This window comes from Zalophus californianus, chromosome 17 (genome assembly GCF_009762305.2).
Source record: "Zalophus californianus isolate mZalCal1 chromosome 17, mZalCal1.pri.v2, whole genome shotgun sequence".
Taxonomy (NCBI): domain Eukaryota; kingdom Metazoa; phylum Chordata; class Mammalia; order Carnivora; family Otariidae; genus Zalophus; species Zalophus californianus.
In genome coordinates, this window is record NC_045611.1 from 12,716,396 (window position 1) to 12,833,043 (window position 116,648).

At 47.4% G+C, this 116,648-nt stretch overlaps 5 protein-coding genes, 1 long non-coding RNA gene, 1 other non-coding gene and 1 pseudogene across 14 annotated transcripts; 5 read left to right on the forward strand and 3 right to left on the reverse strand.

The window, feature by feature from the left end:
• The first annotated feature begins 328 nt into the window (after positions 1-328).
• LOC113936718 (C-type lectin domain family 18 member A-like) lies at positions 329-10,758 on the forward strand. 2 transcript variants are annotated; one of them, XM_027620283.1, is made up of 12 exons: positions 329-733; positions 1,289-1,380; positions 3,372-3,611; positions 5,925-6,022; positions 6,433-6,554; positions 6,746-6,853; positions 7,450-7,542; positions 8,069-8,175; positions 8,771-8,900; positions 9,202-9,298; positions 9,760-9,851; positions 10,351-10,758. In XM_027620283.1, the coding sequence occupies exons 1-12, from the start codon at positions 589-591 to the stop codon at positions 10,386-10,388; spliced, it is 1,362 nt and encodes a 453-aa protein (XP_027476084.1). In that variant the 5' UTR covers positions 329-588; the 3' UTR covers positions 10,389-10,758. The 2 variants fall into 2 exon arrangements, with proteins under 2 accessions (XP_027476084.1, XP_027476085.1); XM_027620284.1 differs by having other exon boundaries at positions 8,795-8,900.
• Positions 10,759-14,370: 3,612 nt separating this feature from the next.
• EXOSC6 (exosome component 6) lies at positions 14,371-26,686 on the reverse strand. 2 transcript variants are annotated; one of them, XM_027620224.1, is made up of 2 exons: positions 24,653-26,686; positions 14,371-19,394 (listed from the first exon to the last, which is right to left on the reverse strand). In XM_027620224.1, the coding sequence occupies exon 1, from the start codon at positions 26,159-26,161 to the stop codon at positions 25,343-25,345; it is 819 nt and encodes a 272-aa protein (XP_027476025.1). In that variant the 5' UTR covers positions 26,162-26,686; the 3' UTR covers positions 14,371-19,394; positions 24,653-25,342. The 2 variants fall into 2 exon arrangements, with proteins under 2 accessions (XP_027476025.1, XP_027476026.1); XM_027620225.1 differs by having other exon boundaries at positions 24,648-26,686.
• On the reverse strand, positions 19,938-20,008 carry TRNAG-GCC. The gene has a single exon. It is a non-coding gene; the product is annotated as a tRNA-Gly (tRNA).
• On the forward strand, positions 21,336-23,579 carry LOC113936692. The gene is made up of 4 exons (XR_003524335.1): positions 21,336-21,388; positions 21,468-21,616; positions 21,750-21,863; positions 22,230-23,579. It is a non-coding gene; the product is annotated as an uncharacterized LOC113936692 (long non-coding RNA).
• Positions 26,687-27,436: 750 nt separating the features above from the next.
• Positions 27,437-48,938, reverse strand: AARS1 (alanyl-tRNA synthetase 1). Of its 2 annotated transcripts, none has more exons than XM_027618708.2 (21): positions 48,854-48,938; positions 45,350-45,514; positions 44,139-44,327; positions 43,761-43,906; positions 41,684-41,875; positions 40,474-40,618; positions 39,745-39,890; positions 39,029-39,137; positions 38,723-38,873; positions 37,803-37,927; positions 37,232-37,376; positions 36,201-36,379; positions 34,916-35,029; positions 32,764-32,970; positions 32,066-32,250; positions 30,603-30,711; positions 29,797-29,910; positions 29,082-29,201; positions 28,881-28,967; positions 28,343-28,456; positions 27,437-27,991 (listed from the first exon to the last, which is right to left on the reverse strand). In XM_027618708.2, exons 1-21 carry the CDS (start codon positions 48,908-48,910, stop codon positions 27,806-27,808), a joined length of 2,985 nt encoding a protein of 994 aa, XP_027474509.2. In that variant the 5' UTR covers positions 48,911-48,938; the 3' UTR covers positions 27,437-27,805. The 2 variants fall into 2 exon arrangements, with proteins under 2 accessions (XP_027474509.2, XP_027474511.2); XM_027618710.2 differs by lacking the exon at positions 48,854-48,938 and adding an exon at positions 48,500-48,824.
• LOC113935971 lies at positions 32,977-34,909 on the forward strand (annotated as a pseudogene).
• Positions 48,939-50,438: 1,500 nt separating the features above from the next.
• On the forward strand, positions 50,439-74,311 carry DDX19B (DEAD-box helicase 19B). Of its 4 annotated transcripts, none has more exons than XM_035725073.1 (12): positions 50,439-50,539; positions 59,070-59,118; positions 59,966-60,019; positions 60,777-60,912; positions 61,325-61,417; positions 63,802-63,904; positions 64,681-64,795; positions 67,121-67,298; positions 67,656-67,893; positions 68,432-68,594; positions 69,070-69,261; positions 69,681-74,311. In XM_035725073.1, the coding sequence occupies exons 1-12, from the start codon at positions 50,468-50,470 to the stop codon at positions 69,740-69,742; spliced, it is 1,455 nt and encodes a 484-aa protein (XP_035580966.1). In that variant the 5' UTR covers positions 50,439-50,467; the 3' UTR covers positions 69,743-74,311. The 4 variants fall into 4 exon arrangements, with proteins under 4 accessions (XP_035580966.1, XP_035580965.1, XP_035580967.1 ...); XM_035725072.1 differs by lacking the exon at positions 50,439-50,539 and adding an exon at positions 52,374-52,771; XM_035725075.1 differs by lacking the exons at positions 50,439-50,539; positions 63,802-63,904 and adding an exon at positions 52,400-52,771.
• Positions 74,312-84,514: 10,203 nt separating this feature from the next.
• Positions 84,515-106,794, forward strand: DDX19A (DEAD-box helicase 19A). Of its 2 annotated transcripts, XM_035725099.1 has the most exons (12): positions 84,515-84,676; positions 90,017-90,065; positions 93,169-93,219; positions 94,436-94,571; positions 97,141-97,233; positions 98,913-99,015; positions 99,369-99,483; positions 102,407-102,584; positions 102,942-103,179; positions 103,800-103,962; positions 104,438-104,629; positions 105,048-106,794. In XM_035725099.1, exons 1-12 carry the CDS (start codon positions 84,620-84,622, stop codon positions 105,107-105,109), a joined length of 1,437 nt encoding a protein of 478 aa, XP_035580992.1. In that variant the 5' UTR covers positions 84,515-84,619; the 3' UTR covers positions 105,110-106,794. The 2 variants fall into 2 exon arrangements, with proteins under 2 accessions (XP_035580992.1, XP_035580993.1); XM_035725100.1 differs by lacking the exons at positions 84,515-84,676; positions 90,017-90,065; positions 93,169-93,219; positions 94,436-94,571 and adding an exon at positions 94,900-94,937.
• The last annotated feature ends 9,854 nt before the right edge of the window (positions 106,795-116,648 follow it).

Below are 116,648 nucleotides of genomic sequence, written 5' to 3' on the forward strand. Positions count from 1 at the left end.
CCCACCCACCGGTGGTACCTGCTTGGTATGTGGTTACCATCCGCCTATGTTTAATTCATGGCTGGGGGTTGGGACAAGCTTCCCAAGAAAGGGAAGAACTCCCCTGGGGTCTTGCCCAGTTCTTGCCTGCCTGCCCCAGGCCTGGCCCTGGGCCTGGGCCTAGAAGCTGCCGGTGGGCCTGAAGGACACTGTCCCAGCCAGGGAACGGCCATCATTTGCTAATCCGCCGCCCTGGAATGTCTGTGGGCCAATCAGCGGGGTCTCCCAGGGCTCCCCGAGGGCTCTAATAATCCTGCAATGATTAGCAGGGGCCACAGGGTCAGTGCACACTGCTCGGTTGGTTGTTGTGGGCAGGGCTGCCGGCCAGGCCCTCGGCTGGAGGAGGGAGTGAGCCCTGGGAGTGGAGCTGGCTGTCTCCTCATGCCAGTGCCGACAGGAGGCTTTTTGGACACACCGATTATTCACACCAGCCTCCCCCTTTTGTCTGCCAGTCCAGCCTGCCTCCTTGAGATTGTGAGTAGTTCTATCTAGCCTGGGAAGCAAGCAGGACGGCTGAGCCAGGCCACACCCGGAGCGCCCAACAGGCCCATGTTGTGGCCAGAGCCCTCCTCCAGGCTGGGGGGCCACCGGCCCGGCCTCCTGCCCGTGCTCCTGGCGCTGGCCCTCCTTGGCACGGCCTGGACAGAGGCGCGGCTACTCCCGCTGCAGGAGGATCAGGCTCTAACACCTGGAGGTAGGGGGCCCCTGGGTGAGGAACGACACGGAACAGCTATGAGCACCGCAGATCGGTGCCAGGGGCCTTCTGGAAGCCAGTGCCCAGGCCTGAGCCCTGGGCAGGCTAGTGTGGTTTACAGAGCCCCCCCCCCCGCCCCCGCCGCCACCTGGTAGCCCAGGGAACCAAGATGGATGGGGGAGGCTGGGACTGGGGAGCAGGAAGAATGAAGGGGAGTGGACCCGGGCTTGGGGGTCAAGGAGGAATACCAGCCCAGAGTCTGTAGCTGGGGGCCCCAGGACTGCCCCCTCCATACACGCAGCCCATGCCCCCCCCCTCCTGTTAGCCCAGCCCCCAGCTCAAGGGTCCCTGTACACCTGCCTCTCTCCCAGCCCCTCAGCTCTCTGTCTCCCATAGGCCCCCCATCCCCCCATGCCATGTCAGCTCTTGCTCATTAAGGGCAGGGCTGCCCTCTGAGCTTGCCATGGCGACCCCTGCCCCATCAGCCAGGGTCACCCGGGGGGAGCCCAGGTCCTGCTGTACAGGGGGCCTGGCCTTGTCTCCCGCCCGCCCCAGCCCTGAGCAGTAAGGAGGCGTTCCTGCTCCTCTCCGTTCATAACCGTCTGCGCAGCCGGGTGCATCCCCCCGCAGCCAACATGCAGAGAATGGTGAGTACCCCAAGGCAGGCTCGCCGAGGGGGTAGCCGGAGGGGCAACCCCGAAGAGGGCTCAGGAGGCCATGCAGGTGGCAGGCGCCCTTCCGCCTGGGCAGGGCCAGGGAGCAGCCAGTCACCCTGCCCACTGGGGGGACCGTGCCTTGTTGCTAGGGCTCTGCAGCGGCCTGCTTCCCAGAAGGACAGTCCTTTGGCCTTTCCTTACATCCCATCCCGTTGCCCTGGAGACCAGAAAACATGGAAGGAGCCCCGCAGGAAAGAGGAGCTCCACAAAGGAGTCCCAGCAAGATCAGAGGGGCAGAAGACTGGGAGGGAGAAGCATCCTGCTTGAGGGAGGGGGCTTAAGTGTGACCAGGACGCAGTGCTTCTTCAGGGTTTATCTGGGTGACTAGGAGGGGCCCCTCCAAGGTCCCTGCTCCTTCTCTGGGGGCTGGGGTAGGACATGCAGGGTTGGTGGTATCATCCTAGGGCCCAGAAACGCTGCCCCAGCACATGCTAACAGGCCCCGGGGTGAGGGCAGGATCGTGTGGGGGTGGGCAGGGTTCCTCATGGCTGCCTCCCATAAACTCCTCCAGGCTGGCTCAGTGGTGGTGACCTTGAGAGCTCTCGGGTCAGTTTCCCAGGAGGTGGGGGTGGGGCGGGCCGGCGGGAAGGGGTTGCTTCTCCCCCTTTCCCTGCTCTGTAGAAGCTCTGCCTCTCCTCGGGCCCAGGTCCTGGCTCCCATTGCCCATGCCTCATGCTCCCAGCTCAAGTCCCTGGCGTAGAGGTGCTCCCGCTCATTGGGTCATCGGTGTCGATGATTTTCACGCACCTTTGGCCAAAGTCTTAGAAATCAGCATTTCATAAAAGATGAGATGAGAACGGAGCCTCACCTCTCAGCCTCTCTCACCTCTGTGGGCCTCTAGGGCTTTTACCCAGTGGAGGCTAAGCCTCTTAGGGTGGTGCAGGGCTGCCAAGGGGCCCCCCCAAGCAGTCCCCACTGCTCCAGCTCCAGCCCTTGTCAGAGGTACAATCCGAACAGCCATCCAGCCCACGGTGGGTCAGGCCGTGAGCACAGCACTCTGCCCCCCGTACCCTTTGAATCTGCACGACAATCTTACCCTCCAGGTACCTTACTGTCCCCATTTCACAGATGAGGATGCTGAGTCTCATGGAGATTAGGGCACTGCTAGAGGCCACACAGCTGGGGTGAGCTGGCTGGGCTGGCCCAGGGCATGGTGATGGGGTGACCCAAGTCTTCTTGATTGCTGAGCCCCTGATTGAAGAGGGGGGACGACTGGGTGGCCATGGGGGTATAAGGGCAGGTCTGCTGGTGTGTGGATGGGGACAGAAGATCAGGGCCACTCCAGCGAACGGTGCTGGCTGGGGCCAAAGCCCTGAGGCCAGGAGCCTCTCTGGCCCTGCTTCCCCGTTGGCACCCCATGCAAGGCCATGTGGGGGGGCAGGACAAGACAAAGCAGCCTGGCTGCTGAGGCCTTCCGCATCAAAGAAAAGCTAGATGGAAGCAACCAAGCCTTCCTGACAATGGCTAGAGCCAGCTGTACCTAACAGCAAACACAAAACCAGTTTGAATGGCTTGGGCCCTGCCCCGGGCTCACATTACCAGACAGAAAAATCTACCACAGAAGCCCATCCCATCGCCCAGGCTGGCACTGCTCAGGAACACCCATCCCCTTGTGGGGTGGTGCCTAGGGCAGGACCAAAGGGTGCCCACACTGGGGTCAGGAGGATGGCAGCTCTCAGTCCGGCTAGAGCCAGGCTCCGGGTCAGGTGCCCAGACCTCGCTGGTGCTTTTACCAACACATCTCCGAGAGCTCCTTGCAGGCCAGGTCTGACCTTCCCTGGCCCTGGGGTGAAGTGGACGAAACAAGACTTCCCGTCCAGTGCTCTCGGCATGACCCCTGCACCCGGGGGTGGAGGAGGGAGTGGGATCACTAAGGCCTGGCCCAAAGGTCCCTGCTGACATCTCTGTTGTGCGGCCCCCAGGACTGGAGTGAGAGCCTGGCCCGATGGGCTCAGGCCAGGGCGGCCGTCTGCGGTGCCCCAGCCCGGAACCCTGCGTCAGCACCTCGGGCCACGCAGCAGGTGGGCTGGAACGTGCAGCTGCTGCCCGCGGGCTCGGCGTCTTTCGTCGGCGTGGTGGGCCTGTGGTTCGCAGAGGGGCGTTGGTACAGCCACGCGGCAGCCCAGTGCGCCCGCAACGCCACCTGCAGCCACTACACTCAGGTGAGGCTGTGGCGCTGGCCCCCGGGCCCCCGGGGTCAGCTCAGAAGGGCAACAGGTCGTCTCCACACTGGTGGCTACTCTTCCAACAATTTGTAGACTTTTCCTTTTTTCAGCTCTAAGTATGAACTATTTTAAACATAAATCTAGTAATGGACCCCCTTTTACTCACCACCTACATTTAGAAAATGTTTAACTTTATTTGCTCTCATCTCTTAAGAAAAAAACCAGCAACTAGGGGCGCCTGGGTGGCTCAGTCGGTTAAGCATGTCTTCAGCTCAGGTCGTGATCCCAGGGTCCTGGGATCGAGTCCCGCGTCGGGCTCCCTGCTCGGCGGGGAGCCGGCTTCTCCCTCTGCCTGCCGCTCCCCCTGCTTGTGCAATCTTGCTCGCTCTCTTGCTCTCTCTCAGACAAATAAATAAATACATAAAATCTAAAAAAAAAAAAAAATTTCCTGTGTTTGTAGCTATAGGTCCTTTTAAACTTATCAGCTTTTTTTATTTGCACCTTCTCTCATTCTTTACCAGTCTTCCCAGAGGTGTATCTATTTTAACAAAGCAGCTTTTGGTTGTTTTTATCCTTTTTCTTTTTTTTTAATTTCTGCTCTTATCTTTATTATTTACTTACTTTTTTAAGTTTATGTATTTTGACGGGGTGCCCCCATTATTTACTTTCCTTTACTTTATTCATTTACTCTATTATTTTTTTATATTCGATCCCAGGACCCTGGGATCATGACCTGAGTCTATGGCAGATGCTTAACTGACTGAGCCACCCAGGTGCCCCTTTACTTCTTTTTTTAATTATTATTTGAGGGGGGGCGGGGGAGGGGCAGAGGGAGAGAGAAATTCTCCAGCAGACTCCCCGCTGAGCGCAGCGCCTGACATGGGGCTTGATCCCAAGACCCTGAGATCATGACCTGAGATGAAATTAAGAGTCAGATGCTTAACCAACTGAGCCACCCAGGCGCCCCAACCTTTCCTTACTTCTAAGTTATTTGCTTGAGATTTTATTGCATTGAATTTATAGAATGCAGCCCATGGGATATTGTTCCTTTGGTTTTTCTTGAATCTTGCTTTGCGGTTAAGTGAGGGGTCAATGTTTGCATAAGTTTCACGCATTCCTAAAGAGAACATACGTTCTCTAATTACTGAGTACATATGTCCGTGTCTCCCTACTGCACAGCTGTCCTTTTGAGTGCTGCAGGAGTTTGCCTAACTATTCCCCTCAGGAACACCCATCCCCCTGTGGGGCGGTGCCTAGGGTCCCCTGTACTGACTATGCTGTTTCCAAGCTGTCCCTGATTTTAAGATTTTCAGTCCAAGTGTTGAATACTATCAGAGACCTGTACCTGTTAGCTTTTGTTGCATGACACACTACCCCAAAGTTTAGCATCCTATGATTCTGTAGGTTGGCAATTTGGGCTGGGCCCAGTGAGGAGGTTCTTCTGGTCTTTGCTGGGCCCATGAGCGAGTGTGGTCAGCCACTGTGTGGGCTGGGAGCGGGCTGTCTGGTGGGCTCACCTCAGCTGGCTCACTTCTGCCTGTGGGGTCTCCAGCCCTAGGTTCAAAATCAGCTCAATATCATTTTTTTTTAAAATGACTTTATTTTATTTATTTATTTGAGAGAGAGAGAGAGCGCACGCACGCGGGCACACGCGCACACACACGCACTAGCTGTGGGAGGGGCAGAAGGAGAAGCAGAGAATCCCAAGCACACTCTGCCCTGAGCCTGGAGCTTGACACAGGGCTCGATCTCACAACTTTGAAATCATGACCTGAGCCAAAACCAAGAGTTGGAAGCTTAACCGACTGCGCCACCCAGGCACCCCCAGCTCAATATCACTTCTGCTGCATCCTGTTGGCCACTGCAAGCCACAGGCCCAGCATGATTCAAGGCTGGAAAAGAGAGTCCTCCTCTTATTGCAAAGAAATACAAAGGCACCTTTAAGAGTGGGCTGTAGGGAGGGAAGGGTTGTAGCCACGTGTGCGATCTGTTGCAAGGCCTTTGACGTCCAAGACGTTCTTTTGCCACTCTCCCTCCCAGCCACAGTTCTCTCCTTTCCTCAGATATCTGCTGATCCAAACCTCTCCGCTCCCCCCACCCAGAAAGCCTTCCTGGGCTCTCCCTGCCTGTCCTCATAGCTCTGCCCAGCACAGCCACTGCTCCTGAGGCCCCAAGGCAGGTCTGTCTGCCTTGTTTGGGGCAGAGGCTGTGTCTCCCCTCCCCAGGCAAGCATCATCAGTGTTGTCGGCCCCCAGACTGGGAGTGGGGGTGGCCCGTGATAGGGTTTCTGAGCCACCGTGTCTCCTGCAGCTCGTGTGGGCCACGTCGAGCCAGCTGGGCTGTGGGCGGCATCAGTGCTCTGGGGCCCAGGCAGAGACGGAAGCCTTCGTCTGTGCCTACTCTCCCGGGTAAGCCCCCACCACAGCAGCTACCCTACGTCCACCACTGGGCTGTGGGGTGGGGGACACTTTCACCCAGGGTAGAACGCTCAGCCACCCCCTCAAAGGCCTTCACCCCTGGGTCTGCACCCTCACAGGGAGAGGGAAGGAGGAAAGGGAGAGGGTGTGGAAGTGGGCAGCCCCCGAGATTCCAGCCAAGCCGAATGTGGCCCCTCCTTGGCAGCACCATTCTGCTTTGCCTGGTGGAAGAACGGAGTATTCGTATTAGTTTGGAGGCTATCTGTCCTTTCCTAGGACATCTCCCCATCTCCCCCAGCTCCCTGACTCCCTGGGTGGGCCAGAAGGAGCTGAAGGGGCCGGTGGGGCCGACGGCAAGGCCCACCCCTGCCCTTGCAGCCCTCTGGTGCTTGCTCTCACAGAGGCAACTGGGAGGTAAACGGGAAGACAATCGTCCCCTATAAGAAGGGCTCCTGGTGTTCGCTCTGCACGGCCAGTGTCTCCGGCTGCTTCAAAGCCTGGGACCACGCAGGGGGGCTCTGTGGTAAGCGCCCCACCCTGCCTGCCTCCTGCTGGGGCAGCGGCTACGAGAGAGGGCGATGTGGGGAGCCTCATGGAGGGTGGCAGCACCCACTGGGACTGTCCTCGAAGCCCTGGCCCTTGGCACCTGGGGAGGCAGCCGCCTGGCCTGCCTGAAGGAGGGCCCCCTCTCAGAGTTCATCCTCATCTGACCAGAGGTCCCCAGGAACCCATGTCGCATGAGCTGCCGGAACCGTGGCCATCTCAACATCAGCACCTGCCACTGCCGTTGTCCCCCCGGCTACACAGGCAGATACTGCCAAGGTGAGGAGGCACCCGGAGCTCCAGGTCACAACTGCCCGGGGGCCCCGTGAGTGAAGCCCAGGCCAAGGCCCAGGCAGGCAGCCGCAGGGGTGAGGAGGGACACACATTCTAGCGTGGTGTGTCCAGAGGCCGTGTGGCACCCGTGGCACCCGCTGAGAGTGCGTGGAGAGAGTCCGGAGGTACTTGCTGAACACCGCATATAGTCATTCAACCACCAGCCTGAGCACCTGCCGGACCCTGAGCCGTGTAGGGGATTCAAAGTGGAATCAGCTTTGGCCTTGAGGCCCTCGGATGGCGGAAGGAGGACATTATCACGATCTAGAAGTCGACTCTGGTCCCACTCTCCCCCTCCCAGTTCTGGGACCACAGGCAGGTCACCCCCCCAAACCCCAATGTTCTTCTCTCTACAATGAAGATCAAACCAGACCCCAAGCATAGCAGCAGTCGGAAGCCCTGCTGGGGTTCCGTCCTTGAGGGTCTTTCTTGTCACGGTTGGCCATTCCCCACACTGCGAGGCCTGTGAGGGGCAGCACGGGGTCTGGGGGCTGCAGGCTGAGCTCCGTCCTCTCCCTCCACCCCGCCCCCACCCCGGGCAGTGCGGTGCAGCGTGCGGTGCGTGCATGGCCGGTTCCGGGAGGAGGAGTGTTCCTGCGTCTGTGATGTCGGCTATGGGGGAGCCCAGTGTGCCAGTAAGTCCTCCCCCGAGGTCCCCCGATGATGAGCCAGGCCACGCCCCGGGAGCCCCGCACCAGGGTACTGCATCCGGCTCAGACCGGCGCACGGGAACCCACGGGGCACATGTCTTCCGGCTCCCTGTTCAGTCACATCACGCTTGGTAGCTTGAAACCAGCCACGGTGGGGGTATTCACACCACAGAAATTGGCAAATGCCACAAATCTTTTTTGTTTTTGTTGTTACGCGAGAGCAAGCTGGATGTTAACACATTCCCCAACACCCCACCGACTCCCACCCACCCTCCAGCTTGGAGAGGGTGGCCAGAAGAAGGGGCTTCTTTTTTTTTTTTTTAATTTTTTTATTGTTATGTTAATCACCATACATTACATCATTAGTTTTTGATGTAGTGTTCCATGATTCATTGTGCATAACAGCCAGTGCTCCAAGAAGGGGCTTCTTGAGCTTAGCTCCCTGGCAGGGTGGAAGGCGTGATGGGTCTGAGGCCCCCCCCCACGCCTAGTCAGGCTCCCCTGTCCCCAGCCAAGGTGCACTTTCCCTTCCACACTTGTGACCTGAGGATCGATGGAGACTGCTTCCTGGTGTCTTCGGAGGCAGACACCTACTATGGAGCCAAGATGAAATGCCAGGTGACGGTGGACCCCTGCCTTCCCAGGGACCCCCCCCCCCCCAGGGTCTCAAGCGAGGGTCTTCATGGAGGAACCATGGACTAAGAGATGGTTCCTTCGATTTCTCCTGCCCTGACTCTGGTCATTACCATAAAGCAGGGGTCACAAAGTCAGAGGCCCATGGAAGCCAGGAAGTTCACTGAATGAGCTGAGGGACCCAGGGCGGGAGGCCCCACCCAACCCCCCTCTAAGGAGCCGTCCTGATTCAGCTCTAAGCTGCTGGCTGCCAGGCAGGTAGCCGAGTTCAGGGAGGCTAGAACTTGGGATTTTTCAAGAGAATCAGAAATTCAGATTTTCACTGGGATCTCTCGATGTATTAATGTTGGCAACCGATTCCAATGTATTCAGGACACTGAATACATGAAACAAAAGCCTCCCCAGGGCAGGGCCCACAGGCCCAGAGAGAGAAGACGAAGGCAGGGGAGAGGAAGGGGGACCCCGATGCGCTACGAAGCAGGAGGCTGTGGGGTGGGGGAGAGGGCATCCCTGGCTGTGGCGGGACGGGCTGGCCTGAGCTCTGGGGCCCTGCCAGTGTGACCTGGAGTGGGGGTTACAGGGAAAGGGCGGGGTGCTAGCGCAGATTGAGAGCCAGAAAGTGCAGGACATCCTCGCCTTCTACCTGGGCCGCCTGGAGACCACCAACGAGGTGACTGACAGCGACTTTGAGACCAGAAACTTCTGGATTGGTGAGTGCCTGGCTGGTTGGGGGTGCAGGAATCTGCGTAGTGAAAACCCACCAGCAGACAGTAAGGGTGCTGTGGGGGCTGGGGTCCCAGAAGGGGACTGGCAACCTCCTTCCCTGGGGAGAGCACAGAAGGGAGGGAGAAGGAGAGTCACCAGGGGCTAGAAGAGCTAGGAAGGGGATTAAGGGCTGGCAGCCGAAAGGGCATTAGGCAGCAGGCTCCAAGCTCAGGGCACTCCTCTCGGGGAACCTGGGCTCTGAGTGGGGCCCCGGGTGGTGGACCAACCTTAGTTGCCATGGTCCAGGGCTCACCTACAAGACCACCAAGGACTCCTTCCGCTGGACCACAGGGGAGCACCAGTCCTTCACCAGTTTCGCCTTCGGGCAGCCTGACAACCAGGGGTGAGTCCGGGGTGCCCTCCCTCCCCTGGGCTCCCTCTGTCACCTGGGCCCTTTGCTGAGCCTGAAGAACTGAAGAAGCTCCACTGAAGAACCTCCACCCAGCCTCTGCCTGGCTGAGCCCCCTGAGGGCCTGGGCCTCCCCCGGTGCCCAGGAAGTCTGGGCCCGGCTGGGTGAGACATGGTGCTGAGTTGAGGCACACCCTGGCCTCCACAGGCTCACACAGAGGAGCGGGAACCCAAGAAGGCTTCATCCACTGTGCCCTCAGCGGTCCCTCCATCCCTCTTCCTGAGAAGAGCGGCTGAGGCCTGGGGAGCAGGCGTGGGAGCTGGGGGGTGGGTCTGGCTCCCGGAGGCCCCACCTGTGGGATGGGGCTCTTAGACACAGGGGGGCCTGCTGGCGTGGAAGATGGAAGCCTACTTTCATTGCCCCACGCTGAGCACCCAGCATCTCGGCCTGGCAGTTTTGGCAACTGTGTGGAGTTACAGGCGTCCGCCGCCTTCAACTGGAACGACCAGCGCTGCAAAACCCGAAACCGTTACATCTGCCAGTTCGGTGAGGGCCCCCTCACAGCTCCCCTCTTCTGGCCCCTGCTGGCCCGCTCCAGGGGCTGGGGTGTCCAGGTCACAGACCCGCAAAGTGTCTGAGCACGCAGGGCCACTGGGGAAGTCCTGCTCGGTGCTCCGTGGTCCCTGCGGGCCCCTGAGGCCCGGGGACGAGAGAGAAGCCCGGCCTCACGAAGCACGTCCCTGCGGCGGACTGGGAAAACAGCCTGGCCAGGGATGTCTCCACGGTCCCTTTCCCCCTGTCACCGAAGCTGCTACTTAGGGACCTGTTGGGTTCACCAGTGCTCCCTGATTCCCTAGAGCCTGGTGAACTGTGGCGGGGAACAGAGGGGAAACGTGGCCCAGAACCCGCCCCCAGCGGCACCTGCTGGAAAGGTCTGGAGTTCCACGTGGGAGCATAGCCATTTCAGGACCAACTGCAGAAAGGTCCCCATCCTAGGACTGCCCGGGCTGCCACTGACCCTCACTCTGTCCGGCTTCCTTTCCAGCTGAGGAGCACATTTCCCGGTGGGACCCGGGACCCTGAGACTCGGCCGTGCCCCCCGCTGCCAGCGCCTGGATGCGCAGCCGCTCTCGCCCAGCTGCCCACCTGTCTGGAATAAGGGCCAGGCCAGGACTGCAAGCCAGCATCCACAGACGTCTCAGAGAGACCCGGCAGGAAGGGGGGCAGGGGGTACAAGTCAGGCCCAGAGGGAGTCTGCCATAGGGGGAGGGGAGCCGGGGCCCCTCAGCCTGCTGTTGATTGGGAAGGTGGGTGTCAGGCGCCCAAATAGGAGGCAGGGCCAGCAGCCAGAAGAGACCACTCTCCTCCATGGTCGCCGGACCCTCTGGGGCAGACGGAGGTTCCTCACTGCCCAGGGTGCACCCCGCAAAGGATTAAACTAAGTTATGAATCAGCCGGACTTGCGACTGCTTGTTTTGAAGGGGAATCAGCCGACCAGAATGATCCTGGGAAGACCAGAGGATGCCTGAGAGGCTTCACAGCTGGCTGTCTGCTACCCACCCCTTCCCTGCCCACCCACGTGACCCAGGCCACCTTCTGGAAGCTTTCCAGTCTTAGCCCCTGAGTGATGCACAGATTTAGAAGCTTTGTTTGCATCCCTAACTTCCTGCTGCAGCTCCTCTCACTACTGGCTCTGTGGGCTTTGTGCTTCTGCTCACACCCTCTCCCTGTAGTCACTATGCGTGCTCCTGCGTGTTCCTCCTGCTTTCCTAGTGATTATCTGAATGGGGGTGTGTCGTGGCCCCGGCTCCCTCCGCTCCCTACAGTGGTGAGAGGGGCCGTGTGGGCAGGTGAGGGCTGGGAGGTGCCCTCATCAGGGTCTGGAAAGCACCCCGGCCCATTTGCACACTGTGATGTGTGGAGTCGCTTTGCTGGTTGGAGGTGGGAGTTTGGCCCGGGACCTTGGAACGGAGACAACCGTAGCAGCCACAATTTTTATTGTGGTTGCAACCAGGAGAAACACAGAAACGGCTCCGACTAACCATGGCAGAAAAGGAATTTATCAAAAAGACAATGACTTTAAAACGAGCAAAGGCAGGTCTCCAAAGAAGCTATACAAATGGCCCACAAGCACAAAAACACTAGTCATTAAGAAATCCACAGGGAAACCACACTGAGACAACACTTCACACCCACTAGGACAGCTGTTATCAGAGAAACAGAGAATAACAATGTTGACGAGAACTTAGACCAGCTAGAACCCTGATAGGCTGCTGGTGGGAGCTTGAAATGGTGCAGCCACTCTGGAAAACAAGTTCGCTGAGTCCTCAAGGAGTTCAGCGCAATTACCACGTTACCCAGCAATTCCACTCCTAGGTCTGTACCCGAGAGAACTGAGAACAAATACTCAAATCCTTACACACAAAGTTCACAGCAGCATCGTTCCCAACAGCAAAAAGGTGGAAACCAGCCAAACGCCCACCAGTGGATGAGTGGACGTGCCATAGAATATTATTCAGCCATTAAAAGGAACAAAGAACGGATACAGGCTCCAAGGTGGATGAACCTTGAAAACCTTATTCTAAGTGAAAGAAGCTAGTCACAAGGGGTCACATATGGTACGATTCCATTCAGATGAAATACTCAGAATAGGTAAACCCACAGAAACAAAACGCATCCTGGTGTTTGCCAGGGGACGGCGGGCGAACAGGGAGTGACTGCTCAACGGGTCTGGGTTTTATTTTGGAACAAAAATGTTTCGGAACTTAGCGGTGGTGGTCTCACAACATGGTGAATGTACTCAATGCCACCAAATGGGTTACCTCCATGTTATGCGAATTTCACCTCAATTAAAAAAAAAGGGAGGGGACCTGGTCACAGGGTCCTGGGGAGAGTCAGAGAGCCACGCCCCAAATTCTGCTGCAAAGTCAGGCCAGGGAGACACTCGTGCCACGGCTGCCAGGCACTGGAGTCCCCTCTGTGGCAACCCCACCTTGGCCTTGAGAACTACAACCCCGTGCCCTTCTGAGCCCAGACACCAGCTTCGAATCCAGCTGCACGCAGCCTCCCCCATCAGTCGTCCTGGCACGGAGGCCCTTCCCCCACCCTCGTGTTTCTCAACGCCATCACGGGCTTTGTGAGTGCAGGTGGCAGTGACCGTGTCCTACCTGAAAAGTCCACCCCAGGCTTCTCATCCAGAGGTGAGGTGGCGGAATGCGGAGATTCTCCAAGTCCGTTTGCAGCCCGGCAGCACCGGCATCACCTGGGAACTTGGCAGAAAAGCAAATTCTCGGCCACCCCCAACAGACTGAACGGGGAGGGTGAGGCCAGGGCTTGGGTTTTGGTTTTTTTAAACAAGATCTCCAGCTACTTGAGACGCAGGCTCTTCAGACGCAAGAACCACTGGCAGAGGTGGAGAGTTTTGAGCCTAAAGTCAGAACACCTGAATTTCAGGACAGGTTCTGCCACTTACCCCGTTCCTTTGGGCAAGTTACTTAACAAGGAGACCAGTCATCCCAGTCTGCCTGGAACTGTCTGGGTCTTAGCACTCCAAGTTCTACATGCTGGGAAACCCCTCAGTTCCAGGTCGCCCTAAGACATCTCTCTGCCTCATGTTCTCCTGTAAAATGAGGATAACTGGGGCCCCTGGGTGGTTCACTGGGTTAAAGCATCTGCCCTTGACTCAGGTCATGATCTCAGGGTCCTGGGATCGAGCCCCACTTCGGGGCTCCCTGCTCAGTGGTGAGCCTGCTTCTCCCTGTCCCTCTGCCCCTCCTGCCGCTTCTGCTCTCACGCTCTCTCAAATAAATACATAAATTTCTTCAAAAAATTTTTAAAAAATGAGAATCATAAACTGAGTTGGTACACTTAAGTGTCTGAACCAGAGCCCGAAACCAGTAAACACGGATGAACGTCAGCCTAGCTGAGCTCATGACCTAATTTTTTCGATTCCTTCATCCACAGAACACCATCTAAACCTTACTTGCTAAGTAAATTTGTGAAATAAATATTAAGTGCTTAAAACTGTGCCTGGTGGATAGTAAATGCTCAGTAAGTCTTAGGCTCATTTTTCTTCTTCACTGTTAGCTTAGGTTATGCAGCCACAATTAAGTCCAGGTTTCAAGCAACCATCTGAGCAAACAATTAGAACCATCCACGCTACTCAGACTGGCCCCACGGAATCCGAAGTATCAGTACACTCAACCCCATTTCACATTCTTCCTACCTCCATCCTCCAACTTCAGAATCTGTCCCCTGATCACTTTGCCAGGTTTTTACCAATATAAATTAGCAAAATCCCTCGGTTCTTTTGGTGATTCAATATCCTCCTTCTGGATTTGAAGTCATCATCCCCCTGGGGCCTGCAAGGGTCTGACTTGTTATTTCGGTCCAGAGAAAACAAGGGGTGGTGGGAGAGGGCACACAAGGGGACTCCCTCACGGCAAGTCATTAGGGGGGTGTATTGTTTAAGGAAACGCTAGCTGGGGGCCGCCCCTCAGCCCTGTAGCCCACTAACCGTGAGGGAGGGCGAGAAGCTCCACCTAGACATGTGCCCAGGGAAGGGGTATGGGTTTGGACAAGTAGCCAGCAAGTTTCCACCTCCAGGGTGTTCAGAACAATCGAGAGGTAGCTGCTGCTGGCAAGAGAGCCTGGCGGGGGGGGGGGGGGCATCTAAGTCTTCCACCTTCCCAAAGAGCCTCATTCTGATGGCCTCTGCCCTCCACTCTCCATTCTTTCCCAGTTAGAGACCAGGCAAGGATGTGAGGCCACCTGATGGTGTCAGTTTCTAGCCATTGATCAAGCTGTTAAGATTGGTTTTCTCACTCTTTCATCCTTGTAGCTGCAAGATATAAAAATTCCCTGGTTTTCTAACCATACCTTGAGCAGAGAATTTGGGCTCTGAGCTTGTCTTTTTTTTTCTTAAGATTTTTTTTTTTGACAGAGAGAGAGAGAGAGAGAGAGAGAGAGAGAGAGCGCACGTGCGTGCACGCACGCGCACAGGCAGCAGTGAGAGGGAGAAGCAGGCTTCCTGATGAGCAGGGAGCCCGATGCGGGGCTCGATCCTAGGACCCTGGGACCATGACCTGAGCTGAAGGCAGACGCTTCAACGGCTGTGCCACCCGGGCGCCCTGAGCTTGTCTTTCTTTCCTTCAAGCTGTGTGGTGCCATTAGCACAACCCTCTGACCAACAGCCCCTGACTTTGGGGTAATCTTTATACTCTTCTATGTCAGGAGCCACCAGATCCCCAAAGCCTTGCCTTTGAGGGACGCTTTGTTCTGGGGGACCGCAGGATTAAGTGTCTCACCATGGCATGCCATGGGCCACCGATGTCCTGCCCCTTCATGCTAGCAGGATTTTCACCGTCCTCTGGCCACTACCCAGCCTTAGATCGCCCCCGTTTCCTCCTGGGCTTCTCGCTCCTCCCACACAGGAGTCCTATTTTGTATCAATCAAGGTTCTTGTTTTAAGCAACAGAAACTGATCCTGGCGACTCTACACAGAAAAGGAATTTGCCAAAGAGACTGGTGAGTTCCCAGGAGCTCTGGGAAAGGCCAGAGGATCAGGCCTGGAAGGCACCTCACTGCCCCTGCCGAGCGCAGATGCCACAGTCAGCGTCACCAACGTGGGACGGGGCTGGATGTATCTGCTGCCGTTGCCACCATCACCAGCTGGGACGAGCTGCGTCACACTGACCACTCGAATTCAAAGTCAGGCCCATGTGTCTGATGGCAGGGGCCACGTTGTGTGTCCAGGCCCTAGGGGCAAGGAAGGTGGGGAGAGGGAGGCAGAAAGGGGTGTTTTCAGCTCTTTTCCTGGGAGGCAGTTTCTGTCTCCAAGCTAGGGGACACCTGTAACACAGGAAGGGGGCTCAGATGTGAAGTGGCCGAAAGAATGACTCGTGTCCACTGCAAGAAGCCACCTGCTACATCCAGGACCCCGGCCTGCAGTGCTGCCCTCGTCAGCCCAAGCCCTCACCAGGGTTCTCGCCCCCCCTTTGGAGCGGGTCATGCAGCCATCCGGCGCCAAGACATGGCAGCCCGGAGGTGCTCCCAGGACCAGACTCTGCCTCCAGCCGATCCCCCTGGGCACCTTCAAGTAAGTTCTCTGACTTCTTGGAACACGGCAGTGGTTGCAAGGCAGGGGCCGGAGATCCCAATGTTCCTCTCAGCTTGCTCTCCACCTGACCCCGGATCCAGTCCGATGGGGGTACCGACAGCATCTGCCCTGCAAAGCTGCCAGGAGGGTTCAGATGATGGGTGTGGAGTCTGCAGCCCAACGTCCAGGAGATTGTTGGAATTCAATCATTGCTGGCCGCTGCTTGCCATATATTTTAGTGCTGGGGATGATACAATGACCCTTTCCTCTCTTCCGGGGAGCTCTATGAAAATCAGTGAACTACTTCGCATCCGTTTGATGAATTCAGGATGGACACATCTGGGAGGCAGCTCGGGGAGCTCCAGAGATCAGCTGTCCAATATAGCCACCCCCTTCTGCTCCTCTCCTTGGTCTTGATTCTGGTCCTTCCACCCACTTGGTCTGTTTCTGTCGTCTGCTTTCTTCCCACCTGATGCTGATGTCCCCTGTCCCTGTGTCATCAGCTGTCACCCATCATGACTGTTTCATGAATCAGGCACTCACGGCCTGGGGGAACACAAGAGGGCGTGTCCCTTTGTGAGAGATGAATATGGAGCACAGACCTCTACCCGTTTCCGGCACTTGGCCCCTGTGATAGTTAATTTTATGTTTCAATCTGGGCCACAAGGTGGCCAGAGCTTTGGCCAAATATTATTTTGGGTGAGTCTGTGAAAGTGTTTTCGGATGAGATCAACGTTTGAAGGGGCTAAGTAAAGCAGATTGCCCTCCCCAATGTGGGTGGGCCTCATCCAATCAGTTGAAGGCTTGAATAGAACAGAAAGGTTTACCTTCCCAAGAGTAAGAGGGAACTCTTCCTGTCTGCCATTGAACTGGGACATCCGGTTTTTGTTTTGTTTTGTTTCTCCTGCCTTCAGACTTGAACTGAAACTTTGGCTCTTCCTAGGTCTCAGACCTGCTGGTCTTTGGACTGGAGCTATGCCATTGGCTCTCATGGGTCTCTGGTTTGCTGACTGTAGATCTTGAGATTCGTCAGCCTCCATAATCATGTGAACCAATTCCTTATAATAAATCTCTTTCGGTATATGCCTCCTATTGGTTCTGTTTCTCTGGAGAATCTTGATTAATATAGCCCCTGAGTGGGGGAGGGGCCCAGCCATGCCCCCAGGCTTGTCTGCTCTGGGCTGAAGGTGGCACGTGCCCAGGAAGATGCCCATTACACATTGGACAAGGTTTGCCATTGATGGTGAACTTCCCAGATACTCCACTAGCCCCCTTGTGATAATTAGCCCATGATTGGCAATCTGGGGGCCATAAATGGTTTTTCCCACTTGACCCTTCCATCTTGGGCACAGTAGGCATTTCTATGTGCCCATGCCCTGTGTGGTATACATGGGTGTGATTTTCTGTCCCCTTTGGATATTGCAAATGTGAAGGTGACCACAGGTATAAAGTTATGCCAAAAGAAAAGCCGCAGAAAGCCAGGCAAGATGGAGGTGCGGGCGTTTACCTTGGCGCATGGTCATTTGTGTGATGTGTCCTTGAGGGGATGAATCAGGACCACCAATGGAAGAAAAAGTCCAAGGTGACAAATTGCCAACTTCCTCCCAATTAAACACTCGGTCTGGATCGTCAATGCCTCGGGGACACTGTCGCCAGTCTCCTGTTCCTCCCAGAAAGCAAGCAAGCAGGTGCTGAGTGAGTGCTCTCGGCGCTTGTATGGCATGAAGTCTTGAGAACGGGAAAAAGAAGGCTCACATTTGTTACCGTCTTGGCAGCCACGGTGGACCACGGATGATGATCACAGATTGAGGAAGAAAGGGGTTGGGGTCAGGGAGGGGCCCTGAAGTCACAAGCGAAACTCTGGGGTCTGATCCAAACCCCACACAAAAAATGGAATGATTTAATGGGCTTCCATCCACGTATTCCGCAGACATCAACGGGTGCCTGCTGAGTGCCAGGCCCTGAGCACCGAGGGGGGGGGTCCGCGGTGAACAGAAGCCCCTCCCTCTGCCACGGGGGCAGTGCTGCTGTCTCCAGTGCTGAGGCGAGGAGGAGAGGAGTCCAGAAACAAGAAGATCTGCCGTGACAGGTGCACAGAGGCTGCCTCGCTGGGCGTTTCTCAGCCCTCCCCTGCATGGGTTCAGTGGACTCTTGCCTCCCCCACGGAGAGAGGGCAGGGGGGTGTCCAGCCCCAGCCCCGGCCAGCTGCAGGCTCTGCTTCTCACTCAGAGCCACCCTGGCCAGCTCCGCCGCGGCCGGCCCCCCAGGGCTTAGCCCGGAGGTAGCTGGGGCGCGTGGGCCAGCAGCAGGCGGGCAAGTGGGCAGGCAGAGGGGCAGCAGGAGGACATTCGAGCATTGACTCTGGCCAGGGCTAGGGGTCTCCTCAGAGGACACGGAGATCACGAATATTTTCCCTTCTGCCTTTTGACGGTACCACACCCAATTCCAGGCCACGGGCAATGGGGCTGATTCCCATTGTGGGTTTGGGGTGTGAAGGAGGCCAGGCGGGGCTGCCCACTGACCGGGGCCGTGCTCTGCCGCGTTGCCTCTTACAGAGCAATACCCACGGCCACGGAGCGGAGGAGCAGGGAAGGGCCAGCCTGGAAGCCAGTGGGGCCCGTGAGCACCTGGGCCCTCCTCTGCACCCCTCCCTCATCCTCTCAGGCTCTGCCCTGCTCTCCTTTTCTCTCTTCAGTCTTCGACATGGCTGGAGAGCCCAGGCCAGGCCCAGCCCACCCGGGCCAGAAGAGACATCAGGGCACAGCCATCTCCTGGTGAGTCTGTGCAGGACTGCCCGCAGCCTGCCGGGGAGGGAGGCTGGTGGCTGGCTTGTCCGAGGCTCTGGGTTCCCCTGAGATGGAACAAGATCCCCAGGAGGCCAACTCAGACTACTCACTGTGGCACCTGGAAGTCTCTTCTCCCTTGGCCTCAAGTTTTGTCTGTAAACTGAGGGAGATGACCCAGTTCATTCCCAGGGCCCCCGTCACTGATGTCACCCAGCACCACCCTGCTGACAGAGACCGGTGCCCCACCTCCCACCTGGAGCCAGGTCCGCCCCAGGAAGCCCCACCTGCGTGGTGCCTGGGGGCTTCTTCCAGCTAGAGATGTTTGGGAAGTAGCAAATGGGAACATGCCTGGATGAAATCTTGCCCCTAACTTGGGAAGCTTAAAGAAAATGTTAGGAACTCTTGAAACATTTTCAGAAAGGAGCTCACCAAATTCTGCCAGCCAACATGCCATCTTCACAGGCGTAAGGACATGCGTCCTTTGAGCTGGGCATCTGTGGTGGCCTCACTCAGCTCCTGGCCCTCCTGTGGGCACTCGGGTGGTTTCCACCTTGCGGTGGAGGAGGCGGTAGGGCAAGTGTTTGCTGTTAGGAACCACACTGTGTAAATGCCCTGGTGCTGAAGGTTCTGGTTGCTTTTGGGTTTTGCCTTGCCTCGTCTTCCCGGAAGGGAGATGGCAGGGCTGAGCTGGGGGCTGCTCCAAGAAGTCTCTGCACCTTCAGCTTGACCTTGACACAGATGAGGCCCAATCTCTCCCTGCCAGCACCCGCCTGAGGGTGTGTGTCACCCTGTGAGTGTGCCAGTGTGGGTGGCTTTGCCACTGCTTTTGTTCTGGGCTGATGAGCAGGTGTCTGCTCCTGGGTAACACTCGGTTCTTTAACCTGGTGTTTCTTCAGTGATGCAGAGCTGCCTGTGAGGTCTGTTGGTTTGCCATGTGTCTCATGGGAGACTCTAGGGGTTTTGTAATGATCTGGCCCAGGGGACTCCAGGAGGGAGGATGAAGCCCTTTGTTGGGGGGCGGGGGGCGCTGGGCCGCCTGGATCTGGGGCAGCAGTGGGTGGGCAGCGGTGGCCGTGGCTCGAGCCCTCAGGATGGTGCCCGGAGGAAGGGCAGGGGTGGCGATGGGATTATGGTGGCTGCTGAACTGCTGAACGACGTCTCCGTAAGAACGAGTCCAGTCCAGGCCTCCAAATGGAAGTTTTCAACCTGAAGGGAAAGGTTTGTGGTGAAAGACTTGCCCCAAGTCTCCTCCCCCTGCCCCTGGCCCTCAGGACACTTGAGGTGGCTTGATCTCTGCCCACAACACCATTCTAAAGCTGCGTCCTGTTTCTCTTTTCGTGGGGAGCCCCGACTTGCCAACTGTGACAGTCCAGACCAGGGACCAGACGCAGCTGTGCAGCCATGGGAGCAGGCAGCTGCCCCCTGAGGGGAAAGAGGCAAGGCCACAGGATCAGGGCACAGGCTTCAGCCCTGGCTGATGACGGAGGGTGGGGTGGGGTGAGGGGCCCCCCTTCCTCAGGCCCAGAGGGACTCTGCCTGCAGCAAGCACCGCTGTGGGGTGCATGGGGCCTGACACCCAACTCCCAAACCCATCCCACCCCATCTCAACTCGGGCAGCTCTCAAGTCTGTGCTAAATGGTCAGTGAAGTAACATTCCTGTATCATTCACTCCTGGCTGCTTCAAAAAGTCATTTTAGGAAAAAAATGCAAGAGAAGGTGGAAAAAAAAAAAAAAAAAAACTTGACCGGCTGCATTGGCCGGGAATCGAACCCGGGCCTCCCGCGTGGCAGGCGAGAATTCTACCACTGAACCACCAATGCTACACGGCAGAAAGCCTTGCCACAGAGACCCAGGTGGTCTAGCAGTCGCCGGCTCCGCGTCTGCTCTCCATCGAGGTTGTGGGCCTGTCGGTGAGGGACGGGTGGGGGGACGCGCCGGACAATCTAAGAGAATCCAGACCAGTGAGAATTTTCTCGGAGCAGTCGCGCCCAGCTGGGACGCGTCAGCTTCAGATCCGTCCTAGCCCCCAAGCCACCGCCCGCTAGTTCCTGGCCCCCAGTAGGCTGCCAGTTTCGGCACCGCGCCGGGGACCCGCCCCCGCCCTACCGCGACCCCCGGGGGCTGGGTACGCAACGTCCCCGCGTTCAGCCGTCATGCTTTCCTTTCTCCAAGGACGCGCCTCCCACCAGCGGAATCAGCATCCCTGCGGCTTCCAGGCCGCCCCTCCAGACCTCCTGAAGCCAGAAAGCGGGGGCGGGGGTGGCCGGAACTCGCACCCGCGGGCCTGGGCGCGGGGGAGTCAGGATGAAGGGGAAGGGGTCCTCCGAACGTCCTCCAATCAGACCCAGTGCCCCTATAGACCTCGCCCCTCGTGGGCTGGGCCTGAGCTGGGGGCGTGGGCGCACATCACCCGAAAGTTGTTTTAGAAACTGTGCTGCCCCCTGCACGCATCCCTTCCCGTCCCCCTCATCACCCCTCCAGCCCCAGGCGTAGGGGGAGCCTGAAGCTTCTGCAGCTGTGTCCCCACACAGCCTCGCTGCCCAGGCCGGGACCCACCAGTTCCCTCCCTGGAGATGCAGGGCAGAGGAGAGAAGGGGCAGAGGACGGACGGGCAGTGAGAGTCTGGGACCTTCCAAACTCCTCCCGTCTCCACAGGCCTGGAGCAAAGAGGAGGGTGGCCTGGCTGCAGTCCTCAGCCTGCCTGGCTGGCCCTGCCAGTGCTGGGCGGCATCCTGGCCATCCCCACGCAAGGATTAAAGGCTCTCACATCCCCACCGTGGCTTTGGGCCCCGACTTAACTCTTCCCTTTCATGTTTTGCCAGACTAAGATCCAGAAGGTCAGCTGTTCCTGGGTCAGGCAGAGGAAACTTTGGAGGGCCCCTATCTGGCTGGCCAGAAGGCTGTAGGCAATTGTCCCCCTCCTGTCACCTGGAGCCACCTGAAAAGTGCCCCTTCTCAGAGGCCAGACATGGGGAAGCTGTGGTCTCCCAAAGTGGCCTTGGTTAAGTCCCTCAGGGCTCTTCTAATGGAGAATCCTGGCGTTCTAAGGAGAAGTTGCATGCCTCAGTTTCTTCAGGTTACACTGTGGTCTAGGCAAGGACTCTGGCCATGGAGAGTGACCCCTTCTCCATTTGTCTCTGTTGTAGCAGGAGTCACTATGACCTGGACTACAAGCTGTACAGCGAAGATGTCCTCTACGGGTAAGTGGGTCTTACTCCTCCGTCCTCTGGGTAAACTGGTGGAGCTGCTCGGTCTGAGTCCCTCTCTGTCCCGTCCCAGTAGGGTGTATGAATACCCAAGGATCCCTCCACTCATCAATCGCGTGCCTGTTAAGATCCGGAGGACCCAGCTGGGCTTGGGAGTCAAGAGCAGCTTCAGTGCCCACAAGGGTGCCAGGAAGAGCCACCTGCCCCAAGAGCAAATAAAGCGTGAGTGAGGGAGCACAGCCCTTACCTACAGGGCCAAGGAAGAGCTGGGCAGACCTTAGCCGTGAGGTCAGGCCGGGGAGCCCTCTGCCCTCCCGGCCTGGTGGGACACCAGCTCTGGCCCCTCTCCAAACAGTCCAGACTGAGGAGCTGCACTCCATCAGGGGCGAGCTAAGCCAGATCAAAGCCCAGGTGGACCGTCTACTGGAGAATCTGGAGCGCATGGACCAGCAGAGGGACCAGCTTCCAGGTCGAACACCTCCAATTGTGGGCCCACATTCCCAGTGAGCTCCAGCTTTCCTCACAGCTGAAGGTGCCAGGGCACCTGGGGTCCTGCACCTGGGGGCTTTCTGTCTGCAGGGCTCCTTCCTGCCCTCCCTTCCCCCCTCCCTCTAGTTGTTCCATTGGCTTGGAGACCCTGTGGCTTCTAGGTTGTTCTGTGAGCCCCCCCCCCCAACTCAGCAGCTATCCAGAGGCAGAACAGTGTCCCAGCCCCTCCCCATCTTGTCCTCTCAAGCCCTGGGCACCCTTGATCAGTGCTGGGCACCAAGTGGCCTCTCTGAGATCAGCTGGGGCCTCCAAACCTGGCCATTAACTGGTGACTCTCCCTGCACAGGGTCAGAGGACAGTGAAGAAACCAGGGGCCCAGGGAGTAAGGGTTCTTCATGCAGAATCAATGAACTCCAGCAGGAGCCCAGGGGCCAGAGGGCCCATCCCGAAGCAGACAGCTCTGAGGACAGCACGACCCAGAGGAGGCAGTGAGTGGCCTGGCGCCTCCCCTCACCCTCACCCTCCTTGCGTTTGGCTCCTTGCGGCCTCCCTGTGAGCAAGGGAGGGCCTCAGGTCCGTGCAGGAGCCCACAGCGGTGGTTGAGGGGAGACATGTGACGTCCACCCCATACAATCCCCAGAAGATGGGCCCTGCACTGCTTTTTATCCTCTCTCGACACTGGCTGGATGAGCTCAGGGGACTAGGGGCTTGTTCTGGCTTAAAATACCATCTTCTCCTGGAAGCTGGGAAGTGTACTTTGAGCAGTGCAGAATGGCCCCAGACCCCTGGCCTGAGGCCCCAGAACCCGTTAAAACCCACTTCTGCCTTTTTCCTGCCCCGCCCCATCTTGTCGGGTACCATGCTCCCTGGGGAGGAGCCCTACCTGCCCTACCATATCCTCCCCCCTTACTGGTGCTCCCTGCGGCAGGCCAAGCCCCACGTTTGTTTGGGCCATCTCTGCGAGGTCCGGGATGCTGAGGGGCTGGCAGTAATGAGCCTTCCTTCCTCCATTTGCCCGGCTCTGCCCCTTGGACTGCTGGGCTCTGGAGGGCCCTTACTGCTGCCCGGGCCTGAGTCACATCCGGGAAAAGGCGACGCTCCATGAAGGGAATGCTCTGGTGGTTCTGGATTCCCAGGCGTCAGGAAGAATCTAGAGTAGCACCGAGCTGGCAGAGCTGCTGAGGAAGGGACGTGGGGCTGAGGGAAGAGGTGAGCAGGCAGGCCTACGCTTCCCAGCCATCCCCTGCCTCTCAGCTCTCCTGGCCAGAGTCCTGCTTCGGTTTTTCCTACAGGGATAGAATCCGGCACTGGATCGGAGGGCAGCCTGTAGAAGGGTGGAAGCCCTCCAGGCTCCTTCCCAGGTGGCTCCCTTCCTTGCCTCGTGTGGGTTTCTGAAGGCCTCCCGGGGGTGACTGTACGACCAGAGGTACCCATTCTGGAATGAGTACGGTGAAAGCAGAGGCAACGTTCAGTGAGACCAGCCAGGAAGCCTCCCCGTAACGGTGGCTTTTGCTTTGGAGGTCGTGTTTCCAGATAGGGGCTGGGAGGGAGGCCGGCAGCTGCCTAGCACAAGCTCACCATCCTCATGAAGCCGAGGCTGTCTTGCAAGGGGCAGCGCCCAGGCCCCCCTTGGGTGCACGTCAGCCCCTGGGGACTGCCGGTACCACTCTGGCTGCTCTTCCCCGCCCCCCCACCCCACCCCAGGCCCTGCCAGTTCCGAGTGTGGAGCGTCCTGCAGCGACCAACCCAGCTTTCTCCAGCTACAGTGGTGCCCAGGAAACACTCACGTGCCTACAGTGCCCCTCCAGTCTGAAACTGAGCTTTAAGCTCCTCAGTGTGTGCCCTACATAAGCCCTTTGGTTCCAGACTCCCCATCCACCCTAAAAAGCTATCCTTCAGAATAGGGCTATCATTTTTATGTCTGTTTCTATCTTGTCTCTTGCTGGTGTTACCATGTATTTCAGATCTGCTCTGGAAATTATGCCAAAGGGAGAAAAATAAAATGTGTTTCTTTTCCCCGGTCAGGGGTTTTTGGTGTGGTCTCCAAGCCTCATTCTGGTCCTGGGGCTGCCTCAGGCCAGGCCTTCCTGGAGAAGCTGAGCAGGCCCCTGAGTCACACACCTTCAGAAGCTCCTAACTAAGCCAGGGCACACAGAGGGGACCAGGCTGCCTGCCTTCTTCCAATTCAGACCTGAGCACAAACTCACAGGGCTCAGGAGCCACACAGGAAAGGTTCCACTCTTGTGGTCACTCAGGCCAGCTCTGCTGTATGGAATAATGGCCAGGCTGCATCTCGTTTCCCAACATCCAGAAGCTCTTGCTCCTGGAAGTTCATGTGCACTCTTCCAGAAGCCAAGACTGGAAAGGGGAGCCAAATAATAAAGCCAGCCTGATGGGGCGCTTGGGTGACTCAGTCAGTCAGGCATCCATCCGACTTTTGATTTTTGGCTCAGGTCCTGATCTCAGGGTCATGAGATCAAGCCTTGCATCAGACTCTGTGCTCAGCATGGAGTCTGTATGGGATTCTCTCTCTCTTCCTCCCCACCCCTGCCCCCAACACATGCACTCTCTCTAAATCTAAAAAAAACAAAAACAAAAAAACCAACCTGGACCCCCACTTCTTACCAGCAGTGGAGGAGGCCTCTAGCTTCCACTCAGAGCCAAACCCCTTCCAGCTACCCACCCGAGCTGTGGTCTTGCCCAGCACCAAACCAGAGGCTAGCGTGCTCCTCAGCCCATACAACCCTCCATACTCGTGTCACACCTCACCAGTGGCCAACTGTGGTACTCAAGGAGCAGCTTCTCCTCCTTCAAGGCACATTCCCCCACACCAGCCCCTGCACCTCCTTCCGTTTCAGCCGGCCTCTTTTGCTTATGTTGGTCTAAGGAACAGGACACATTCCAGGCAATGCTGTCCCAAGCCCTCGACCCCATGGGTCCACTACTCGGTGCAAAAGAGTCTTGCTCCTTTAAATTCACTACCGAGAAGAACCACAATAGAACACTTCTCCAGATACAAAGGAGTTTGTTTTAGCTCAGATATAAATGAGAAGACACAGCCCCCTTGTCCATTCTCTCAAGAGCAGACCAATTACATAGAAGGGAGTCACTAGCTGGCCTGCAGAGTCCATCCCTTACAAGACAAAAGCTTCAAGTCCCGTTTTCCAGGCGAGTCCAGCTGAAAAGTCCTTTCCAACTTGGGAGTCAGGCCGCATTCGCAAGTTTCTTTGGGTCGTAACTGGGAAGCACCAGCTCACGTAGAAAAGTTTCTTTAACGGAAGTCTCTAAAAAACTGTCCCAACACAGCTGTCCAGTGCATTAGCTCTGTGCACGCCTCCTCAGATCCTGTCCAGCCCTCTGAATTCTCAGCTCCGTGCAGTCTGGAAGCTGACGGCACGGGTCTTTTAGGGGACGGCGGCAGCTCGGCCCTCCGCGTCCGTCGTTGCTCAGGCTTCTGGTTCAGGACGGCGCGGCGGCGCCCCTCCGGCGGGCAGCCCGCACCAAGCACTGCTGCAGGACGGGGTAGAGGCGCTGGCAGCCCTCCAGGCCCAGACGCACCGCCTCGGCCCAGCTCTCGGTCGGGCCGCCCTCCCCGCTGCCCAGCAGCCCGGCCACCTGGTTGAGCACAGGCATGAGCGCCACGGTGAGGCCGGCGGCGGCGTGCTCCTCCTCGAGTCGCGTGGGGTCCAGCAGCCAGGTGGGCGCCGGCTCCGGGGTGCGGCTCAGGCCGCAGCCCACCACCAGGTCGTACATCTCGACGCCCGCGTCGGCCAGGGCGAGCGCGGCGGCCGTGAGCGCGGCGGCCAGCGCCGAGCCGCCGTCCTCGAGCAGCAGCGCCGACACCTCGAGCTGCGCGCGCGGGTAGCGGCCCAGGCGCACCGCCGGCTCGAGCGCCTCCTGCAGGGCCAGCGCCAGCTCGCGCTCCTCCCCGCCGCCCGGAGGCGCGCGGCGCCGGCGGCCGGAGAAGGGCGCGCGGCGGAAGTCGCAGAGCAGGCGGCCGCGCAGCGCGGCCGGGGCCTCGCCGCCCGCTCCGGCCGGGCCGCCACCGCGTTCGCTGCCCTCGGCCTGCCGCGGGCCGGACACGGCGCACAGCACCTTGGTGCCTCCCGCCTCCAGGTAGGCCGAGCCCTTGGCCTGGCTCAGCAGCCCTGCGCGCGCGTACACGGGCCGCAGCCGCGTCGGGTCGCGGGCGGCGGGCGCCTCATCCTTGTCGGCCGCGTACAGCTGCGGCGGCTGCGACTCCTCGGGCCCGCGGATGCGGCGGTGGTCCCCGGGCATGGCGACGCCTGGCGTGCGAGCCGCTTCCGCCCGCCGACCCGGCCTCGCGCGCGGGTTCTTCCGCTTGCTTAAGCCGCGCGCCCGCGCGAGGGCTGTCGGGATAGCGGCAGGCGGCGCCGCACCACCCCCTGCTGTCCTGGAGGGAGAACAGCGAGCGCCGCCGAGCCCCGGGGCCGCCCCAAGGACCCTTGGGATCTCGATGGATGAATGGTTGGACGGCCTGGGCGGCCTGCAGAAATGGGAGCTGGGCCGGTCTGGCTAACCTCTAGCCTCTCGGGCCAGAGCAGTCCCAGGCCGTACGTCTTTGTCCATTCACTTGTGTAAGTTGTAATTATTTTAATTGTGCACTTACTTGTGTCACTTTCATACATGTTCCCCTCTGGTTCCCCCAAGAAGGCAATGGCCTTTTCTCTTCCTGCCATCGTCAGTGCCCTGGCTGGCACAATGCTTGTTGATGGATGAAACGGCCTCTGCTGCACTGGATTGTGTATTCTTTGTACCCCTGGGGGTCCTCACCCTGGCATGTGTTTGTTGAAGCCAGGTCCTCAGCACCCTCCCCCTGCATGCTTCTCTCACTGCAAGCCGGGACAGTCCCTCACCCCCAGGCTGGTGACAGCTAGCCTCTGCGGCTTCTCCCAGCATAGACCAACTTTCCCCCCTCCTTCCGAGTCAACGGTACCGAGTGAACCTGGGCCCCACGGCCACCTCTTGTACCCAGCAAACGTGAAATCGGCCAGAGCCAGCACAAGCAAGCAGTACCTTTAAACCTCCCCCGCACACGGTTTCCGAACCCGGCTGTCTTCACATCTGAGTGAAGGACTCAGGCCAGGCAGGTCCCAAACCTCACCGTTCATCTTTGGGTCAGGAAGCCAGGAATGATGGGTCAAAGGGGTGGGCGTAGGCAACTACTGCACCCGAAGTACCCTCTGCAGCAGAGAACACCTCTGACCTCCCCCAGACCGCTCAACATCACGAGGCAGGGGAGGAGGGACACAGGCCTAAGAAATGCAGAGCTTCCCCTAGGAACTGCTTCCAGTAACCCCACGGCCCATCTTCTGTTCAATGCTGAATGCCTCTCTCCATCTCACCCCACCAATTCCCCATTCTATGGGCCACCTCCACCGATGTCTTCAGGTATTCCCAGTGGCCATTCCCAAAGTTCAGGAGTCTGGAGCTGGAGCTGGTGCGGACCGTAAGCCGAAACCAGTGGGAGCCACAGGCTGTCATGTGGGGGCTCGTACGGGAGGCAGGCGGTTAAGAGAACAAATGGCGTCATCGGGTATTGCACAGAGTCCTTTTATTCTCTGCAGCAAAAAGGATCCCTCCCTACAGACCCAGATCCTCAGGCCTGCAAAGAACTCTCTATCTACAGACACAAGCAGGACGATGATAAACGGCAATCCTGGGGTAGTGGTTTTAGACGATGGCGCTGGTGTGTAGGGCTTAGGGCAGAAATGTAATGCGTGCCATGAGTCATAGGCCAGCTCCCAGGTGAGTGAGTTCCAGTTACTGCTGGGTTAGGAGGACAGACGGGGGTTTTTAAGGGTCCCAAGATCCCAATGTCCTCGTGGCAGATGGAGAGCTGGCTGGACGGATGCATCGGGTGAAGGAAGGCTGCTTCCCAGCGGAAGCTGCCCCTACCCCTCAGTTCTTCACATCTCCCAGGTGCAGCTGGGCAAAGGAAGTGGCCAGCTGCAGGGCCTCCTGAAGGCAGCCCACATTCTTGCCTGTGGCCTGAGCAGACACATCTTTGCCACCACCTTTGCCGTCCATCAGGCCTGACACCTGCTGCACCCACTCACTGGCTTTCAGGCCCCTGTTGGCTGCATTCTGGAAGACAGGAGAAGTGGGAGTCAGGACAGAAGATGAGACTGAGGAAGACATGGAGGGGGGAGGAAATGAAAAAGGATGGGGGAGCCACAGAGCCCCACTCCCGCCCTCCTGGGTGCTGCCGCCAGGGCTGAGGCACACGGAGTCGCCAAGCGAGGTATCACCACAGTGAAACGTGTCCGAGGAGAGGGCCTGAGAGCAGGGGCGCTGGAGGAGGTGACAAATGGGGCCGGGAGGACGGCTGTCTCTAACTGGTTGCACACGCACAAAAGGGTCTTGGAAAACAACTGTAAGAACCACCAAGCTTCCAACACCACTCCCCACGGGCACAGGGCTGCAGGGTATTCTGACCTGGGGCACTTGACACAGGCACGTTATCTTGCCAGCTTCGTTGTCCACTGTGAAGAGCATGGCAGAGGTCTGAGGGGAATGAGTCTTGAAGAGCTTCAAGGCTTCATTCAGAGCCTGTGGGGAAAGCTGCTGTCAGGCCAGGCCTGGGGAAGGGGAGCCATGCTCTCCACCGGGCAGCGAGTCCGCAGAGCCCGGTTCTCTGAGCAACCTCTGCTGCCCACCCTCTTCTAAGAGCAGGTGCTGGTCCTAGGACACTGTACGGGGAGGAGGACCCAAGCACAGGGCCCTGCCCACACTCTGGCTCTGAGGTTTGCCTTCCATCCCCAGGAGCCATAGCTCTCCAGCCACCAGATCCCTCCATGGCTCAGCCTAACCTCAATCCCAGAGAACAGGCCCTCAGGCTACCACTCCACTCAGAGCCACAAAGCTCACACTTCAGCCACCAGAGGGCTGAGACCCCGAGAGGAGACAAGCAGTGGACAGGCACAGAGCGGCACGTGGAGTCCCAGCCTCCCCCCTGCCCCCCCCCCCCAGTTGCCTTGGCTGAGGCACCGCTCTCCATCTCCAAGATGACAAGGGGCTGGTTGGGGTTGCTGTCAATGAGCTGCTTTGTCTTCTCCAACACCTGCAAGGAAATCCAGAAGAGAGGTTCGGGTCAAAGGCCCAGATAGCTCACCACACAGTCTCCACTGGGTGAGTCCTCGGACTCCCTTCCAGCCACCTGCATGGCAGCACTCACTCGCTTCTGGACATCGGCTTTGCTAGCCCGGTCTAGGTCATCCATGATCTTCTTCAGGGATTTGAGATCCTCTCGGAATTCATCCTTCTGCCACTGGGGGATGACTGCAGTGGCCAGGGCCTGGAACCAGAGCCAGAATACCACTGGAATCCAGACCACAAGGAGCTAGGATATGAGGCCCAAGCCTACCCCACCCTTCTGGCTTTGAACACCAAAGTGTTCCCTGACTAGTATCCAGAAGGAGAGAAAACAAAAAACAAAAAGGTATCCAGTAGCCTACCGACCACTCTGTGAGCAACTACGGCAGCTGTACCAATTAGGGCGAGGGAGAAAGGGGCAGACAGAGAGAGCTGGGACCCCCTGTAAGAGCTGGTCCCTACCAGGCAGTGAACACAGCCTGTGATGGGCTCACGGGAAGCCTCCACATATTAACAGACATGAGAAGGTCTGGAAACAGTGGGCACCCCTTCCCTCAACCCCCTCAACACTGGTGCCCACTCCTGCTTAGAACAGGCCCTGCCATCGGCAGTGGGGGCAGCAAGCAGATTCCAGGGGTCCGCAGACCAGGATCCACAGAGCCCCCTTTGCAAGGCTGCCAGACAACAGAAGTCAGTTCAAAGAGCCACTGCACTGAGAACCAGGACGTGAGACTTCTTCAGGGAGTGTCTGATGTACCAGCCCTGAGCAGGGCCTTGAGGAGGGAGGCCTCCCCTACCTCACCAAGGTCAGCGATCTCCCTCTGCACATCCTTATTTGGCGCAGTCTGGGTCTTCACTTTGGCCTCCATGACAGACAGAGTGTTCTTTAAGCTCTCTGCTTTCCTGAGGGCCTAGAGAGGGACAGAGTTGTAAACTCCGGGTCAGGTGACTTTCAGCTTCAGTGCTATCTGTAAACTGTGGCAAGCACTGAAGGCAGACTATGGAACAACACACCCCCAAGACACCAGAAGTTTCTCTGCCTTCAGGGAGCAAGTGTTGGCCGCCTCATGCCCCAGGAAGGAGCGCCCTCCTCACACATCGGACCAGCGGAAAGGCTACACTACCTCAGGCTCAGGGCATAACCAAGAACCCCCAAGCCAGGAGCCCTTCTCACCCCAACGAAATGACCGGTCCTCAAGCCTCAGCACCCCTCAGGCCCCAGCCACAGTCCCCACCCCGGGGCAGCTATCCCCGTACACTATGTGTCTTGAACTAGGCATGTACCCCTGGGGAGATGTGAATGCTGGGGGCACTGGAAGCTACAGCCCAATTATGCCTTACCCTCCTAGAGACAGACAGATGATGGGGTCAATGGCAGAACGTACATATATTTTTAAAGATTAAACACAGTACAGCTAAGCAGTCCTGTGCGGTGGTGGCTCTCTTCTGCCAGGTGGGGGTCAGTGGATGACAGTTCGGGGCAGAGCACTGTACTTCCAATTCTGAGCGCAGCAGCTACGGAACCATCTACACTCCAGATTCCCGGACTGCGTTCCTCCTGCCTTGTTCAAATAAGCCACAAGCCACAAACCGCCGCGCTCACCTTCTGGGCTTCAGCCCCTGTGACGGCAACAATCCTCCGGATGCCCTTGGCAATAGCTTCTTCACTCACAATCACAAAAGCTCCCGCGTGACTTGAATTCTGCAGGTGCCTGAATGGCAGAGCACGAAGTCCACGGTGACAAGAAGGCCCGCACACCCTGGTCCTTACCACACCCGGGAGCCCGTGGTGAGGGCCTGGGGTCTTTGCAGTTCTGGGAAGCTCCCTCAAGGGGACAGTGGGAAGAGGCCCTTCACGTGGATTTCAGGGGAGGACTCAGGCCAGGAAGCCCAAGAAAGTCAGAGAAAGCCTAGCTGGGGCTGAGAACACACTGACACTGAGCAAGACACCACCCTTCTGAGCTTCAGTGTTCTCGTGTGTAAAATGCGGAGAATTCTCCCTCACGGGACTACTGTGAAACTCAAACGAGATCCAACGAAAGTGCTTTGTAATCCTTAATGCCCAACACAACATTCCTGCTGGCAGGCTCTACGTTCATTCCTGTTTCTGGTCCTCTTTGAAACAGAAACTATATTCTTCTGTCCCTGCCACTAGCTGAGAATATCCAAGGATTACCTTTAAAATCTCACCACAATCCTGTAAAAAGGTTTTATTCCCCAGGCGCTCAGAGAACCTCAAAAGCTCATTAACTTTCAGTCACTGCGAGAGTGGTGTAAAGGCTTTGCCAGCAGCTTCCTGTGCTTCTCGAGAAGGTCGAAAGAGGCATTAATAAGGCAGAGTGGGACTCAGGTGAAGGCCCAATTCAGCTGGGCAGAGGGAGGCCAGGAATGTGGTGCCCCAGATCCCTACTCCATCCTTCACACATGCACCTGTTCCCTGCCTGCTGCCTGCAGCAGGCCCCGGATGGGCTCTACCATGGCCTTAAGAATGTTCTTCTCAACAAGATTCCCCTGCAAGCAGGAACGTCCCAGGCTACCACGCCATCCCAAAATGACCCCAAGGGCTGCCGATGACTCCAAGTTGGAAGAAACAAGTGGCTCTTGCAAGCCAACCTGAGCGGGGTGTGCTGTGGGGCCTGACACAGAGGCCCTGACACGATGGGGTTAATGAATCCCCAGGAATGGAGAAGGGCTCGGGCCAGCTCGGGAGCTTGGTGAGTGCTCCACGGCCTTCCTGAACCCCGAATTCACAGGCCTTCTCGTCAGATCAGCCCGGGACACAAGAGCAAGCAACCATGAACTAAACGTTAAGACCATGCTTTTCCCCGTCCTAGGAAGAATATTTCATCCCAAACCTAGGAAATGTCAATGTCGGACACCAAGGGGTCTGACAGGAGCACAGGACCCTAAAGTTCTTGGGAATGTTGTCTGGCAAGTATATTTCTGAGAACTTCATTTCGACCTTAGAAAAATAAGAGTGGGTCTACCTATTAACTCACATCCTCCCAGAAGAGCACCAAATTAACAAAAAGCGAGTCCATCCACTGCTCCCCCTGATGTACTCACGTTCCCCCACAGAACTCAACAGAAGTGAGCGAGCCAGCAGGGCCAGAGGGGTCCTCCAACAGCTCGGACACTGGGACCCCAATGGAGACGACTCGCACAGGGTCAGGATAGGTTTCATCAAACACAGCCCGTAGGCCCTGGATGGCTTTAGCTGCTGCCAGGGGACAATCCTGGGTGTAGACGGGCTGCCAGGGAAAAAGACAGAAAACAGCTGGGAAAAGATCTTCTCTGGTGGTGCAGGAGGAAGCGGCAGAGGCAGCACAGTCTTACAGGCAGGACTCTGGTTTCTAGTCCTAGCTCTCACCACGTGCCCTGAGCCTCCTGAAATAAGGCACCACGTGTAAAGTCAAGGAGATCAAAATAGGAATTTCCAATTATTTTGCTAAACTGTGAACCAAATCTTATATGGACGCGCTACATGTGAAGAAGACAGAACCAGAAGAGCTCTGGAGGGAGTGAAGCAAACACCTCCCTCCGCTCCCTCCCCGGAGGCCCTAAGCCCCCTCCACGGGATGCCACCACTGCCCCTACACCCCGTGCAGTTGAGAATCAGTGCTTCAAACAAATCTGTGTGCTCGGCAGGATGTGGTCCAATGAGGAAGAGCATCAGGACTGAGCAGAAGGCTCCACGGAGAGAAGTGCCAGTGCAGGAAGGAGCGGGGCTCACCACCCAAGGGCTGACGCACGATCCGGCCTACCTTGGCTGCCTCAATCATCCCATTGGCAATCTCTTCAGCCTTCTTGATCTGCTGGGTGGACATGGCTCCCTTGGCAGTGAAGTCAAACCGAAGGCGGTCAGGAGCAACCAGGGAGCCTCTCTGGTCAGCTTCCCCGAGCACGGAGCGCAGAGCGAAGTTGAGGATGTGTGTGGCTGTGTGGTTGCTCATGACGGGCCTCCGTCGGGGCTGTGAAAGGCAGGGACGGCTGGTGGAGAGGCCTGCCGGTCATCCCCCAGCACCACGCTCTCCTTCCCGACTGCTAGAATTTTAAGCAGGACACGTGGCTGCCCGCAATAAGGGCTACGTTTCCCTCCTTCCCTTGCAGCTAAGTGTGGCCATTTGACTACCTTCTGGTCAGTGGGTTGTGAGCAGATGTGATACACACCCTTAAAAAGGAAGGACATGCCTTCCCCTTCCTCTTTCCCACTGCCTAGAATGAGAAATAAGAGTTGGCAAATTATGGCCTATGGGCCAAAATCCAGCCTTTTGTCCATTTTTATAAACGGGTTTACTGGAACACAGCCATACCCATGTGTTTATATATTACCTACAACATGAGAGGTATACAGTTGTGACTGAGATGGTATGGCTCACAAAACCAAAAATATTTACTATCTGGAACTTTCCAAAAACAAAAACAGAAAAAGTTTAACTCCTGGCCTAGAAATGGATCCAGTGGCTACCTTCTTGGACTATGAAATCAAGGGCAACACCCCAGGAATGAGGATAGAAAAACAAGCAAGGAAAAGCTGGGGCCTATGACTTTGTGGGGCAGACCCTCTGCATCAGCTTGGACCTTGAGAAACACATTTATACCTTGTTTTAAGCTATTGTTATTTTGGAGCTCGGTTACATGAACAGAACCTATTTCTTAATACAGGATCCCGGACTCCTGAAGAAGTATTCACGGTTATTCTGGAGAAAGGCAATCCATGAAACAAGTCTATAAATCTCAACTAAAGTCACTGTCATCTGGGGTACCTAGCTGGCTCAGATGGAAGAGCTGGTGAATCTTGATCTCAGAGTTACGAGTTTGAGCCCCACGCTGGGTGTAGGTTACTTAAAATATATAAAGCTCTTCCGCGGTGGCAAGCAGAGCGATCCGGCAGTCCCCGGCGCTCGCGCGCTCCGGGCCGGCAAGGGTCGCGACTGTCTAAAGCCACAGGGAAAATGGTGGAAAATTCACCATCGCCATTGCCAGGAAGAGCGATTTATGGCTTTGTTCTTTTCTTAAGCTCCCAATTTGGCTTCATCCTGTATCTCATGTGGGCATTTATTCCTGAATCTTGGCTAAACTCCTTAGGATTAACCTATTGGCCTCAAAAATACTGGGCAATTTTTGTGGACTAGTGGACTAGCCCGTCTACTTCTTCATTACTATAGTAATTGGTTATGTACTCTTATTTGGAATAAACATGATGAGTACCTCTCCACTCAACTCCATTCATACAATCACAGATAACTATGCTAAAAATCAACAGCAGAAGAAATACCCAGAAGGAGCCATCCCAGCATTAAGAGATATTCCTATTAGTGAAGTAAACCAAATGTCCTTCCTGGCAACTAAATAACTTTATGCCAAAAACTAAATTGTATGTAGACTAACACCAAGCATTTACTATAATTTTTTATAATTTTGACCATAATTATTTTGACTCTCTCGTACCCAATATTGAAATGTAAACAAAGTAAGTTGATTCTTTTAGATTGTTATATTAATATTATAAAAATTCTTGAGTATTAGTTATTAATGAACAGAATAAATAAAATACTGCATTACCATAAAAAAAAATAAAAATAGAATAAAATAAAATAAAATCAGGGCATCTGACTTGAGAACATATCCATTTAGTAACTCACAGTTGCACCCCTCATAAAATGTTCTCCTGCATCAGACTTAGAATATTCTATCTATTCACAATTTCACTTAGGAGTGACAATCATGACTGGACCAATTTAAAGCCAAAGGAGGTGAATTCTTTTCCTAACGTGTATCAAGTCACCATGACCTACACTTGAAATATCTTGGAATTTTATAAGTCAACTATAACCTCGATAAAGCTGATATTTAAATTAAAAAAGGAGAGGATTACTAACCAGGTCCAGAGCCGAACAGCATAACATAACTCACCTCGTCAATAAACAGCCGGACCTGGTCCCCAACTCTCAGGCTGCCGTAGATGGTCCCTATGTGCAGCACATACCCCCCTCGCACCTGAGCGTTCTTCACTGTGAACTCTGTTTTCTAAGAGGAGTCCAGGAGGAGAACAATATGTAAATAAGCCCAAATATATATATATGTGTGTGTGTGTGTATGATATTCTCTCTTTATATATACGTTACACATTCTCTAAGCCCCTCCTTACTAGTGTGTGTGTATACCCTTATACATACATTATACCATTAATACCATTATAGTTATCGTATATATATTGTATGTATATATATACATGCACCATTATCCACTGAAAATTAATAAAAAGGAACCACACTGATGTGGAGGCCAGTGACTAGAAGGGGAAACTCGAGCAGGAGCAGTAGTCAATTTCAGAAAGAACTGTCATTTACAGAGCCAAGCAGAATCTCAACAGGAAAGAACCATCAAGTACAGGCCCTAACAAGGAAAGATGCACACTGCATCTCCTAGGAGAAATCAACTACCCCTGCAACTCAGCCAATGAGAAACCATCATCAGCCCAGACTTGCGATTTTCTCCGAAGGACTTTACTTTAAAACAACCCCTCCCAACTTCCTCCTCCTCCTTCTCCCTAAAATGTCAGTCCCTCTCCTTCCTTTGCTGGACTTGCCTGGGGTCTTGCCATAGCTTGCATGTCCCAAATTGGCAATTCCCTGCAATTTCCCAATAAACTCACTTTTCCTGGTAAAATAACGGTTTCGTTTTTACAGTTTAACCATAGCTATTTACCATTAAATATAGAGACCACTTTATATGTGTACAAATATATGCACATATATCACACAGACATTCCCTTAAGGAGCATCTTAGAGAATTTAAAACCATCATAAGGAACCTGAATCCCATGAGACAAGGTAACTCATCCAAGATCAGAGTCAGCAATGGCAGAGCTAGAGGCTGAGGCTTCTTCAAGGAAGTCTGCCCTCCAGAGAGCTACCTCTTCTTATTCATGAGGAAAGCCTGGAGGAATCCAGGATCAACCAGTGCAGCCCGACCGCAGGGATTCTGCTAAGTGGGACCTAATGGCAGTAGGATCAGTGGTACAAGACGCAGCTCCCTTGGCCTCAGAAACACTGACGATGGACCACACCCAAAGATCGGTTATGTCTGCTCCCCAAGGCCAAGGGTGTGAGGAGCCAGAAAAGCTACCCAAGTCCAGGCCCAGCCCTGTGTTGGACGCCCCCATCCCTGGCTAACAAGGATGAAATGCTGGGCTCACATCTTCGCTGTTGTCCTCAACCTTCACCAGGTAGCCTTCATCATAGGTCTGCCCGCCTTGCTCAGCATAGAAACAGGTCTTGTCCAGCACCACGCCACACTCCTGGCCTGTGGACACTTCTTCCAAAAACATCTTATCCCTGCGCAGAGCCATCACTGTAGCCACTGCGCTCTCAAAGGCTGTACAGAAGGGAGAAAGCAGGGTCAATGACTTCTTTCACACATTCGTGGTCATCTTTTGCTGGATTCTATTTCTCAAACTCTCCTTAGGTCTTAATTGTCTAATTTTATTTTACAAGCAAGACCATTAGACTCCACAAAAAGGCTTAAGAGCAGGGAATGTTAACAGCAGAGTGACCTTGGGACCGAGAGGCTTTCCAGGGGAGACTTTCACATCAGTGGGACAGTTCTGGTCACTCTATCTCTGAGCTATTGAACAGTAACCTAGCGATTCTGAGAAGTATTTAGGAGTAGTAATAAATTCCCTACTTCCAAGGTCAATTCACAATGTACTCATTTTGTGGGCTTGCTTGGATAGATTCAGGGATCTCTGCTGAAGCAAAAAAGCAAAAACACGTATTGCCTGTTTCTTTCGATTCTTAACTTTAACTTACTTATTTAAATTAAGTAATCTCTGTACCCAGTGTGGGGCTTGAACTCATGACCCCAAGATCAAGAGTCATATGATCTACCGAGCCAGCCAGGCACCCCTAGAGTGTTGCTATCCTGATGCAAAATTCAACAGCCACTGAAGATTGTATCAATGCCAATTTCCTGGTTTCCTGAAAGGTGTTACAATTAGGGGTAACTGGGTAAAGAGTACAAAGACTGTCCCTGTAAATTTTTTCACAACTTCCTATGAAGCTATAATTATTCCAAAATGAAGAGTTAGAAAATTAATTGCCCCGGATCTCTAGAAGTATAAAATTACAGAGCATGACTCCACAGCACTCCAGGAGAGGCTCTGTCAAATACCCCAGGTTCCTAATCTGGAGACTTGGCCGAGGTACACACAGTAACACACGAACGTACCGTAGCTCCCACTGGAGTCTGAATGGTAATTATACTTTGGGGAATCGTCTGTTGCTTCCAGACCCTTCTCCCTGAGCTCTTCAATAGCATAGATGTCCAGCATAATGAGGTCTTCCCCACCAGCTCCCTTGCCCTGTGATTTCAGCTGCCAGTAAGAGAAATAACCAAAAGTTACCCTAATGTGGGAAAAAGAATTCTGAAGGACTACAAATTGCTAAACTAAGCCCAATATAAAGCTCTAGAACAGTTTTTCAGTCTCAGCACTACCAACGTTTGGGGCCAGGTTAATTCTTTGTTCTAGGAGGCTGTCCACTGTAGGATGTTAAGCAGCATCCTTGACCTCTACCCACTTGATGCTGGTGGCATCCCACCCTCAGCTGTGAAAACCAAAAAAGGTCTTCATACATTACTGCCAAATATCCCCTGGGGCCAAACTGCCCCTGCTTGACACTCACTGGTCTTGGGAAAAATAGAATTCCAAAGACTTTAATAGAAGGAAACTCTTGTTATTTGCAGCCAAGTCCTACCTTGTTTGGTGTCGGGTTTCCTGCTCACTCCCCAAATTCTTTACCTGGGCCAGTTTCCTCTCCTCTTCAAATCCATCCATATCCACCACCAGGCCCTTCTCTTCAGCAATCAGTCCAGTGAGATCCACTGGAAACCCATAGGTGTCATAGAGAAGCCAAGCAGTGTCCCCTACAGAGCACAAAGGAACTGTGTAAGAATGACACAGACAGTCCCCTCCTTTGCCACCCCAAGCCCTTCCCAAAGGAAGCTGGCAGTGACAGAAGGAACTGGAGACAAGGCAAGTTAGTATTGATTCTGTTCACTTGTCAGAAAATCCATCAACTCTTTCAGAATTTTTTTTAGGGGCGCCTGGGTGGCTCAGTCGTTACGCATCTGCCTTCGACTCAGGTCATGATCCCAGGGTCCTGCAATCGAGCCCTGTGTCGGGCTCCCTGCTCTGCGGGAAGCCTGCTTCTCCCTCTCCCACTCCCCCTGCTTGTGTTCCCTCTCTCTCTGTGTCTCTCTCTGTCAAATAAATAAAATCTTAAAAAAAAAAATTTTTTTTTTGGAATTTTCCAGTCTAGAAAAAACAAAAAAGAAAAAAAGCCAAGCTGCACAACACTATATACCATATGTTCCATTTTTGCTGGAAAACACACACACAGGCCCCTACATACATGTGTATGCAAATAGAAAAAAGCCCTGAGTAGTTATACAACAAACTCTTAAGAACTGTTACCTCTGAGAAATGAGTTTAGGAAAGAGAATCTTCATTTTTAACTTCTGTTATTTAAATACTTTACCACAATAACATATTACTTTTACAATTTTACTATAAACCCCACTTTATACCAAAAGCAGTATAACCAAGCTATCCTTAGCCCTTGGGAGACATGGGACTCCACTGTCAATTGTGCAAAAGGGCTTGCCTCTTCTGGAAAGATGAACCAGCCTGGGTGAAGAAAGGAACAAACCGGTCCTTACCAGGAATGGTTTTACAATCTCCCAGGCTCTGTATTTTCCTGTCCAAGATGCGGCGCCCTCTGCTGAGAGTCTTGAGAAACTGCACTTCTTCTTCATTAATGATGTCCTTCACCATATCTGGGTCCTTCTTCAGCTCAGGAAATGCGTCTCCCTGGCAAAGGGGAAACAGAGACGTGGGCTCAATGAAGACAGAAACCATTCCATGACGCCCCTAAAAACTCTCATTAACAGTATGCTAACTCCCACCCCATCCCTCTAAGCTATGTGCATTAGGAGAACAGAGGTTAAGCAGGGAGATAAACCTACCAAGGACTGGACGACAACATCTACTAACGTGGCAAAGAACCCCCTGCTGGCATTGAGTTTCTCATGGGAATATCGAACAGCCCGGCGGAGAATCCGTCTCAACACATACCTAAAACAGGCAGAAGACCACCTCCTCTAGACAACCTCCCCAGCTAGGCATTTTGTAATAGGGCTTTTGGAATTCTCCCCAAAGCAACATGACCAGCTTTTTGTCTTTCTCTTTCAGAGACTTTCTTTTATCCTAAGACCTTTTTGTGAGCCCCAGAGGTCATTAACATTAATTCCAGCAGAAAACTCAGGAATATCCCCACAAATATGCATCAAGGGTAACCCTAGTTTGTTTTTCTACCACATTCTGCTGACCCAGAGATGGAGGCAAGTTCAGCCCAGATGGCTGATGACCCAAATCCCAGGTCCTGTCAGTAATAAAATCGCTCAGGGCTAGCCAGTATCTGCCCCATCCCCACCCTCCCAATATCCTACCAGACAACCTAAAATACAATCTCTATCTTATCTTGTACTTAGCAGCAAAGATTTACTATAGTGGAACTCTGTAACACAAGCTAAAACTCTCTTAATCCCTAAAAAAATATAGGGATCCCTCCAACCACCTAAAAGAAAAAGAAAACAAGAATAAAGAATGGCTTTAAGTTCCACAGAGAGCCATCAAACTCACAGTGGCAGTCCTAACCCTGCCCCGTGTGTACCAGACTTACCCCCGCCCTGTGTTGTCAGGTCGGCCACCATCGGCCAATGCCACGGTGATGGTCCGGGCATGGTCAGCCAGCACCCGATAGGCCATATCGATCCCATCGGCATCATCAGCACCAACTTTCCCAGCATATGGCCGGGCACCTGTGCCCTACAGATAAAAACCAGGAGGCGGCTCATTAGGAAGCACCCTTCTGACACTGCCTTGCCCTAGAAGATTCCAAGAGGACTGAGCAGGCATGGGGAGCAGGATGACCCTCTTGCCAGATCTTTTAACACCAAGAAAGGGGACAGCAAGAGTAAAGAGCCTCCAGTCAGGTCCCTGCACTCAACAAACCACAGTGCCTCGTGCTCAAGAGCCTCTTAGGTTATTAACAATTAAATTGACAGATAGGGGCGCCTGGGTGGCTCAGTTGGTTAAGCGACTGCCTTCGGCTCAGGTCATGATCCTGGAGTCCCGGGATCGAGTCCCACATCGGGCTCCCTGCTCAGCAGGGAGTCTGCTTCTCCCTCTGACCCTCTTCCCTCTCGTGCTCTCCATCTCTCATTCTCTCTCTCTCAAATAAATAAATAAAATCTTTAAAAAATAAATAAATAAATAAATAAATAAATTGACAGATAGTCACAGGTACCCTTAGCTGGCAAAGATAGGATTATTTTATCTTTAACAGTATTGCTAAGAGTCCAACCTAGAAACCTCCAGACGTCTGCAATGTTTGCAATAGGACCAGTACCTTCTGAATGGCTTCGAAGTAAGGAACAAAAAGGTCAGTGTCATAGTTGGACATCTTATTCTGCAGTACCGACACCAGTCGCTCCAGACCCATCCCTGTGTCGATGCTTTTCTTAGGAAGAGGTTTCAAAATGCCATCGCTTTCCCTGCATGATCCAGAGAAAGGGGAAGTTGAAACAAGGACTCCAGGTGCCACCCCTTCCCACTGGTTAAAACTCAGTTACATAGCACAGATTACAGACTCTATTTGTCATCTGCCTCTGCTCGATTTGGTGGGAGGAGAGTGGAGGGGAAAAGGGACGAAGTACTCTGGGGCCTATTAAAGAATGAGGCAGGCACTTGGTGGCTCAGTTGGTTAAGCATCTGCCTTCGGCTCAGGTCATGACCCCAGAGTCCTGGGATCGAGCCCCACATTGGGCTCCCTGCTTCTCCCTCTGCCTCTGCTGTTCCCTCCCACTTGTTCTCTCTCACTCGCTCAAATAAATTAAAAAAAAAAAAAAAGTGAGGCAAGCCTCAAGCAAATGAGGTTTTTTTTTAAATAATTTTTTTAAAAGATTTTATTTATTTATTTGACAGAGAGAGAGGGAGAAAGAACGAGCAGGGAGAATGGTAGGCAGAGGGGGAAGCAGGCTCCCAGCCCAACTGAGCCACCCAGGCGTCCTGGAAATGAGCTTTAAAATCGCAGTCCATAGGGGTGTGTGGGTGGCTCAGTTGGTTAAGCGTCCAACCCTTGGTTTCGGCTTAGGTCATGATCTGATAGTTGTGGGATCGAGCCCCACATCAGGATCTGCACTCAGTGCGGAGTCTGCTTCAGATTCTCTCTCCCTCTCTCTCCCACTCTGTCTCTCTCTGTGTCAAATAAATAAATAAAATCTTAAAAAATTAAAATAAAATAAAATCGCAGTCCAAATTACCGCAAAAATGACATTATAGGAATAGTCCTGAAGCAGGTACTATGTGGAATAAAACTAATTTACAAAAGATTAGGTCCAGCCGTGTCTCAGAGATCAGAGGGAAAGAAAACCAGAGAAATAAAATCTAAATAATGTCCACAAGATCCCCTGATGCCTTTAGTGCCTGCTTTAGCTCTGCTCCACTGTCCCGAAAGACAAGGATGAGAAGATAGCCTTGTGCTCTGAGTTCCTCTTTCCCTACTTGGCTTAGGGAAAGGTGCTGCTATTAGCAGCAACAGTTCAGGACCCCAAGGCCACCTGTTATACTGGATGAACACAAGGTTCCAAATCTCCAGCACATTGGGGTCATCCTGGTTGACAAGGTGTGCAGCATCCCGGCCACCAATCCGGTCATAGTGGATCTCACTGCAGGGACCACATGGGCCTGTGTCACCCATCTCCCAGAAGTTATCCTTCATGTTGCCAGGGAGGATTTTGGTGTCATCCAGCCTGTGGAGAGTAGGGAAGATAAGCCCAGTTACAGCCATTGACAAGGATTCTGCCCAGACTTGCATCCACTACAAAAGGAGATCCTTATACATTTCTATTTGGGGGGGAAAAAAAAAAGGCGCCCTCCTTGGCAATGACTAATGCTGAGCCTGCACAGCAGGGACTAAAGAAGCAAGACAGGATTCTTCTCAGGAGTGACTACAACAGAATACAAAATATACATAACTAAAGAAAATATCATAACTAAATAAAAATGGGAAAAGATAGGGATAGAGCCTAGAAAGGAACACATGAAAATGAGATCATCTATGCTGAATATGACCAGAATTTAAGCAAATACTTTCTTTGCAAATGTTCCTTCATTTTATTTATTTATTTATTTTATTTATTTTTTTTAAAGATTTTATTTATTCATTTGAAACACAGAGAGAGAGGGAGAGAGAGAGAGAGCATGAGCAGGGAGAGAGGCAGAGGGAGAAGCAGGCTCCTCGCTGAGCCAGGAGCTCGATGTGGGGTTCGATCCCAGGACCCTGGGATCATGACCTAAGCCGAAGAGCTTAACCATCTGAGCCACCCAGGCGCCCCTGTTCCTTCATCTCAAAAAATGGAAGCATGGGGCGCCTGGGTGGCTCAGTTGGTTAAGCGACTGCCTTCGGCTCAGGTCACGATCCTGGAGTCCCAAGATTGAGTCCCGCGTTGGTCTCCCAGCTCAGCAGGGAGTCTGCTTCTCCCTCTAACCCTCCCCGCTCTCATGTACTCTCTCTCTCTCATTCTCACTCTCTCAAAATAAATAAATCTTTAAAAAAAAATAAAAATAAAAAATAAAAAATGGAAACACTAGAAGCATTAAAATGCCTGCTGAGTATTTCAAGTCACTTTTCTATGGCCCAATTTAGTCAAATTTTTCACCTTAAAACGATAACAAAAGGAATTTAGTAAGATTAAAATTATTTCTAAAATACTGAACTCTGCTGAGAGCTGCTAGATAACACAGCACTCAGAAAAGATTGTGCAAAATGGATAAACAGAGTCCAGATATACACAAGCCAAGCAAAACAGGATTCCCGGGGCGCCTGAGTGGCTCAGTCATTAAACGTCTGCCTTCAGGTCAGGTCATGATCCCAGGGTCCTGGGATCGAGCCCCGCATCGGGCTCCCTGCTCGGCAGGAAGCCTGCTTCTCCCTCTCCCACTCCCCCTGCTTGTGTTCCCTCTCTCGCTGTGTCTCTCTCTGTCAAATAAATAAATAAAATCTTAAAAAACAAAACAAAACAAAACAGGATTCCCAATCAAGAGTAGTATTTAAGGTTCAAGTGTGTTACTGCCCTAAATGTCCAAGTACATGTAGACCACAGAATCTAACCAAGGAGGGGTTTCAGACCAAGTACCAGGGGAAGCTGGATTGGAATAATATTACTAGAGTAAAAGTAATTAATTAATAAATGAATGAAACAGAGAAACTGTGCTAAGTGTGATAAAAAGCTATGCCTTTTTTAAGAGTTAAAGTAAAAAGCATAAGAAAAAATGAACAGGGTGCCTGGGCGCCTCAGTCAGTTAAGTGTCTGACTCTTGGTTTTGGCTCAGGTCATGATCGAGCCCTGTGTTTGGCTCCCTGCTCATCATGGAGCCTCCTTGAGATTCTCTCTCCCTCTCCCTCTGCCCCTCCCCCTACTCACCTCTGTCACTCTCTCTCAAACAATTCTTAAAAAAAAAAAAGACAACAAATGCACCAAAGGATAATTGTTCCCAGTCACTCCCACCTCCATCTCAAAATGCATAACCTAAAACAGGAAATGGCAATGCACTCTAAGCCCTAATACCCCACTGTGGCACCAAGTCAGAAATCACTTCATTTCTCCACACTCAACATGTGAGATGCATTCTTACCCCAGGTTTTGCCAAATCTGTTTGCACTCCAGGTCTGGTTCTAAGCCAGCTGCTTCATCCCCACCAAAGTAAGTAACGTAAAGTCTCTCAACTGGAATGCCAAACTCTTGGGTGAGAAGCTCCAGAGCCATCTTACATGCCAATTCCTACAAAAAGAACAAAAAGAAAGATGTGGAATGTGGCCAAACCAAAATCTATCTAGTCTGAGTAGAAACAGTCCAGATCCTAGGAACACAAATATAAAACTATAACATCTTCACTATCAACCCAGACAAATTCAGGATCAATTTATACAAGACATCCAAAACATAAACTGAAATCATCAAATGCTAGGCACTGCTTCCAGGAAGTCTTAGTAGATCTCCTCTTTGAGCTTACCTTGAAGTAATCTCCAAAAGACCAGGAGCCCAACATCTCAAAGAAGGTGTGATGATAGACATCCTTGCCCACGTCATCTAGATCATTGTGTTTGCCCCCAGCCCGGATGCATTTCTGGGTATTGGCAGCTCTGCTCAGCTTGGCCATAGGGTGAGATGGGTCAATAGTGTTCAGAAAAATGGGTTTGAACTAAAAAAGAAAGGGAACATTTCAGCTTTGACAGAGTTGCAGATCTATCAGGGGGTCACATGGTGGCAGGAAGAGACCACACAGAAACTGTTCAGTTTGTGATTTAATTAGCCTGGAATACAGAAACTCGCGAGGCACGTGGCCTGATGGGGCCACAGCAGAAGCAGCCTATACTGGAGCAGCCTCTCCCTGGTCCTAGGTCTCAAACGGTCTCCACCACTGCCAGCAACACCATCGCTACTAGGGAAACACCTGCTGGATCTGTGGTAACAGTCAGAGGCTGATGTGGTGAAATCCGAGCTTCTTCAGGAGTCTCTGGTGGTCAGGGCTTGTAACATCTTTCTGGAAGAACTTATTCTAAAAGTGATGTGTTGGGGGCACCTGGCTGGCTCAGTCAGTAGGGCAAGCAACTCTTGATCTCAGGGTCATGAGTTCAAGCCCCACGATGGGCACAGAGCTTACTTAAAAAGAAAATAAATAAATTTTATTTATTTTTTTTTCAAAGATTTTAATTTATTTATTTGAGAGAGAGAGAATGAGAGAGAGAGAGCACGAGAGGGAAGAGGGTCAGAGGGAGAAGCAGACTCCCTGCCGAGCAGGGAGCCCGATGCGGGACTCGATCCCGGGACTCCAGGATCATGACCTGAGCCGAAGGCAGTCGCTTAACCAACTGAGCCACCCAGGCGCCCCGAAAATAAATAAATTTTAAAAAGTGATGTGCAGGCTTAATGGTAAAGGTGATAAGGAAGAAAAACAATTGAGATCTATTAAGGGAGTAAAATCAGTACAACTTGGGGCGCCTGCGTGGCTCAGTCGTTAAGCATCTGCCTTCGGCTCAGGTCATGACCCCAGGGTCCTGGGATCGAGCCCCGCATCGGGCTCCCTGCTCCGAGAGAAGCCTGCTTCTCCCTCTCCCACTCCCCCTGCTTGGGTTCCCTCTCTCGCTGTGTCTCTGTCAAATAAATAAACAAAATCTTTAAAAAAAAAGAAAAGAAAAGAAAGGAAAAGGAAAAAACCCTTACCTGGTTCATGCCCGCATTGGCAAAGAGCAAAGTGGGATCATCCAATGGGATGGTGGCAGATGAGTGAACATAGGTGTGCTCATTTCTCTTGAAGAAACCTATAAACCGCTGCCGGATTTCACCTGCTGTTAGGGTCGAGTCCATCTTGAAAATAACCCTACAGAACTAACCACAGAAAAAAACGAAGGAAAATTAGGGGAATTGAAACTAAGAGATATGTAGGCATTACACAAGACTCCTGGCTTCTCAGGCCAAGTCAAAGCAGGACACCGGTAAGCTGTTTGATCCTAAAAGCTCTATCTTGTAACATCCAAGGCTAAAATCATTATCGAAGCAAAACTTGCTGTACCAGCAAACAATAGCCCCACGTGTTCTTCCTTTCCATGCCAACCTCAATAGGTTCAATACACCAACACATCAAGTAGAGCAGGAGTGTTTTCTTCATGTGTTCATTTACTCCAAAATATGAAAATGTACACTGCATCCTCTGTGCCAAGGCCTAGGCCAGGAATTAGGAAATGGAAATAAAAACCTCATGGCTTACAGTCCAGCAAAGAAGCCTACTAGGGCTGGGGGAATGCTCAGGAGACCTGGGTTCCAGTCCTAGCTGTAAACCCTTACGGAGTCACTTCACCTCACCAACAAATGGAGGGGTACATACGAGATGAACTCTAAGGCCCCCTCCAGCTCTGTGTTCATCTACATGCCTAGAATCTTGCAAAGTCCCACTATCCCTAAAGCCAGGGTCTCTAGGTTTGGCCTGACCACCTTGGGGAGGCTGCTGTCAACAGCAGTGGACCTGCGGATGGGCCTAGTTATACAAGGGACTGCCTGCAAGTAGGACTATACCTGCCTCCACCTAGCCTGAGCACCCCCAGAACAGCTGGCAGGCAGACTGCTACCTTCCCAGCTATTAGGTTACTAGGGGGTGAGGATGTTGCAGCCATCCTGAGGAGGTCAGCTCAGAGCCAAAGAGAAAGGGGTTCAGAAGAGAGAGAAGGGGTGCCTGGGTGGCTCAGTTGTTAAGCGTCTGCCTTCGGCTCAGGTCATGATCCCAGAGTCCTGGGATCGAGCCCCGCATCGGGCTCCCTGCTCAGCGGGAGGCCTGCTTCTCCCTCTCCCACTCCCCCTGCTTGTGTTCCCTCTCTCGCTGTGTCTATGTCAAATAAAGAAAGAAAATCTTTAAAAAATAATAAAAAAACAGAAAAGAGAGAAATTTAGGAAATGAAACAACTTGACAATTTCAAAGCTCTTTCATACCTATTACGATTTCCCTGAAAGGCAGGTTGGAGAAAAGTGATAGCCCTTGGTGGGCAGGTGCCAGTCACTGGCATGGTGCTACAGTGTCATCAGCACTGGGAAAATGGGAATGACATTAGTCTCTAGAGTTCAAGACCCAACTCTAACCATAAATAAGTCACTTTGTCCCAAATTTGTTTCCTTTTTTTGTTTTTCAGGTTTTTTTTTTTAAAGATTTATTTTTTGAGAGAGAGAGCACATGGGCACAAGTGTTGGGGAGGGGCAGAGGGAGAAGCAAACTCCCTGCTGAGCAGGGAGCCCCATGTGGGCTTCGATCCCAGAACTCTGAGATCATGACCTGAGCCGATGGCAGACACTTAACCCACTGAGCCCAGTTTCTTTTGTAAAAAAGTTGTATCTAACTCTGCCTACTCCACCCGGCTGTTGTGAGACTCAAAACCCATCAGTTATTTGGAAGCAACTTGTAAACTGGAAAGCACTAAAGGAACATGGATGCTATTACTTCAAGTCACTTAGTGCAAAGTTGTTCTTTCCCTTCTAAGGAAGATAAAGATGTACCCAGTGATTTATGGCTAATCACAATTTCAAATGATTAATTCACAATTCAATCAACTCATTACTCAAACAAAAGCCCTTTGGGCGAAAAGATGGTGAAACACTGGCTGAAAGAGCCCAAGAGCAGACCAAACTCCCACAGATAAGGACTTTTACATCCTTGCAAAGGAGTCAAGGCTAGGGTTTTTAGAAACTTTGCCACACCACATCCCTCCTCATCATGACTCTCAATGAATCTTAATGGTGGCAAAAATGAATGTACAGTGCCAATTCTGACTGAGCAACATCTAAGCAGTTTCAAAATGTTCCCTGTTCCTCCTCCAAGCAGGCTGAGGTAAATAAGCTGTATTCCAAAAGACTCGTAAATTTCCCATTCTGCTTACTCATTTAACATATATAAATGCATACTGTGCCAGGAACCAAGATGAATGAATCTATGACCTCAACGGGGAGACAGTATAGAAAAACTGCAAAATGATGTAAGGATCCAATATATTCACTATAAGCCCTATAGAGGCAGGGACTCTTAAAAGCCATGTCACCATCACAAATTCATTTATTCAATATATACTGGAAGGCTGTATATATTGTATATCCACTGGAAGGTGGGAGAAAGGATGGAGATTCTACTTCCCAGTAGAGGCTGTAAAGGTCTTGAGTACCTTAAATCACACCGGCCTTTGGGTTTAAGGCTCCAGTGGTAGGACCTTTCAATGTGCCAAGTCAGCTGTCTACCCTACCCCACTCTTGCCCATTTCCTAGTTAACTCCTCAATTTTGATATATATATATACATATATCAAATATATATATTTGATATAATTTTGATATATCAATTCCGAAGACACTGATTTAAGGAAGCCTTCTCCTTCTTGATCCCAGATTCTCCCTATTTTTTTTTCCTCCTAGCTCCAAGTGTCTTCCTTTATAACTTCCACACCCATTGGACTGCTTGCTCCATGTCCATCTCCCCCCATCAGGCTGTAAGTTCCATCCCCGTGAGAATCATGACTGGCTTTTGCTCACCATAGGGGAACAGCTTCAACATCTAGTACAACGATTGCTAAATAAGTATTTCAGGATTAGTATGGTCAATAGCAAACTGTTAGCGAACTTAAAGCACACCGGGAATTGCAGACTCTCTTTAAAAGTAATAGCAGAACATGATGGGGCATAGAAAGTGCTTCCAGATGAACCTGAACCAGTACCGGCTAGTTTTAAGAATTCAGGAAATGGCTCATAGGGGAATTACACCCATCTAGACCACCCTGGCGCCCCACCTCCCCCACAACCTCCTCGCCCGCCCCTGGGGAATTAAAACCGGGGGAGATAAAACCTCAGCTTTGGGCGGGCAGTCAATGGCAACCGTGATCCTCCCAAGGTCTTGGTCCTCGGCAAGGCCACCCGCGCGCGGCCACTCCGCCACCGGCGCCCTAGAGGGCTACAATATGCCTCTCTCCCGCTGCGCTGTAGCCAGGCGGCTGCCCCCGCCGCGAGTCCAGCCCAGGCCCCGGTTCCAGAGGCCTCGTGGGGCCTGGCCCCAGGGACCCGCTGGGGCGGCTGCGCTTTCAGGCCCCCGACCCAGCAGCTCTAGCGGCGCCGCAAAACTCCCCGAGGCCCATCTGCTTCTCCCGAGGGTCGCCGTCCCTAACTCTTCCCTCATAGCCCACCACCCTGAGCCAGAGGTTACCTGTTCCCGCAGACGCGCAGCGGCAACCGCGGGGAGTCCCAACAGACCGCAACTCATACAGCCCTGCCCAATCAGTGCGTCCCGATGGAAAGTGCCCCGCCTAGACTTACCTTACGAGACATTTATTGGTCATCCAACATGCCAATCAACTCGAGCACGAATCAGCTTACTAGTTGTTTTCCGGGAAGGCGGCTCTAAGTCGGCTGATGCAACGGACGGGAAAAGAAGAGCAGGGATACGTCACGTGACCGGGTAGGATGCGGGCTTCTGGAGGTTGACATTTTGGTTTGCAAAGTCCTAATAGTTGACCTGGTTAATAAGGGTAACCGGCGACGTGTGTTTGGTAGAGGTCACACTCTTGGTATACATGAACAGTTCTGTTCATTTTAGTTGCAAAATGGTGTGCAGACTTAAGGGATTCTGATTTCTTGTGCCCATGGTTACGCTTGTCTTTGTCAGACTTTGGATTTGGTGCGGAACAAATGACTTACTCGAAGAGGGACAATTGAGTTGGCATCTGGTCCTCGATTTGCCTTTGAAAAATAATAATCAGTATTTATATGCGAGGCATTGCATTTCACATAGATTATTTCATTTAATTTTTAAACTGCATATGAGGCAGGTCAACTGGCATCTCTTTTCAAAGATGAGGTAACTGCCTCACCCAAGTTCACATGGAAGAGTAAGTTGCAAAGCTATGATCCAAACCCACTCCTGTTTAACTACAAAGCCCATAGTTTTGTTTTGTTTTGTTTTAAATAAGTTCTACACCCAATGTAGGGCTTGAACTCAGCTCCCCTGAGATTAAGAGGCCCATGCTCTATACATGGCTCACTCTGAAGTAAAACATTGGCTGAACCTCTTGGGAGATGAGGAAGCTAATAGAGCTCAAGATAGTACAACTTAGTTTTGGAAATATGTAGTCCTAGATTCTAATTCTCCCATGGCACCTAAAATATTTTTATCATCTATAAAATGGACTTAGATCGTTCATTTATTTGCTATCAGGTCAAATGGGAGTGACCGAATACTTTTCAGACCATAAGTTGTTAAGAAATCACCTGATATCTTAAAATGCAGATCCTGGTTTAGTAGTTCTAGGAGTGAGGCCTGAGATTCTACATTCTAATGGGCTTGCTAGGTACTGATATCTATGCTGTGGCTGCTGCTGGAGGAGGAGGATCACACTTGGAGTAGCAAGGGCATAAACTAGGAATGAGCTTCTTCACCTATTTGTTCAGAGATAACGACTTAAAAGTTTGACCTACTTGGGGTATGTGTATTTCTCATCTAGTCATTCACCAAATGGGTATCAATTATGCATTAGTCCCTGAAGGTCAACATTAAGGAATGCAGACACTGCTCTACCCTCATAAAGTTTCCAGTCTAGCAAAGGAGCTGGATATTCAGCAAAAAATGACAAAGTTCAATGCACAAAGGACACTTTGCTGGAGCCTAGACTCAGCCTTTCGCCCCTGGGCACCTGGGCACGGTTGCCCAAGCCTGTGCCATCCCCTCCGCTGATTGGCTGGCCGGACAGGCTTCCAGGCCTCAGCCAATGAGGTTGGGGCAGTGAGTGGCCGTTGGCGGAGGTAACCGCCATGCTGTGGGGCAATGGCCGGGGCTGCTGGCCGCATCCGAGGCCGCGCCCTGGGGCGCTTTCCGCTTGCCTTGCCCGTGGGCGATGTGAGTATCTCTGAGATTAGAAACAAGACCCTTTTTTCCACATTTAGGCGTCTTCCTCACCCCCACCCTGGAAGGGAGAGCCAAGAATAGTAACAATAGCTAATATTTATCAAGCCTTCGACATAGGCCTATCACTATATCACATAACCTTTTGACTGTTGAATCATTGAATGATGCAGTGGGTACTTAACCATGACTTCAGAGAATACGGAGGCTGCCAAGGTCATGTGGGAGTAAATGCAGGAGGCTGCATTCTAATCCAGCTGCTCTTATAACCTTGATTCCTCTCTCCACGCTCGGCTTTGGAAGCCAGATTTCTTCTTAGCAGGTGTCTCACGTTGTGCTGGTATCTGGGGGTGGAGACAGGAGACCCTAGCATCCTGATGCTTATTAAGTTTTGGGTTGTTTTGTTTTATAAAGAAAGCAACATGTGGTAAAAAGCATTTATGGGAAGGATAAGCACCATAATTCAGGAGAGCTGCTGTCTCTTGGGGGCTTCGATCAAATCTTAATTGTTTTCTTTCTTAAGCCCTAAGGTGGGAACCTAGGTGTTTATTATATTATTCCCTTTGTTTGTCTGAAATACAGTTTTAAAAGGAAAATATGCCCGTGGAAAATAAATTTAAGAGGATGAAGTGTACAGAACGAAAAGGAAGTCTTCTCCCACCCCAGATTTCTAGAGGCCCTTACTAGAAGCAGTTACTGTTAGCAGATTTGTGTGTATCTCATACATTTTCTATAGTATCTACAAGCACATGAGGGTTTTCTTTTCCACAAGTGGATCCTATTATATACAGTCCTGCACCTTGGATGATTTCTTTTTTAACCTCATTAAACTTAAAAAAAAAATCCTTAACCTCCATTAACCCTGTGATCAATATAATTTTGCTGGCAAAATATTCCTAGGATTGCTTCTAATATGATGAGATGTAGGTCATGGCTTCTTTGGCTGTGTGTTTGCCTTTTTCTTTTTGAACATCCTCCCCTGTAGGTTCCAAAAAATCTTCACCAAATGAACCCCCTCAAGCGTACAGGAGAAAAAGAATCATGGCAAATAGAGTATTGCCTGGAACTTTTACCCTTTTCTGAACATTCTTACTCTACAGGTAAAATCCCACATAGAGCCTACTACTGCTTGAAATTAACTTACTGAAGTAGAATAGTGGCAGAGAGAGATAAGTGGGGATTCATTTTCTCAGCCTGCAGGAAAATGCCCAGCTTCTTTATAGTGAAGTAACAAGGGGAGAGAACCTTGTTTGTTTCCAGTTAAGGGAAAGGGAGTGTCACACTTAATCCTTATTTTACCTCTTCTAAAAGTCCAAGATATTTTTTTCCTTTTAAAAAAATTCTCCCAATCACGCAACTTTTATATGGGAGCGCTGGGATTCCAACCCAGGCACAGCTAACTCCAAAAGTCACGACAGATGGGGAAGAGTTCCCTGGAATGAACTCATTTGCCCATTAAGCCGCTTTGCGTGGCCCTTTGCCTCTATCTCCTACCAATCTCTTCATCCCTGGCTCTTATCAATCCCCACAAGAACTGTGTCCTTCAGACACAAACCTCCTTGCTTTTTCTTGTGTCCGATCCTCTACCTGGAACACATTTCCCTAGCACCTTCCTTGAGTATTTTTTGAAGGTGAAATTCCTGTAAGTGGTGTTGCCACATAGTTTGCGGGATAAATTTTTAACCAAATGGTGTTTGACATGGCTGACTGCCAACCCCTGGACACTGAAAATGACCAACCTTAAGATCTTGTTTCAATACGCATTTTGGTGACTACCTTATCTGTAATGGTTCTGTGTTTTGATATAGTCAATCTATATGGGCTTCTCTGCCGGCGTGCTGGGTGGCAAAGTGGTTTTGCTCGTGGGTTGGAGAGCCAGTTGGCAGTCAGAGTTTCTGGACGTTAGAGAAGAAAGCCTGAGCTAAGCAGGGGTCAGGGTTCGGGGTCTGAAAGCGATGGAAACTACAGCTCGAAGTGGGCGAGGGGCGGCTGGGTGGGCGCAGATCTGACGTCACTACGGCGCGCCACTTCCGGTCCCCAGCGCCTGAGCGAATGACTTCTCCCTCGGTGGGGCTGGAGCTGGGTTTGCTGCGATCCCAGGGAGCCCACGATCGCGCCGCCCCAGTCAGGGAGTCTGCCAGCACCAGCGTCTCACCGGCGCCTGGGACCATGGCCACCGACTCGTGGGCCCTGGCGGTGGACGAACAGGAGGCGGCGGCCGAGTCGGTGAGTTGGCTTCAGCCGTAAAAGGGTCAGGGGGTCAGTTTTGTCCGGAGATCACCCCTGGATAGGACACTCGCTACTTTGGTCAGGACGGGTATGGGGCGCATGTGAGGATGGAGCCTGGACCCTGAGCTGGCTTTGTTTATCCATCCGCCTCCTGGGTTACATAAGAGCAGGTGAGTGCTCCCATGGATGAAGAGTCCAGCCGCCTGTCTTCCGGGAATCAAGACTGATTGTAGATTGTTGCACTCTCCCCACTTGGATTATAATCACCTTTGTGTCATTCTCCACCTCTGGATTCTGGGCTCTGGGACCGTGGCTTACTCATCTTTGTGTATTTGCTTGCTTAATGATGATGAATGACCGATTCTGTAGGCCTGGTAGTAAATCCTCTTCTGATCACCTTAACTTCATTCTGGGCCTCACACACATTAACCAAGATATGACTTAAACGTGACTATGTAGAATTAATTCCTCCACCTAAACACTCTTAAGTTCTGATAGTGCTTTGAACCTACTTCTGTTAGTACTTATTTCTGTGAATTTCTTGCGAACAAGGACTTTTTCTTACTTTTTATATGACTGATAATATATGCACATAATTCAAAGAATCAAATAGTTTTTTAAAATATTTTATTTACTTGACACAGGCAGCGAGAGAGGGAATACAAGCAGGGGGAGTGGGAGAGGGAGAAATAGGCTCCCTGCTGCAGGACTCGATCTCAGGACGCTGGGATCATGACCTGAGCTGAAGGCAGATGTTTAACGACTGAGCCACCTAGGCGCCCCGAGTCAAATAGTTTTAAAAACTGGTTCCACCACTACCAATTTTTTCCTCCTCAGAAACAACTAATAGTTTTCTTGAAACTAATTTACATCATTGACCTCCTTGTTCTCTAAATAGCATGTTTGTTCTGCTAGTTTTTGAATTTTCAATTTTAGGTATTTACTGATTTTGATTTTTTTTTCTGATTTTGATTCTTTCCTCCATCCTTTTTCCACCACAGATGCACACCTTCCCACTCCCTACCTTTTCATTATAATTTTAGTTAGATCAGTATTTCATGTTTACATTATTAGTACCTTATGAATACTTTTACTTTCCTATAAAACTTTGTTTTTCCTTGGAATTTATAATTGCCTTGCATTTTTGCTTCATGTTTTTGGTTCTTATCCCAACTCAACCCCAAGCTCTTTGCTAATTGTTTAGTTTATCTCAGGATGTTCAGACACATTAAGTATTAATTTGGAGCGCCTGGGTGTCTCAGTCAGTTAAGCGTCTGACTCTTGATTTCAGCTTAGGTCATGATCTTGGGGTGGTGAGATTGATCCCCACATGGGAATCCACGCTCAGCGTGTAGTCTGCTTAAGATTGTTTCTCTCCCCCTCAGCCTCCCCCCCCGCTTTCTTTCTAAAATAAATAATAAAATCTTTAGTTAAAAAAAAAAGTATTCTGTTAATTCTATTTCCCCCAGGTCTTTTAGCCTGCTTCATATTGGACTAGTTCTCCTTATGCTTAGAGAGAACTCATTTCAGTGACTGGAGGGGAACAGGGCAGACTTCCCTTCACCTTCATTCTGAGGATTCACTCTTCTCTTGTGTTGGATCCCCTCCTTTCTATGTCCCTTCTCTCCATCTTTATTGATTTGGTGAAATCACCCATCAGCTTTCTAGAGGTGTATCAGAAGTTTTGTTTTTATGATACTGTTGCATTTCTGGAAATACCTTATTTTGCCCTATCATTTGGATAGCTGGGTATAGAGCTGTAGGTTGGAAATTAATTTCCTACCAAATTTTAAAGGCATTGTTTCATTGTCTTTTAGACTTCTTTATTGGTTATTGAAATGTCTGAGACCATTCTGATTCCTGATGTGACCTGTTTTTCTCTTTGTAATCCTGAAGAATCTTCTATTTGTTTCCAGTATACAGAAAATTCATGATAATGAATCTTGGTATGGGTCTTTTTTCATCCATTTTGCTGGCCACTGGGTGGGCTGTTGTATCATCTATTTTTTTTTTAAGGTTTTATTTATTTATTTGACACAGAGAGAGAAAGCAAAAGTAGGTAGAGCAGCAGGCAGAGAGAGAGGGAAAAGCAGGCTCTCCACCGAGCAGGGAGCCAGATGCGGGGCTCGATCCCAGGACCCAGGTATAGGTATCATGACCTGAGCTGAAGGCAGCCGCCAAACCGAATGAGCCACCCAGGCGCTCCAGGTGGGTCCTTTCAATCTGGAAAATTCTTGTCCTTAAGTTATGAGAAAGTTTCTTGAAATATTTCGTTGTTGATTTCTCCACCTTTGTTTTTCCTTTGCCCTCTTTCAAGAATTCTTACTAGTTGACTGTTGGATCTCTTGGACTGGCCCAATTTTTAAGTCAAGTTTATTGAGGTGTAATTTACATGTAGTACAACTCACCCTTGTTCAGTGAATTTTGACAAAGGCATTCAGTTGTGTAACCACCACCACAATCAAGATACGGAACATTTCCACCACCTCCAAAAGTTCCCTCAAACTTTCGCAGTCACTGCCTTCTCCCCACCCTTCTCTGGCAACTGCTGATTTGTTTTCTGTCTCTTTAGATTTGCCTATTCTGGATATTTTATATAAATTGAATCATACAATATGTGGTCTGTTGTGTCTGGATGCTTTCACTTAGCATTATATTTTCAAAGTTTGTCCATGTTGCAGTAGGTGTCATTACTTTTTATTGCCAAATAATAGTCCACTGTCTAGATATATCATATTTATCCATTCATCAGTGTCCATTGATGAGCATTTAGATTGTTTCTACTTTTTGGTTATTATGAATAATGTTACTATGATTGTTCATGTACAAGTTTTTGTGTGGACATTTCAAATCTCTTGGGTATACACCTAGAAGTGGCATTTCTGGATTATATAATAACTCTATGTTTAACTTTTGAGGAACTGTCAGACTTTTCCAGAGTGGCTGCACCACTGTATCATCCTTAAAATGATTATCTTCTATGAGAGTAGTATTAACTATGACAGGCACCATTCTGTAGAGGTTAAAACCTTAGTCTTTATAGCCAGACAGTCTAGAATTTGTATTCTGGGTCCATCATTTACTAGTTATATGACTTTGGGCAAATTGCTTAATCTTTCTGTGCCTCAGTTTCCAAATGGAGATAATCATAATACCTATCTCATTGAGTTATGGACATGCTTGTTATAAGTGCTACGTAAGTAATAGCAATTGTTATTATCCATAAATCACAGTTCCTTTGCAGGAATCCTTTTTTTAAAAATGTTTTTAAAAATATTTTATTGGGGGGGGAGAGGGAGAAGCAGGGAGCCCAACGTGGGTCTTGATCCCAGGACCCTGGGATCATGACCTGAGCCAAAGACAGACACTTAACCGAGCCACCCAGGTGTCCCTGCAGGAATCTTTTAAATTAGTTGTCCATATCCTATGGATTAGATAGTTGAACCTGGATAAGATTTGTGAATCTACTTAACCATGCACAAGTAAATTAGATCACAATATTCCAAAACTGAGCAAATGAGTAAAGACGCCTCTGTTACCCTCGGCCTTATGGAACTCTCACTGAGGACACTGCATGACATAGGTGACAGTGATGTGTGTAGTGCAAGGTTACTGTATTTTAAATATTCATTAAGCTTCATTATTTATTTTAGATAAGAAAATACTAGATTCTATTTATATTTATTTCCTCCTCCTCCAGTGGCTCCTCTCTTTGTTCCCCTCTGTTCCTTTGGGAGATTTCTTTTTAGAGGAGGACACACAGATAAGAAAATTGATGCGTATGACTCTATGTCCTCTACTTCACCATTTTGCCAAAGATAATCCCTATTCTGTATAGTTCACTTACCTTTAAATCTTTTATGTCTCAAGAATCCTTTCTCAAGTAGCTTTTGAATAAAATGCAATGTGTAACTGTAGAGTTTTCAATTATTTTATTTTTTCAATTATTTTAACATATCTTAAAAACTAAAATATTAAAGGCATTGAAAATATGGCTATTAAAAAGTGGATTTTTTGCTTTGTTGCCTTTTGGTTAATTTCAGAATGGTTTTTGAAGTTACAAGAGAAATTGGTTTCTCCTCTTTGGTCCAAGTAAATAGAGCAAAGGAAGGTATCTAAGCTATACTAAGAAAGCTATACTTTTTTTTTTTTTTTTAAATGATAGTGCCCGGCACTTGGCAATTTCTTTTCTTTTTTTTTTTTTTAAAGATTTTATTTATTTATTTGAGAGAGAGAGAGAGAATGAGAGATAGCATGAGAGGGAAGAGGGTCAGAGGGAGAAGCAGACTCCCTGCTGAGCAGGGAGCCCGATGCAGGACTCGATCCCGGGACTCCAGGATCATGACCTGAGCCGAAGGCAGTCGCCTAACCAACTGAGCCACCCAGGCGCCCCTAACTATACTTTCAATATAAGTTTCAGTGTTCAGTTCACGCACATTGCACTGGGTAATACAGACTTCACTGTCTCTGCTTTACAGGCTTGGAGGTCCTCAGAGCCAAGTGAGGAGCAAGTTTGTTTTTAGATTCCGCTGGAACCTCTCCAGAATCCTGATACGTTGTAATCAAAATATCTGTTGGTTTCATTTACATTGTTACTACCAACTTTACTACATATTGCATTTTAGTTACTTTAACTGTTACTTTACTCTGTTAACTTCAATTTGAACAGTATATCAACAAAAGAATGGTTTGTCCTTTTTATCATTGAATATTAAAATGTTTTACAGTAATAGATGTTTGTAACTCATTTATACTTCATTAACTCATTTATACCTCAGCCCTATCATTTGTTTTAGCTAGCAGTTATCACCCTAGGAATGAGTACTATTAACCTAACTGTTGTAAATATTGCCAGTAAGTGGGGCAGTCTGTCTATATGTTTGTCTGTCTGTCTCTCTCCCCCGCCGTGCAATCTCGCCCTCTCCCTCTTAATAGACCTGGATACTACATTTAAACAGGGTTTGTTGGTAGGATGTGAAGAAGTGTTTTAGAGAAGACTAAAATATATTGAACACCTGCTGTGTATCATGCACTGTGCTGGTCACTTCATATTCATTGTCTGTTAGTGTATTTGCTATCATGTGGAGTTAATGAAGGATTTTTACTGCTTTTATGATTTCCTTTTTTTGCCATTTCCTTTCTTGCCAGTCTCTCCAGCGTGTTCCTCCCTACTCCCCATCCCCTAACACCAAAGCAGAGACACCAGAAACTCCCTTTTCAGTTTCCAACAATAGAAGTGTGGTTCCTCCATCCCAACTAACCATACATTAAAACAGACGTTTGTTTCATTTCTCTCTTGCCTTTCCCCTTTCCTGGAGTTAGAGGAAAGGCAGAATGAACCTCAAAACATAACCAATGTAGGTGGTGCTTTAAGAAATAGCCATTTTCATTCTTCCCCTTCACTAGATGATGTCCTAAGCCCCACTTAATATTTTATGATTAGAGCACCTGCTTTGTGCTAGGTCTAAAGATCAATTAAACAAAAATACTCCTGTCTTTAAGGTATTTTCTACCCCCCCAGCTTTTATGAGGTGAAACTGACAAATAAAAGGGTATTTTCATTCTAATAGAGGAGATAAGTCCCACCAGGATATGCCTAATTTACAGTGTTTGATCAAAGTCCAAATAATTCTTTCTCTGAAATGTCTCTCTGCTCTGACCCTTCCTTTGTATTCCTACTTCAGATTGCTAGGTATTTTGATTACACAGTGTGCCACAATGCCCCAGACTGTTCAGTTTAAAATATTAGACTTCCACCACAAGGCAAAAAACAAGGCAACCTGAATGTGAGGGTGCATATCAGCATGTTGTGGTCCTGTAGCTCAAACATATCGTGCAACGTACCTGATTCCTATTCACAGATGCTTTTTGTTGCAGCCCTCCCACCTTGATGTTCTCTGTCTGAAGTGTGATTGCATTTTCCAATATCTTTTAAAATTTCCTGTTGTTTGGAATATGAGAGAATGACAAATGGTATTCTACTGAGAGAGTCTTTGTAATCAGGGCATTAAGCAAACTCATAAATTATAATTTTCTCTAGGGACTGTAATTAGGGAGTGTGGATTTTGAGTCATTTGTGTAACCAGTTTTTTTTTTTTCTACTGCTATGTTTATGGGAAATTTTGTTTATTCTCACTCATTTAGTCGACAAAAGGAGCCCATCAGAACAACTTAATGAATAGATCTTGAGAGTAGCTCATTTCTCCCCAGCTTCACTGGGGAGGCTCTGTTGATTCAAAATCTTTCAAGTGATTTTCCTGACACTTTCCCCCCTCCCCCCATATTCTCCATTTAGTTGAGCAACTTGCATCTTAAGGAAGAGAAAATCAAACCAGATGCCAATGGTGAGTAAAAGCTAGTTTGAAAACAAATGTGATTTCCTTTAGTATTTCTGCTTTGACATAATAACTATCTGGAAAAAAAAAAATTATATATTTACCAAGCAGGGGGCTGGCAGATACTGGCAGTCATTTGATTTGGGAACTAAACTGGATTGTTTTGCTTTGTATTGTGTTTAAAATAAGCATGAGGATACCTAATTGACTTATATTACTGACCATGAGAATATACAACAGACAAAAGTATGAGCAACCTGAGAGTTAACCTATTGCCATTCTGAAATGTCTACCCAAAATCCAAGATTTCCATTAAATTTTTGTTGATGTACATAATATGATGGGGGGTGGATAGTAACATTAACCTCATTCCAAATTCATTTACAATCTTTTTCTGTAATTTTTTCATACCTACAATGTTGTTTGAATATACATTTCTATTAAACAACAGTTTATATACATAGAATCTTAATGGCATTACAGTGTTCATATACTGATGAAATATGGTTTGCATAGATACTCCTCTGTTGAGCATCAAGGTGGTTTGTGATCATTGCCTGCTGTGGTCATCTTTCTGTAACATTCAGAAATACCGATGCTATGAGGGAAAGTCCCATTAGTGTTTGATGTACCATGAGAGGACTCAGAATAGGGAAGAACTGAAATATAAGCAACATTGTTCCATACCTTTGTTTATTTAAGAACAATAAAATGCTTTTATCTGTGGCTTGGTTTCCTCATTTATTTTTCTGCTCCCCAGGCCTTTACATTTCTAGTGTCTCATAGAATTTGAATTGTCTCAGCTGTTGGGTATGGGATGTAATATTGAATGACGGCCACTTTGTGTCTGATAAAGGTGCTGTTGTCAAGACCAATGCTAATGCAGAGAAGGCAGATGAAGAAGAGAAAGGTAACACAGCCTAGAGCTATACCCATGAGGTTCTACAGTCTTAAGAGAATAGATTGTTACAAGGCTTCATTTTTATACCCAACTTGGCTTGACTTCAGTGGGAGTCATAGTGCTAATAAACACTCAACATAGTTGTTTAAGGAATTCTCAATGTTTACATTTTAGAGAAATTTTACTTTGAGCAATTGATGAACTTCAACAGCCGCAGGAAATATGCCCTGAATGATGATCTTTTACAGGGCATTATAAAAGAAATTTTAAGTTGCATCCCCATTGTCTACTAAAATTAATGCTATTTGGACACATTAAAGGTGGATAACAACATACAGCTTATATGATATCAAGATACAAACTTTGTTAATTTCTGGGTTTTTTTTTTCCATTGGGCCAAGCTAATAATTTTCAATTTTCTATTGAGCACAAATTGGGGAGTAAGTACTTCGGCTGACATAGGAAGAGTAGATAACCTCCAGAAAGGAGGGTTTGGAATAGAGTCCTGGAGAGGAGTATGAGGCCAAACTGCATGATACCAGTATCAAAATCTTAATCTTTAATAAAGCAATTTTAATTCTATTTATAAGTCAAAATTACGATATGTCTTGAATTAGAAGTCCTAGCATGAATACATGTTAGTGCTTAAAATGCCAATGACAAGTGAATTCAGATGAGCTCATGGTGGATTTCATGGCCTTTTAAAATTCTTTGCTCTCAAAAAAAATTACAAAAATAAAATTCTTTGCTGTCTTTTTCCTGACAGAGGACAGAGCTGCCCAGTCCTTACTCAACAAGCTGATCAGAAGCAACCTTGTGGATAACACAAACCAGGTGGAAGTCCTGCAGCGGGACCCAAACTCCCCGCTCTACTCAGTGAAGTCCTTTGAGGAGCTTCGGCTGTGAGTGTTTACTTTCTGACTCTCCCCTTTGTGTTAGATAGAGACCCTAGGCCTATTATGTTTGTGTATATGTGTATATATATTTTATCACAGAACATTTTTAGCTAATACAAGTTTATTTTTTTACTTTTTTTTATGCAAAAAGGTGATTTTATTAAAGCAGGAGCACAGGACCCATGGGCAGAAAGAGCTGCTGCTCGCTAATACAAGTTTAATCAAAGAATTTAGCTGCTTTGGGCTGTTAAGTAAAATTTCCAGGTAATGTGAATTGTGCGAAGTGCACAATTCAAGTATTATTAGTTGTAAGTAAACTGTGTGTAACAACAGTAAGAAAGAGAGGAAAAAAATCCCTCAGATATTTGGGTTCGTTCCTCAACCAAAGAGACAGTGACTTTCATCTCTGTTTTCCCAGGAAACCACAGCTTCTCCAGGGAGTCTATGCCATGGGCTTTAACCGTCCATCCAAGATACAAGAGAACGCACTGCCTTTGATGCTTGCTGAGCCGTATGTGTCCTGATACAACTCTATCCCATTTTTAATTTTCCATTTTTTTAATTTTCTATTTTAAAAAAACTATACTGATAATACATGCTTATTTTAGCAAAGTTAGAAAATAAAAAATAAGAAAAATTGCTTGTAATCTTCTCCCACCCACTATACTAACATTTAGAGACTTATAAACTTTTTTTTACATAAACTCACATATTTATACCTTTTTTAAAAAAATGGAACCATATGAAATCTTAAATGCTTTTTAAAAACTTAGATGATCATCTTTCTACGTTTGTAAATAAACATTCATCATTCATATACACCATGCTTTCATAAGATGGATATATAAAATGTATTGTGTCAAATATAGTAAACAAAAACCAAATAGGATTCTGGGAAACCAGAATAGGGTAATTACTAAGGCGGTTCTGTAGTGCAGTGCTTTTCATACTTTCATAGGCACATGAATCTCCTAGGAATTTATTAAAATGCAGATTCTCATTTCAGTCCATCTGAGGTTCACTATTTCTAAGAAGCTTCTAAAGTGATGTTGATGTTGCTAGTTTCAGACATTTTGAGCAAGAACATTCAAGAGCATGCGGAACTTGTTATAAAAACTGATCCCTACATTATATATGATTATGTAAAGTTGTACTGCATATAATCCTAAATCCTGAAACTCCTCTTATATAGTCTAAAAATAGACATTTTAGGTCTGTATTTTCTTTTTCTTTGTTCTCTGTCTTAATAGTGACTTTTTTCATGATGAATAATGTCTCTTTTTAGTTTGACACTTTGAGCATCTATGAAAAGCATTAAGATCTATAAATACGAATGACCAATGTGAAACAAATAAATATTCCATTTATGCACCTCTAAGTATGTTCAATTTTTAAATCATCAATGTTAGAAGAGACCTGAGAGAATTATCTAGTACCTTTCTTCATTTACAAATATGTATTGAGTACAGGTATGTAACAGATACTATTCTAGGCATTTGGTTACATTAGTAAACAAAGCAGACCAAAATTCCTGCCTGTAAGGAGCTTAATCTTGAGTATAGATTATTTTTATTAAATTTATTAAATGTATTTTTATTAAAAATAAATAAGATATATAGTATATAGTATGTTAGACAGTAAGTTGTAAATGTAATTAATGCCACTGAATTGTACACTTAAAAGCTGTTTTTAAAGAAGGTGATAAATACTGGGGCGCCTGGGTGGCTCAGTGGGTTAAGCATCTGCCTTCGGCTCGGGTCATGATCCCAGGGTCCTGGGATCAAGCCCCGCATCAGGTTCCCTGCTCAGTGGGTAGCCTGTTTCTCCCTCTCCCTCTGTCTCCCTGCCACTCCCCCTGCTTGTGCTCTCTCTCTGTGGGTCAAATGAGTAAATAAAATCTTAAAAAAAAAAAAGTGATAAATGCTAATGAGAAAAAGAGCATAATAAGGGAGATCAGGAATACCAAGGGAACTGACTGCAATTTTCCCCCAACATTATATTATGAAAATTGTCAAAAAACAAAATCGAGAGGATTTTTTTTTTTGAGAGTAGAGAGAGAGCACTAAAGTGGGGTGGGGAGGGGCAGAGGGAGAGGAAGAGAATCTTAGCAGTCTCCATGCCCAGCACAGAGCCCCACACAGGGCTAGATCTCATGACCTGAGCCAAAATCAAGAGTTGGATGCTTAACTAACTGAGCCATCCAGGTGCCCTAAAGTTGAAAGGATTTTATAGTGAACACCCATATGTCCATCACCTAGACACTCACTAACATTTTACTGTACTTTATCACATAGCTATCCACCAATACCTCATTTTTTAAGGCATTTCAAAGTAGGCTGCAATTTTAATCAAGTGCTTAGGGTAGGATCTCATCAAGTAGGTGATGTGTGAGCAAAGCCTGAAAGGAGAGAGAGTTGACATGTCATTTGGGGACAGTGGTCCCAGCAGAGTACAGAAAACCCTGGGATGGGGGAATGGCTGGCATGCTTTCGGGGCAGCACCAAGGCCTTTGTGGTGGGGTGGGTAAGGAAGCAGGTGGTAGGAGCTGAGAACAGAGAACTACTAGGGAGCCAGATCAGGTAGGACCCTGTAATGCAGGACTTTTACTTTTACTCTGAACGAAATGGGGAGTGACTGGAAGGCTTTTGAGCAGAGCATTGACATGTGCTGACTCACATTTAAAAGAATCACTGGCTGCTGTGTTGAGAGTAAAAGATATGGAGTGCTTTAAATCCCACCAGTCTTCTCTCTGTGGTGCTTTGTGTTTGTGGGGCAAGCATGTGTAACTATTGCAGAAATCAAAGCCTCCTTCCATAAACTAATTTATTCTTCATTGTTATTAACTAAAAGGATACTTGAGATTTAAGCCCCTAAACAGTTTGTTTTCTTGTGCAGCCCACAGAACTTAATTGCCCAGTCTCAGTCTGGCACTGGTAAAACAGCTGCCTTTGTGTTGGCCATGCTCAGCCAAGTAGAACCTGCAAACAGATACCCCCAGGTAAGGGCTTGGTAAATTTGGATTTTCTGCTAATGTGTAGCTAGAAATTACATTTGATGGACTAAAAGCCAAGATGCATATTACTTTTTACATAAACCAGAACACCTCGTCTATAGCACAAACAATATGGTTGATCTTCCAGTAGCAACATGCATCCTATTCCCTTTCCATGGTTTGCCAGTTCTGAGATACTGCTGACAGGCTTGGCACCTTTATTTAAAAAAAAAAAAAAACACCTCTTCTAGGGCGCCTGGGTGGCTCAGTCGTTAAGCATCTGCCTTCGGCTTGGGTCATGATCCCAGGGTCCTGAGATCAAGCCCCGCGTCGGGCTCCCTGCTCGGCGGGAAGCCTGCTTCTCCCTCTCCCACTCCCCCTGCTTGTGTTCCCTCTCTCTCTCTCTCTCTGTCAAATAAATAAATAAAATCTTTAAAAAAAAAGAAAGAAAAAACCTCTGCCATCTACAACCATCTACAACTATTGGAAAGTTCTGAGAACTTTCTGAGTAAGTGAAAAGAAAGCTAATCTCCACCTGGAATTTCAGATCTGTGCTCTCATGTGGGTTTTTGTATTCCTGTGGCCAATAGCTACTTTCAAGTGTATTTACCCAGCCAGAGTTCTAACCCTTACGAATTCTAACTTAAGACTTTGCAGCTTAAAGAATCAAATGGCCTGCACTTTAATTTACATGCTCTTCTTCAGCTTTAGCTGGAGGAGTAAGTCCTGATGGTGATCCCCCACTGCCCTTGAGATCTCACTCTGCACTCTCTCCCTGCCAGTGTCTGTGCCTCTCCCCAACTTATGAGCTCGCCCTTCAAACGGGAAAAGTGATTGAGCAGATGGGCAAATTTTACCCTGAACTGAAGCTAGCTTATGCTGTCCGAGGCAATAAATGTGAGTATGAACATGTGATCCTAATTCATTAACCTAACAACTTCTATTTAAAAAATTTCAAAACACATACAGTAGTTGAAATAATAAAAATGAACAATTCACCTAGATTCGAAAATTAAACATTTTGCCAAATTTACTCTATATGTGTGTGTATGTTTTGGGGGAACCATTTGAAAGTAAACTGCAGATGCTGTGGATCTTTACTCCTAAATACTTTAGAATGGAGGCACATGGCTGGCTCAGTCAGGAGAGCATGTGACTCTTGATTTCAGAGTTGTGAGTTTGAGCCCCACATTGGGTGTAGAGGTTACTTGGAAATAAAATCTTGGGGCACCTGGATGGCTACCAGTCGGTTAAGCAGCTGACTCTTGATTTCAGCTCAGGTCTTGATTTCATGGTTGTGAGTTCAAGCCCCACATGGTGCTCCACAATGGGAGTGGAGCCTACTTAAAAAATCTTTTTTTTTTCTTTTTGAAGATTCCATTCATTCATTTATTTGTCAGAGGGAGAGCACAAGCAGGGGGAGCAGCAGGGATAGGAAGAAACAGGCTCCGTGCTGAGCAAGGAGCCCAATGTGGGACTCGATTCCAGGACCCTGGGATCATGACCTGAGCTGAGAGCAGATGTTTAACCCACTGAGCCACCAAGGTGTCCCTTAAAGAAATCTTTAAAAAAAATTTTTTTAAATAAATACTTTAGCATGCATCTCATAATAAGGACGTTCTTAAGCATACCCACAAAACCCTTATCACAACCAAGAAAATTAGCAGATTCTCTAAGAACTAGTATCTAGTCCATTTTTATTTTTCCCCAATAATCCTAAAAGTCCCATTGTCTTTATGGCGGTTTTGTTTTTGAACCAAGATCAAATTGGTGTGTATGCACTGCATTTGGTGTTGTGTATCTTACATTTCTTTAAATCTAGAATAGTCCCTCCACCTCCTCCTCCCCCCACTACCTCTGACTTTTTGAACAGGCCAGACCAGTTGCTCATAAAATACTGCACATTCTGGATTTGTGTAATTGCCTAATTTCTTTTTAATGTCATTAGAAGAACAAAAATGTTCTAGAATATTCATGACAATTAACTCTGGCATTTAATGTTTTTAACTGAGTTATAATTAACAGAGTGTTTTATTAGTTTCAGCTATATAATGATACAGCAATTCTGTATTTTTCTCAGTTCTCATCAAAATAAGTGTAATAAATGTAAAGGATCCCCTGTATATTTCATCCAACCGCCACCTACCTCCCATCTGGCAAAAAAGTTTGTTCTCTGTATTTAAGAGTCTTGTTTTTTGTTTGGAGCTTATTTTTATTATTTTTTCTTTATTCATCTTTCCTACTTTTGTTTTGCAACAAATTAACAATATTTAAGTAATTTGAAAAGTGTTGAAAGCTTGGCTATGAATCTTTAACACGTGTAACTATGACTCATAGAAATCCACTCAGCGTACAATATCCCAATACCAACTTGAAGTTGCTTGTAAAAAGTAGTAAGATTATAAAACTTAGTGGAAGATGATCATAATACATTTAAAATTTTGCAGTTTGGGTTGAAGTTAGAATGCCAGAGTCTGAGTAACTGTTGTGGGAGACAGTAATTGGTTTGTTTAACAGAAGGAAGAAGCAGCATTTATTGGCTTTGAATTAACTCAACATTCACACTTGGACAAAATTTTGGCATTGATTAGAGGGAGTTTGTGTATGTCAGCTCAAGGTTGTAATTAAAGGACTTAAATTCAATCTATAAATGCCGTCTAATTCAAAATGAAGAGCCACATCTCAGTTTCAAACCACACACAGTCAAGAACGTGCCATGGCCCACCAGGTCTTGTCTGGGGAAGCACTTTACCTAAGAGAAGCAGTTTGTGTTTGAGAAAGCAAAGCCATTCATGATGAATCCTATTTTCTGACCTGGGCAAGGGGTGTGTAAAGGCAACCGGCTTGTTTGATGTAGATGCCAGGATAGCTGAGGGGCAGAGCGCACTGGAGAGCGCTTGTGAGGAAGTGCAACCTCGGGCTGGGGGAATGATGCTGACAGAGAAGAAAGAAAGATAACAGATCCTCCTTGAAAGAGAACTGGATGACTACAAAGAATGGACAAGAACACTACTGAAGAGGCTTTCATCTTGTCACTGTTTCTATCCTTACTATGTTTTTTCAACATTATTAAATACTATAGTGATATTTTAACCTTTCCTTAAGATATTAATGCAAACATCAAAACAGTTGCATTAAAATATATCATAGCTTTAGATTTTCTCAGAGAGGAAAGCTGGCTTTACCATGGAAATACCCACAGAAAACATCTTGTCTCCACAGTGGAAAGAGGTCAGAAGATCAGTGAACACATTGTCATTGGCACCCCTGGGACTGTTCTGGACTGGTGCGCCAAGCTCAAGTTCATCGACCCCAAGAAGATCAAGGTGTTTGTTCTGGATGAGGCTGACGTGATGATAGCTACTCAGGGCCACCAAGATCAGAGCATCCGCATCCAGAGGTAGGAACTCTTGAGCCAAAAGGAACTTCTCAGCCTCCTGATCTGCAGCATCTTTTCCTTTTACTTCAAACACCTCTTCTTGCTCCTGTCAGGTTCTTTACTTTAGTACTTCCGGAAGCATTTGTTCGATGGGCTGTTTCCTCATCAGCACTGACCGTGGGTTGAGGAAGGAGACTTAAGGAATCTAACACCAGCCCCATTCCTGCCCCATGGCTGCACTCACCTCCTCCCTGCTGTTCTCCTCCCCCTTTTGCCACTTTCCTGGGCATGTAGACCATGCAAGCCGGGGCGGCTTTCTTCTGTTCCTTCCAGGGAAAGACTCGGGATCATGCCACATACCTGGGTCTTCCCTTGCAGGATGCTGCCCAGGAACTGCCAGATGCTGCTTTTCTCTGCCACCTTCGAAGACTCCGTATGGAAATTTGCCCAGAAAGTGGTCCCAGACCCAAACATTATCAAACTGAAGCGCGAGGAGGAGACACTGGACACCATCAAGCAGTATTACGTCCTGTGCAATAACAGAGATGAGAAGTTCCAGGCCTTGTGTAACCTCTACGGGGCCATCACCATTGCTCAGGCCATGATCTTCTGCCATGTGAGTAGCAGTGGAGGCGGCAGGGCTGCCGGGGGAGGAGCTGCACTGGAGGGGGTGCCTGCCCCTCCTCTCAGCCCGCTCCCCATCAGTGCTGAGGAGGACCAGGTGCCCTGTGTGGCCAGAAAGGAAATGATGAATCGCCTCCACCTGCCTCAGGGAGTATTCTCAGATTGTAATGAATTATGAGGGAAAGACTGTGAAGAATTGAACCTTCTTTGGTTCTACTTCTTAGAGATAACTTGGAAAATACTCCAGATAACACCCAATGAAATAATTATAAAACATTATGAATATAGACTATTTGAGAATGAAGACCTTTGGCTCACACCTCACTCTTCCTAGCTGAACACTAAAATGATTTAAGTAATTCATCAAAAAAAAAAGGACATGGCTAAAATTATTTGTGAAATTGGTAAGCCTTTCCTGCTGACTCAACTCAGCAGGTCTTCATGTACTTTAATGGCAGTAAACCACTTTTTTGCAGATTTTTTTTTTAAACATTAAAAACATGCATTTAAAACAATTCTGTTCACTCCAGACCCGCAAAACAGCGAGCTGGCTGGCAGCAGAGCTCTCAAAAGAAGGCCACCAGGTGGCCCTGCTGAGTGGCGAAATGATGGTGGAGCAGAGGGCTGCGGTGATCGAGCGCTTCCGAGAGGGCAAAGAGAAGGTGCTGGTGACCACCAACGTGTGTGCCCGCGGTGAGCAGGGAATGCGTCTGTCCGCCAGGCCCCGGGTCGCCAGGGAAGTCGTCCTGTACGGGGCACTCTCCTGGTTTGAGGGAGTCCACGTGGGGTTGGTGCTGGAGAGACTGGATTCCCCAGCAGATAAGAACCGTCACAGAAGCCAGGGGCCCCGATGCTGGAAGGCCACGCACCAGCATCTCACTGGTTCAGGACGGTGCTTGCTCTCTCTGGGGCCCCCACTGAGGTTCTGGCTGCATCTCCAGGTACTGGTGTCTAGCAGAGGCTCGCTCACTGGCGGTGTAATTTTGTTAGCACCTGCCCAAGTTCTCTTTTTCCCTCTGGGTTCCGCTGCGTGCCCCCATCCCCGAATCCCACAGCCGGCCTGCCCCAGACTCTTCCTTCCACCTGAAGATGGTGCGTGTCGGCCTCGCTTGGGTGGCGGTGGTTTTCGTCTCCCGTCCTGACTCCTCTCCACCTGTCTTTCATGCAGGTATTGATGTCGAACAGGTTTCTGTCGTCATCAACTTTGACCTCCCCGTGGACAAGGATGGGAACCCGGACAACGAGACCTACCTGCACCGGATCGGGCGCACGGGCCGCTTTGGCAAGAGGGGCCTGGCAGTGAACATGGTTGACAGCAAGCACAGCATGAACATCCTCAACAGAATCCAGGAGCATTTTAGTGAGTGTTTGGGAGTGGCCCCCGCCAGGGCCCTTTCCTTACAGGGGAAGTCCAAGGGAGGGGAGGAAAGGGGGTTCTCCCGTGGCCCTGAGAGAAGCCTGTGTCCCTGTTAACAGTCCCCTCCTTTCCTACAGTATGGAAGTCTCAGAGCACACCTGGCGAGTTTTCAGGGCCAGGGACTCGAATGATAGTGCCCCCCTGGCCAGGCTGAAGGGCCTAGGGCTCTGTCCCTCGCGCAGGCACCGGGAGTCTTTGGGGTCAAGGGAAAGATGGCTGTGGCCAGAGGCATGGCCCCGTTCCTAGGCTGGGCAGAACCGTGTGTGTTTCCCCTCTCCCTGCCGTGCTCTCCCTTCCCTAGGGGTGTGTCTCCATGGGAGCCCCACGTTGATTTCTCTCTGAATTCTCGTTTTTCTCCCCAGATAAGAAAATAGAAAGATTGGACACGGATGATTTGGATGAGATTGAGAAGATCGCCAACTGAGACGCTCCACCAGTCGCCAGTGCCCACCCCGGCACTCCGCCTGCACGGGAGACCGGTGCTTTCACGGCACAGGCCTCGACAGTCACCACAAAGACAAAGGCAGAGGAGAGAGAAACTACCTACCTCATTTTAAATTACGTTTGGACTAGACAAAAATTGTGCAACTGATGGGGGAAGGTAGAAAAAAATTGTTTACACAACTTCTAAGGATTAGGCGTGAATACACAGAAATTTACCTTTTGGAAATTCCGTTTTTTGGCCAGCTTCTTCCCCATCCTGATGTTGTCGCTAATCACTTGCTCAAGATTCCTGTGGCAGCCCCTGCCTATTTTCTGGACAGGAGTGTTCAGGACAGCTACCAGACAGAGGTGAAGAGGGACACAGAGGCCCCAAGTAGGATAGGTGTATAAGCCAGCCATCATGTTTGGAGTATGGCATGAGGCCTCTGAGCTGGTGCTTTGGATTTGGGGTGGGACAGCTCATCTGAGTATTGTCAGCTCCCTCTGTCCTGATGCCCACAGCAAGAAGGGATTTGCTAAGCATGGACCAAAATGCCACCCTGGGACTTATGGTGTATGCAGATTTGTGTTGCAGGACCACAACCTCCTGGTTCTCATCAGCAGGTGCAACCTGTGTATGGTGCATATCTGATTACTGGTAGGTCTCTTGCCTGTGCTTGAGCAAGGCCTGTGGACAAATCATTGTGGAGTGTTTGTGGTGGCCCCCTAGCTTGCCGCACAACCTGGGCTCACAGGCACTTGCAGCATCTTTTTTATAATCCCTAATGTTACCTTGACCCCTTAGAGCCCCAGGCAAATAAAAGGTGATCTAAGGTTTGGATCTTCAGTGAAAATTGTGGCTTCAGGTCACTCATGGCCAGCCTCAAGGCAGCTCCAGAAGTGATCAGCAGTAGTCACAAATAACTTACTTTGTCTCCAGATCCCAGAAGGCAAGATTTGTCAGAGCTGGGGTATGATTTCAGATATCTGGTGTCTTGGTTGTAAAGTGATTCCGAACGTCTGTGTTCACAGTTCTTGGAATACAGAGTGCAATAAGGGACTAGAAGGACTATGGCCATTCACCTGTGCACTGCAGGAGTAACTGCCAAGGACTTGGCTCCCTCCTTACTGGGCATCTTTGTGCAGAATAGTCAGAGCAAATATTAGTAACGGACAATTCCTCATACCTGGCCAAGGCTGATGGTACCCACGGAATTACAGAGCAAGGATGAGATGAAACTGAAACCCCAGCCACAAGGAGTCCTCTCCAGCTCTTTGACCTTGGTACAGAATGGCTACTTTGTCTAGGCCCAGCCCTGGAAGAGGGATTTTCTGTGATGAGAACTATTCCAATCCCAGACTATCCTTATAAATGTTTCCATGTTTTAGGGCCAGATCTGTTTCCTGGGAAGGAAAGGGGCCAATGCCAGCCTCCAGGTGGTTTCCTAAATCTGACATTACAGATACTGCAGAGAGACCAACAGACTGCCAATCCTGCCGCATTTCCCCAGCAGGCATTTGACTATAGAGTCTTCTCTGCTTCTGGCCAACTCTGACCCACCTTGGGAATCTTGTAAAAAGAGAAGAAATTTTTGTTTCCCATCTTCTGCAGTGCTGTGGACCAACCCTGAAATAACTAAAACAAAGGCAATAACTAAAAAGGAGTACTGACTCCTCACAAGACTGCAGGCTGACCTACATTCCTCACTTCTCACAACATTTATAATCTGTCTACTGCATAGCCCTAAATCTAAGCAGGAAAATGGGAAGGGATAGGCTTCAGACTTTTAAGTAGTAGAAGTAAATAGGTATCTGGCAGAAATCTAGATCAACAGTTCTGAATTTGGGGGCTTGGACTCCTCTAAGAATTCACTAGATGGGTTTCATGGAGTCTATGAAGTATATGCCATATTTTGAGTTTAAATGCATTCTCCTGGGGACAGACTCCCAAAGGAATGTCTTTTAATAAGGTAAGACTCACTGTTATGGATGGCTCTGCAATGTCACCCCAGTATCACTGCAGTCCATATTTCTTCACAATCCATATTCATCCCTGTCAGAGCTTGGCTCCCAGGGCTCAGTGGTCCACAGCCTCTGTGACTGTGTGTTGTCTTGAGACATCAGTGTACTGAAATGTACTGAGCCCTTGATAAGCTTCAGTCCCAAGTTTTTTTTACTCTTTTTTAGTAAGTTCCCATGTATGGAATGATAAACTGTCCTAAAACAGAGAAACTCACTTGGAAAAGGAGATTTTTGGTCCAGTGGAAGATTCTAGATATGTTCATTATCCATAAACAGTGGATTTTATTGGGTTTTTTTGGAGTGTCATTGAATGGCTGTGTGCATAAGTAGTCAACTGTTGATGTATTTGTTATTGATGTTAACTGAATCTAATTATGAAGTGTGCATGTTACCAGGACACCATTAATGAGTATAAAAAACCAGTATGTTTTGGGTTGCCAGTATTAGTGATCATGCCTAAGCGGAGACATTTATGATTCCACAGGTTAGTTATCACCTGATACTACTATTCCATTTCAGAGTTGACACTGCTCCAGCATGAACAGTTGTGATGTCTCTGTAGGCCAAGGGCCCTCCTCAGTTGCCACAGGGCTTCTCACGTTCCTTTTTTCCTGCTGGTATAATCCTGGAGAATACTGGTTACCTAATTAGAAAGAAGGTAGATGCCAGTAAAAACAAAGTCCTCATGTTCTATTTTTCTAGTCCTAGGAAAGAAATACAAAGAGGCCTTGAAAGCAGGTCTTCTCCCTTTGTTTCATCTTGTTTATTTAACATGAAGGCAGTTTTTATTCAGTGCCACTGGTATTCAGAAGGTAAGGATTTCTTAGGCTAGAGATTTCATGGAGGAGTGGAGTTTGCTTCTGAGACAAAAGTGACAAGAAGAGTGCCACAGGCAGTGGAACTAAATTTACTTCTCCAGGATAAATCCCAGAAGGGCAGTGAGGAGAGCAGCTTCTCCATGTGGACAGAGAAAAGTCTCATGAGGTACAAAACGAAAACCTGATTGAACAATGTTTGGATTTATTAGTGAACAGTCACAGATTGTTAAATCACAGAAAGGAAGTGATGAAATTGGTGGGGGTTTTTGTGGGGGGGGTAGTCTAGCAGAGGTATGTAGGATATATTGGAGCTGGAAAAGGCAGGCATCTGAGAAAACAGTCTGAGGATGATCGCATCAGTCCCATCACAAAGCAAGTGCCAAGGTGCCATTGGTTGTACTGAAAGCACAAAAGAAGTGAACTGGAGGGATATCACAGCAAAAATGATGGGCTTTTATACCTACTTGTTATTCCAAAAAGGATTTGTGGCTCGAAAAGACCCACTGTATAAAATTCTGGGGAGAAACCCAAAGGGAAGGTTTGGAAAGAACAGATGCATCAGGGGTGAGTCTCATATAGCATGTATGATTTCAGGCCTGTCACCTCTGCAAGCAGGGACTTGGCCCCTCTTCAACATCTTGTAGATTTCAGGGGTCTTCAGGTTTCTCTTGATCCTAGACACAGATGTCACATTCTTAGGAACTCTGCAGTTTTACCTGACTTGGCTTTTTCTGTTTGAGTATTGTTCTTTATTCTGTTGATTGAATCAGAGTGCAGCATCTTCCAAAAATGACACAATGAAGGTAAGGGAACCAGAGGGGCTTATGCTAGGAGACTCCAGTACCTTGCTTTCCCAATCCTGAATCTGGGACAGGGCTTTCCCAGAATAGCTTCAAACACTTTGTTGGAAGTCAGACCAAGTGGAGATCTGCTTGGAGGGTATTTGTCACACTCAATACCTATGCCCTCTCATCCTCCAGCCCATTGCTAGATGCTTCTGCCTCGGCTTAGAAACCATTCTGGTGTGAGTATTCATCGGAGCAAGGGGTTTCTCCATAGTAGTTCTAATTGTAAGACAGGTGATAGGAGTAGGTGGAGGAAAATATTAGATGTGGTTTGAGATTGGTAACTGTTTGGGTATCAGCTGCTCAGGTGAGATCATTCTCTTTTCCACTTTAGCCATCTCTCTCAGGCAGGATGGCAGATCTTTTGTTCATGCAGATCTATAGCCCAGGGCTACTGTCAGCTCCCTTAAGAAGGTGGGGTGGGGGGCGGTATTTAAATGGAACTCTCCTGGAAGTACCAGTACACATAAAGATAGAACTGTACTGTTCTATCTTTATCCACATGCTTCCACCATCCTTGGAATTCTCCAACTGGAGCAAAGCCAAGTAGTCTCAGGTTAGCTTGTCCCTGAGAGCACACATCCCCATGCTTAGACTTGAAAGAACAAGAGTCACCTCTGGTCAGGTGTGTGGTCAAGTGTGGTAGGTGTGTTCTCTGGTCTGTGTTCCTCTCAGACACCAACAGCTTCTAAATTTACACAAGAAATGTCCTGATAAACCAATGCCAATTGAATCCAGGTTTAACAAAAATAGGTCCCAGTGTTTTGGCACTGTTTTAGTTTCTAAAGTAAGGTTATGCTAGAGGGACAAATACTGTTCTGTTCATCTGATTTCGTCTTTAACACCCATGGAGGGGACAACCTCAGAAACAGTTGAGTATCTCTAGCCTCCTGGTTCATTAGTCCTTTTTTTAAGTAGGCTCCAGCCCAGCGTGGAGCCCAACGCAGGGCTTGAACTCACAACCTTGAGATCAAAACCTGATCTGACACCAAGAGTCATATGCTTAACCAACGAAGCCACCCAGGTGCCCCTCATTAGTCCTTTCAGGTTAACTCTTCCACTCTGTCCAGTGACCATTTTAAGACTTCCACTCACCTCCACCTTCCAACTCCATTATCTCCATACTTGGAGTAAACAATCAACACAAGGAAACTTCCTCAGCTTTCTGCCACCAGACCTTTCCCCAAGCACACCTATCCTTCCCTCTCCCTCCTATTACAATGGAAGAAGTCCCTATTGTTTAAATTTCTCTACCAGTGCACCAAATTCCCTCTCCTGTGGCTGTTTAAGGACTTGCTCCATCTATTCCCGCTCATATATTCAACCTCTCCCACCCCACTAGCTGGTTCCCCCTCCCCTCAATTTTTCTCTGTGTGTGTGTGTGTGTGTGTGTGTGTGTGTGTGTGTGTGTGTGTGTGTGTGTGTGTGTAGTGGTAGTAGCAGTAAAATATACACAAAATTTACCATCTTAACCATTTTTAGGTATACAGTGTATTGAATACATTCATAATGTTGTAAAGCCACCACCACCACTATCCATCTCCATATTCTTTTGGAACTTGCAAAACTGAAACTATACTCAAGGAGTAGGGGGAGGGGAAGAGGAAGAGGGCAAGAGAAGCAGGCTCTCCATTGAGTGCAAAGCCCAACACAGGGCTTGATCTCATGACCCTGAGGTCACGACCTGAGCTGAAACCAGACACTCAACCAACTGAGCCATCCAGGAGCCCCTAAAAAACACTTCTGAATTATATTTGACTCCTCAACAGCATTTAGCACTGTAACAGTCCCTTCCTCTAACCACTCTTCTGGTGACTAACGTGACACACCACACTCACTGGTCTTGCTTCACTCTGGCCCCTTCTCTTGTCTCCTTGGTAGGCTTTTTTATTTACCTCTTAAATGTGAGTGCTCCTCATAGCTCTTGTTTTAAGGCATTTCTTCCTCTTTCTCTACTGTGGGCAATCTTGTTCATTCCTCTGGCTTGCTTTCTGCTGGCAACTCCAAAATCTATACCAAGACCCAGTTTTTGAGCTACACGGTTGTAGAAGCTGCCCACTTTGACACTTGCACTTGGGATGTCTTCAAGGAATCCTGTACTCAACATATCCAAAATTGAACCCATCATCTTGTACTACCACCAAATACCATCACTCCAAAAAACTCATGTTCTGCTCTTGACCCTTCCTCTAACTTTTCTCTCACAAAATGGCACCACAATTGTCTATTGCTTAAGCCAGAAATCTGGATTCATCAGGAATTTCCTGCCCCCCAACCAATAATTGCCAAGTCCTTTTGTATCTATTATCCGTTGCTGTGTAACACATAACCCCCAAAACAATGGCTCAAAAGAACTTAGTCTGGGTGGCTCTGCTGGTCTCTCCCAGGCTCACTCATGTAGCTGTATTCCCCTGGCTGGTGTCTGGGCTCAGTTGAGAGAGCTGGGCCCCTCCACATGGTCTTTCATCTTCATTACATGGTAGATGGTCTCTGGGTTTCAGGAAGGGAGAGCAGAAGTTCTAAGTTCACTTGAAGCCTTGGCTCAGAACTCCCCAGTGCACTTTTTTTAAAGATTTTATTTGACAGCACAAGCGGGGGGGTGGCAGGCAGAGGGAGAGGGAGAAGCAAGGCTCTCTGCTGAGCAGAGAGCCCAATGTGGGGCTCGATCCCAGGACCCTAGGATGACCTGAGCTGATGGCAGACACTTAACTAAGTCACCGGAGAGCCCCTCCTCAGGGCACTTATGTCACATTCTTTTTTTTTTTTTTAAAGATTTTATTTGTTTATTTGAGAGAGAGAGAATGAGAGCTAGAGAGCATGGGAGGAAAGAGGGTCAGAGGGAGAAGCAGACTCCCTGCTGAGCAGGGAGCCCGATGCGGGACTCGATCCCGGGACTCCAGGATCATGACCTGAGCTGAAGGCAGTCGCTTAACCAACTGAGCCACCCAGGTGCCCCTCTGTCACATTCTTTTAGTCAAAGAAAATGACAAGGCCAGTGTAGAGATGGTAGGGAAATATCTTCTCATGGGAGGAGCTTGAAGTATCTGTGGCTATTTTTAATCCACCACCTTCTATTGGGTTGAACCAAATGGGACTGACAGTTGTTGACCTACAGAAGTGGCACTTTCATATGGTTCAGTCTGACGTTTTTGAATTCACCCTGGTCTAGATCACCATTGTCATCCGTCTACTATATTAGCTTCCTAGCAGTTGCTCCTGCCTCCAGTCAGGTTTTCCTCCAGTTCATTTGGAGCCAGTGTGGTCTTTCTAACATTCGAGTCTGATGATCTCACCCTCCAGGTTAAAACCATCGGGGCGCCTGGGTGGCTCAGTCATTAAGTGTCTGCCTTCGGCTCAGGTCATGATCCCAGGACGAGCCCCACATCGGGCTCCCTGCTCAGTGGGAAGCCTGCTTCTCCTTCTCCCACTCCCCCTGCTTGTTCCTGCTCTCGCTATCTCTGTCAAATAAATAAATAAAATCCTTTAAAAAAACAAAAACAAAACAAAAACCATCCCCTGCCCCCATACACACTTTCCATTTTTCTTAAGATAAGCCCAGAGGCACCTGGGTGACTCAGTCCGTTAAGCATCTGCCTTTGGCTGAAATCATGATCCCAGGGTTCCAGGAGAGAGCCCTCTGTCAGACTACCTGCTTGGTGGGGAGTCTGCTTCTTCCTCTCCCCCTGCTTCTCCCCCAACTCGTGCTCACTCTCTAATAAATTAAATCTTTGGGGAAAAAAAAAAGGATGCCTGGGTAGCTCAGTCAGTTGGGCATCTGCCTTCAGCTCAGGTCATGATCCCAGGGTCCTGGGATTGAGTCCCACATCAGGCTCCTTGCTCATCGGGGAACCTGCTCCTCCCTCTGCCTGCCACCCCTCCTGCTTGTGTGCTCTCACTCTCACTCTCTGACAAATAAATAAAATCTTAAAGAAATGATAAGCCCCAACTGCATAACATGGTATGTACTAACTAGGCTCTCTAGATCAGGTGCCTCACTTGCTTTACTTTCTCCCTCGTACTCTGCTCCCCCACTATCAATGAAATTTGCCCTTGTGCTGGGCTATGTCTCAGAAGTTGGTGGTCCCGTGCATTTCCCTCCCCAATTTCTTGAAACCGTATTTCCTCCCCCACCCCACTTTGAAGTCGAAACAAAAATTCAAAGATAATGCAAGGACTTAAGGGTGAGGTGAAGGGGTTTTCACCTCCAGGACTGTGGCTAAGATGAGTGTGGGGGAAAAGAAGGTAACTAAAAATGAGAGCCCTCCAGTGCTGCAGGCAGCCAGGGAGCAGTGTGGAAGAAGCTCAGAGGATACTCCCTCTGCTCCACCCTGGGGAGCTCAGTCCTCATCTCTTGGAAGTCCCTCTATCCCCAACAGAGCACACGAGACTGGGATACCCCGCATGGGGAGAGGAGCCTGGAGGGAGAACTCACCCCTCCCCAAGTTGCCCCCTAACAACCTGTGACCAGTTGCATCCACTGCCATGGTTACACTTCTCCTTGGAACTGCTCTCCCAATCCTTCCCTTTCTTCTCTTCCTGGTCCTTCCCATTTCAGTGGTAAAAATCATTTCTTCATGAAGGCATGCCTTACTTCCCTGTCATAATCTCCCATCATGCCTTGTACTTGCTTTACTAACATTGTGTCAGGTAACCTTCTAAAGGTCTATATGGATTAACTTAATTAACTCTTCATAACAAATATGTTATGATTCCTATTTTACAGATGAGGAACAGGCACAGACAGGTTAAGAAATTTGCCCTACAACATATAGCCAGGAAGGAGCAAGCCAGGCCTCATGCCTGGGCAGTCTGGCTCCAGGGTCACGTTCTTAACCACTAGGCTGTATCTGCTTCATACACAAATATGCCTAGGTTTAAGACTGCTTGTTTGGTGTCTGTGTCCCTCGTACTTAAGTACAGTAATGGCAGGAAGTAGTTTTACTCAATCATCACTGAATTCCTGTCAGCAGGATGTGTTTTACAGAGAAATCTGCTTTGCTAATGTGTTAATGAAAACATGGAATACATTTTACATATTTTCTTTTAAAAGTATCCCCAATCACTTTTTCATACAATTTTTTTTGTTATTATTTTAAATTAGTATTACACCTTTGTGGGACAAATACAAACTTAGTCTGGCTCGGGCCATTATTCCTGTTATTTTCTGAATCCTTACAGCATCCCTCTTCCTATTCCCCTCCCATTGCTTCCTGTACATAGAGGCATCATTAGGGAAAAGTGGTTCCCACAGCAGAGCCACCATCCTATCAGGCCCACCCCCACCAGAGGCACAAGCGGTGCAAGTCCCTGTACCCATCTGCTCAGAAGAAATGACACCACAGAGACAGGTGTGTCCATGAGAGATGGTTATTTGTTTTTTTTTAATTTTATTTATTTATTCATGAGAGACAGAGAGAGAGAGAGAGAGAGAGAGAATGGCAGAGGGAGAAGCAGGCTCCCAAGGAGCAGGGAGCCCGACGCGGGACTCGATCCCAGGACCCTGGGATCATGACCCGAGCCGAAGGCAGACGCTTAACCATCTGAGCCACCCAGGCGCCCGAGAGATGGTTATTTGTTGATCACCAGTTCATCTTCACTGATTCTTTCACTACCTAATTCCACAACTGTTTACTGTGTCCCTGCTCTGGGCAAGATGCTGGGGAACCAAATGTGAATAAAACAGGTAAGGTCTCTCCCCACAGGATTCCCAGCTGAGTGATGAAGCTGAAAGAATCGTGATTGGGCAATTCCACAGAAGATGCAGTTCCAAGCTCACCTAGGCCCAAAGGGTCAGTTAAAAAGTACCCCAGGATGGGGTCCCAGGAATGCTGGCCCCTCACTCTGCCCTTAGTTTCTGGTTTTCTTGCCCACTGCTTTCTGAAATTGGGTTGCCCTGAATTCAAATCCTAGATTTGCCACTTATTAGGCCATATGATACCTTGGAAAAGTTAACTTCTCTGAACCTCAATTTCCTTATTTGTAAAATGGAGACAGTAGTAATGTTATGAGAATTAAATAAGGTAATTCAAGTAAATTGTGTTGGATGCCTTAAAAAATGTTAACGCATCAGTCTAGCTGAATCAGACTCAAGGTAGGAGACTCTAGTCTGCAGCTTCAGGAGAATTTGCCCTTCCTGTCAAGTCTCTGGTCTGCAGAAGAGTGGGATTCTCAGTGGCTTCTGGCTGGATGCCCTCCTTCTGGAATATAAATGCTAACTGACAGGGAAGTAATAGCATTGGCAAAGAGTTCCTATTGCCCAGAGCTGCTCTAAAACAGGTTGGCTGGTTTCATTGTCCCAGCTGGAGCTTCAGCCTAGACTTCCCTGAGAGCACTCACCTGGACTAAGGAAATGCCCACTAGCCTTCCAATAGGTATAGGTGGTGAACTAAAAAGAAATTTCAGTAAACACTCTACAAATCCAATGCAAGCAAAAGTCCTACCCTCAATTCCCCTAGAGACCACATTTAACTTGAGGAGTTGTGTCTAAGTGGAAATAATGCAGGTATCACCCTCTCAGTGATAGAGCAGTTGACTTTGTAATAAAACAGCAATCAGGGGCACCTGGGTGGCTCAGTTGGTTAAGCATCTGCCTTCAGCTCAGCTCAGGACCCCAGGGTCCTAGGATGGAGCCCTGTGTGGGGCTCTCTGCTTAGCAAGGACCCTACTTCTCCCTCTCCCTCTGCCTGCCGCTCTACCTGCTTGTGCTGTGTCAAAAAAATAAAATCTTAAGAAAAAAAACAGCAATCAAAAGAGGACAGTGGACACCTAGACTTCAATTTTGCTCTAAGCAAAATTCTCTGCCCCCAAAGAATTTAAAACTGAGTCTGTTGGTGTTGCTTTTGCTTTTCTTTTTTCTTTTTTGCCTTTCATGAGAGTTTGCTGCATAGATATCTGAGATAAAAAAGACTGGGAGTGGGACGCCTGGGTGGCTCAGCCGTTAAGCGTCTGCCTTCGACTCAGGTCATGATCCCAGGGTCCTGGGATCGAGCCCCGCATCAGGCTCCCTGCTCAGCGGGAAGCCTGCTTCTCCCTCTCCCACTCCCCCTGCTTGTGTTCCTGCTCTATCTCTCTCTCTCTGTCAAATAAATAAATAAAATCTTAAAAAAAAAAAAAAAAGACTGGGAGGGAGAGCTGCCTCAAAATCTAGTTGTTGGTTTTTTAAGCATTGTTACAATAGTAAGACAGAAGAAACATTCCTCAGAAAACCAATTAGCAGTCTCCCCCAGCGTTGCTGTCCCACACAGAGTTAGACCATGGTGCTGGCTCCTCATAAATAATGTAGTTTCCCAACTCATTGGTGCTAAGGATGCTGGAAATTAAACTAGTTACTTGGGAAGACAATATGGCATTTGGCATTCTTACTTCTGTAGCATAGGGCATACTTCTGTGCATGCCTATTTCAATGAGTGGTTAAGAGCTGAGAAAACATTCTAAACCCCTCACAAACACTTTTTACGGTACAAATTGTTATTACTGGTATTTTTAAAAACTTATGTTTTTTTCATTGCACTGCTTTGTAACCAACACTCCAATTAAGATACAGAACATTTAAAAAAAATAAAAAAGATACAGAATATTTTCATCACCCCTGAAAGTTCTCTTTTGTCCTTTCAACCAGTCCTACTCACCCCAGCCCATTCCCCAGCAACCACTGTTCCGATTTCTATCACTAGAGATTAGATATACATACCTATTTTTCTTTTTTAAAGATTTTTATTTATTTATTTGACAGAGACAAGTGAGAGAGGAAACACAAGCAGGGGGAGTGGGAGAGGGAGGAGCAGACTTCCCGCAGAGCAGGGAGCCCGATGTGGGGCTCGAACCCAAGACCCTGGGATCGTGACCTGAGGTGAAAGCAGACACTTGACGACTGAGCCACCCAGGTGCCCCTACATACCTATTCTGAACTTACATAAGCGGAAACATGTTATGCACTCTGTTTCTGATTCTTTTGCTCAACATAATGTCTATAAGACGGCAAAGCTCTCATTTCTATTGCTATATTTATCACTACTTCATTCCTTTTTTTGCTTTTTAAATCAATATTATTGGGAAGTATAATTTATATACATTAAAATGGCTTTTTAAATATACGGTTCCACTAGTTTGTTTAAAGATTTTACTTACTTGAGAGACCAAGAGAGCACAAGCGGGGCAGAAGGGGGAGAGGGAGAAGTAGACTCCCCACTCAGTGGGGAGCCCAACGACAGGCTGGAATCAACTGAGTCACCCAAGTGCCCCCAGTTTCACGAGTTTTAACAAATTTATATATCTACGTAACCAAGACCCCAATCAAGATATAGAACATTTTGGAATGCCTGACTGGCTCAGTCGATGGAGCATATGACTCCTGATATCAGGGTTTTGAGTTCCAGCCCCATGTTGGGTGTAGAGATTACTTAAAAATAAAATTTAGGGGCACCTGGGTGGCTCAGTTGGTTAAGCGTCTGACTTCGGTTCGGGTCATGATCCCGGGGTCCTGGGATCGAGCCCCGCATTGGGCTCCCTGCTCGGTGGGGAGCCTGCTTCTCCCTCTCCCTCTGCCGCTCCCCCTGCTTGTGCTCTGTCAAATGAATAAATTTTATTTATTCATTTGACAGAGAGAGAGAAAGCACAAGTAGGCGGAGCGGCAGGCAGAGGGGGAGGGAGAAGCAGGCTCCCCACCGAGCAGGGAGCCCAATGCGGGGCTCGATCCCAGGACTCTGGGATCATGACCCGAGCCGAAGGCAGATGCTTAACCAACTGAGCCACCCAGGCGTCCCAGAATAAATAAAATCTTAAAAAAAAAAAAAGATATTTCTATCACCCAGGAAGTTCCCTTGTGTCCTGCTCAACCTTCCCTCATCCAGATGCACTGCCCCCAGATGATTGTTCTCACTAGAGATTTCCCTTTTCCTATTTTTGACTTGCATATACATGGATCCTACAGTATTGCATCTTATGTCTGACATCTTTCCTTCAATACAATGTCTCTAAGATTCACCTACTTCATCATGAGTAGTTTATTCCTTTTTATTGCTGAGTAGTAATTCAATTAATAAACATACCATAATGTGTTTATCCATTCTCCTGTTGATGGACATTTGGGTTTCTAGTCGGGCTATTTTGACGAAGTTTGCTATAAACATTTGTGTACAAGTCTTTCTGTGGATGTATGTTTCACTTCTCTTGGATAGTAACTAGGAGTAGATTTGCTGGGTCACAGAGTAGGTGTAGGTTTAACTTCGTGAGAAACTGCCAAACATACAAAACCACTGTGCCATTTTACATTCTCTGCATAAGCTTATGGGAGTTCCAGTTGCTCCTGACAAAGGTTCCTTACTTGACCAAACTTTAGTCAGGTTCTTGAACCTTCTACTAAGCCTATCTGTGCAGTTCCTAAAATCCAATTTTAGCAAGAACCACCCCCCCACACACTTGGTATCTGGTCACCCTCAATATCTGACAGGTTCTTCATCTTTGCACCATCCCCCAGGTGATGTCTGATGTCTTACCCTTCATTAGCAAGAATCCTGTTAGGTTAGCTTAACCAGAATTCCCCTACACCTTTATGTTTCCTCTTAGTAATTTTCCATCCACTGACCACTCCTCACCACCACCACCCTGCGCCTGGGCTATAAATTCCCTCTCATTCATGCCGTGTCTCACCCTCCCTGAAAAATCCCATTGTAGTGGCCCCTATACCTATCCCGTGTGCCTTAACATCTCTACCATGTCGTTGAATAATTTTTTAACATTCCACATTCTTACCAACATATGGTAAGTTAATTTTTAATTTTAGTCATTCTAGCAGTGTGCAGTGGTATCACATTGTGGCTTTGATTTGCATTTCCTTAATAACCAGTGATTTCCAGCTCTTTTTCATGTGCTTATTAACCACGTTATCCTCTTTTGCAAAGTGTTCAAGTCATTCATACATTTTGACATAAATGTTGCAATTAAAAATGTCCTAAAGTAATACATTTTAAACTAAAATCTCTATTAAATCTATTCATCCACACATTAAAAAATATTTATCGAGAGGCTACTATGTGTCATGAATTTTTCTAGGTTCACAAATTCGCTGTGACTAAGAGATAAAATTTTTGCTCTTGCTTGAAGAGTTCATATTCTGGGGTGGGATACGAGAGATAGAAAGCAAACCGAAAGCAAACAAGGTGATTTTTGATGGTATGGAGATGCTCACTGAATATTAATGATAAAACGTTGGAAACAGGCGCCTGGGTGGCTCAGATGGTTAAGTGTCTGCCTTCGGCTCAGGTCATGATCCCAGGGTCGTGGGCTCCAGCCCCACATCGGGCTCCTGGCTCAGCGCAGGGCCTGCTTCTCCTTCTCCCTCTGCCTCTCTCCCTGCTCAGACTCTCTCCTCTCTCTCTATCTCTGTGTTTCAGATGAATAAATAAAATCTTAAAAAAAAAAAAAAAACGTTGGAAACAACCTATATCCTCAAGGTGACAGAGGTAGGGGAGTTAGGTAATTTATGTGATATGGCTTTGATGTATTATAATGCCATGAAATCGATAATTATAACATGAAAAAATACTTAGCCATATAATAAAAAGGTCAAATTTAAAATCGTATGTGTACGTTGTTTAGGTCTATGTAAAAACACCCGTGCTTTGATGCATATGAAGACTGGAAGGACCCAGAAGAAAAATATAACGCTGCTGTGTGTATTATTCGGAGTGGTGGAATTATGGGGGTCTAACGGCTCTTGGTTTCGTTTTGATTTTTGTTGTCTTACATGTCACCGCGTTCTTAACAGCAGAAACCGGCCATCTACAGCATTCTCACGGGACTTACCTTAAGTCTTTAGAATTCACAGAGACACGTGACAAGCTTAAAATAAAACATGGGTTACTTCACTGTGAAGTAAGGCAATAAAGTGAGGACTAAGAGTTTGACTTAGCAGAGCTTGGCGACTTCAAGGCGCGAAGAGAGTGCTCCCGGGGAAGTCTGAGGTAGACTCGCGTCGGCGGCGTACGACCAGAAAAGGCGACACCGCAGCGCATGCCCGGCGCGTCGCGGCGCGGAATAGTGACGCCTTGAGCAGGGCGGGAACTTACGTCACTTTCGGCACTACCGCTTCCGGTCCGTGTGGGGGAGGTTCTCGCGCAGGCCGGGGACTCAGGGCAGGTGTTGGCGCGCGTGCGGTGAATTTTTTCGCGAGTCGGCCTCCTTTCCCGCCGGATCATGGCCACCGACTCGTGGGCCCTGGCAGTGGACGAGCAGGAAGCGGCTGTCAAGTCGGTCAGTGGCTTCAGCTCCCCCGGGGCGAACGTAGCAGGGGCCCGAGCGGACCCCAATAGGAGCCCAGGGAGCTACCCGGGTTGGGCAGGCTTGTGGCCCACATCTCCGTAGAGTTTGCCGCCGGGAATCACGTAGCCCTGATTTGTGCCGGGGGCGAAAGAGACTAACGTCGGCCTTGTTCTGTTCATCTGGGCTAAAGACTTTTTTTGCCCTGTAGCAAAATTTGTTCCCACTTTGTATGTTTTTTTCTGTTGCACCCCCTTCTTGAGGGGGGAGGGTTGTGGGGAAATTTAGATGGTGATTCTCTTGTCTGTTTTCTGAGTGATTTGTGCTAAACATTTTTAGGTTTGCGCTTAACATGGTTGGCAGTTTGTAGATCTTTGAAGAATAAGAGATTCAGGTTTAGATTTGGTGTTTCAATCTACTGCCAATGGCAGGAGGCCCTACAAATTGTTTGGTTATGTTTGAAGTGATATTTAATTTCATATACTGGTTCTTTGATTAATGAAGATCCATCCGACTGGAAGGTAATTAGAGTGTAAACTGGTTTTCTGTTCTTATATCTTAGTTTAGGTTTGTTTAGTGATAATGCACTATTGATTTTAATAGTTTGTGTTTGGTAGTCTGAAGTCTTACAACTTTTTAATGGCTAAGTTACATTTCTTTTCCAGTCATCCTTGATTACTTTGGGAGGATTGTCAGTTTGTCACCAAATGTTATGGGCTAAATCCAGTGGAGTATAGGAAGAATCTTTATAGTCTAGATGGGAAGGTGAGAACGTGGGAAGTGCTGTGAAAATGGCAAGAATAATGTGGTAAGTGATCTCTGAGTGGGGAGAGGACGTTTATGAGTAGGGAATAGGGAAATTCCCTGTGAAGAAGTTTACATTTCAAATGGATGTTAGAGAATGAATCATTTAAGATAGAGGTGAATGGCATTTTAGGAGAAAATGCACAAAGGGGCTGGACTTGTCTAGAGAGCAAGAATCAACTCATTTTTGCTGTAGCCTAAGTTTATAGGTTGTAATAGTAGCTGTACAGAAAATACCGTATAGGGTGTACTTTGCAACGTTAACAGAAAAATTAGGAGAGACTTAATTTGGTCGATCTGGGGATTTTTCGGGAGGATATGGAACAAGATTAGATCTGAGAGCTGGTAAGATTTATCAAACTACAGAGAATATTAGAAGGAGTGATGTCCGAAGGAAAGGCAATTAGTGTGGCTGTTCCTCTAGCCCAGAGAGGGCGTCTCTAGCCCAGAGAGGGCGTATGTTGTTGGGTGGTGGAAGTGACAATGAAGAGACGGATTTAGGAGAATTATGGCAGTATAAAGAGCAGGATTTAAGAAAAAGGCAAAGGTTGCTGTTTGCAGTCGGGAGCCCACAGGTGGTATTAGTAAAATGCTAATAACAGGACTAGGGAAGTGGGAGGAAGGGCAGATTTGATATGGAGGATTGGCTCTTCTGATTTTGAAGTAAGGAGGACATCTTGGTAAGTACCTGTGTTGAGAATCCCCAAGAATAGTCCAAGTTCAGTGATTTCCTGGGAAAACTCACAGGACCTAGCATAAAATTGTACTCGCAGCTATGATTTATTACAATGGAAAGATACAAAGCAACATTTGCAAAAGGAAAAGGCACATCTGGCAGAGACCAGAGGAAAACAGCTTTCAAGAGTCCTCTCCTAGTGGATTTACATACTCAGCTTGATTAAGTCCTGCAGCAGCTAATTGTAACAGCACATGTGAAGTGTTGTCAGGGAAGCTCATTAGAGACTCAGTTCTCAGGGTTCTTTTTGGGGGAACCGGCACAAAGTCACCCTCTGCCTAGCAGGTACCAAAATTCCAGGTTTGCAGAAGGAAAGCAGGTGTTTAACATAAGTCACATGTTTTTCAAACAGTTTAGGTATAGCAGACCCCCTCAGCAGTTCTAGGAATGGTGGGAACCCTTCTGAAGTCCAAGTCCCCAGATGCAGGACAGCGGCCAACCTTGCAAGCTGGCTTTTCTAAGGATAGGAAACTGTTAGCTGTGTTAACTGTTTTCTGCACAGCACCTATCTTGCATTTGGAAATGTGGCATTGGAGTTCAGGAGAAGAATCAGGGCAGGTAATAAAACTGGCTGTTACCCACAAAGAAATCAAAGAGTATTACAAAGGATAAGGTTCTGGCACAGTAGGATTTAAGATCCACTGTTTCGCACCTAAAAGTTACTGAGACTTGTTTTCAAATCTTTTTAAGCCTATGACTACTCTAGCTATGATATTATGGATATTGTAAATATCCATACTTGGCATCTGGTTTTAATCACTCTGCTTCTCAGGAGGCTGGTATAAATAAATGTGTTAAGGCACTGCTTCCTAGGAGCATCCAGGTGGCTCAGTCGGTTGAGCGTGTGACTCTTAGTTTTGGCTCAGGTCATAATCTTGGGGTCGTGGGATCTAGCCCCGAGTCAGGCTCCCTGCTCAGAGCAGAGTCAGCTTAGGATTCCCTCTCTCTCCCTCCCCCCTGCTCGCGCAAGCTCTCTCTCTCTCAAAAAATTTTTACAAACAAAACATTGCTTCCTAATAGTTGGGGAAGACCACCCCCCCTTTTTTTTTATTTTACCATGTAGACTTGTGTAACTTAGCTTAAAAATTTATGATGTTAGGTTATCATGTGACTGTGCTCTCAAGTGTACAGGTAGTGAATGAAAATGACAGAAGATGACAGAGTACGCACAATGATAAAGATCTTATGGGACACCTGGGTGACTCAGTTGGTTAAGTGTCTGCCTTCGGCTCGGGTCATAATCCCAGCATCCTGGGATGGAGTCCTGCCTCAGGGAGCCTGCTTCTCCCTCTGCTTGCCACTCCCCCTGCTTGTGTGCACTCTCTGTCTCTCTCTCTGACAAATAAATAAAATCTTAAAAAAGATCTTAACTTACACACAGTGAGGATTTTTGTTTGGTTTAAGCTTATGTGGTCAAGGATGTACCTTGATTCTTCCCTGCATATAAAAATGGGTTTGGAGGGGAAGGAGCGGTATGTCCAGCAGTTTAGTTTCGATGCATTTTTAGGAACCCTGATAAAAGATTCTGAGAGTTTGAATTACTAGAAAGGACCTGATGCCAGTTCACTTGTCACTTTCATCTCTTCCAGCACAAATGGCTTCCTTAGCTACCTCTTTCTGGCCATATCACCAGTTTAATTCTTTCCCTTTCCCTGATCAGCCAAAAACAAAAACCCAAAGGCAACCCTAGGAATCTTTTAGAGACATAATCTGACCCTTTTGCAATTAGACTTGTCACAGAGGTAGATCTTAAAGCCTTGTTGAAGTGAGTGCGTAAGAGTTCACCCCTTCATGGATCAGGGACTCTGGGACTAACGGAAATTTAGCCACCCTTCAGAGCTACTCTGTTAATTTGGATAGAGGAAGGATGCTTTTATCATAACTGAAAACCTGTGTGTCCAGTGTCAAGGACACTGCCTTCTGTGAGAGGCATGATTAATAATCAGAAGGTTCCTCACTGAAGATGAATACAGAGTGAAAGAGAATGAGAATTGATTGGCCTGCCTCTTTCCCATGGTGGAGTTAAGTCTCTCAAGACAGGAGTACTCATCTGCCAGTAATTTTCCCCTTGAATGCAGCCAAATAAATGCTGACAAGTTCTTAGATCTTTCTAGCTTCTAAACACGTCATCTTTTGTTAGCACATATATTTGTCAAATTATAATACAATAGATTTGGTTATGGTTTCATAACCATATTTTCATCAGGCAGGCTTTGAGATTAATCAACTTGGTTGGTTTGGGGACTCCAGACTGTCTCATTTGCATTTTCAGCCCACCCCAAGATTAGTTGGCTTCTGTGGATCCCTGTGTATTAGCCTAAAAATGAGGGTTAATCAGTGGATAAGTTCTGGTATAAAATACCTTCTCTGTTATGTGCCAACCTTCCCACTGGCCTTGGGAAAGGGTGTCCATCTCCAGTAGTGTGTTGATTTGATTTTTCTCTGGAAGACCTGGTTTTCAAAAGAGATGAGATGATATCCCCCACGGTGTGAGGGTGGACTTCTCCCAAAGACCAAGAGCAGGGTCAGTTGAGGGGAGGAGGGAGGAGGAAATATTTCTAAACACCCTCAGGAAACAATTGTGGTTATCATAAGGATAATGAATGATTGCATCAGTTGAAGGATCATTGTGGGGGCAGGGGTTGGGGTCTAGCGCTTGATTTGGGGTGCTTCTCAGAACCTGACAACATAGCTTTATAATACCCTTTCTGTATCACACCCTTACTCTTTTTAAGATTTTTTTTTTAAGATTTTTATTTTATTTATTTGACAGAGACATAGCGAGAGAGGGAACACAAGCAGGGGGAGTGTGAGAGGGAGAAGCAGGCTCCCCGATGAGCAGGGATTCCCAGGACCCGGGATTGTGACCTGAGCCAAAGGCGGGCGCTTAAGGACTGAGCCACCCAGGCTCTCCCTCACACCCTTACTCTTAACAATACCTTGAATATGGAAAAATAGTTCTCATGAGATTGGAGACTTCATTACAAATGTATAAATTATTGCTCTGCTTGCACTTTCATTTGCAACCTAGTAAGCAAGTTTGCATTGACCAGCACTAGTGGCCAAAGTAAATAAATAAAAACCTTTCGTTCACGTTTCCAAAATATTCTAAATCAGGAGTATGAATTTGTCGATTTTTTCATCATAATAACTTTTTTAACTAACTCATAGTGGAGGTGGTTGATAAGGCAGGAAAGAAGGCTATAATTTAGGGCGCCTGGGTGGCTCAGTTGGTTGGGCGACTGCCTTCGGCTCAGGTCATGATCCTGGAGTCCCGGGATCGAGTCCCGCATCGGGCTCCCTGCTTGGCAGGGAGTCTGCTTCTCCCTCTGACTCTCTTCCCTCTCGTGCTCTCTCTCTCTCATTCTCTCTCTCTCTCAAATAAATAAATAAAATCTTTTAAAAAAAAAAAGAAGGCTATAATTTATTTGCTAAGTGTTACATTAATACAGTGTGGGTTTCAGGACTAAAAAGAAGGGAACTGTGAGTGTGTGTGCTATTGAAAGGCTATCATAGGTATTTAATGAAAGTAGATGTTCTAGAAAGAGCGTAAGGTGGAAGAAAAGTCAAACTTTTTCCATCTGCTCTGTTTAGTCCACCCCTGCCCACCCCCTTTAAGGTTCTTGAAGATAGGAAATGATGTCTTCACCCAAGCTTGTAGGAATTCTGCTTGAGCAGCACAGCTCCCTGAATATAGGTGCTGCTAGACTTTCACTAGGGAACTTCTCTTTGCTCAAGGGACTTCCTTTAATTGGGTCACATGCTTAACTCTGTTTCCTTTTATTCCCATTCAGATGAGTAATTTGCAAATCAAGGAAGAGAAAGTCAAACCAGATACCAATGGTGAGTCACTTGTAACTACTAGCTGGATACAAGCTATGTACACGCTCTTCTGCTTTGCCTTAGTAGCTGCAGTGTGAAAAGGCGCTTTCATTTAGCATAATGTTTGTCTCAAATACAGCACTGTATTTGAGAGCCAGTAGATTCGGTTGCATTACCGAAAAGGACACGTTAGTTTTCCAGATTTTATCTAGTCTCTGACTCCTGCCACTGTTCATTTGATAGTATTTCTTTAAATTTTTTTTTTGAAAAGTTAATCTGGGTTCAAAACTCAAAGTATAGGGGCGCCTGGGTGGCTCAGTTGGTTAAGCAACTGCCTTCGGCTCAGGTCATGATCCTGGAGTCCCGGGATCGAGTCCCGCATCGGGCTCCCTACTCGGCGAGGGGCCTGCTTCTCCCTCTGACCCTCCTCGCTCTCATGTACTCTCTTTCTCTCATTCTCACTGTCTCAAAATAAATAATAAAATAAATCTTTAAAAAAAAACTCAAAGTATAAACAGGTGAAAGGCTTCCTTTTTGTCCCAGATTGTCATTTAGCCATTCTTACTCTCTATTAGTTTGCTAGGACTGCCATGCCAGGTCACAAACTGAGTGGTTTAAACAGTCAAAGTTTATTGTCTTGTAGTTCTTGAGGCCAGAAGTCTGAAATCAAGGTGTCAGTAGGGTTGGTTCCTTCTGAAGGTTTCAGAACTTACGTTCAAGTCTTTAATCCATTTTGAGTTAATTTTTGTGTGTGGTTAAGTTAGTGGTTCAGTTCTGTTCTTTTACTATAGCTGTCCATTTTTCCCAACACCATTTACTGAAGAGACTGCTCTTTCTCTATTGTGTATTCTTGGCTCCTTTGTCATAAATTAGTTGACCATATATGCATGGGTTTATTTCTGGGTTCTCAGCTCTGTTCCATTGGTCAATGTGTCTGTTGTTATGCAAGTACCATACTGTTTTAATTATGTAGCTTTGTAATATGGTTTGAAATCAGGGAGCATGATGCCTCCAGCTTTGTTTTACTTTCTCAAGATTGCTTTGAAGCGGGGGGGGGGGGATTGCTTTGGTTTTTCAGGATTTTTGTGGTTCCATACAAATTTTTAAGTTGTTCTATTTCTGTGAGGAATGCCATTGGAATTTTGATAGGGCTTGCATTGATTCTGTGTATTGCTTTTGATATATAGACATTTTAACGGTATTCTTCCAATCCAGGAGTAAGGAAAATCTTCCTGTTTATTTGTGTCTTCAATTTCTTTCATTATTGTCTTACAGTGTTTAGTATAAAGGTCTTTCACCTCCTTGGTTAAATCGATTCCTAGGGGGCGCCTGGGTGGCTCACTTGGTTGAGCGACCGCCTTTGGCTCAGGTCGGGATTGAGTCCCACATCAGGCTCCCGGTTCCACGGGGAGCCTGCTTCTCCCTCTGACCCTCTCCCCTCTCATGCTGTTTCTCTCTCTCAAATAAATAAATAAATAAAATCTCAAAAAAAAAAATTGATTCCTAGGTATTTAATTATTTTTAACCCAATTGTAAATGGGATTGTTTTCTTAATTTCTCTTTCCAGTAGTTCATTATTAGTGTATAGAAACACACCAGATTTTTGTGTTTTGATTTTTGTATCCTGAACTTTACTAAATTCATTGATTGGTTCTAACACTATTTTGATGGCATCTTTAGGCTTTTTATATATAATACCATGTCATCTGGAAGTATTGACAGTTTTACTTCTTCCTTTCCAGTTTGGATGCCTTTTGTATCCATTTACATTTAATATAAATGGTGGGTTAAAGTTGATATGGTGGGTTTAGTTAAGCAGTTTCACTATTTGATTTGTTTCTCATAGTTTCTCTACCTCTTTTCCTGCCTTTTGGGTTAATTGAATATCTTAGAATTCCACTTTATCTGTTGGCATTTTAGCTATACTTTTTGCATTATTTTATGAACGTTTTAAAGATTTCTCCATATAGGGGTGCCTGGGTGGCTCAGTTGGTTAAGCAGCTGCCTTCGGCTCAGGTCATGATCCCAGGGTCCTGGGATCGAGGCCTGCATCAGGCTCCCTGCTCCTCAGCCTGCTTCTCTCTCTCCCTCTGCCTCCTGCTCCCCCTGCTTTTGCTTTCTCTGTCAAATAAATAAATAAAATCTTTAAAGATTTTATTTATTTATTTGACAGAGACAGAGATAGTGAAAGCAGGAACACAAGCAGCGGCGTGGGAGAGGGAGAAGTGGGCTTCCACCCGAGGAGGGAGCCCGATGTGGGACTCAATCCCAGGACCCTGGGATCATGACCCAAGCCGAAGGCAGACGCTTAACGACTGAGCCACCCAGGCGCCCATAAATAAAATCTTTTTTTTTTTTAAAGATTTTATTTATTTATTTGAGAGAGAGAATGAGATAGAGAGAGAGCATGAGAGGGGAGAGGGTCAGAGGGAGAAGCAGACTCCCCGCTGAGCAGGGAGCCCGATGCGGGACCCGATCCCGGGACTCCAGGATCATGACCTGAGCCGAAGGCAGTCGCTTAACCAACTGAGCCACCCAGGCGCCCCAAATCTTAAAAAAAAAAAAAAGACTTCTCCATATAAGTCTTGCATATTTTTTGTTAACTTCATTAATCTGGGTGCAGGATTTCATCTTTTTAGTTGCTATTATAAATAGTATCTTTTCAGTTATATTTCTGTACTTATGAAAGCTACTGATACCTATTTTGTACCTAGCATTTTTATCTTTTGCTGAGATATGTTATTTTGTAGTCATTTTTCAGTTAATACCTAGTCCTGTAGGCTTATAATCCTGTAATCCACAAAAAATAATCATTTTATCTCTTTTAATTTTTAGTATTTTTATTTTCTTCTCATGTCTGATTGTTTGCTAAAATAATAGTATATTTTAAAATAGGGTAAGCAAGTCAGAGGTGACATATTCTGAGCCCTGTGAAGTTAGCAACATATCTAGAAAGTTGAAATTTTCTTATGTGCTTTCTAGGAATAAAAACCCATTAAATATAAAGAAATGCCAAATATTTATGTTTTCATCACTTACATAAGATTTAGTATTTCTGTTGTCACACCTTTTGGGTGGGTTTGAAATTTGCCTTTCTTATGATGACACCTGTTTTCTTGTGTAGGTGTTATTAAAACCAGTGCCACTGCAGAGAAAACAGAAGAAGAAGAGAAAGGTAATTACTTTTTAAAACTCTGTAGCAAGAAACAGCGTATGACCCAGGATTTGCCTTTCTGGAGCCCAAGGCACTAGATCGAAGAGATGAGGAGGAATCACAAAGGAGATTGAGAAATAGATAGAAGGAGAACCAAAAGAGAGGGGTATCCAGAAACCAGAAGAAGGAAGTGTTTCAAAAGTAGTAGTCAAATATAGGTAATAAATTGATTAAGAAAAGTATAAACATGGGGTGCCTGGGTGGCTCAGTTGGTTAAGCGACTGCCTTTGTCTCAGGTCATGATCCTGGAGTCCCGGGATCGAGACCCACATCGGGCTTCCTGCTCGGCGGGGAGTCTGCTTCTCCCTCTGACCCTCCCCCCTCTCATGCTCTCTATCTCATTCTCTCTCTCAAATAAATAAATAAAATCTTAAAAAAAAAAAGAAAGTATAAACATGGACTGTTCACTTGATTTAGCAGTGTAGAAGCCATTGGTGTGCTCAACAAGGGCCTTTGAGGTCAAGTGCAGAGGCTAAATACAAGAGCCTATTCAGTGTATATTCAGCAGAAGGGGAGGACAGGAAGTGGGGACAGTGAGTGTAGACAGCCTTTTCAGGGAATGTCCTATAAAGGGGAATAGAGAAATGGGGCAGCAACTGGATGGGGGATAAAGGAGGAAGCAGGTTTATAATGAGAAGTTAAAATGCATGCACATGCAACGGGGGAGTGTTCCAGTGTAGGGGGAAACTGATAATGCAAAGAGTTAGTGTGGAGAGAAATATCCTTATAAGCAAGAGGGTCTGGGACCTGTTGTACCAATGCAGGGGTTAGCCTTGAGCACAGGCTGTTCATCCCAGGTTACCGGAGGGAACGTAGAGAATCTGTGCCCAAATGCAGGTGGGTGTGTAGGTGTGTTACCGCAGTGTGTGGAGGTGCTTCTGATCACTTGTACTTCTCTGTGAAGGAAGACACAGGTTCATCAGATGAGTGAGAAGGTGGAGGTGGAGATCTGAGAAGAGTGAATGAGTGGAGAATAGAAACATGAAGACTTACAGGGCAGGGCAGCCCATTTGAGTCTAGTGGTCAAGAATCTAAAGTGAGACCTGTCGGTGTGATTGTTTTTCTCCAGCCATGCTCGGCTGCCCTGGTGCTGGTACAGAGCCAGGGAGAAAGAGATTTCACGAGGGTGGGTTTGTCAAATGAGTATGAAGACAACCTGCTGGTTTCTTCCTGACAGAGGACAGAGCTGCCCAGTCCTTACTCAACAAGCTGATCAGAAGCAACCTTGTGGATAACACAAACCAGGTGGAAGTCCTGCAGCGGGACCCAAACTCCCCGCTCTACTCAGTGAAGTCCTTTGAGGAGCTTCGGCTGTGAGTGTCTGTTCCCTGAACAGCTGTTCCTTGTTGGTCCCGCCTTTCTAAAACTTAGCATCTCAGAGCTCTTTTGGGAATTTTACTTTCTATCTGTTTTTTAAAGAATCTTAATGTATTTGCTTCTTTGACTAGTTAATAAATCACATGATTCAAAAGTGAGAAAGTATGGAAAAGTTTACGGTGATGGTTTCCCTCCCACCCTTGTCTCTTGGCTACCCAGTTCTCCTCCTCTTGGGAGGGATTTTTAAATGCCACAAATTTATTCATCATAGCTGAAAGTCTTTTTTCTTTTATGCTCTTAGAACTTTCAATAAAATATTGGCTGACAGGTGATTTCTGGATGTCAGGAACATTTCTTATTAGGTAAGCCCTTTTGTTAGACTACAGGGTTTACGGTCTTGAGAACACTTTATCTGCTTTTACATAATCGATCAAAAGAGTCTATGCAGGATTCCCAGTACCTACAGCGGAAAGCAGCCTTCAATATTCAGGAATTAAAAAAAAAAAATTCAGAACCTGGAATTAAGCCACAAGGGAGCACGTTTACGGCACTGTGCTAAGAATGACTTCTAACATCTCTTTATTTTAAAGGCAGAATTACGGAAGGTCATACCAAGTTTTTTGTTTCCCTCAGCATATTTAGTAAAGAAGTTTTATGAATCCCTGGTTTATGTACATGCTACTCTGCTGGGTGTCATGAGTAACATAAGACATAACTACCATTCTTGCTGCCTGCCAGGACCGGAATCATAGAAAAGAGCTGGTGAATAAAAAAGTGGTGGAATTAATAGATTCTTTGCCTTATCAGTAAAATCTTTAGTATGCCCACTGTGGGCAAATAGGCGCTACATTCTTGCCAACTTACTACCACTGCTTTAGAGTAAGAGACATTTAAAATATGAGAGCTAACTAAAACCAAATCAAGTCATTAATGAAGTGATAGCTAAGAACAAATTTTTTAAAGCACAGCTTTTTTTTTATTGTTCTCAGGAAATTATATTTTTCTATGTGTATTTCCTCTATCAGGGGCTTCATTCAGTGAATCTGTCATCTCTGCTTCTGTTTATAAACTATATCAGGGCAGTGAGATGTGCTCTTTTGTTTCCTGAAGTGACAGTTTGCTTTTCCAAGTATTGATGGGTTTTAATCCCCTTTTCATTTAAAGGACTTGAGTTCTCAGTCCAGCCAGTGAGGAACTGTCCTCTCTGAAAAGTCAAGTTCTCTCTGATTTAGTAGTCGTTGGCTAGAGGAAACAAAGAATGAAATCTAAGTTGCCTTGGTTTGTTTTGTACTTAAAATTTTTGAATTAACCTGCAAAATGAGAGAAAAAAGATGAACCACTGGAAGCTCTTGGGTCATTTGGATCTTCATTCAGTTGTGACTTTGTTTCCTTAGCAACCAAATCAAAATCTGCTGAGCTTCATAGCCTTTTCTTCCAAACAGAAGACACCAAAGGTTATGCTTTCAGAGGTCTTTGTTTCTGAGAACCAACATATGCCAGAAGAATTTGCCACTTAGAGAGCCTGTTTACTCCAAGGAAGGCTCAGAGGACAGAAGTCTTGACTTGGTTTGACTTTTCTTTACAATCTGGTGGGATTTTTGTTGAACACCCTGTCAGTGTGGAGGTAGCAGGGAACTTATTGTAAATGCGATGGAAGAACAACTTTAGTTGATATTTGTTGTGCAGCTACTTACATAAGCTGGTGCTTTCCTGTGATTTTTGACTAGACATAATAACTAAATATGAGCATTTGGAAAGTTCAGTATGGTATTTGAACACTCCTACCTCTTTACTGTAAATCAGGTACTAGAAACTGGTTGAATCAATTTTCTCATTTCTTGATTGTCCTGAGTATTTGCACAGCTGGCTTTGGAAGGACCATGGAATAAAAAATGACTGTGGTTCAATTTAACATCTACCCCAAGAAATTAAAACTGAATCTCATTCCTTAAAGGGACTTCTATATCCCAGTGGTATAGTAAGCAGTATATTTTTAGATATGCCTTTTATAATTCATTTTATGCAGATTATAAAGTTTATATGAATTAATACATACCATTCTTGTGATATCCAGGGAACATTTGTCCTTCAAAGCCAGTCATATTTGTGGGTCTGCTGAAAGCATGAATTTCTCCAAGAACGGAAACTAGTCTGTATTTTCGGAATTGCACAACAGTTGCAGATTAAGGGGCACCTGGGTGGCTCAGTCAGTTAAGCGTCTGCCATCGGCTCAGGTCATAATACCAGGGTTCTGGGATCGAGCCCCGCATCAGGCTCTCTGCTCAGCAGGGAGTCTGCTTCTCCCTCTCCTGCTGCTGCTCCCCCTGCTTATGCTCTCTGTCAAATATAAATAAAATCTTAAAAAAAAAAAAGTTGCAGATGAAGATTTAGTAGGGAGAGATGGTGGCTTGGTTTCATTTTAGATATTTTTTAAGGCATTTGAAAAATATGTCTGACAAAGATAGGAAGCTTTATACTTTGCTAGATTTAGGAAAGATAAAATTCTAGGCTTTTAAAACAACGTGAACAACTAGGAATCCATCCTCTCTCTTCCTGGACTTCTAGGAAACCACAGCTTCTCCAGGGAGTCTATGCCATGGGCTTCAATCGACCATCCAAGATACAAGAGAACGCATTACCCATGATGCTTGCTGAGCCGTGAGTATGCAGACCTCGAGTGTACTTCTTCAGGATTTGGTTTAATGTCTTACACCAATAACTGTTACTGTTCTTGAGAACAAGATGGGATGTTTGGGACAGCATGTTTCTTCAGGGAAACCACTTGAGCAAGTGCAGAGAGAGTCAGTTAGAATTTGGTACAGCTTCTCCCTTTCCCACTTAACCGTAAAAACTGATGGGGCACCTGGGTGGCTCAGTCAGTTGAGCCTCCAACTCCTGGTTTCAGCTCAGATTATGATCTCAGGTCATGATCTCAGGGTTGTGAGATCGAGCTCCACATAGGGCTCCACACTTAGCACGGAGTCTGCTTGAGATTCTCTCCCTTTCCCTGTCCCTCCCCCTCTGCTCCACTCCCCACTCACACGCCCACTCACATGCACATGCTCTCTCTCTCTCTCAGATAGATAAATCTTTTTAAAAATTTAAAAAAATTTTAGAAACCTAATGTAGAAGAGGGCACCTGGCTAGCTCAGTTGGTAGAGCATGTGACTATTGATGTTGGGGTTGTGGGTTCAAGCTCCATATTGGGTGTAGAAATTGCTTTAAAAAATAAATAAAAATCTTTAAAACAGGGGTGCTTGGGTGGCTTAGTCAGTTAAGCGTTTGCCTTCGGCTCAGGTCATGATCTCAGGGTCCTGGGATGGAGCCCTGCATCGGGCTCCCCCTGCTCATGTGTATGCACTCTCTCTCCCTCTCTCTCTCAAATAAATAAATAAAATCTTTTTTAAAAAAATTTAAAACAAAACTGATAGAGAAAGCTAATGTTGTTATTCTCTGCAATTTTAAAAATCGGGTTTTTTTAAAAAAGGATTTCTTTATTTGAGAGTGCACATGAGTGGGTGCAGGGAGTGGCAGAGGAGGAGACAAACTCTAGTAGACTTCTAAACTGTAGATAATTGGCATCCTACTTTATGTAGTAACCTTTTCCATTCAACTCTTTTTCTTATTTAATGACAAAAATTGAGGCGCCTGGGTGGCTCAGTCAGTTAAGCATCTGCCTTCAGCTCAGGTCATAATCCTAGGGTCCTAGGATCGAGCCCCGCATCGGGCTTCTTGCTCTGCGGAGAGCCCACTTCTCCCTCTCCTCCCCACTTGTGCTCGCTCACTGTCTCTCCTCTCTCTCTCAAATAAATAAAATCTTAAAAAAAAAAAATTGTACCTATTTCTCTGACTGGGTTATGTGAAGTAAAATGTGAAAATTCCCTCTAAAGCATCTGTTTGACTTGGTGTCTTGCATTTTCATAAAGAAGGGAAAGGGAACACACAGAGGGAGCCAAGTCTTGGAGACACATTATAGCTCTGCAGAAAATGTCTTCGGGGATTTGCCTTGGCACAGATTTTACTCTGCAGTGTTAATTTCCATGGGCCCCCTAGGGTACAAAATTAGGACACTCTTGTCTGTGCTGGAGTCTAGAGTGAAGATTTCTTGGTGTGAACCCATCTAAATCACTATGTCCTTTAATATTTAAGCAGTTTTTTGACAACATATAAAAAATTTATCATTGTGCTCGGTGCGGAAAACCTGAATTAAAGGGAGAAAGCTCCGTATGCCTACCACCCAGACAGAACTTTTTGACACTGTATTTATACAGTGTCAATACAATATATATTTAATATTTAACCAATATTATTTTCATTTCTGTTCTTCCTTGATCTAGCCCACAGAACCTGATTGCCCAGTCTCAGTCTGGTACTGGTAAAACAGCTGCCTTTGTCCTGGCCATGCTCAGCCGAGTGGAACCAGCAGAGAGATACCCCCAGGTGAGGGCTAGGGGATCCTGAGGGCCTGGCTTGCCTGCCCTGGGAAAGGCAGTGCCATCTGGTGGGCGGTTAATGAGGGTGCCCCTAAAGGGGTCAGAATGTTTCCTGTGGCTCAGGCAGAGCACTGAGCACTAGGCCACGATCTGGGTAGAATTCATTCGGAAGCAGCGGTCTTAAACAGTGGCTTCCGAAGGCATCCACCCAGCCAGGGCTCGCTGCTAAAGGCAACCTGGGTGGAGAGGATGTGGTTCCCTGCACTTTTGAGTAGTGATTAGATCAGCATATTGTTGCTTTAGGGCCTGTTTAGTACTAAGAGGCTCTCCTAAACTCAACCTTTATGATCTCCCTGTCAGTGTTTGTGCCTCTCCCCAACATATGAGCTGGCTCTTCAAACGGGAAAAGTGATTGAGCAAATGGGCAAATTTCATCCAGAACTAAAGCTTGCTTATGCTGTTCGAGGCAATAAATGTAAGTATAAAGGGGTGAGACCTAAGCAGTGAGCAGGATAGGGTGGTTGGGTGTTTGAATTTTGAAGATGTGATGATGATATTAAACTTTCTGGTTCAGTTGACCTTAGGGCCCACTGCATTACTTTCAGCAAATCTGTTTTAAACTTGCTATTTAACAGTTGTTTCTACTCTTAAAAGAAGATTTTGAGTTGTAAAAATCTTTGCATGGGTCATGGATTTCTTAAAGTCTGGTATTCTTCACTGAGAAAACAGGGTTTTGAATTCAGCATGCAGAGTTCTGGAAGCTGCTTATTCCTAACAAGGGATTAGTAGGTGTGAGGATGGTAGGTTGGAGTCATATCCCTTTGTTTAAAAACAAGCACAGCTTTAGTAAGAGTAAACTAGAAGGACATACAGATAACTTGGTGTCATCAAAACCAGAAATCCTTCCACCAGTTTTTTCTCCCTTTTGTTCTACAGAATGTAATGTAGAGAACATGGATTAAAGTAGAGAGGAGGGGCAGGTAGAAAACAGTTCATTAAAAAAGTTATCACAGTATATAAAACTACAAGTCAGTAAGGAAAAAGTAAGCAGTCTAAATAGGAAAAGAGGCCCAGTTGAACAGACACTTCACAAAAGAAGGGATTCAGATGTCCAGTAAATATGAAGAGATGATAAATAAACCTCATTTGTCATCAGAGAAATCTAAGTTAAAACCACTATATGCCTCACAGGTGGACAGAAATGATGAAGTCTGATAATGTTAAGTCTTGATGGAGACGTCCAAGAATGAATGCCCATACATTCCTGCTGGGGGGTATACACTGGTATAGTTACTTTCTGGAAGCAGTTTGGCATTGCTTAGAAAAAGTACGGACAGACCTTCCTTTGACCAGCAGTTTATAATTGCCTGGAGCAGTGATTCTCAAACTTTTGGTTTCTTATACTCTTAAACATTACTGAGGACTCCAACGCGTTTTTGTTTATACAGGTTTTATCTGTTGATATTTGCCATATTAGAAGCTAAAATTAAGAAATTTTTAAAGAACTCACTTTTGAAGAATATGAAGACAATCTGGCCTTTCAAATAATTTTAGATACCCTTTTTGGATGCTACACCAAAACTTACCAAGTGGTAATTACTTAAGAGTTAGTTCCAGTCTGGAAACTGAAATCTTGTTACTGAATTTTTCGTACCGTTACATTAAAATACCTTGGTCTCTTGGAAACTGTCTTACTGAGTTACACAGTTCTAAGTGTTGAGACATCTTACCATACAAACTTTTTAAATTGCTTGCCCTAATATTACCACCAAACTCATCAGAGGACTTCATGTACATCAAGAAATTCAAACTTAGTGGCACATACAAGTCTTCCAAAATGCTAATTTTCTCTCGAAAGCTTAAGTGTTATTGTGGCAGCAAATACAGTGGATTGTTTTCATTGAAGAAACAGCCTGTTCATTTTCAAGAAAGTGGATATCAAATTCCCGGCTTCGTTTTCTATAGTTTGTCAGTCCACAGAGAGAAATGGCTCATTCAGCTCACCACACGATCACAGAGCTTTTCCTGGAGAAAACCATGCTTTGGCATGCAGCAAAACTACCTTACCCAAAAGTTACTAGGTTGATTATGTAATTTGTGTGTTTATTTGATGCCTCACACTGGTGGGTACATCTAAGTGAAGTTACCAGAATCTTGTAACAACATATATCTTCTCTAGATTATTTTGTAATAAATGGGACTTCACTATGTGTGAAGGGTTAATATATTAACTGTACTTACTTTTATACTTATACTTATTTCTTAAAAGTTCAGTTTGGACTTATGGGCAGTGGAAGTTGAGAACTACAATGTGTTTGAGTTAATTCAAAATTTTTCTAGTGGGTCGCTGATGAATTTCTAATAAAAGACCCTTCTTCTGAAATTTTAAATTTTGTTTTTAAAATAGTTAACACATTTGCATGTTTAAATTGAAAGGCCATGTGGTAGAAATTTCTTTCTCCTATACCCCCAACCACCTAGTTCTCCTTCCTACAGGCCCTCAGTACTAACCAGTTTCTCATGTGGCACACCAGAGATATTCTGTGTGGCTCCAGGCACATAGTATGTATAAATATGTTAACATGTGTACACTTACACATGGACATGTGTTACATGTATTCTTTTTTGCATCTTTTGGTATGCAAACTGCTCTGCAACTTTTTTTCACATTTAATAATGTATTTTGGAGATTGTTCCATATCAGTTCCTAAGCAGTTTTTTACTTTTACTGGCATCATCCATTTGGTGTATCATATTTTGCTTCATTAGTTACCTTTTGATGCTTGCATATCCTTGCATATGTGTTATTTCACACATGTTAATATACACACAGGGTAATTCTTAATCATGGAGTATTGGTCACAGGCTGTGTGCATTAGTAATTTTGATAGATGGTTGTGCCAGGTTCAGCTCCCACCAGCTATAAATCGAGAGTAACATGTTTTTTAAACCAGAGAATTTGTACTTAGAAAAACTGTCTACACATTAGAATGTCTAACAAAGCAAAAACTCATTGGACCAGGATCCTGGGACTCAAAACTACAATTGAAGAAAAATCTGTGAACCGTGAGTGAATGTATGCTGTGAAGTGAGTAAGAATGGCACTGAGGAGAATGAGTGGGATGCTGTTGAATCACAGGAGGAAGCAGGAAGGGGACTTGGTGCTTATTGAGGGTTCACTTCAGAGGATTGAATCCTGACCACGATGCGGGGAGATGGGTGCCATTGTGCCTACTTTACAGTAGAAGAACCCAAGACTTTTGGATAACACTCCTGTGTGTATGTTTTGACATCTGGAATTAACTTGTTTTACTAACTCTGGAAGGACGGGCAAGGCTTTGATTTCCAAAGCTGGTTTTGCCATGGAAATACCCACAGAAAACATCTTGTCTCCACAGTGGAAAGAGGTCAGAAGATCAGTGAACACATTGTCATTGGCACCCCTGGGACTGTTCTGGACTGGTGCGCCAAGCTCAAGTTCATCGACCCCAAGAAGATCAAGGTGTTTGTGCTGGATGAGGCTGACGTGATGATAGCTACTCAGGGCCACCAAGATCAGAGCATCCGCATCCAGAGGTAGGAACTCTTGAGCCAAAAGGAACTTCTCAGCCTCCTGATCTGCAGCATCTTTTCCTTTTACTTCAAACACCTCTTCTTGCTCCTGTCAGGTTCTTTACTTTAGTACTTCCGGAAGCATTTGTTCGATGGGCTGTTTCCTCATCAGCACTGACCGTGGGTTGAGGAAGGAGACTTAAGGAATCTAACACCAGCCCCATTCCTGCCCCATGGCTGCACTCACCTCCTCCCTGCTGTTCTCCTCCCCCTTTTGCCACTTTCCTGGGCATGTAGACCATGCAAGCCGGGGCGGCTTTCTTCTGTTCCTTCCAGGGAAAGACTCGGGATCATGCCACATACCTGGGTCTTCCCTTGCAGGATGCTGCCCAGGAACTGCCAGATGCTGCTTTTCTCTGCCACCTTCGAAGACTCCGTATGGAAATTTGCCCAGAAAGTGGTCCCAGACCCAAACATTATCAAACTGAAGCGCGAGGAGGAGACACTGGACACCATCAAGCAGTATTACGTCCTGTGCAATAACAGAGATGAGAAGTTCCAGGCCTTGTGTAACCTCTACGGGGCCATCACCATTGCTCAGGCCATGATCTTCTGCCATGTGAGTAGCAGTGGAGGCGGCAGGGCTGCCGGGGGAGGAGCTGCACTGGAGGGGGTGCCTGCCCCTCCTCTCAGCCCGCTCCCCGTCAGTGCTGAGGAGGACCAGGTGCCCTGTGTGGCCAGAAAGGAATGGTTTGTGAAGATGCAACATAGTTTCATCTTAGTATCCTGAGGTATAAGTGGCTTCAAAATCGAGTAGTATCCTGAGGTATAAGTGGCTTCAAAATCGAGTAGTATCCTGAGGTATAAGTGGCTTCAAAATCGAGTCCCTAGGGGTGCCTGGCTGGCTTAGTAGAGCATGCACGTCTTGATCTTGGGATCATGAGTTTAAGCCCCACATTAGATCTAGAGCTTACTTAAAAAAAAAAAAAAAATAGGGACACCTGGGTGGCTCAGTTGGTTGGGCAACTGCCTTCGGCTCAGGTCATGATCCCGGGGTCCTGGGATCGAGCCCCACATCGGACTCCTTGCTCCTTGGGGAGCCTGCCTCTCCCTCTGCCTGCCGCTTCCCCTGGTAATGCTCTCTCTCTCGCTCTCTCTCTGTCAAATAAATAAAACCTTAAAAAAAAAAAAATACCCTCTTCATATACCTTCATTTCTCAAATGTTTCCTTCTCTCCAGACCCGCAAAACAGCGAGCTGGCTGGCAGCAGAGCTCTCAAAAGAAGGCCACCAGGTGGCCCTGCTGAGTGGCGAAATGATGGTGGAGCAGAGGGCTGCGGTGATCGAGCGCTTCCGAGAGGGCAAAGAGAAGGTGCTGGTGACCACCAACGTGTGTGCCCGCGGTGAGCAGGGAATGCGTCTGTCCGCCAGGCCCCGGGTCGCCAGGGAAGTCGTCCTGTACGGGGCACTCTGCTGGTTTGAGGGAGTCCACATGGGGTTGGTGCTGGAGAGACTGGATTCCCCAGCAGATAAGAACCGTCACAGAAGCCAGGGGCCCCGATGCTGGAAGGCCACGCACCAGCATCTCACTGGTTCAGGACGGTGCTTGCTCTCTCTGGGGCCCCCACTGAGGTTCTGGCTGCATCTCCAGGTACTGGTGTCTAGCAGAGGCTCGCTCACTGGCGGTGTAATTTTGTTAGCACCTGCCCAAGTTCTCTTTTTCCCTCTGGGTTCCGCTGCGTGCCCCCATCCCCGAATCCCACAGCCGGCCTGCCCCAGACTCTTCCTTCCACCTGAAGCTGGTGCATGTCGGCCTCGCTTGGTTGGCAGTGGTTTTCGTCTCCCGTCCTGACTCCTCTCCACCTGTCTTTCATGCAGGTATTGATGTCGAACAGGTTTCTGTCGTCATCAACTTTGACCTCCCCGTGGACAAGGATGGGAACCCGGACAACGAGACCTACCTGCACCGGATCGGGCGCACGGGCCGCTTTGGCAAGAGGGGCCTGGCAGTGAACATGGTTGACAGCAAGCACAGCATGAACATCCTCAACAGAATCCAGGAGCATTTTAGTGAGTGTTTGGGAGTGGCCTCCGCCAGGGCCCTTTCCTTACAGGGAAGTCCAAGGGAGGGGAGGAAAGGGGGTTCTCCCGTGGCCCCGAGAGAAGCCTGTGTCCCTGTTAACAGTCCCCTCCTTTCCTACAGTATGGAAGTCTCAGAGCACACCTGGCGAGTTTTCAGGGCCAGGGACTCGAATGACAGTGCCCCCCTGGCCAGGCTGAAGGGCCTAGGGCTCTGTCCCTCGCGCAGGCACCGGGAGTCTTTGGGGTCAAGGGAAAGATGGCTGTGGCCAGAGGCATGGCCCCGTTCCTAGGCTGGGCAGAACCGTGTGTGTTTCCCCTCTCCCTGCCGTGCTCTCCCTTCCCTAGGGGTGTGTCTCCATGGGAGCCCCGCGTTGATTTCTCTCTGAATTCTCGTTTTTCTCCCCAGATAAGAAAATAGAAAGATTGGACACGGATGATTTGGACGAGATTGAGAAGATCGCCAACTGAGACGCTCCACCAGTCGCCAGTGCCCACCCCCGGCACTCCGCCTGCACGGGAGACCGGTGCTTTCACGGCACAGGGCTCGACAGTCACCACAAAGACAAAGGCAGAGGAGAGAGAAACTACCTACCTCATTTTAAATTACGTTTGGACTAGACAAAAATTGTGCAACTGATGGGGGAAGGTAGAAGGAAAATTTTGCATTTCGGAAAATGTAGTCCTCCCCCTGCCACCCCCCCCTTAAGCCATGGTTTTTCCCCATCTTTATAATAATCTGGTCGCTATGGATAATCGCTGAGCCTAGGATCCCCTGCTTGTTTTGTTGCTGGGGTGATAGGACCAACCCCTACCCCTGCAGAAATGGTAGATGTAGAGCGTGGGAGAGGCTTCATAGCACAGGCGTGTGAGCCCCACTGCACGGATGGAATGTGGGGAGCAGCGGCAGAGAGACCCTTGAGCTCTCCCCCTTCTCGGTCCCTGACTGGAGACCTGCCACCAATGTCTCCTGCCCTTGGGGCCATCTTCCTTCTCCTGAATCCAGAGATGTTCCTGCTGATCCCTTTTACCTCTGTTCTCTGTGCCAGAGGATGTCCGTTTCTGGGTGAGCATCTTGGGTACTTTTGTAAACCTCCGATTTAGAGAGAAACACGGAAGTCAGTGCATCTTCAGAGAGATTGGTCTGGCAAGGGTAGGTGAATCCTTTGAGAATCTGGGCCTTCCTCTTCCTGCAGTTCTGTGTTTGCTCAGGCACTGGGAGTCAGTCATGGCGGCCAGGAGACACTGGGTGAGTTTCTGACACACCCCTGGCCACGTGAGTTGATTCTTGTCCATGGGGTGTCACACTGTGCCTGGAGGCAATCAGCAGAGTTTGGAAAGGAAGTTATGACCAAGTGAAAACTCTGATAGTGCTCTTTATCTGTAATAGTGGACCTGTTGGTTACCTTAATTCAGAGGTCATCTGTATGAATAAGGACAGATAAATTTGAGCTATACCCATCATTCATTATGTTCAGAAATTTTAAAGTAATTATGAAAGGCTTTACTAATCATGATTCATTTTTATTTGTATTTTTCTGCTAATTAGACTAATATATGCTCATTAAAAAGGTGTGTGTGTATGTATATATACATATATAAGGTGCAAGTGCTCTCTATCCCCACCTCTGTGGAATCACCGTTAGCATTTTGGTGAACATTTGATATATTTCCTTCTGTTTACATACCCACTTTTTTACAAAAACGGGAACATCCTATTCAGGCTTTTGTGCACCCTGCCTCTTAGCAGCGTATCTTGGACATGTGACATGTCCTGCACACAGGCCCACCTCACTCTTGGCAATGGCATTGCTCTAGCATTAGCTGCCCCAGCGTTTAGTTCATGGCCCCTCTAGTGACAGGCACAGGAGGTGGGCATGGTGCCACAGCGTGCAGCCTCACTCACCTCTGCCCTGTGAAAGTCGCTGTAGGATCTATTCCTGGAAGTACAGGTGCTGGGTCAGAGAGTGGAGACCTTTATGATTTTAATCCGTTCCCAATTTACCCTGCCAAAAAGTTTTTACCAATTTACATTATTGTAGTGATATGAAAATACCTATTTTGTTTCCTACTTGCCAATCCTCTATATTATCAATTTTTACAAATTTGCCAGTTTGAGTAGCAAAAATAAATGGCATCATTGCATTTTGTCTTTAGTGAGCTTTGGCAAAGTTTCAGTTTATTGGATATTTGTATTTTGTCTTTTGGGGTGCTGCCCATTCTTGCCTCATCATTTTACTATTGGATTGCCAGTCCGTAATGATTTTAAGCCACTGCTATTTTAAGGAAATTAGACATCTTAAGTGGCGGATGTTTTCCTAGTTTGTCTTTACAAACTCATTTTTCATAACATTACACGAAAGTTTAATTTTAATGTTACTTGGATTTCATTTTTAAGAAATCTGGATTTATGTCATGGCTAGAAAAGTTTTCCTCATCCCGGTGTCATAAACCCCAATTTATCCTGTACTCATTCCAGTATTATAAATTACTTATTCATGTTTCCTATAGTGGCAATTCTTGGGGAGTAAATTATCTAAATTCTTCTAGATCTTTAAATGTTTTTCCCTGCTTATTTGCTGCAGGTGATTATTATGGTTGTGTCAAGAGTGAGTGGGTGGCAGAGCTGTGGGTGTGGGCTGGAATCCATGCCCCCCAGGGAGTGAGAATACAAAGGATCCATTGGGAACCGATGTGAGTGAATGAAAGGCTGGGTGTCCCCATAGGTGTGGCCAGGTGCAAGAGAGTGCCTGCAAGTGTGTGAGGGGTGGACGTAAGCTCAAGGTGGGAGAGGGGTTTGGAGAAGAAAGGTGGGCAAGAAGGGGAGCCAGATTGCAGAGAGATGGGGGACGAGAAGAGGGGAGAAGAAGTACTCAAGGAAGACAGGGCAGGGGAGGAGATGGAGGAGGCCAGGTGGGGCACCAGCGTTCCAGTTAAGTGATACCCACTTTGAGCCCAAAACAACAGTGATACAGAAAAGGTAAAAACCAGAAAACACCCCCCCTGACCCAAAAACAAGGTGAATGTTTCTGTGGACCAGCAATGGGGTAAAAATGCCAAGTGCTGAGGCAGAGCTGAAGCCAAAAGCTTGCTGGGCTCTGGTCCAGAAACAGAATAGCTACCGGCTGTTGGGTCCTGTGGAGTAGAGGACACTGGAAGCACCGCATACAAGACTGGAACCAAAGCCAGGCGCGCTGCTGGGAGGGAGCCGGACTGGAACTTGACCTGCACACTGGCTGGCTGGGAGACTTTTATTAAGACCCAGACCCATGAAGGCGGTGGAAGGACTTGGACCACCCACCCCCTCTTAGAACAGGCAGTTGACACAATCCTGTTGACTCTGCTTGTTCTGTGATATCCCCAAATTACCGAATGTCAGCAGACCTGGTTCTAGAATAAAAGTCAAAAGGGCAGGAGCTGGATGGAGCCAACTGCTAAGCCCACCTGTGGATTGTCAGGGGGAAGAAATCTATGCTAAGAAAGAGTGCAAACAAGATCAAATTCACCCCAGATAAAACTACTTTTATGGAATGGCCTGATAAAAGGCGTTAAGTATGTTTGAATGTTTAAAGAAAAAAAATGCATTTCACTAGAAAAGAGCACGAAACTATTGAGTAGATTTAGACAAAAGCAGTGGCGTGCTGAAACTCCACACAAGCTGGCTGCTAAGTCACCGGTGCTGGGACGGTTTACCACCGAAGCCAGCAAACTACCTATCAGGGTTCTGTTTTTAGACAATTCACCAGCATGAAACAAATAAAACAATAAACATGATTAGAAATTTTAGAAAAGAGGAAGGTAGTCATTGACATAGTCAAATGGGAATCCTAGATTAAAATCCTAATTAGGGGCACCTGGGTGGTTCAGTTGGTTAAGCATCTGCCTTCAGCTCAGGTCATGATCCTGGGGTCCTGGGATCGAGCCCCACGTCGGGCTCTCTGCTCAGTGGGGAGTCTGCTTCTCTCTCTGCTGCTCCCCCCACTTGTGCTCTCTTGTTCGCTCTCTCTCTCTCTCTCTCTGAAAATCTTTTTAAAAATGGAATAAAATAAAATCCTAATTATACTCTTGAGGGTGCCTGGCTGGCTCAGTCAGTGGACTACACGACTCTCGGTCTCAGGATCACGAGTTCAAGCCCCATGTTGGGTGTAGAGATTACTTAAATATAAAATCTTAAATAAATCCTTATTATATTCTCATTTTAAGGACAAGAATAAAAATCCAAATTTCAGTAGATTCATATAATAAATATTTCTTAGGGCACCTGGGTGGCTCAGTCAGTTGAGCATCCAACTTTTGATCTCAATTCAGGTCTCGATCTCACAGTTGTGGGTTCGAGCCCTGAGTTGGGCTCCACGCTGAGTGTGGAGCTTACTTAAAAAAAACAACCACCTATTTCTTGCTTTAAAGTCTAACACGGAAGTCTAAAGGAAGACCACAGGGGCGCCTGAGTTCGAGCCCCATGTTGGATGTAGGGATTACTTAAAATTCTTAAAATATAAATCAGGGCACCTGGGTGACGCCGTCTTTCGGGCGTCTAACTCTTGGTTTTGACTCAGGTCGTGATCTTAGTGTCCTGGATGGAGCCCTTCATCTAGCCCCGTATCCCGTCGGGCTCCAGGCTCTGCAGGGGGTCTGAGGATATCTCTCCCTCCCTCTCTCTGCCTCCCTTCTCTTTCAAATAAATAAATAAAGACCACAGAGATAAATTTTCATTTTCATCACATCATACCAAAGGCACATATAATCAACATGACATCAGTCGTGACCTGGCAGGAGGCAGGTTTTTCCACTATAAAATTACCTTCTCCCTTTCCATACCTTCCTCTTTGAAAGGAAGTCATTATACACATCTAAGTTGTGGGGAGCCATGCTCCCCACTCCTTGAGGGCAGAGTAATTACATAAATTATTTGGAATTCTTCTATGTGGGAGATTTGTCTCTTTCCCATTTATTAGTTTATCCAATCATGTATTTATATAAGTATACACTGGTGATGTTAATTTTGATCACTTGGTTAAGGTGACTTTGATAAAAAAAGTTTTTAAGTATGCTCAAGTCTTAGTTTAGTCATCCTTCATAGCAAAGAAAGCTGAGAACTTCCCTCGAATGGTCTTCAGTGTGGTGGTTCATGGAAACAGGTTTCACAGGAAGAGCTGTGGAGACAAAGCCTGGGAGACAAGAAAAGTGGTCCAAAGGGGGCAGGGTTCCTTCTATGATTCCCTTTACCCATTTTATGACAAGTTATAAATACAAATGAGATATTGCAGGAAGACCTTCCATGTTGTACTTTATATATTTATGAATTGTTTGAATTATTTTTGTAATGAATATTATTTTTTAATGTAAAAAAAAGAGACAAAGTTAGCAGAGTATAGCAAAGAGAGGATTAAACCCAGATCCCTCTGAATGTAGACACCATATGTTCGCTCTACCTCACCAAGCCTTCTCCCTGGAGAGAAGCCAAACTGCCAGAAAGAGCCTGTATTATTCTCCAGAAAAGAAACAGTTGTTAGATGAAAGGTGTTAATTCTATATTCTTAGAGGAACAGGCTGGTCCTGATACCCATGGTTCAGCAAGAGTGAGGCGAGGGGGCATCTTCTTGCAATTTTGTGGGTTAACTGTCATCAAGGCATAGACTTGCTGCAGAAGCTGTGATTTTTCTGGAAGGGTAGTGAGAAGGGGATTTTAATTTTTAGGGCGGCTGGGTGGCTCAGTTGGTTAGGCGACTGCCTTAGGCTCAGGTCATGATCCTGGAGTCCCTGGATCGAGTCCCGCATCGGGCTCCCTGCTCGGCGGGGAGTCTGCTTCTCTCTGACACTCCCCCCTCTCGTGCTCTCTCTCTCATTCTCTCTCTCTCAAATAAATAAAAAAAATCTTAAAAAAAAGAATATTTTAATTTTTAAAAATACAGGTTTAGGATCTGATCTTTTCCCTCACCTGGCAAGGAAAGATGTTTCCTAACCTGGCCAAACATGTCACAGGAAGCAGCTCCTTGCTTGCTGAATGGCAGCCTACAGCTGTTCCTGTGATGGGAAAAACCTTTAATCCCTTCCTTCCCTTCCCCAGCATCCATCCACCCCTGCGCAGGCGGTAAATCCAAGCACTTCTCTCCAATGAGCCCTCTATGTCATAGACTGTATTACTGCTCATCCAAATATGGTGCTTCACCCAGAAGAGGGTTACACATCTCTGCTAAACTCAGGCATGGCCATGGGACTTCTTTGGCATCAAGGACATTTGAACTTCTTGAAAGAGAAGCCTTAAGAGCCAGCATGTGGTTCAACAGATTCTGTTTTCCCTGCCCCTGAGACCCCAGATCCATCACGGATGGTACCACTACCAGTCTGGGTCCTTGAGTGACCACGATAAGCAGAGAGCCCTGGGGTGGAAATGTGGTTTGAGTGAGAAATAAACATTGCTGTTTGGAGCCACGAGTTTCAGGGTGTTTGTTACTGTAACATAACCTAGCTCATCCTTACCCCTCCTTGCCATGGGATGGCTGGTTCCCTGTCCAGCCACCCTAATGCCAACCCGAATAGCAGGTAAACCCCATCCATGTACACAAAGTTCCCAAGCAGTTTCTTGATCCACTATTTCAAAAGAGAAAACAATCTTCAATTCCCAATTATTTAAAAAGCCAGAGAGTTGTTCAATAAGCAACCACAATAAACCTACTCTGTGGAGACAAAGGGAAATCAAGGAAGGAAAAGGGGTCTACTAAGTACATGAGTAAACATCACACATACCAAACTTTCCTTCCCACAACCCCTGTAACCTACAAGGAAGAAATGAAAAAGGGATCAACTCCCATGGACAAATGGGGGCAATTAATCAGTAGAAAAGGAATTTAACAAAATGTTTGGAACATACAAACAGGATGAAAAAGCTCCCATTTTTAGCAATACAGGGTACTATATAGAGCATGAAAAAAAATCCCAATCCAAAAACCAGCTACAAAGCTGAGATATATATACATATTTTTATATATAATGTTTGAATATATCAAAGAGCTACCACTTTTAGGGTTTTATTTTTTACATTTAGTTCTGATTCACTTGGCATTTTGGTGAATGGTTTAAGGTAGGGATGTAATTTTATCTTTTTCCAAATGGTTATCTAGTTGTCCCAATAAAATTTATTTAAACCTCCCTCTTTTCCTAAGTGATTCGAGAGATTATCTTTATTGTTAACCACATTTCCATATGGACTCAGGTCTAGGCAACCAGGCTAATGAAACAGAGTAGAGTGTCCAGAAATACTCAAGTGACCATGGGAACATCAGGGTAGTGGTCACCCTCAGAGGAAGGAAGGGGTTTGTGCTTGGAAGGGAAGATGGGGTCTGGACTATTCCCACAGCTGGGGTGGCAGCTAGGAGCATTCATTGGAACATAACTGGGTTAAGGAGCTCCACAGTTTTCCATACTGGCTGCACCCATTGACATTCCCACCAAGAGCGTTTCCTTTCCTCCTCATCCTTACCAGCACTTCTCTCTCATTGTTTGTTTGTTTGTTTTTTTTTCAGATTTATTTATTTATTTTGGGGGCAGGGCAGAGGGAGAGAATCTCCAAGCTGACTCCCTGCTGAGTGGGGAACCTGACTGACACAGATGCCAGGCTTAATTTCACGACCCATGAGATCATGACCTGAGCTAAAACGAAGAGTTGCACGCTTAACCCACCGAGCCACCCAGGCGCCCCTCTCTCATCTTTTTCATAACAGCCACCCTAACAGGTGTGAAGTGATAACTCATTGTGGTTTTGATTTGCATTTCCCTGAGGATTAGTGGTGTTGAGCACCTTTTTTTTTAAAAAGATTTATTCATCTATTTATTTATTTATTTGAGAGAGGGAGAGAGACACAGAGAGAGAGGAGGGCCAGAGGGAGGAGACAGAGAATCTCAAGCTGACTCCCCACTGAGGATGGAGTCCAATGCGGGACTTGATCTCACAACCCTTAGATCATGACCTCAGCCGAAACCAAGAGTTGGTCGCTCAACTGACTGAGCCACCCAGGTGCTGTAACACCTTTTTTTTTTAATATTTTATTTATTTATTTGAGAGAGAGAATGAGAGAGAGAGAGCACGAGAGGGGGGAGGGTCAGAGGGAGAAGCAGACTCCCTGCTGAGCAGGGAGCCCGATGTGGGACTCGATCCCTGGACTCCAGGATCATGACCTGAGCCGAAGGCAGTCGCTTAACCAACTGAGGCACCCAGGCGCCCCTGTAACACCTTTTTATATACCTGTTAGCCATGTGAACATCTTTGGAAAAATGTCTATTCAGATCCTCTGCCCACTTTTTAAAGTCTATCTATCATCTATATCTATCATCTATCATCTATTATCTATCATCTATCATCTATCTCTATTTGCTATCGAGTTGTAGGCATTCCTTATATATTTTGATTATTAGCCCCTTATCAGATATGTGGTTTGCAAATATTTTCTTACATTCTGGATGTTGCCTTTTCATCTTGCAGATTTCTTGTTGTTGTTTTGTTTTGCGGGGGGAGGGTCTGCTGTGCAGAAGCTTTGTAGTTTGATGTGCTTTGTTGCTTCTGCTTTCAGTATCATATCCATAAAATCATTGCCAAGATCAATGTCAAGGAGCTTTTTCCCTATGTTTTCTTCTAGGAGTTTTATGGTTTCAGGTCTTACATTTAAGTCCTTAATCTATTTGGAGTTAATTTTCCTGAGTGATAGAAGACAGGGATCAAGTTTCATTCTTTTTTTTTTTTTTAATGTTTTATTTATTTATTCATGAAAGTCAGAGAGAGAGAGAGAGAGAGAGAGAGGCAGAGGCAGAGGGAGAAGCAGGCTCCCCGCCTAGCAGGGAGCCTGATGCGGGACTCGATCCCAGGACCCTGGGATCATGACCTGAGCCGAAGGCAGACGCTTAACCATCTGAGCCACCCAGGCGCCCTCGAGTTTCATTCTTTTGCATGTGAATAAAGAACTATTCTATAGGGCGCCTGGGTGGCTCAGTTGGTTAGGTGACTGCCTTTGGCTCAGATCATGATCCAGGAGGCTCAGATCATGATCCAGGAGGCTCAGATCATGATCCAGGAATGTAGGCATGGGGGGTGGAGGGTGGGTCCCCCGCTCAGGAGGCAGTCTGCTTCTCCCTCTGACCCTCCCCCATTTCGTGCTCTCTCTCACTCTCTCAAATAAATAAAATCTTTAAAAAAAAACTTCTATAACTCAATAATTCTACTTCTGGGTATTTATCTGAAGGAAATGAAATCACGGTCTCAAAGAGGTATCTCCACCTTCATGTTCAATGCAGCATTATTTACAATAGCCAAGACATGGAAACAACCGAAATGTCCATCAATGGATAAAGAAAATCTGTTGTGGTGTGTGGGTATGGGTATATACAGTAGAGTATCATTTAGTCATAAAAAAGGAAATTGTGCCATTTGTAATGATGGACCCTGAGGGCATTATGCTAAGTGAAATAAGACAGAGAAATAGTATATGATCTCACTTTGGGTGGGATCTTTTTTTTTTTTTAATAGGTAGAATCTTTAAAAAAAAACTCATAGAAACAGCAGATTGGTGGTTGCTGGGAATGGGGATGGGGGTGGGGGGTGAAGGTGGTCAAAAGCTACAAACTTCTAGTTATAAGATAAATAAGTTGTGGGGGTGTAATGTATAGTATGGTGACTATAGTTGACAATATTGTATGTCTGAAAATTGCTAAGAGTAGATTTTAAAAGTTCTTACCACACACACGAAAAATTTTAGCTATATAAAATGGTTAACTAACCTTACTGTGGTAATCATTTTGTAATATATACACATATAAAAGCACTATGTTGTATACCTTATATACTTACACAATGTTATATGTCGGTTATATCTCCATGAACCTGGAAAAATAAACAACATTCTACTTTTCCTAATTCTTCCATATAACATGCTCAACCACCTCTTTTCTCCTTTTCTTTAGTCCATTTCAATAACCAAATGGCAGTGGGAATTGCTTTTCCTTTACCACAGAAATCTATATATCTATAAATATATTTATTATAGATAATATTATCCTATCTTTGCTTTGCCAAATAAATTTCCATTATGAAGCTTTTATTTTTTAAAAGATTTTATTTATTTATTCATGAGAGACAGAGAGAGAGAGAGAGAGAGAGAGAGGCAGAGAGAGAGAAAGGCAGAGGGAGAAGCAGGCTCCCAAGGAGCAGGGAGCCCGATGTGGGACTCGATCCCGGGACTCCAGGATCATGACCTGAGCCGAAGGCAGACGCTTAACCATCTGAGCCACCCAGGCGCCCCATTATAGAGCTTTTAAAAAATAATAATTCATGATCTATTTTTGCACATTTATCTTTGTGCTCTTTTCTGCATATGTATCATATCCCACAACAAAAATAGTTTAAAATTTTAATTTAAAAAATGCATTTAGTGATTGGTACACCAACATCTTTGAGGAACTCTGTGGTGGCTGTCATGTCTAAGTCATAGAATAATGTGATCCCAACATGATAAAGGCCAAAAAGACATGCCTAACTAGTGCCTAACTGCTTGAGATGGTAGACACATTTACCACAACAAACCACAGGATAGTAACTGGGGTTTTTACCTACAAGGATTTGGGAGAAGTTAAGGTCCTTTGAGGAGTGACTGACATAGCTCTGGTGTGTAGAATGAATCTTCCCCAAGCCTTTCCAGAGGGACCCATTTTCCGAGTGACAGCACACTAGGGAAAGGGAAATACCCAGAGCTTCAGGAGTTATCAGATACTAGCTCCAACATCTGAATACCAAAGTTGTCCACCATTTAGAGGCTTATTATGGCAAATGACAGATGGAGCTCTGATCCAAGTCCATTTAATGGTGGATTCAAGATCACAGACCCATTTTAGGTACAAGCATACTTGGGGTGCCTGGGTGGCTCAGTCGGTTAAGCATCTCACCCTTCATCTCAGCTCAGGTCTTGATCTCCTGGTCATGAGTTCAAGCCCACGTTGGGCTCCATGCTGGGTATGGAGCCTACCTTAAAAAAAAAAAAAATGGGCACAGACATACTTCTGAAATATTGCAGGTTGGGTTCCAGACCACGGCAATAAAGTGAATAGCACAATAAAGCAAGTCTGAAGAATTTTTTGGTTTCCTAGTGAATATGTTATGCTTACACTATACTATAGTTTATTAAGTGTGTAATAGTATTATGTATAAAAATGTTATATACCTTTATTAAAAATACTTTTTTGCTAAAAAATGCTAACCATCTTCTGAGGTTTCAGCAAGCTATAACTGATCACTGATTACTCTACCAAATATAATGAAAAAGTTTGAAATACTGTGAGAATTGCCAAAATGTGACAGAGACACAAAATGAGCAAACACTCTTGGAAAAATGGCACGGACAGACTTGCTTGCCACACGGTTGCCACAAATCTTAAATTTGTAAAAAACAACAAAAAACCCCTATCTGCAAAGTGCAAAAATACTAGTCATGCCTGTAATTTCCTCAGTCCCAAAAGGAAAGAGAGACATTTACTACCAGGCAAAATCCCCATATTGGTAACCTGACCCATGGAATGAGGGTGATTATGAAGTATGGGCCAAACAGAAGTCCCTGGAACTATCTCCAAGATAGTAAGTCAAAAGTCAAACAAACAAACAAACAAAAAACCCACACTCTGGGAGGATCTATAGATTGGTGCTGCCATCAAACTTGAATTATACAGGGGTGGGTGATTTCTTCCTCATCCCATTTACTCAACATCTTGAGTCTTAGAAATTGATAGGTTATTACAAATGCAATCAAATGGTACTGCTAAATTATGGTTCCAGATGTGGTATCTTTGTGGGATCGAAGCAACACAGTTCTTGGTGGGACAATTTGGTGGGACTCTTTGATTCTGGAGCCAACAGGTACAGTTTTTAGGAGTCCTGCTTCAACCAATTACAGTGACCTATAAGGCAGCTGAGTGGGACCCGGACAGGAAATGGTTCTCAGCAGCCCAGGCTATGTGTGCACTCCTGCACCAG

What these genes read in the sequence shown, in the direction of transcription:
- LOC113936718 (XM_027620283.1), top strand. Translation starts at nt 589, where the DNA reads ATGTTGTGGCCAGAGCCCTCCTCCAGGCTGGGGGGCCACCGGCCCGGC. An exon ending in CAGCCAACATGCAGAGAATG is followed by an intron (nt 1,381 to 3,371) that starts GTGAGTACCCCA and finishes TGCGGCCCCCAG; the next exon opens with GACTGGAGTGAGAGCCTGGC. An exon ending in TGGGGGAGCCCAGTGTGCCA is followed by an intron (nt 7,543 to 8,068) that starts GTAAGTCCTCCC and finishes CCCTGTCCCCAG; the next exon opens with CCAAGGTGCACTTTCCCTTC.
- EXOSC6 (XM_027620224.1), bottom strand. Translation starts at nt 26,161, where the DNA reads ATGCCCGGGGACCACCGCCGCATCCGCGGGCCCGAGGAGTCGCAGCCG.
- AARS1 (XM_027618708.2), bottom strand. Translation starts at nt 48,910, where the DNA reads ATGAGTTGCGGTCTGTTGGGACTCCCCGCGGTTGCCGCTGCGCGTCTG. An exon ending in CCTGACAACACAGGGCGGGG is followed by an intron (nt 39,138 to 39,744) that starts GTAAGTCTGGTA and finishes TGCCTGTTTTAG; the next exon opens with GTATGTGTTGAGACGGATTC. An exon ending in AGAGCGGTGCCTCAGCCAAG is followed by an intron (nt 28,457 to 28,880) that starts GCAACTGGGGGG and finishes CTTTCCCCACAG; the next exon opens with GCTCTGAATGAAGCCTTGAA.
- DDX19B (XM_035725072.1), top strand. Translation starts at nt 52,598, where the DNA reads ATGACTTCTCCCTCGGTGGGGCTGGAGCTGGGTTTGCTGCGATCCCAG. An exon ending in TCCTTTGAGGAGCTTCGGCT is followed by an intron (nt 60,913 to 61,324) that starts GTGAGTGTTTAC and finishes CTGTTTTCCCAG; the next exon opens with GAAACCACAGCTTCTCCAGG. An exon ending in CCTTTGATGCTTGCTGAGCC is followed by an intron (nt 61,418 to 63,801) that starts GTATGTGTCCTG and finishes TTTCTTGTGCAG; the next exon opens with CCCACAGAACTTAATTGCCC.
- DDX19A (XM_035725099.1), top strand. Translation starts at nt 84,620, where the DNA reads ATGGCCACCGACTCGTGGGCCCTGGCAGTGGACGAGCAGGAAGCGGCT. An exon ending in CCCATGATGCTTGCTGAGCC is followed by an intron (nt 97,234 to 98,912) that starts GTGAGTATGCAG and finishes TCCTTGATCTAG; the next exon opens with CCCACAGAACCTGATTGCCC. An exon ending in CACCAACGTGTGTGCCCGCG is followed by an intron (nt 103,963 to 104,437) that starts GTGAGCAGGGAA and finishes TCTTTCATGCAG; the next exon opens with GTATTGATGTCGAACAGGTT.